The following is a 142272-nucleotide window of genomic DNA, read 5'->3' as shown; positions in this document are numbered from 1 at the left end:
TTGAGATATTTCTTGGCCCAGTCTTGACATTTCAGCTTGTGTGTCTTGTTCAGTGGTGGTCGTCTTTCGGCCTTTCTTACCTTGGCCATGTCTCTGAGTATTGCACACCTTGTGCTTTTGGGCACTCCAGTGATGTTGCAGCTCTGAAATATGGCCAAACTGCACAGCAAATTCAAAAGTGTTAAATGTTTTGGTGTTAATAGTCTTCTTGCAAAAGTAAAGTTAATTTTACTCTAAGCAGAGTCACATTCTTTTAATGTAACTCTGAGGTGTAAAATGATAGTAGTTAAAATCGAGTGTTAAAAATTAGTGTTTCTCTGTCAAATCTGGAGGTGTTACAATGGAAACATTAACTCTTGACCTCTTAACTCTGAACTCCTAGAGGGGCTATGACACCAATAGAGTAAATTCACAGAATCCGCCCCTAGCACGGCTCCAATCGAAGCTGAAGTGAAGCCGTTTCAGAACATTTTGCTCTACATATTTGAGTTGTTTGCCATGCTTGGTAAGTCATTTTTTCAAAGATTGTTTCAATTATTATTATGAGCTTTTACTTCTGTGGCTCTTTGGAGTTGAGACAAAGCTGTGTGAAAGGCATTAGCCATGTTGCTCGTTGATAGCATAATATTCTGTTTTAGCTAGCTGAAAGGTATTGTTTGCGGGCAAATACTGCAGCCTTGAAAAAAAGCTTGCATGTGAATTTTCAGTCAAACTTTTGGTCAAATACACCTAAACAATGTCTAGAATGTGAAATGTTGGTATAATGGTGCTACTTGAAGCCTGAAAACGATCGCCCATAAAAAAAAACTAAAAAAAACGAGCAAACAGCAGTAGATTCTACGTTAGCATAGATCCCTCCAGAGTTTTGTGCACACGGTTTAGGTAAAAATTAAAAAGGTTGAGGTTTTACATTTAGTTCAGTATTACCTGTGTCTTTGTCTTTTGGGAAAATACTTTACACAAGTAGTGGCTCAAAGAGCATTCCTTTTTTTTTTCTTTTTTTTTTTTACTGTGCTGCAATTGTTTACTGAATTATTTGTGCCATTAATTAGTGTCAACTAATTTTTATTCAATCTCCGCACAGGATATGCTTGTGAAGATGGAATATGGGGGAGAGCAGAAGTGCGTTGATGTTCCACAAAGGGATGAATGAAGGACATGCATATTGTATTGAAGAAATAAGTGATGAGAATGCTGTTATTTGCATTTACCATGTCAGACCTTTTGATAAACAAAATTCTAATGAAAGTGAGAACATGTATACTGTTACATCTTTAAGAAAATGTTTTGAAATTGTGGTGCACAGTTCAGAATAAATGTTTTTAAAAAACCATTGCGTCTTTTTAGTAAATGTTCATTTCCAAAAGAAATTTCTGGAAGTTCAGAACAGTAAAATTCCCGCTTTTTAGAATGAATTAGAAGATAACTCTTACGTAGTTAAACTAAAATACTCTTTGAGAGTTAATATATAAACTCTTAACACCAAGTGTTAAATTATCAACTCCAGACAGATTTGGTGTTTAACACTAAATCAGAGTTAACGTACCAACTCTCCAAAAAGAGTTAAATTAACACTCTCTGGTGTGGACCCATATAGACACTTTAATAGTGTTGAAATCAAATCTGACAGTGTTAATTTGGACATGCTGGATTTGCTGTGTGGTGGCAAGTGGCATCTTGGCAGCTGCACGCTTGACTTTTCTCAGTTCATGGGCAGTTATTTTGCACCTTGGTTTTTCCACATGCTTCTTGCGACCCTGTTGACTATTTTGAATTAAACGCTTGATTGTTCGATGATCACGCTTCAGAAGCTTTGCAGTTTTGAGACTGCTGCATCCCTCTGCAAGATATCTCACTATTTTTGACTTTTCTGAGCCTGTCAAGTCCTTCTTTTGACCCATTTTGCCAAAGGAAAGGACGTTGCCTAATAATTATGCACACCTGATATAGGGTGTTGATGTCACACCCCTTCTCATTACAGAGATGCACATCACCTAATATGCTTAATTGGTAGTAGGCTTTCGAGCCTATACAGCTTGGAGTAAGACAACATGCATGAAGAGGATGATGTGGACAAAATACTCATTTGCCTAATAATTCTGCACTCCCTGTAGATCTACAGGCAGTATTTAAGACCAGCGTCTATATCTCTTCTTCACCAGTTTGTCAGCTAACTCATGTTAGTAACAGGCCATCTTTACTCATTGTACCAAGTTCTTTGTTTAACTTACCATATTCTTCTTGTGTTCTTGTAGTCTTTGGATAGAGATAGGTTGGTCATATTTAAAATTGAAGCATTAATTAATGGCAGGACATCTTTGAGCAGTGTTGTAGGAATGGTTTTGAGGAAGTAATTACTGAAGTTAACTCAGAAAGATCAATTGGAGAAAAAGACTAAATGGTACTAAAAGTAGCTACATGTTTCAGAATTATACCAGGGAGCCAAGTAGTTCTGAATTTGAGGCTCTATTTTTCACAGGAGCTACAGTATCCAGTCCCATATGGCAGGCAAAATTATTAACAAGATAATTGACCTCTGTTGGAGTAGCGTTCAAGTAGCTGCTCTGCTCTGTGTTGGTATAGGGCATTAAAGATGATAACAGTGGGTGGATTATATTCTTAAACTTTGTTACAGCAGTTTCAGAAAAAAACACCTTTTGTGATAAGGTCTAATCCCCACTGCTGTGTAATCAATTATTGTAAATTTAAATGTTATCAGGAAATGATCAGACAAGAGAGGGTTTTCAGGAAACACTGTTAAATGTTCCATTTCTACCCCATATGTTAAAACAAGATCCAGAGTGCAGGTGGGTTCTTTTATATTTTAAGAAAGCCAATTGAGTCTAACAACAGATTAAATGTTGAGTTGAGGCTGTCATTTTTAGCATCTACATGGATGTTAAAATCACCCGCAATAATTATTTTATCTGAGCTGAGCACTAAATCAGATAAAAAAATCAGTGAGAAACTGTGTAAAGCCCAGGTGGATGATAGATGATCACAAATAACACTGGATTTTGAGTTTTGCAGCTAGAGTGAACAAGGCTGAGCATCAGGCTTTCAAATGAATTAAAAGTCTGTCTTGGTCTTTGTAAAGTAAAGTAACATTTTATTTGTATATTAGTTTTCAAAATAAAAATCACAAAGTGCTTCACAGAAAAACTAAAACATTAAAACAAAAATCAACCAAAAGCAAGTTTAAAAAAAGATGTGTTTTTAGTAGGGGTGGGACTCAATTAAAAAAAAAATCTAATTAATTAGAGGCTTTGTAATTAATCGAATTTAATCGCACAAGAAAATTTCCCCCTAAGTGTAAATGTTTTTTGTTTTATTTAAAAGGGTGGGCGACAGAATTAAATAATAGAGATGGAAATAAATACTGTAAACTCTAACTCTTTTAATTTATGGGGGGGAAAAGCATTTAAACAGCATTTCAATTCAAAACAGAGAAACAAAAATAATATCCCTGGCCAAAATTGGGCAGACTTAAACACAAAATGCTGTTTTAAGTACCTTATGTACATTTTCAAAATGGTATTGTTTTTAAATAATAATAATAATAAAAAATTCAACATAAAGTGCAGTTTTTCTTCTTAAAAATAGGGCAGAAAAATAAAAGGTTATTTGACCTGCTTCACCTTTAAACTCTGAGTAACCTTAGCCAATATTATTTTGTACATTAGGCTAAAATAGTTTGATCATCAAAACTTTTAGTGCAAAAAATAACAAACCCGTTGGACTCACAATACCTCCATGCTTATTTACTGTCCATCTCTTTCAGCCAGTTACTTAGACAAACTAGCCTTTTCTTATTTTCAGAGCTCAAGGTGCTTTCTTTTTTTGTTACTATGTGACCTGCAAGTGAGAACAGTTTCTCACATGGGACAGAAGTGGCAGGACTAATCAAATATTTGCGGGCCAGGACAGACAGCTGAAGGTGGGTCCCTGCTTGACTGGACCACCACTGCACCAGGCAGTCTTTCTCGCTGATGGTGGATTCTGCTCTTTTTTTTTTTTTTTTTTTTTTTTTCTGCTCTTTACAAACTCAGGGCCCTGTTACACATGGCTTCCTAATCTGAATCAGAGTCTGAAGACAATGAAGAGAAGATGAAGAACCTTGTCTTTGCTGGCTCCTTTGTGCTGGCATTTTTACACTGTTCCTGCAGCAGGGCCTCAAGGCTGGTCCAAACCTTTTCTCACTCTCCACTTGGAAGACACTTTAAATCCTTAAAGTGTGGGTCAAGCACGGTAGCTATCTCGAGCTACTGGTTGTTTGAGTGTAGCTACATGTTGGATAGGTCCTCTGAACATGAGACATATGTCTCTCCTCTAAGAAGCTCAGTCACAAACCTGTAGTAGACAGTTCAAGAAAGTAATTTTTACAAACTTTCAAATCTAGAACTTTTTGAAGAAACTGTAACAATACGTTAAAAGAGAGTTTATTTACCTGCATGGCTCAAGGACAGTTGCCAGCTCGTGGAGTTTTACAAGCTCTGATGGAGTTAAAATGACTAGTTTGTGATCAGCAAAAACAGCCTCTTGATTCTTCAGTAGACGCGAAACCATATCCAGCATTGAATTCCACCATGTGGAAACATCCTGTATGAGTGGCTCTTTCTGTTGCCCCAGTCTTGTTTGCTCTTTGTGTAGTTAATCCATAGTAGCAGGGCTGTCTGTGATGAAAGAAATGTTCTTACTTTTCAGTGTCATAAAGCTGTTGAATTTTACTTGAAATAGTCTTTGGAAAGTTGGATCACCTGACGCTAATTGTAGGACATTTTTTAACCCCCTATCTTCTACCACTGATAGTGGTCTACAGTCCAGAGCAATCAATTTTGCAAGAGAATTTGTAAGTTTGTCCGATGTTGACTTACTAATTTTGGTCCGTAAGCCAGTCATTTCATCAAGTTTGGGATGCCGACACCTTTTGTTGGTACTTGGTGATTGGTGTTAGAGCTAAAAGCTCCCACAGTTTTTGTGCTCACTGCAACATGTTTTGCATTAAGATGGCACCATAAGGTTGAAGTGCTTTGGTGGTATGCAAACTCCTTTTTTCACAGTTTGCACAAAACAACACTTTTATCGAGGCTTTGCTCAGGTAGTCTTTTGAAATGAAAATTGCCTCCGATAAGTCCTAGTAATGCGCTTTCTTCTGATTCTTTGTAGCGATGATGTGTAAATCAGTGCAATCGGTATACAAGGAAATCGTGCATTAACAAAAGTTCTCCTTTGCTTGGAATCCAAAGTGCAATTAAATGCTTTTTTTTAATGCATTTTTTTTTTAATTAATACATGCAATTAATGAGTTAAAGTCCCATCCCTTGTTTTTAGTGTTTTTTTTTTTAAAGACACCACTGAGTCCACAGATCTCAAGCTCAAAGGCAGAGAGTTCCAGAATTTGGGGGCCACTGTTACTAAAGCTCTGTCACTTTTCAGCCTAGTATGATGGACAACCAGTAAGCCGTGATCACATGGCCTCAGGGACCTGCTGGGGATGTATGGATGTAAAAGATCTCTGACGTATGTTGGTGCTTGTCCATGCGGAGCTCCAAATGTCAAGCTGGATCAGCAGGAGTATGACATGCGAGTAACTGGAAGACTTGGTCAGAAGCCTTGCAACAGCATTCTGAACAACCTCATGGTTTGGTTGATTAATAGGCTGGTGTGAAAAGTTGCTGCTACACCGACCCTCGGCCTGTGCTTTGAGAATTCTGATAGTTAGTATGACTCAGGGGTGTTGATTCATTTAAACTAACATAATCATCCTGCTGTAGCAAGGTTTCTGTAAGGCAGAGTAAATCAATTTGTTGATCAATTATTAACTCATGTACTAACAGAGACTTGGAAGTGAGAGACCTAATGTTTAATTTCACTTTTTTACTCTTTGGTATAGATTTGGATAGTGAATTGTTCTTTCTTTGTGATTTTTTAAGTCGTAGTAGTTAGTTAAAGTTGTTTTTTGCTGGTTTTAAGTTTGTTTATTGTCCGATTGGGAACTGACACAGTCTCTGGAGTTTTGGGGGGATGACAGGAGGAGAGAAGCTGCAGAGAGGCGTGTAAGACTGCAACTCTGCTTCTTGGTCCTAACTCTGGGTAGACATGTCCTTCTCTCCCCATCCCCAGTTGCCTCCCTCCTCCCACCTCATCTCTGGTACCGGTGCCCACTTCTCAATTTTAAATACATGTAGACGTTGAGGGCTCTGAAGGGGCCGTGCTGACACCAGCTGCTATCTGGCAGAGAGTCATTGGTACCATGCCCTTCCCATATTTTAAATGCACTTTAGAACAGCACACTGGAACACCACATATGAGCAGGTAGAATGAGTTATGGGGTCTTCACACCCCTGTTCTCTGTTTGCCATCTGGGGCTGGGGGCCTTTACTTAAACGTAAAAAATAAAATAAAATAAAGAAAGAAATAATAAAGAAACTATGACAATCAAGTGGACCAGTATGGAAAAAGCTGTAATGATCCACTTAGGAAAGTAAATCGGTTGGGCATTTTTCTTTGCCATCAGACAGTAATTCTGATTCCTACAGTGCAGGACAGGACAGGCCAAAAAAAGAATAAATGACAGTATTCACTGATTAAAGTGTTCTTATCAAAGAGTTGAGCATTTGTGAAGGAAAAGTTATTTACATATTTATCTCCTGATCTTTATTTTTTTTCTTTTTTCTTTCAACAATTCAGTTAGAAATGCCACAGCTGTCTATTATTCAAACCTTGTTACAAAGATTAAGGGTAATCGTAAGGTCTTACTTGACAGAATTACTGATATTGTTACCCCTGTGCTACCTGCTGTCTCAGTGTGTTAAAATGAACATTAAGATATTCTTGTTTCTTTATAAGCAGAAAAAAATCAGTGATGTTTGATGCTAAAGAAAAAATGTTTTTCCTTTAGCATCTTTGTTGGCTGTTCCTGCTCCAGTTTGACATGTTATATTCATTTTTTTTTATCTGTTTCTTAAACTGAGCTGGTTAAATTAGTTGACTCAGTGAAAGCATCCTTCTGCTCGCTTGATGTTTAACACATCTCTGTCCAAAAATCTCTTTCGGTCTATATGTGTCCATGTGCTGACTATAATTAAAACATAACTGGTCTCTGGTCAAGGTCCTACTTATTTTAAGGCTGTCATCCAACCACTTACATAAAGAAATAGCTGAAGTTTGTTTTGTGCTGGTAATGGAAGATCTTGGTCTCCTTGCCGCATTTGCTAACTCTTAAAGCAGGATCTGCTGGCTAGACATCATAAGAAGCTGAAAACTAAAGGACAAAGAGCTTTTGAAACCTCTAGACTCTGGGCTGTCCCTGTCTAAGATGAAGATCTCTGAATTTGGTGGTCTCTTTTTTAAGACTTGCATTTGGTTAACTTTTCTTTTCATGTTCTGGAATTAATTGTGAAGCATTTTGTGAGATTTATTTTGAAAGGTGCTATTAAATAACATTTTATTTACTTACTTGCCACGTTGGATCAACCACAAGACTATTAATTCTTCCTTTATATTGACTAAAAAATATAAAATTTAAATTAACAAAACAAAAACACACAAAAGAGCTGAGTCCTTGTTGATAACTAATTAACTTGCAGTGTTATCGAGGTCTACCTGCATACAAACGTAATCTCAAATGACATGTCCTTTAGGTCCTGCCACTGCTCCTTGTTTTTCCCTTATGGGTGGTATGCAAGATTAGTCAACACAGCATGTCAATAAAAGGGAATGGCAAAACAATAAAACCTGACGACTAGACTCAGAAAGTCAGAAAGCTGTCATGTGGTCATTATTACAAACCAACTTGCTCTTATTCATTTTGCTGTATTCCTATTTTTCTTCTGCTGTAGCCTCTTCTCTGTTTCCCTCCTCCTGTCAGTTACAGAGACAATTTCATCTAAATGGCATGCACAAGAGTGGAGATGTCATTCTGGGTGGACTGTTTCAAGTCCACTTTTTTTCAAGCGTTGCTGACCTGTCTTTTACCTCACAGCCACAACAGCCTACTTGCCATGGGTAAGTATGTCAGGGAAAAAAGTGAAAACGAAAGCGAAAATCTATTATTGATATGCATCTTATATCTAGTACTCTCTGCATTAATACATTTGAAAAAATGCCTTGTCTGGAATGAAACATCTTCTTTGTATTTTTTTTTGTCATTAAAAATCCCTTTAATTGTGGTTTATAACAGTATTTGTGTAACATGTTTTCCAAGTATACTGTTGTATTTTTCTTTGTTAGTTTTTATGAACTAGGATTTAGGCAGGCACAAACCATGGCCTTTGCTATTGATGAGATCAACAGAAACTCCAACCTGCTGCCAAATGTCACTCTTGGATATACTCTTTATGATAACTGTGTCACACTTGGAATTGGATTCCGTGCAGCATTGTCATTAGCCAGTGGTCAAGAGGAAAACATTATATTAGATAATAGATGTACTGGAAATCTTCCAGTCATAGGGATTGTGGGTGATTCTTCCTCTACACATTCTATTGCCATTTCCAACGTCTTAGGTTTGTACAGAGTACCCATGGTAAGTGGTCTTCTTAATCTTGTAATAGATACCTTGTATTATTTTGATTTCATAGCAAATATAAAGCCACTTAATAATAGCGCTAACATGATAAAAATAATAAAGGAGTACAGACTTTGGATATTTATACATAATGTGTATTTTTCACAGGTGAGTTATTTTGCCACTTGTTCCTGCCTAACTGACCGTCAAAAGTATCCATCCTTCTTTAGAACAATACCAAGTGATGCTTTCCAGGTCAGGAGCACAATTTCACATTTGTCACTAAATTATTAATGCAACAACAGAAGTATTTTCAGGAATAAAATACCTGTTTTTTAACAGAATGTATAATGATGTAAAAAACTAAAAAATTCTACCTGTGTGCTGTGGAAGTTGATCTGCAAATACTGGTATGAAAGATTTGTTTGTCTTTGCGCTCACCCTTTAATTTGTATTTACATAGGTACGTGCTATGATTCAGATTCTAAAACACTTTGGCTGGACTTGGGCAGGTCTTCTTGTCAGTGATGATGATTACGGACTTCACGCAGCCAGATCTTTGCAATCTGATCTCAGTCTGTCGGGTGAAGGATGCCTGGCTTACTTCGAGATTTTACCCTGGGACAAAGACATGGATGAACTCAGGAGGATTGTGAATGTGATGAAAATGTCCTCAGCTCGAGTTGTCATTGTCTTTGCACATCATAGTCGCATAGTAAACCTTATGGAAGAGGTTTGGGTTTAAAACAATTTAATTATTACTAGTTGCAAGAATAAAAATCATTAGACTGTGCAAAACATGTTTTATATGTCTGTGTGAATGTGTAGTAAAAACTAGTCATGTAGAATTAATTTGCATCATGAGCATCTACTGCATCTACTGTAATATTATGTCACTAAAGTAGTTTTGAGCTACAATATCACATTACAGATTTTGTATAATACAATGCACAGGTAGTGAGGCAAAATCTAACTGGCCTACAGTGGATGGCCAGTGAAGCCTGGACAGAAGCTACTGTGCTCCAAACACCTCAGCTCATGCCATATCTGGGTGGAACACTGGGCATTGCAATTCGTCGAGGAGAAATACCAGGGCTCAGGGAATTCCTCTTACAAATACGTCCTGACCTACATCACAATAACAGCTATGGAAATAGCATGGTGAGAGCTGAACTCTTTCTTATCATATGTCCAAGATGTATATATTTTTATTATTTGTAAAAATAATTTTCAATAAATTTCAGGTGAATCAGTTTTGGGAATTCACATTTAAGTGCAGATTTGCACCAGCTCCAACAGGCTGGGTAGAAGGTAGAGGTACATTATGCACTGGAGAGGAAGATCTGGACCATGTGGACTCTGAGTTTTTGGATATTTCCAACCTCCGGCCAGAATACAATGTGTACAAAGCTGTATATGCTTTAGCATATTCCCTTGATGACATGTTACGGTGCAAGCCAGGAAGAGGACCTTTCCGTGGCCACAGCTGTGCCACATTGCAAACATTGGAACCGTGGCAGGTTTGATATCAAATTGCACTCCATTAAATGAGAAGATCTTTTGCCCTATAATTACTTTCAGAACAGAATGCACACAGTAGAGTAAATACGAAAGACAAACCATGAAAAAGTTTGAATGAGCTAAAAAGATGTTTTCATCCTTCTGAACTGGAGTAATGGTTAATATATTTAGATCTGAGAGATCATAAACCAGTAGGCATATACAGCAGTATTAGTGATGTGCGATCTTTGATTTTGAGTTAGATTGTAATAATTTTATATGTTTGTATAAATCCAATTTAATGTTATATTTGATTATTTAATACCAGGTGCCACTGTTTGCACTATGAAAAATAATTTATTTATTATAAATCCCTTTTTAACAGCTTATTTATTATTTGGAAATGGTCAATTTTACCACTCCATTTGGTGATCAAGTGTCATTTGATGAGAATGGTGACGTGGTGCCAATTTATGATGTGATGAACTGGTTGTGGCTCCCTGATGGAAACATTAAAATTCAAACTGTGGGTGAGGTTAAGAGGTCTGCTTTCAAAGGTGAAGAACTCATACTTGATGAAGACAAAATCTTCTGGAACTTTGAATCCAAAAAGGTTAGATATGGTTTTTAGACTTTTATATTTTGGCACATATATGTATTACATAATATATGTAATTCTGGCAGGTAATATTTAATTTCATCCTATAGCCACCTCGATCTGTATGTAGTGAGAGCTGTCCTCCTGGTACCCACATGGTGAGAAAGAAGGAGGAACCCAAATGCTGTTTTGACTGCATCCCTTGTTCTGAGGGAAAAACCACTAACAAGAGCAGTGAGTTTTTATCTTTTACCGCTGCATATTTAATTAGATTCATATTAAACATAGTATGTATGATACCATCTTCCCCCTTTTTGTAGATTCCTTGGAGTGCACCAATTGTCCAGAGGATTTTTGGTCAAACCCCCAGCGTGATCACTGTGTTCCCAAGAAGACAGAGTTCCTCTCCTACCATGAGCCTCTGGGTATTTGCTTGACAGCAATTTCACTGCTGGGAACATTTATATGTGTTATTGTTCTAGGAATCTTTTTCTACCATCGCAGAACACCTATAATACGTGCCAACAATTCAGAACTTAGTTTTCAGCTATTGCTGTCACTCAAGTTGTGTTTCCTTTGTTCACTGCTGTTCATTGGACGACCTAGGCTATGGACATGCCAACTCAGGCATGCAGCATTTGGGATCAGCTTTGTGCTGTGTGTCTCATGCATCCTGGTAAAAACCATGGTAGTTCTGGCTGTGTTCAAAGCCTCCAAGCCAGGAGGGGGAACCAGTCTGAAGTGGTTTGGTGCTATGCAGCAGAGAGGAACAGTTCTGTTTCTTACAGCTATTCAAGCAGCCATCTGCACTACGTGGCTTGTTTCTTCCTCTCCAACTCCACATAAAAACACCCAATACCACAATGATAAAATCATTTATGAGTGTGCAGTTGGGTCAACTGTTGGTTTTGCAGTGTTATTGGGCTATATTGGGATGCTAGCTTTCCTCAGTTTTCTAATTGCATTCCTGGTGAGGAATCTCCCTGATAGTTTTAATGAGGCCAAACTCATCACATTCAGCATGCTGATCTTCTGTACTGTGTGGGTGGCCTTTGTTCCTGTTTATATCAGCTCACCAGGAAATTATGCAGATGCAGTGGAGGTATTTGCCATCTTGGCCTCAAGTTTTGGACTCTTGGTCACATTGTTTGGACCCAAATGTTACATAATCCTGTTGAGACCAGAGTTGAACACAAAGAAAGCTATAATGGCTCGCCGCAATGGAACACAGATTTTTCATATACAGTAGAAAACGTCCAGATTTTTTTTTTTATTTAAGCTTATACGCAACTAAAAAAAATACATTGTCTAAATGAACAAAGCAATAAATATGGTTTCATACTGTTATGTTATATTCCAGGGTATTTGGTCTTTCTGGAACTGATGTTCACTGAGAAACATATAGTGGGGCAAAACCGTATTTAGTCAGCCACCAATTGTGCAAGTTCTCCCACTTAAAAAGATGAGAGAGGCCTGTAATGTTCATTATAGGTATAGCTCAACTCCCTCCAGCTTTAGACAACAACAACAAGAACCCCCCCTCCCCTTCCCGCACACACTAACTCACTTCTTCCTGCATCACAACCAAACATGTATCTTAAAGAAACAACAACAGTGCACAGAGATAGCCAACCTAACCTGGGGTGGCTGTAGCTCAGGTGGCAGAGCAGGTCAGCCACTAATCAAAAGGTCAGTGGTTCGATCCCAGGCTGCCTCCTGGCTGCATGTCAAATATCCTTGGGCAAGATGCTAACCCCACGTTTGCCTACTGGTGGTGGTCAGAGGGCCTGGTGGTGCCAGTGTCCAGCAGCCTCGCCTCTGTCAGTGCACCCCAGGGCAGCTGTGGCTACAATGTAGCTTGCCATTGCCAGTGTGTGAATGACTGAATGTAGTGTAAAGTGCTTTGGGGTCCTTAGGGACTGAGTAAAGCGCTATACAAATGCAGGCCATTTACCATTTTTTTCTAACACAGTAAAATAACCTTTAACCATCATTACAGTGTGTATACTAATTTGCTAAAACATAAGCTCTGCTGAAACATAAAGTCTGCTCCAATTTCAATGTACAATGCCCAACTACAGCTACAATAAAGGAATCTTTATCTTTCATGATATAAATTATTAAATAACTAAGGATTTAGGATTAAGATTTAAGAATTATAAACTAATTGTCAGGTCTGGGATGGCAGACCAGGTGGAGTGCAGAAAGAGTGGACCCACATGCAGACAATGGAGACGGAACTGGACCGTAAAGCAAGACTTTTATTTTCGACTGCACAAAATACAAAATAAAGAGAGACTAAGATTAAACTAACAAAAACTAAAATGGGAAAACCTAAACACTAAACACTAGGTACACAGAACGTGACATGTGAGAACATGAAACCTGACACCCGAGGCCTCTGGCTGGGATGAGGCAGGACCCAATGGTCTAGATGGCGGAGACAGAGCAGACAGGGTAGTCCATGGCAGATGGCGGTGATGTATGGCGTTATTTTTGTGCCACTATTCTGAGCGCACGAAAAAAAAATTGAGGGCACGTAAAAAAAAATTGCAGGTGCAACAGGTGCAAGTGTTGCATTTTGAGGAGAAATTTATTTTGAGCGTACAAAAGCTGAATTTGAGTGAACAAAATTCATTGCTGCGTGCAAAAAACGTATTTCAGTGTTTGCGCTTATCCATATATACACACAATAGCACCCCCTCTCGCTCAGTTTCACAACATTCTCTGCTTCGTACGCTCAACTCTCTGTACACCGTTATAAGTGTGCCACAAAACCAACCAATCACAGACTTGGTTTCAAAAATTCTGATTGGCTCTTACGGTCTCCAATCAGCTCGCTAGCTATTGCCTTCCGGACACCAGAAACACTGTCCACTCAGCCTCGCTTCTTGCAGATAGAGGGATTTTTGATTTACTCTGCAGCTAAAGAAGATGATAGGTCTGTAGCTTGAACCTATTCGCTGGAACGTTGAAGACAATATAATTACACTGCAAAGCAAGACACAAGTAGGCAAGGTTCTTCATGTTTACTCATGCATGAGGGAGACCTGGCTGGAGCCAAGCGTCGTTCCACCACTTGACCTCCGTCAGACTCTCAGCCAGGTCCCCCATAGCACTCCTTTTATTGTGGTTACATGAATATGCATAGGGTCATTAACATATAACATCTTACATAGGTATACATGTGAACAAAGAATACTGTGTATGTGTGTGTGTGTGATTTGTGTGAGGTCAAGATGTGACCCTGTGAAGAGTCTAGCGGGTCCATCTGAACAAAAGGCTCTTATACTTAAACAGTTATATACGTGTGTTTGCTAAACCATATATCAGCAAGAGAAGATACGGCCTCTCCTAGGAGGTGTGTGATCTATGCCAGAACACTCTAGAGAGGAGTGAACGCATTCCCCTCTTCATGCTACACAGAGTTGTTACAGACCTCCTAGGATGAGACATTCTTTCAATCTACAAATGATTATACACCTCTAAGCATATATGGTTAAATATTTCTAAGCATAAATGACAATGAACAATACAAAACCTAACAGAAGAGATGGCAGAATCAAACAATGGCTCCAATAATACTACACCACAGTATCGGGTGAGTTAAAAAAATTTTTTTCTGAATTTTGTAATTTGCTGTCCTTTCTGTTTAATATGCTGTGAAATTGTAGTTACAGATGCAGCTGTAGAGTTTAAGCTAGCCTTATGGGTAATTACCAGCGTAGTTGTCTTACTGAGGCAGTGTATCCTAATCATGCTTTTTAGGGTAATGGTGCAGTTGAGTCAGCAGTAAGAAATCTGGTGTCTTTGCTGCTTAACAACATATCCACAAATCCTTCAGGGAGGCCAACAGAGAGTGGGCAGCCGGAGCCTAGAAATCTGACTATCCAGCAAGAGATGACAAGGTTTTTGCTTGTTTTGTGTGGGGTTTTTTTGGGGTTTTTTTTTTTAACTTTTTGCAATCTTTTCTGTTAAAGTTATTTGGTTTGTGGATTTATCAACATTGATTTTTAAATTAAAATGTGCTATTAAGGACTGATGTCATATTTAATAACTTTATTAAACAATAACCCTTATGTTATGCAACACTGCATTTTTTAAACTCATGCATTTTCATCACACAGATCATTTCCAGGATATTTCAAATCACACTTGAGCCGTGGTAAAAAGTGATGTTTAACATCTACTAAGCAGCGTGTTAAGGCAGGCAGTAAGACCACAGGCCTCAGTTTTTATTTGCTGTCAAAAATCAAAAATTACATCCTTACACACCTTTGCCAGCTGAAGAGCTTGAACTCCTACAAGCTGGCATGGGGAGACAAACAGTGTCTCTTCCAGAAGATGGTGACCATGCAGAGGTAAGTTTGTGTCGTCAGTATTAAAATCAGTCATTGGCAGACGCATTTAGCCTGAATCATATGCCACAGTCCATTTAGTGTTCCATTCTGCTTAACTGTGTTTTTAACTAAGATTTCTAGACTTCTGGAAGAAACCTTTGCACCACATGTGCAGGACACCTTAAACTAGTTTTTTAATTAAGCAGCAAGGCAGAACAAGGTCAGGGCTGTATCAAGACACGAGGACTAAACCCCAATTCAACCAGACCCAGAACTGATCCAGAATTAAAACAGGACTACAACAGTTCAAAATCAGGACTACTTGGGATTTAACCAAGACAGAACCAGAATCAGAACTAGATGATACTAGCACTAAAAATCATCATAGACCTGCACTACACTTGTTTTTTTAATTCTACCAAAGTCCACTATTTAGATTGAGAAAAGTTGATATAATTATTTAGCCTTGTTGTGCAAACAAGCCTGCATAACTTAATAAATGTAGAATTTGAAAAATAGCAAACCTAAAAAGAAACACTAGGTACTCTGAGAAGATGCAGCAGCAGATCTCAGAGAATGACTCGGCCTCTGTGTGGAAAGGTTTTAGGAATATTACAAACTACAAGCCTAAAACCCCCCACTCCACTGACGACTTGCTCTTGGCCAACACCCTCAACGACTTCTACTGTCGTTTTGACGAGCCATCAGGCAGCCTTCACACCTCCAACGACCCCAACAATAGAGGCACTTTGGACACTCATTCCCCCACCTCTCCCCCCTCCATAGAGCCATCACCACCTTCAAACTGTTCACCTGCAACACCCGCCCCCTCACCCCACACAAAAGAGGATTTCACACCACCTCCTCCGACCACAACTCTTCATATTCATGAAGCAGATGTGAGGAAGCAGTTTAGGAGTCTGAATGCTCGGAAAGCTCCCGGCCCAGACGGTGTGTCTCCTGCCACCCTCAGACGCTGTGCAAACGAGCTGGCCCCAGTGTTTTCTGGCATCTTCAACTCCTCACTGCAGGCATGTCATGTGCCTGCCTGCTTCAAGTCCTCTACCATAATCCCTGTCCCCAAGAAACCTAGGATCACTGGACTAAATGACTACAGACCCGTGGCTCTGACATCTGTGGTCATGAAGTCTTTTGAGCGCCTAGTTCTCTCCCATCTCAAGACCCTCACGGCCCCCCTCCTGGACCCCCTGCAGTTTGCATATAGAGCCAACAGGTCTGTAGACGACGCCATCAACATGGCCCTACACTTCATCCTGCAGCATCTGGACTCCCCAGGAACCTACGCCAGGATCCTGTTTGTGGACTTCAGCTCTGCCTTCAACACCATCCTTCCAGACCATCTCCGAGGCAAGCTTTCCCAGATGAATGTGCCTGATCCCATCTGCCGGTGGATCACTGACTTCCTGACGGACAGGAAGCAGCACGTGAGGCTGGGGAAGAATGTCGCGGACTCCCGGACCATCAGCACCGGCTCCCCTCAGGGCTGTGTTCTTTCTCCTCTGCTCTTCTCCCTGTACACCAACTGCTGCACCTCCACCCACCAGTCTGTCAAGCTAATCAAGTTCGCAGATGACACCACCGTCATTGGGCTCATCTCTGACGGGGATGAGTCTGCCTACAGGAGGGAGGTTGAACGTCTGGTGTCCTGGTGCAGCCACAACAACCTGGTGCTGAATGCCCAGAAGACAGTGGAGATTATTGTGGACTTCAGGAAGCACACAGCCCCACTCCCCCCCATCATCCTGACTGACACCCCCATCACCTCTGTGGACTCATTCCGCTTCCTGGGTACCACCATCACCCAGGACCTGAAGTGGGAGCCCACCATCACCTCCGTCATCAAGAAAGCCCAGCAGAGGATGTACTTCCTGAGGCAGCTGAAGAAATTCAACCTGCCAACACGGACGATGATGCAATTCTACACTGCAATCATCGAGTCCATCCTCACCTCCTCCATCACCGTGTGGTACGCTGGAGCCACTATCAGGGACAAACAGAGACTGCAGCGTGTTGTGCACTCTGCTGAGAAGGTGATTGGCTGCAGACTCCCATCTCTGCAGGACCTGTACACCTCCAGGACACTGCGGCGTGCAGCCCGGATCTCAGCTGACCCTTCTCACCCTGGACACAGTCTGTTTGACCTGCTCCCCTCAGGCAGGAGGCTCCGGTCCATTCGCACCAGAACCTCTCGCCACAAGAACAGTTTCTTCCCCTCTGCTGTTGGACACATGAACAATAACCATATGACTGTCCCCGCCACTAACTCATGACCCTACGCTGTGTCACTGCATCATTTCATGTCTGGCACTGATCACCACCTGCACTCATGTATATATCTTTCTACGTAGCACTCATAATTCTTATTCTCATGTATATATCTCATGTATATCTCATGCACATATCTTTCTTTCTACATAGCACTTTAATTCTTATTGTTTGCACTGAAGCACCGCAGCAATTTCCTAATGTTGTAAACCTCAACATCTGGCAATAAACCCATTCTGATTCTGATTCTGATTCTGAGATACATGAGGACCTATGATACGGTGATACTTTTGGTAAACAACCATTTGACTAACATGTGTGTCTCACCTGCTCTTGTTCATCTCTGTTCTGTCCTCATTCTCCTCTCTCTCCCTCTTTGTGCTGACAATCATCAAATATACAGGGGAAAACCAGATATTTACATACTCTTCAGATCAAAACACAAACACTTTTTTAATTGTAACATCAAATCAGACTAAATGTTTATTTTTTTAGATTGATAAATATAAAAAACACATTTGTTAACTTTAAGAGTAAAGAGAGAAACTATCTGTATTTCTTAATTGCAAATGGCACCAAATTGTATTCATTTTTTTTTTTTTTCTTAAATGACATCAGAAACAGCAGTATGCGAAATTACGTGATGGCAGAGCTTCAGTTCATCCTTTGTCATTTTTTTTTTTTTTTTTTTAATAAATAGGACAGGGGGAATGAATGAGAGAAAGAGGGGGAGAGAAAGAAAGAAAACCAAAGGGGAGAAGAGACGGTGAGAAGGGGGGGGAAGAGAGAGAAAAGAAAAAAAAAAGAAAAAAAAAGAACTCCTGGGTCACCTGTATGGAGAAAAAAAAAAAAAACCAAAAAAAAAAACCAAACAGAGGAGACAGCAAACAACAAAGAGCAACATAATAATAGAGAAAACAAAGCACCATCACAATAAACTAGCTAGTCATAGATATCAATATTTACTAAATAATAAACAATATTGTGCAGCACGCAAGATAGACAGCGCACAGTGTGCTTTGAGGCAGCAGCCAAGAAAGCTTTAGTCCGCGTCTGTGAATACCCATGTGTGCATACCTGTGTGGATCAGCATGCTTGCATTCCAAAGGTTTCTCCATGTAATGATCTGCTAGGGAGTGTGGGGGGGCCGCAGCCCCGTCGTCCAGGGTGTGAAGTGGGTATGGAGGAGATCAAAACTCCAGACATCCAGAGGCCCCCAGAACACAAGAGACCATGGAAGACCAACAGAGGGGCAGCCGCGCCACTGTTCCAGTAAGAGCTGAGGAGAGTCCCAGATGAGGGCTCGCCCAGCAGCCGCGGAGCAGAAGTCAGGGGGAGTTGCAGTGACGCGCCCGTGAGCTCCGCCGGCCCCCAGCTGTGCCTGAGTGACCGAGCCCCAGGCCGAGAGGCCGGGGGCACCCCACCTCCAAAGGGGCCCGAGCGAGCCCCAGGCCCCAGGCCCCGACAAGCGGCCGCCAAGGAGTGAGCCGGTGTGTACCCGGACGCCCACCCCCAGACACAAAGAACCACCAACACACCGACACCTGAGGGAGTCCGCCACCGGCAGGGGAAGTGGTGGTGGGTGGAGATAGGCCTCCAAACCTTGGAGGGCCTGAGGTGTCCCCAGAGAAGTGGCGTCTGATACCCAACCTGACATATAGACACAGACATACAGGCACACACAGACACAAACATCCATTCCCACCCTCATGCTCTCATATGCACTCACTCCACACTCAACCAACGTGGAGATAGACATAAAGAGACGCTGTACACACAATCACACTCCCCAAGCGTACTCTACAAACCGGGTCTAGGTACCCTGGCCCATGGAGGGGGGAATTGCACCCAGACCCAGGTGGTGTTACCCTTTTCCCTGCGGTGGGGAGAGGCAGACCACCCCGACTCCGCAGCAGCAGGGAGGCCCCACACCCCAGACCGCAGTCGGATGGCCAACTCCTCCTACTAGCCCTCCCGCTCCAGCAGGCCGCAGAGAATGGGGGTGAGAGAAGACTCCAAACCTCCCTCCACCCGCTCATTGTAGTGTTGATGCATATGTGTTCTAAGGTGCAATTAAAACCCAGGAGGGCATGGCTACCTGCCAAGGAGCAGCAGGTAAGCGCATAGTCCCTCCTGCTAGCCCTCAATGACTAAGTGTATTTAAAATTGAGAGGTGGGCAACGACGTCAGGGGTGAGGTATACACCCTGATGGTGATTTGGACTCCGTGATTGTGCCCACCCCCAAGATCCTATATGTATGTGTAATGAGAGTGTGAATAATGTGAATGTCTAAGTTGTGGGATAAAATTGAGGCAGAGGCAGCCAGAAGGGGACAGGGGGGGGGGGGGGGGGGGTAGCCTCCTCTGCACCCTGGTGACATACCCCCACTCCAAGGCCCTGCATGTGTGGGTGGTTGTGGAGGAGCGGGAAGAGGGAGGCAGCTGGAGATGGAAGGAAGGGAGGGGCAGGTAACCCCTCCCTGGGGCCAGCTCCCCCGCTGACCCCAGTAGGCACTCCCACCCTCCGCGACCCGCCAGGGAAGGGGGGCCCAGGCCCATCAGACCGGGGCCCAGTGCAGTAGCGCCCCCCGGCTCCACAGAGCCCTGGACAGTCCACCCAACCCCACCACAGAGAAAACTGCACCCACCCCACCATCCACTCATCTTCCAGACTACATAAGACGGTAAACACCCAGGCTGAGATCTTCCTCCACCTCTCCTGTATCTCCCCCTCCTGCAGAGAGTTCCTGAAGAGAAGAAAGCTCCTGCAAGATGTGACCGTCCCCCCCACTAGTTGAAGAGCCCCCCAGGCGGCCCGACGCACCGGCGGCACCCTGCTCCAGGGCCGGGCCTCCATGCACCCACCCGCCCACAACCCCGGCAACACACCAACCAGGACCCAAGCCCCCGAGGCCCGGCCAGGGCCCCAGCCCAGAGACGGAGCGCCCCCAGAACCTCACGACCATCCCGGACCCACCCAGGGGCAGCCAGGTTGCCAGGTCAGTAACCCACGTCCGTCAGCACAGACCCTCCCCTAGCCCCGCTGCACGCAGCCGCGAGGAAACAGTCACCTGAGAGCCAACAGAGCCCCCAACCGGACGTGACCGCTACCCCGGGTTGAGCCCCCCAAGGAAGATGCCTCCGGGGAACCCCCCGACGCCCTAAGCCTGTCCCTACCCCCTCACCAATCACAACAGTGAAGGCGGGACCAAACTATGACCCCCCACCCCCACTAGGTGATGGAGCTGATAAAAGGGGCCCAGAGCAATTGATCTAATGTGGTGGCAGAGGCTGTGTCAAGACTAATGTAATCTAATAGATAATTTCTATATTGGTTAGAATTAAGATTATTTTTATTTTTCCAGTTCATGAGGACTGTTTTCTTGGCTATGCATAGGGCAGTGAAGATCATATGGGCTATATTCTTTTCTGAAGTGACATTATCTAAGCTGCCCAGTAGACACACTAAGGGGGAAGTTGGAATGTTACATTTCAGACACTTTGATAAGTCTTCACATATCTCGCGCCAAAACTTTTGCACTGGTGGACAGAACCAAAGAGCGTGGATGTAATTGTCTGGTGTATTGCCTTGACAGTGTGAGCAGTTGTTGGAAGATGTAAAGCCCATCTTGAACATCCGATGACCTGTATAGTGCACTCTATGAAGTATTTTGTATTGTATTAATTGCAGACTGGGATTTTTAATTAATTTAAAAGTTTTTAAGCAAATCTGAGACCAGAAGTTTTGGTCTAGGTTGACTGATAAATCTGCTTCCCACTTTGCAATAGGAAGGGATATTGATTCATCTAATTTAGAAAGTGTTCTGTATATTTTAGATAATAATTTGGAGGATTTAAGAGTAAGAAAATGTGTCGCACTTAGTGGTGTTTGTAATTCAACTTGACTGAGGTTAAATTTCTTTTTTACTATGGATTTAATTTGTTGATATTCTAAAAACCTTGTCTTGTTGATCCCATATTGTTCAACTAGTCTGTCAAATGGAATAAATTCTGTTCCCTCTAATATATGTTCTAAGTATTTAATTCCTTTACAACTCCATTCTGGGAAATTAATCATATTATTGTTTTGTAATATGTCAGGGTTATTCCAGATAGGTGTACGTTTGCATGGGATTAATGAAGACTCCGTTATTTTTAGAAACTCCCACCATGCTGTTAGAGAAAAGCTGATGTTGATACTTTTAAAGCATTCATGTCTTTTGATGTTTGAGCTTATAAATGGTAGGTCTGAAATCTCTAGATCCTTGCATAGTGCCTGTTCAACATCTAGCCAGGGCTCAACTAAGAAGGTATGTTTTAACCATTCTGAGATGAACTGAAGCCTGTTGGCTAAGAAGTATTGGTGAAAATTAGGCAGATCTAATCCTCCTCTATCCTTGGTTCTTTGTAGCGTTTTTAAGCTAATACGCAGGGGTTTATCTTTCCAAAGGAATTTGGAAATATATGAATCCAGAGATCTGAACCAATCTTGTGATGGTTTGTTAGGGATCATCAAAAATAAGTAATTTATTTTTGGCAAGATCATCATTTTTATAGTGGCGACCCTTCCCATGAGTGATATGGGTAAAGATTTCCATCTAGTCAGATCGCCTTCTATTTTCTTTAGAAGTGGGATGTGGTTTAGTTTAGTTAAGTCTGAAAGCTTAGGAGAGACATTAATACCTAAATATTTAATATTTCCGGATTGCAGTGGGGCAGAGGAAGAATTATGGAAGGAGCAGTTAATGGGGAGAACTGTAGATTTTGGCCAGTTAATTGAATAATCTGAAACTCTTGAAAACCAGTTTATTAAAGTAATTACCTCAGAGAGGTTGGTTTGTGTGTTTTGCAGAAAAAGCAACACATCATCCGCATAGAGACTGATTTTATGTTCTATGTTCTTACATTTTATGCCCTTAATTGTTGTAGCCTGTCTAAATGCTGCTGCTAGAGGTTCGATAAAAATTGCAAAAAGTGAAGGGGAGAGTGGGCATCCCTGTCTGGTGCCCCTCAGGAGACAGAAGCTGGAGGATGTCTGGTCATTTGTTCTGATACGAGCCGTTGGGGAATTGTATAATATTCTTATCCAGTTTATGAAAGAGTTTCCAAAACCAAATTTGTGTAAAGTTGCGAATAAAAATTTCCAATTAACTCTGTCAAATGCTTTTTCTGCATCTAGAGATAATATTATGGTTTCGATGTTTTTATCGTATGAGTAGTCTATTAAATTAAGTAATCTACGAGTGTTTGTTGAGGAGTGCCGACCTTTTATGAAACCAGTTTGGTCAGGATGAATTAAGAGGGGGGTCATTTTCTCTAATCTCTTTGAGAGAGTTTTGCAGATTATTTTAAGGTCTACATTTAAAAGAGAAATTGGACGATAGCTTGAGGGAAATAAAGGGTCTTTGCCTGGTTTTAGCAGGAGACTAATGTTGGCAGAATTCATATTTGGTGGTAGTCTGCCCTTTTCCTCGATTTCCTGCAACATGCTGTGGAATACTGGTGCCAAAATTGTCCAGAATTCTTTGTAGAATTCTGCAGGGAAGCCGTCTGGACCTGGAGCCTTATTATTGGGCATACTTATCAGGGCTTCCTGGAGTTCACTTGGCGTCAGTGGCGAATCCAGTTCCATTGCTTGACTGTCTAGTAATTTTGGAAGAGTTACGTTGTCAAGAAACAGATCAATTTCATTTTTAGATGGGTTTATTTGTGGTGAGTATAAAGTTTCATAGAAATCCCTAAAAATGTTGTTTATTCTTCCAGGATCATATATTGTGTTCCCCGATAAATCTTTAGCAGCACATATAGTTATTTTTTCTTTATTTATTTTTAGCTGGTTAGCTAGAAATCGACCTGATTTGTTACTGTGTTCAAAATTCTGCAAGCGAAGTCTTTGTATAAGGAATTGTGTTTTTTTATTAATAGTTTCATTTAATTCTAGTTTTGTTTTGCATATTTTGTTCAATGTTTCCTGATCTTGGTGGGACGCGTAGGCTTCTTCTAGTGATTTGATGTTTTTTTCTAATTCCTGAATATTTTTGTTTTCTTCTTTCTTTTTGTGTGATGAGAAAGAAATTATTTTACCTCTCATCATAGCTTTCCCTGCTTCCCATAGAACAGAAGCAGATATTCCGGGAGTGTCATTAAAGTCTAAATATGAAGTCCATTCCTTTTTAAAGTATTTAATAAAGTCTTCATCTTTAAGTAGTGATATATTAAATCTCCAGTTTTTACTTGGCGTAGTATTATTCTTGTGCATTAGTGTTAAAGATACAGGAGCATGATCGCTGACAGCTATAGGATGAATCTCAGTGTCTGAAATGTCACACAGCAGTGAGCTGCTGACCAAAAAATAATCCAGACGAGAGTAAGAGTGATGAACATGCGAGAAAAAAGTATATTCCTTACTGGTGGGGTGAAGAGAGCGCCATGCATCGCAAAGACCAAAGTCGTTCATATACTGTTTGATTATATTTGTGGACTGCCAATTACGCTGAGTTCCTGTTGTGTTGAGCCTATCCATTTCTTCATTTAGTCCAAGGTTGAGGTCACCGCCAAGAATGAGTGTGCAATCAAGGTGTTCAGAGAGTGCACTAAAAAAACCGTGGAAGAATGAGGGTTCATCAACATTTGGACCATATATACTAACAATACATAGTTTTTTGTTCAATATTGATAGTTTAATAATTAGAAATCTACCCTCTGGATCTATAACTGTATCGAGTACTGTAAAATTAACATTTTTATGTATTAAAATTGCTACTCCCCGTTGTCTAGAATTATAACCGGCTGCAAACACGTTAGGAAACTCAGGTGTTTTAAGTTCATTTAAACCTGTGACAGGTTTGTGAGTTTCTTGTAATAAAACAACATCTGCCTGTAGTTTTTTAAGCTGGTTAAATATTTTTAACCTCTTTCCTCTGGTGCCAGCTCCATTTACATTCCATGTGACAAACCTCAGCATGCCCTTAATTGTGCGTGTATGTCTAATGATGTATGCTGGGTGTTTCGTTTAGACAGGTGGAGAGAATATGGAAACATCCCTTGTTTGTAAATAGAAAGAGAAAAAGAAGTGTGGTGAGAGACTCCATAAGTCTGACTATGTGTGTGAATATTCACTAATATGAACAAGCGTGGCTTGCTTATGTGTCCTGCAAGTCTGTGCGTGCTGTGAGGCTGTTGTGAATGTGCTGCCGTTGAGCTGATGTGTTTGCGTGATCGTGTTGTGAAAATATGGAGAGATAGAGGGTGTTGTTTGTAGGTGAGTGGGGAAGTAGGTGACCACAGCAGTGAAAGACAAGAGAAAGAAAGAAACCACATGAACTGTGAGCGACAACAAAAAAAAAGAAACGAAACGGAAACATTCCAATTAAAGCAATGACGGAGGGTGACGGTGTTATATCTGCTATGACATCATATTGATATTACTAGCTTAAACTCATGTTAAAGGAGAGAGTGTGAATGAATAAGAAAAGAGTGTAGCGGGTTCTTATCTGGAGTGCAGTTAATATAATTGTATTCAAACTGAGCCACACTTATGGAGCTCCACAGTTCTGTTCCTGGTGTTTTGGTTGACATCTCTGGATTTTCCCATGTCACAGAAACAGGCTCTGTGTTTTGCCTTATATGCATCCACAGGTGTGCCACCAATTTACTCACATGGACTCTACTAACCTATCAGGAGCTTCTTCAGCTCAGAATGGAATCGTCTGGAGTTTCTTATTAATTAACAATAAACTTAGTGTATATGTACTCCTAATTTTGATCAAAGTGATAAAAAATAGACAGCTCTGTCTCTCTTTATTCTGACATTTAACTAATTCAAAATATATTTCAATATTTATCTAAAACAAAAGTTTACTCTAAATTGATGTTTTACAGTAAAAATGTTTTATGTTTTCTCCCTAAAGTGTATGTTTTTTTTTTTTCTTTCTTTTTTGCCTGTCCCGTTTGGCTCTTTTGCCATCAGAATTGTTGTCTAAAGGCAAACTAAAGTATATGTAAATATCTGGTTACAAATGTGAATATCCTGCTGTGTACTGAAATCCCTCTTGTTTTGCATAGAAATATACTGAACAACATACAAAGCATAATATATAAAATAACATTTACCTGAGTTTTTTCTTTGAAAGAAGCCTCTAATGTCCATTCTTATATTTCAGTACATAACTGAAACCGATTTAGTAGGGGAGGGTAACAACTGAAAATATGAAATAAACACACCTAAGCTAAGACTCTCTAAAAAAAATAAAAAAAATAGCATTTGTTCGGCTTTTCATTTCGCCATTTGTTGATTCACTTGAAGAGCAAGTAACGTAATATTGGTCAAGTGATCAGTTTGATATCAATCTTTCGTGATTCACCGTCATATTTACATTATTTTTACGGTACGAATGATTTGCTTTGGTACCTGGTCAAACTTAAGCTCTCCTTAGTATGGCTGGCTACACCTCACCCCTGGCGTCATTGCCCACCTCTCAATTTTAAATACACGTAGACATTGAGGGCTAGCAGGAGGGACCATGCGCTTACCTGCTGCTCTCTGGCAGGTAGCTCCATGCCCTCCTGGGTTTTAATTGCACCTTAGAACACACATGCATCAACACTACAATGAGCGGGTGGAGGGAGGTTTGGAGTCTTCTCTCACCCCCATTCTCTGCGGCCTGCTGGAGCGGGGGGGCTAGGAGGAGTTGGCCGTCCGACTGCGGTCTGGAGTGTGGGGCCTCCCTGCTGCTGCGGAGTCGGGGCGGTCTGCCTCGCCCCACCGCAGGGAAAAGGGGAACACCACCTGGGTCTGGGTGCAGTTCCCCCCTCCAGGGGCAAGGGTACCTAGACCCGGTTCGTAGAGTACGCTTGGGGAGTGTGATCGTGTGTACAGCGTCTCTTCATGTCTGTCTCCACGTTGGTTGAGTGTGGAGTAAGTGCATATGAGAGCATGAGGGTGGGAATGGATGTTTGTGTCTGTGTGTGCCTGTATGTCTGTGTCTATATGTAAGGTTGAGTATCAGACGCCACCTCTCTGGGGACATCTCAGGCCCTCCAAGGTTTGGAGGCCTATCTCCACCCACCACCACTTCCCCTGCCAGTGGCGGACTCCCTCAGGTGTCGGTGCGTTGGTGGTTCTTTGTGTCTGGGGGTGGGCGTCCGGGTACACACCGGCTCACTCTTTGGCGGCCGCTTATCGGGGCCTGGAGCCTGGGGTTCGCTCGGGCCACTTCAGAGGTGGGGTGCCCCCGGCCTCTCGGCCTGGGGCTCGGTCACTCAGGCACAGCTGGCTGCCGGCGGAGCTCACGGGCGCGTCACTGCAACTCCCCCTGGCTTCTGCTCCGCGGCTGCTGAGTGAACCCTCATCTGGGGCTCTTCTCAGCTCTTACTGGGACAGTGGCGCAGCTGCCCCTCTGTTGGTCTTCCTTGGTCTCTTGTGTTCTGGGGGCCTCTGGATGTCTGGAGTTTTGATCTCCTCCATACCTGCTTCATACCCTGGTGGACGGGGCTGTGGCTCCCCACACTCCCTAGCAGATCGTTACATGGAGAAACCTTTGGAATGCAAGCATGCTGATCCACACAGGTATGCACACAGGTGTACACATGGGTATTCACAGACGCGCACTACAGCTTTCTTGGCTGCTGCCTCAAAGCATATTGTGCGCTGTCTATCTTGCGTGCTGCACAATATCGTTTATTATTTAGTATCTACTGATATCTACTGCTAGCTAGTTTATTGTGATGGTGCTGTTTTTTTTTTATTATGTTGCTCTTTGTTGTTTGCTTTCTCTTCTGTTTTTTTTCTCCATACAGGTGACCCAGGTGTTTTGTTTTTTTGTTTGTTTGTTTTTTTCTTTCTTCCCCCCCTTCTCACCGTCTCTTCTCCCCTTTGGTTTTCTTTCTCTCCCTCTCTTTCTTTCATTCTTTCTCCCTGTCCTATCCCCCAGTCATGTCTGTCCCGTTTGTAGCAACTGAAAATAAAATAAATTCATAATTATAATAAAGGTCAATCAAATGGACCAATATGGCAAGGCCATGATGATCCACTTGGTAAAATAAATCCGCTTGGCATCTTTCTCGGCCTTAAGACAACAATTCTGATGGCTAAAGATCCAAACGGGAGACAAAAAAAAAAAAAAAAAATTATATGTGTAAGAGTTTTAGTGTTTCTGGTTGCAAGAAATACTTCCATTTTATTAAAAAAAACAGAAAATGTTTAAAAAAAAAAAAAAAGTATGGCTGGCTCCGTTTCTCCAACAGCGCACTCACAGGCAGCAGCTGCCCCGCCCCCTCGCTCAGTCGCTTAGTGCCTGAGCTCGGATCATACCAATATCAGGGGGGATTGTCAAAGGAGCTTGCAAAGAAAAGCGTCTGGACTTCTTTAAGTTGCTTGAAGATGTTTCACCTCTCATCCGAGAAGCTTCTTCAGTTCTAAGGTCAAATGGTGGAGAGTCCCAGATATAAACCTAGTGGGAGTGACCCCCCACAGAGGGACAAAAGGACCCCCTGATGATCCTCTAATCGCCTGAGCCAAGGTGGGAAACTGGGCGTGGGTCCCAATCAGCCAGAGTTTCGGGTGTGTTCATTGTGGGGCCAGGTTTTCACAATGAACACCCACTAGGTTTATATCTGGGACTCTCCACCATTTGACCTTAGAACTGAAGAAGCTTCTCGGATGAGAGGTGAAACGTCTTCAAGCAACTTAAAGAAGTCCAGACGCTTTTCTTTGCAAGCTCCTTTGACTACGATGACCTGGATGACTGAGAACCTTCACAGACATCAGGGGGGATTCACGCACAGTCGTAAATTCCCACAGTGTGCACTATGTGCTTCGAATATTGCTTGCACTTTTTGTTTTATACAGTTGTCAGCCAGGCATCTAACTATGAAAAAATTACACTCCAAAAGACCCCGGGCTTCTGACAAAACAACCCGGGCTTAAGCCCAGTAAGCCACCCCCACGCTCCGCCCCTGGTTGATACTTTTGCTGCTTGATTGTTTATGCTATTTTTCTGTCAATAAAGGTGGCGGTGGTCAACGAAAGCTCACTGTAATCCCACCTGAAACAGAAGGATATTCTGTCAAAACACTGAAAGCTGTGTCAGGAGGTGGCAAATCCACTTTTTACATAGTACCTCTTCAGGAAACATTAGACACATCTCCTCTACCTCCCGACTCACAGCACTTTTCAAAGATGCCAAAGAAGATATGTTACCAGTGTAATGAAGTTATGCCTCTGCAGATGCTTGCAGTACACATCAATACGTGCAAAGGAAAATTCTCTCCTGATGAGACTGATGATGAGGTGAGACAATTTTGATGAAATCAAAATGAGCAATTTTGATTAAATAATATAGTATCACAATTACTGTTTTTTGATTCTGCAGGAATCGGAGTTATGCATTGTGAAAAGCAAATGCAAGGTAAACCTAGCACATTACTAAAAACCATAGTAACTACAATGTATCGGTAATGATCTTTTTCCCACTATGCATAACATGTACCTGTTAGGGGTTCCGAAAGAGACTCAGGCGCAGGCCAGGGTTTCCCTTTAAGCGAAGAACAGTGCGTTTATTCACAGTGAACACAATCACCAAGTGGCTATGTACAATGTGCAGGGGAAACGGGTCCGGGTCGCCAGGGTCCGTGGGAAACAGGGTTAGGGGAAAAGGTGCTCCACACTTTCTGTACAAAAGCTCCTCCTCAGTCACTCCTCTCAGAATCCGGTTCCAAAAACGATCTAAACACAAAAGGTCGGGTTAGCGGGATAATAACAAAGGGCTTTCAAGATACAGGTTGGCAGATACACAAGTTTGACTGACGCTGATAGTTCAACGATCCAGCGAAGACTAGTGCAGACTCGCCATCTAAGTAGTGCAGTAATCAGCTGGGATCAGCGGCCGGTGTGGTGATGAGCAGGTGTGTGGGCCAGCAGCGGGAGCCCGCAGTGAGCATCGCCGTGGCGAGAGAGAGAGTGAGAGAGAGAGGGCGAGAGAGCAAACAAACCACAAACATATTGCCCAATAGAGGATTGACCAGCAGGGCACAGGGACCATGACAGTACCCCCCCCTCAACGGGAGCCCCCCGGCGACCCACCAAGCTTACCAGGATGAGACAGATGGAAGGCCCGCAGCATACGCTCGTCCAGGACAGCGGCCCGCGGAACCCAGGACCGCTCCTCAATGCCATAGCCCTCCCAGTCCACAAGGTACTGGAAGCCACGCCCGCGGCGGCGACGAGAGTCCATAATCCGCGTGATGGAATAGGCGGGCAAGCCGTCCACAAGCCGGGCGGGCGGAGGGGGCCCGGAAGGAGGGCACAGGGGGCTATTCTGTACAGGTTTGATTTGGGAGACATGGAACACATTGTGAATCCTCATGTTGCGGGGCAGCCGGAGTTTCAGAGAGACGGGGTTGATCAGTGCCGAAACCTCAAAGGGACCAATGAAGTTTGGGTTGAGCTTCTTGGACTCAGTCCTGAGAGGAACAAAGCGCGTGGACAGCCATACCTTTTGTCCCACGCTGTATGCTGGAGCTGGTGTGCGGCGGCGATCTGCGGTCTGTTTGGTTCGGTCCTTTGTGCGCAGCAACGCCGTCCGTGCGGCCCGCCAAGCTCGTCGGCACCTCCGTAGATGGGCCTGGACAGATGGCACAGAATGCTCACCCTCGACAGAGGGGAAGAGAGGCGGCTGGAAACCCAGTGAGACCTCGAAGGGAGACAGACCAGTGGCGGAGGAAGTCAGACTGTTGTGGGCGTACTCAATCCAGGGTAGTTCATCACTCCAGATGGACTGGTTGGAGGACGCTGTGCACCGCAACATTGCCTCGAGCTCCTGGTTAGCTCGCTCACACTGACCGTTGCTTTGGGGATGGTAACCGGAGGTCAGACTGACCTTTGCTCCTAATGAGGAGCAGAATTCCTTCCAGACGCCAGACGTGAACTGGGGGCCTCTGTCAGACACAATGTCTTCCGGGATCCCATGCAAACGAAACACATGACGGGTAAGCAGTCGTGCGGTCTCCATGGCCGTGGGAAGCTTGGGTAGAGCTATGAAGTGGGCAGTTTTAGAAAAACGGTCCACGATGGTAAGTATGACAGTGTTGCCTGCTGATTGCGGCAGTCCGGTTACAAAGTCCAAAGCTATATGGGACCACGGCCTGGACGGAGTCGGCAGGGGATTGAGCTGTCCAGCGGGCGGCTGATGAGATGGTTTATTCCGGGCACAGGTCGCGCAGGCGGAGACGTACTCCCGAGCGTCTTTAGTCAGAGAGGGCCACCAGAAGTAGCGCTGGAGGAAGTTGATAGTGCGGTGGACCCCTGGGTGGCACTTAAAGCGGGCAGTGTGGGCCCATTGAAGCACTTGAGAACGTACTGATTGAGGGACGTAGAGCCGTTGGGCTGGCCCACCTCCCGGATCCGGTTCCAACACCTGAGCCTCCCGAATGGCTGCTTCGATCCCCCAGGAGATGGCGCCCACGACACAGGTGGCGGGCTCAGTGGTGTCCTCCGAGACTGAGAACTGACGGGACAGGGCATCGGGTTTGACATTCCGGGAACCGGGTCTGTAAGAGATGGAGAAGTGGAAACGGGTGAAAAACAGGGCCCACCTGGCCTGTCGAGCGTTGAGCCTCTTAGCTGATTGTAGGTATGCCAGGTTCTTGTGGTCTGTCCAGACGAGGAAAGGCTGAGCCGTGCCCTCCAACCAGTGCCGCCACTCCTCCAGGGCTAGTTTTATCGCCAGCAGTTCCCGATCCCCGACGTCATAGTTTCTCTCTGCAGGAGACAGACGGCGGGAGAAGAAGGCACAAGGGTGGAGCTTACCGTCCTTCCGTTGCGACAGAACCGCTCCAACCCCTGAGTCGGACGCGTCGACCTCGACCACAAATGGCTGCGTGAGGTCGGGTTGGATCAGGATGGGGGCTGAGGCGAATCGTTTCTTCAGTTCTTGGAAAGCTGCCTGAGCTTCTTTGTTCAACTGAAAAGGAAGCTTGGGAGAGGTTAGCTGGGTCAGCGGCAAGGCAACTCGGCTGAAGTCCCGAATGAACCGCCGGTAGAAGTTGGCAAATCCAAGGAAACGTTGCAGTTGGTGCCTATTAGGAGGTTCCGGCCACTCAACAACGGCTTTTACCTTCACAGGGTCCGGGCGGAGGTTTCCTTGGTCGATTATGTACCCCAGGAATGCAACGGTGGAGACGTGGAACTCACACTTTTCTCCTTTGACGAACAATCGGTTTTCGAGGAGTCGTTGCAGGACCTGTCTGACATGGGTCTCGTGCTCGGATTGGTTTCTGGAAAAGATCAGGATGTCATCTAGATAGACAAAAAGAAAACGGTTAATGAAGTCTCTGAGCACGTCGTTCACCAGGGCTTGGAACACCGCAGGGGCGTTAGTGAGACCAAAGGGCATGACAAGGTACTCGAAGTGGCCGAGGTGGGTGTTGAAGGCGGTCTTCCACTCATCGCCCTCACGGATGCGAACCAGATGGTATGCGTTTCGCAAATCCAGTTTGGTGAAAACAGTAACCCCCTGGAGGAGCTCGAAGGCAGAACTGAGGAGCGGCAGAGGGTATTTATTTTTTACTGTGATGTTGTTTAATCCGCGATAGTCAATGCATGGCCGGAGGGTTTTATCCTTCTTTTCGACAAAGAAGAAGCCTGCCGCGACTGGAGAGGTGGAGGCCCGAATGAGGCCGGCAGCCCGGGATTCCGTGATGTACTTGTCCATAGCGTCTCGTTCTGGAAGTGAGATGCTATATAGCCGACTGGTGGGTAAAGGAGCTCCCGGGAGCAGTTCGATAGCACAGTCATAGGGTCTATGCGGAGGGAGTGACTGGGCGCGGGCCTTTTGAAACACCTCAGCTAGGTCGTGATAAACAGAGGGCACATTAGTTAAATCAGCTGATTCCAATACCCCAGAAGAGGGCGTTTCAACGCTTGGAGGCGAGGCTGCTTTAAGGCAGGTCATGTGGCAGTCCTCCCCCCACCCAGTGACACGCCCCTTCAGCCAATCTATGTGAGGGTTGTGCTGTTGTAGCCAAGGATGGCCGAGAACTAGTGGAGTGCGAGTTGCTTTAAACACCAAAAAACAGATTTCTTCAGAATGATTGCCAGAGAGGGTGAGCTCGACAGGCTCCGTCACCAGAGTGATGTCTGGAAGGCGTTGACCTGACAATGCCGTAACACGTAATGCATGAGGCAGGGGCTCCAATAGTAACCCAAGTTGCCGGGCTAACTGACAGTCAATAAAGTTTTGTTCCGCCCCAGAGTCGATTAACACCGATAGGGAGCGGCTCTTAGAGTGAATGGAAAGCGTGGCCGGTAGTGTTAAACGGGGAGGAGCTTCTTCCTGGCTCAGCTCGCCCACCAGTACTCCTACCATCACTGGCGGGCGCGCCCTTTTGCCCGCGAAGGGCAGGTAGCCACAACATGTCCCCTGTGACCACAATAGAGGCACTCACCGGCGGTAATCCGGCGCTGACGCTCCGCCGCGGTGAGATGGGAGCCGCCCAGCTGCATGGGTTCCTCTCCGTCCCCGCTCTCGTGAGTCCGGGAGGGGCCGGCATCCGCCATGGCGCCGGTGCCAGAGATTCCCGCAGCCTCATGGAAGTTGTAGTTCCGCTGCGACCGGCGAGCCCGTAACCGCTCATCCACCTTAATGCACAGGGACATTAGCTCATTAAAGGAGGCAGGGAGATCACGCATGATTAGCTCGTCCCTTAATTCTTCTCTGACATTGTTCAGCAACGTGCTCCGTAGCGCCTCCTGATTCCACCCTGCCTCTTCTGCCAGAATCCAGAAGTCGATAGCGTAATCAGACATGCTTCTCCAACCTTGTTTGAAGTTGAGGAGACGGAGAGCAGCGGCCTCTGCCCCGGTGCCTGGGTTAAACACATTCTTAAACTTGGAGAGAAAGTCAGCGTAGGTGATGACAGGATCAGAGTTTAACACAACCTGGGCCCACTTTAGTGCACGGCCCCTCAGAAGTTGAACGAAATAAGTGATCTTCGCCCCATCGTTGCCATGAAAACGCTGCAGCTCGAGAAACGTCAGAGACACCTGAGCCAAAAATCCGGCGCATTTGTCAGACTCACCCGAGAATGGTTCCGGTGTGGGTAAAGGTCCGTCAGACGGCGTACCGACCCGCGGTGAGCTACCTGACGCTACGGCGGGCGGTGCCGCCTGGGGAGCCGGGCTGGGCGGCTGGGGATTCCCTGGTTGCGCATTTCCCTCCAGCGGTATTAACTGCGCCACTGCCAGGGTCAATGCGGCGACATCCTGCCGTAGCTGCCCGAGCATTTGTTCATGGCGGGCCAGCGCGGCTTCCTGGGTGGCCAGAGCCCGGCCCACGGGGTCCTGTCCTGCTGAGTCCATAATGGCTGGATTGTTCTGTTAGGGGTTCCGAAAGAGACTCAGGCGCAGGCCAGGGTTTCCCTTTAAGCGAAGAACAGTGCGTTTATTCACAGTGAACACAATCACCAAGTGGCTATGTACAATGTGCAGGGGAAACGGGTCCGGGTCGCCAGGGTCCGTGGGAAACAGGGTTAGGGGAAAAGGTGCACCACACTTTCTGTACAAAAGCTCCCCCTCAGTCACTCCTCTCAGAATCCGGTTCCAAAAACGATCTAAACACAAAAGGTCGGGTTAGCGGGATAATAACAAAGGGCTTTCAAGATACAGGTTGGCAGATACACAAGTTTGACTGACGCTGATAGTTCAACGATCCAGCGAAGACTAGTGCAGACTCGCCATCTAAGTAGTGCAGTAATCAGCTGGGATCAGCGGCCGGTGTGGTGATGAGCAGGTGTGTGGGCCAGCAGCTGGAGCCCGCAGTGAGCATCGCCGTGGCGAGAGAGAGAGTGAGAGAGAGAGGGCGAGAGAGCAAACAAACCACAAACATATTGCCCAATAGAGGATTGACCAGCAGGGCACAGGGACCATGACAGTACCCCTTTTTTGAAATTGTAGGTTATTTGTCCAATATGCACTAAGGATTTTCCTGAAGATGAGATCACAGTCCATGCGAGTCTGTGTGGGGATAGGTAATCTTTTTTCAGCCGTTTATGAAAAAATGTTAATCAGTAACAGTCCACGCAAACATATGTAGTTTTTTTTTTTTTTTAACTTTGTTTCGTCAACAGCTTTCAATGCATGGTGCCTGAAGAAAATGACCAAACTACAGGGACACCAGCTCAAACTTCAGTACGCACAACAGACAGGTACTTTTTGCTCTATTATAGTTCATATACACACTATTGCGCAGAACCATTTGTTAAAATTATGTGTAAGATCTTTTACACAATAACTGGGGTTTAATTTCATATAAAACATTTTATGATCAGACTACTTTAAATTATTGTTAAAGGTTGTTTCACAGAACATGCTGCAATAATTTCTAATCACGTTTAGCGTGGTAGCCTCTTTTAATCTAAAGATGATTATTTTTCTTTGAGAACTTAGGATGTTTTCTACCCTGTTTTTGTTAAGCGTGGAAGATGTATTGCGTTGCCTTGAACAACAAGTCGACACCACAACAGAATTTAAGTTGTGTGTGGACAGAGAAGACCTTCCAGACAGAGGCATTCTCCAGTGGCAGAGAAAAAAAGCTGCATCTCCCACCAGTGTTCTTAGGGTGGTTTTCATTGGAGAGGCAGGCGAGGATACAGGAGCACTTAGGAAAGAGTTTTTGAGTGGTGAGTTGCCTATTACCTGTTTTGTCCTAGTGTCAATAAATAATGGATAACTTAAAAATGCGGATATTTTTTGTATGAAAGACATGATTTCAGGTATTGAAAGCAGATTCTTTGAAGGACCTGAGAACAAGGGCAAAAACCCCAAGTATTCTCTGACCGATCTTGATATTGAAAACTTCAGGTTGGTTCAAATTCAAATTCAAATTTTATTTGTCACACACACACAACCATACACAGTATGACATGGGGGTGAAATGCTTGTAGCTGTACAATGCCCGACCATTAAATGACAGAAGAAAAGTTTTACAATATTTACAATTTACTACAAAAATTTACAAATTAACTTAGGAATTTACAGTAAAGAATGTGCAAATAGCAGAAGAGATTATAAAGATAAGGATTATAAATTATAGGAATTATAGGATTATAGGAAATGTGTGGTGGTGCGTGTGGTGACGTGTGTGAGAGTCCAGTCTTATAGTGACGTGTTTGGGAGAGTCCAGTCCTACACCTGGTTCAGGCCCCGAATAGCCTGGGGGAAGAAGCTCCTCTTCATTCTCTCTGTTTTGGCCTTAAGGGAGCGGAAGCGCTTCCCTGACCTCAACAGTGAGAAGAGTCCATTGTTGGGATGGGAGAGGTCCATCATAATCTTCCTAGCTTTGGACTTGCACCGCTTGGTGTAGATGGACAGCAGGTCAGGGAGCTCTGATGCACCACCCTTTGCAGATCTCGTCTGTCCTGCTTGGTGCTGTTCCCAAACCAGGTGCAGATGTTTGACGTCAGGACGCTCTCGATGGTGCAGGAGTAGAAGTTCTTGAGCACCTTCAGTGGCAGATGGAAGTCTCTAAGTCTTCTGAGGAAGAAGAGACGCTGACGGGCTTTCTTAACCAGGGTGTTGATGTGACAGGACCATGACAGGTCCTGAGTGATGTGGACACCCAGGTATCGGAAACTGTCCACTCTCTCCACTGGCGTGCCACTGATGATGAGGGGTTTGTAATTCCTCGCCTGCTTTGTAGTGAAGTCCACGATCAGCTCCTTAGTCTTGCTGATGTTTAGGAGGAGGTTATTCTCCTGGCACCAGGTCTCCAGGTTCCTAATCTCCTCCAGGTAGGCCGTCTCGATGTTGTCGGAGATCAGGCCCACAACAGCAGTGTCGTCAGCAAACTTGACAATGGAGGTTGTGTCGGATGTAGCTACACAGTCATAAGTGTACAGTGAGTACAGCAGGGGGCTTAAAACACAGCCCTGAGGCACTCCAGTGCTGAGTGAGATGGAGGGGGAGACTTGTTTTCCTACCCTCACTGATTGGGGTCTGTCTGTGAGGAAGTTGAGGATCCACTGACACAGTGATGAGCTGAGTCCTAGATCCGTCAACTTGGTGAAAAGCTTAGAGGGAATTATTGTGTTGAATGCTGAACTGTAGTCCACGAACAGCATCCTAACATAATTCCCTCTGCCAGTGTCCAGGTGACTCAGGGATGTGTGGAGCAGGTGAGATATGGCATCGTCTGTGGAACGATTAGTCCGGTAAGCAAACTGAAGTGAGTCGATGGTGGGAGGAAGTGAACAAGTGATGTGATCTCTCATCAGTCTTTCAAAACACTTCATCACAATTGAAGTAAGTGCTAGTGGACGGTAGTCATTGTGGCAAGCGGGCTGTTGTTTCTTTGGAACAGGGACAATAATGGACCGTTTGAAGCACGTGGGAACCACAGCTTGGGCCAGGGAGAGGTTGAAGATCTCCGTGAACAAAGGTGCTAGTTGATCAGCGCAGGCTCTAAGGACCCGGCCAGGGATTGTATCTGGTCCTGCTGCCTTCCTGGTGTTCACCCTCCTGAAGGTGTTCCTCACGGCATGCTCTGTGATGACGAATGCATTTTCTTCACTGGTGCACTCCGAGCGCGCGCAGCCGTTTGTTGTTTTAATTGCTGCGGCGTCGAAGCGAGCATAAAACGTGTTCAGCTCATCAGCCAGTGAAGCATCGGCATTCATCATTGAAGAAGCTGGTCGTTTATAGTCCGTTATAGTCCGCAGTCCATACGAGCTTTGTGTATTACATTTAATACGCATCCGATATTTTTGTAAATGTTACCTGAAAATGAATTATAATCATTTGTCTACACAGAACTGTTGGTGAAATAATTGTAGTCAGCCTCGCCCAAGGAGGCCCATCTCCTGCCTTTTTCAAAGAATGGTGCTACAATTTCCTCTGCTCAGGAGAGGTTGATTTCAGCTGTCTGTCTAAGGAGGATGTTGCAGATGTGGAATCTTCCCTGCTCATCCGCAAAGTGAGCACCTGGTTTAGCTCTGGCACATGATATATTATGAGTATGGTGTTTTTAAACACTTTTAACCTTCTGTATTTCCTCTTTCACATTATACATTTCCAGGTTGAAGATGCAGCAGACATACAGTCTCTGATGATGTGGGCTGATGAAATTGTCAACTGTGGATACACAAACCAGATAAAGATGGATAGTAAGGAAAGCATGATCCGGTAAGAGAGAAAAAATCAGAGAGATCATTAACCCACCCCCCCATCCCCAACTAGTTTTTCATTTTGTTTTTTTTGTTTGTTTTTTTTAAGTGCCATTGTCTTACACTCTACAACAAGACTGATTCCAAAGCTACAGCAGCTCCGAAAGGGCATGGAACTGTATGGTCTTGTGAACCTGATGGCTGTAAATCCTGAAGCTTGCCACAGTTTGTTTGTTCCTGGGAAAATCCTCAAAGTAAGTATTAACATAGCAGCTTCAGTCTGATCCAAAGACAGTCCACTTATCTGTATTGTAGTTATCCTGTATTTATTTATTAGTTTTGAATGAACAATATATCTAAAATATAACCTACTGTTAGGGGTTCCGAAAGAGACTCAGGCGCAGGCCAGGGTTTCCTTTTAAGCGAACAGTGCGTTTATTTACAGTGAACACAATCACCAAGTGGCTATGTACAATGTGCAGGGGAAACGGGTTCGGGTCGCCAGGGTCCGTGGGAAACAGGGTTAGGGGAAAAGGTGCTCCACACTTTCTGTACAAAAAGCTCCTCCTCAGTCACTCCTCTCAGAATCCGGTTCCAAAAACGATCTAAACACAAAAGGTCGGGTTAGCGGGATAATAACAAAGGGCTTTCAAGATACAGGTTGGCAGATACACAAGTTTGACTGACGCTGATAGTTCAACGATCCAGCGAAGACTAGTGCAGACTCGCCATCTAAGTAGTGCAGTAATCAGCTGGGATCAGCAGCCGGTGTGGTGATGAGCAGGTGTGTGGGCCAGCAGCGGGAGCCCGCAGTGAGCATCGCCGTGGCGAGAGAGAGAGAGTGAGAGAGAGAGGGCGAGAGAGCAAACAAACCACAAACATATTGTCCAATAGAGGATTGACCAGCAGGGCACAGGGACCATGACAGTACCCCCCCCTCAACGGGAGCCCCCCGGCGACCCACCAGGCTTACCAGGATGAGAAAGATGGAAGGCCCGCAGCATACGCTTGTCCAGGACAGCGGCCCGCGGAACCCAGGACCGCTCCTCAATGCCATAGCCCTCCCAGTCCACAAGGTACTGGAAGCCACACCCGCGGCGGCGAGAGTCCATAATCCGCGTGATGGAATAGGCGGGCAAGCCGTCCACAAGCCGGGCGGGCGGAGGGGGCCCGGAAGGAGGGCACAGGGGGCTATTCTGTACAGGTTTGATTTGGGAGACGTGGAACACATTGTGAATCCTCATGTTGCGGGGCAGCCGGAGTTTCAGAGAGACGGGGTTGATCAGTGCCGAAACCTCAAAGGGACCAATGAAGTTTGGGTTGAGCTTCTTGGACTCAGTCCTGAGAGGAACAAAGCGCGTGGACAGCCATACCTTTTGTCCCACGCTGTATGCTGGAGCTGGTGTGCGGCGGCGATCTGCGGTCTGTTTGGTTCGGTCCTTTGTGCGCAGCAACGCCGTCCGTGCGGCCCGCCAAGCTCGTCGGCACCTCCGTAGATGGGCCTGGACAGATGGCACAGAATGCTCACCCTCGACAGAGGGGAAGAGAGGCGGCTGGAAACCCAGTGAGACCTCGAAGGGAGACAGACCAGTAGCGGAGGAAGTCAGACTGTTGTGGGCGTACTCAATCCAGGGTAGTTCATCACTCCAGATGGACTGGTTGGAGGACGCTGTGCACCGCAACATTGCCTCGAGCTCCTGGTTAGCTCGCTCACACTGACCGTTGCTTTGGGGATGGTAACCGGAGGTCAGACTGACCTTTGCTCCTAATGAGGAGCAGAATTCCTTCCAGACGCCAGACGTGAACTGGGGGCCTCTGTCAGACACAATGTCTTCCGGGATCCCATGCAAACGAAACACATGACGGGTAAGCAGTCGTGCGGTCTCCATGGCCGTGGGAAGCTTGGGTAGAGCTATGAAGTGGGCAGCTTTAGAAAAACGGTCCACGACGGTAAGTATGACAGTGTTGCCTGCTGATTGCGGCAGTCCGGTTACAAAGTCCAAAGCTATATGGGACCACGGCCTGGACGGAGTCGGCAGGGGATTGAGCTGTCCAGCGGGCGGCTGATGAGATGGTTTATTCCGGGCACAGGTCGCGCAGGCGGAGACGTACTCCCGAGCGTCTTTAGTCAGAGAGGGCCACCAGAAGTAGCGCTGGAGGAAGTTGATAGTGCGGTGGACCCCTGGGTGGCACGTAAAGCGGGCAGTGTGGGCCCATTGAAGCACTTGAGAACGTACTGATTGAGGGACGTAGAGCCGTTGGGCTGGCCCACCTCCTGGATCCGGTTCCAACACCTGAGCCTCCCGAATGGCCGCTTCGATCCCCCAGGAGATGGCGCCCACGACACAGGTGGCGGGGAGAACGGGAGCGGGCTCAGTGGTGTCCTCCGAGACTGAGAACTGACGGGACAGGGCATCGGGTTTGACATTCCGGGAACCGGGTCTGTAAGAGATGGAGAAGTGGAAACGGGTGAAAAACAGTGCCCACCTGGCCTGTCGAGCGTTGAGCCTCTTAGCTGATTGTAGGTATGCCAGGTTCTTGTGGTCTGTCCAGACGAGGAAAGGCTGAGCCGTGCCCTCCAACCAGTGCCGCCACTCCTCCAGGGCTAGTTTTATCGCCAGCAGTTCCCGATCCCCGACGTCATAGTTTCTCTCTGCAGGGGACAGACGGCGGGAGAAGAAGGCACAAGGGTGGAGCTTACCGTCCTTCCGTTGCGACAGAACCGCTCCAACCCCTGAGTCGGACGCGTCGACCTCGACCACAAATGGCTGCGTGAGGTCGGGTTGGATCAGGATGGGGGCTGAGGCGAATCGTTTCTTCAGTCCTTGGAAAGCTGCCTGAGCTTCTTTGTTCAACTGAAAAGGAAGCTTGGGAGAGGTTAGCTGGGTCAGCGGCAAGGCAACTCGGCTGAAGTCCCGAATGAACCGCCGGTAGAAGTTGGCAAATCCAAGGAAACGTTGCAGTTGGTGCCTATTAGGAGGTTCCGGCCACTCAACAACGGCTTTTACCTTCACAGGGTCCGGGCGGAGGTTTCCTTGGTCGATTATGTACCCCAGGAATGCAACGGTGGAGACGTGGAACTCACACTTTTCTCCTTTGACGAACAATCGGTTTTCGAGGAGTCGTTGCAGGACCTGTCTGACATGGGTCTCGTGCTCGGATTGGTTTCTGGAAAAGATCAGGATGTCATCTAGATAGACAAAAAGAAAACGGTTAATGAAGTCTCTGAGCACGTCGTTCACCAGGGCTTGGAACACCGCAGGGGCGTTAGTGAGACCAAAGGGCATGACAAGGTACTCGAAGTGGCCGAGGTGGGTGTTGAAGGCGGTCTTCCACTCATCGCCCTCACGGATGCGAACCAGATGGTATGCGTTTCGCAAATCCAGTTTGGTGAAAACAGTAACCCCCTGGAGGAGCTCGAAGGCAGAACTGAGGAGCGGCAGAGGGTATTTATTTTTTACTGTGATGTTGTTTAATCCGCGATAGTCAATGCATGGCCGGAGGGTTTTATCCTTCTTTTCGACAAAGAAGAAGCCTGCCGCGACTGGAGAGGTGGAGGCCCGAATGAGGCCGGCAGCCAGGGATTCCGTGATGTACTTGTCCATAGCGTCTCGTTCTGGAAGTGAGATGCTATATAGCCGACTGGTGGGTAAAGGAGCTCCCGGGAGCAGTTCGATAGCACAGTCATAGGGTCTATGCGGAGGGAGTGACTGGGCGCGGGCCTTTTGAAACACCTCAGCTAGGTCGTGATAAACAGAGGGCACATTAGTTAAATCAGCTGATTCCAATACCCCAGAAGAGGGCGTTTCAACGCTTGGAGGCGAGGCTGCTTTAAGGCAGGTCATGTGGCAGTCCTCCCCCCACCCAGTGACACGCCCCTTCAGCCAATCTATGTGAGGGTTGTGCTGTTGTAGCCAAGGATGGCCGAGAACTAGTGGAGTGCGAGTTGCTTTAAACACCAAAAAACAGATTTCTTCAGAATGATTGCCAGAGAGGGTGAGCTCGACAGGCTCCGTCACCAGAGTGATGTCTGGAAGGCGTTGACCTGACAATGCCGTAACACGTAATGCATGAGGCAGGGGCTCCAATAGTAACCCAAGTTGCCGGGCTAACTGACAGTCAATAAAGTTTTGTTCCGCCCCAGAGTCGATTAACACCGATAGGGAGCGGCTCTTAGAGTGAATGGAAAGCGTGGCCGGTAGTGTTAAACGGGGAGGAGCTTCTTCCTGGCTCAGCTCGCCCACCAGTACTCCTACCATCACTGGCGGGCGCGCCCTTTTGCCCGCGAAGGGCAGGTAGCCACAACATGTCCCCTGTGACCACAATAGAGGCACTCACCGGCGGTAATCCGGCGCTGACGCTCCGCCGCGGTGAGATGGGAGCCGCCCAGCTGCATGGGTTCCTCTCCGTCCCCGCTCTCGTGAGTCCGGGAGGGGCCGGCATCCGCCATGGCGCCGGTGCCAGAGATTCCCGCAGCCTCATGGAAGTTGTAGTTCCGCTGCGACCGGCGTGCCCGTAACCGCTCATCCACCTTAATGCACAGGGACATTAGCTCATTAAAGGAGGCAGGGAGATCACGCATGATTAGCTCGTCCCTTAATTCTTCTCTGACATTGTTCAGCAACGTGCTCCGTAGCGCCTCCTGATTCCACCCTGCCTCTTCTGCCAGAATCCAGAAGTCGATAGCGTAATCAGACATGCTCCTCCTACCCTGTTTGAAGTTGAGGAGACGGAGAGCAGCGGCCTCTGCCCCGGTGCCTGGGTTAAACACATTCTTAAACTTGGAGAGAAAGTCAGCGTAGGTGATGACAGGATCAGAGTTTAACACAACCTGGGCCCACTTTAGTGCACGGCCCCTCAGAAGTTGAACGAAATAAGTGATCTTCGCCCCATCGTTGCCATGAAAACGCTGCAGCTCGAGAAACGTCAGAGACACCTGAGCCAAAAATCCGGCGCATTTGTCAGACTCACCCGAGAATGGTTCCGGTGTGGGTAAAGGTCCGTCAGACGGCGTACCGACCCGCGGTGAGCTACCTGACGCTACGGCGGGCGGTGCCGCCTGGGGAGCCGGGCTGGGCGGCTGGGGATTCCCTGGTTGCGCATTTCCCTCCAGCGGTATTAACTGCGCCACTGCCAGGGTCAATGCGGCGACATCCTGCCGTAGCTGCCCGAGCATTTGTTCATGGCGGGCCAGCGCGGCTTCCTGGGCGGCCAGAGCCCGGCCCACGGGGTCCTGTCCTGCTGAGTCCATAATGGCTGGATTGTTCTGTTAGGGGTTCCGAAAGAGACTCAGGCGCAGGCCAGGGTTTCCCTTTAAGCGAAGAACAGTGCGTTTATTCACAGTGAACACAATCACCAAGTGGCTATGTACAATGTGCAGGGGAAACGGGTCCGGGTCGCCAGGGTCCGTGGGAAACAGGGTTAGGGGAAAAGGTGCACCACACTTTCTGTACAAAAGCTCCCCCTCAGTCACTCCTCTCAGAATCCGGTTCCAAAAACGATCTAAACACAAAAGGTCGGGTTAGCGGGATAATAACAAAGGGCTTTCAAGATACAGGTTGGCAGATACACAAGTTTGACTGACGCTGATAGTTCAACGATCCAGCGAAGACTAGTGCAGACTCGCCATCTAAGTAGTGCAGTAATCAGCTGGGATCAGCGGCCGGTGTGGTGATGAGCAGGTGTGTGGGCCAGCAGCTGGAGCCCGCAGTGAGCATCGCCGTGGCGAGAGAGAGAGTGAGAGAGAGAGGGCGAGAGAGCAAACAAACCACAAACATATTGCCCAATAGAGGATTGACCAGCAGGGCACAGGGACCATGACACCTACTTTATTTCCTTATTTACAGCCAGATGCTGATTTCATTATGATGAGCTGTATATACCTATTGTCATGGTCTGCGGCCCGGCGTCCGAGGAGCTGATGGGATGCCCACGCCCACGGGCGTGGCTGTTAACTCCACACCTGCACCCCATCCCAGGCGATCATCAGGTGGACTATTTGATCCAGCCCAGCCTGCTGCTCCACGCCAGTCCGTAGTCGTCTCACAGCGGTAACGTACACCTGCGGGAAAGCGATTGTGAAAACTCATCTGTCTGAACTAGCGCTAATTCTGTCCTGTGCACTCAGAAAACAACTCGGCATGTTTTTTTGAGCCTGTCCACCTGCCCGTCTGGAATTTGGATCGCCTTCAGTACTCGCCACCTCGACTTTCCTGGAGCTCCCCCGCGGACCCTCCCTCCGGCTCCCACGGCCCCGCTGTCACCATAAGACTCATACTCTTCCCCCACGTATGCTGCTATTTCCCCGCGCCCCAATAATGCTTTTCCTTTTTCTGTTGCAGCCTTCTCACAGTCCCGTTTTCGGCGTTCCTGCGCGACTCATCTCCCGGTCCCTTGGTTTCTCTAGTTTCACGCGTTTTCCTTCTACCCTCCCGGGACACCTTCAGTTAAAATAAAGTTTATTTTCTCGTACTCCTGTGTGTGTTGGCTCTGCTTCTAGGTCCAGCTTGTGCGCTGAACTTCGGTTCATGGCACCTATAGTATTGTGTATATATACATATACACAATACTATAGGATACTACTATCCTCCTCGAGTGAGTGAAGAATATCATGGTACTTGCTAGTGACTGCAATCCAGACATCACGCCAAAGTCGTTCTACTCTTAATGAGTTGTGGCGTGGGTGTGGTCCTTGGCCAGCTGCAGAGGAGGCGTGACGCAGTGAGCTCCCGGGGCGGCGCAGGGGCGGGGTGAACAGGTGTGCTGGGATCTGACAGTGATTGTGTCTCTTTATGTGTTGGCAGTGACAGACGGAGACGGAACGTGACAGCAGAGAAAGAGAGCGCGGAGTATATGTGTCCACTACAACCCGAGCTTAATAAAAAGTTCTGCACTGTCAAAAGTCGCTCCGGCTGGTATTTCTTGGGTCCACCGTTACATGAGTGTTTGATGGAAAACGACAATGGCGGAGTTTGCGCTCTCTAGTCATATGCTAGGTGAGTCCTAATAAATAATTTTCCAGTACGTGTACGTTACACATGCTATTTTTTCAAAATTATGATTATTATTTTGCTAGCTATTAAACTCGCTGGAGAAATGATTGAAATCCACTGAGTGTGATGCAGTATGGCAGCGCTATTATGGAATATGCTGTGAACTTAGCTAACATTCCTTAGCAGTAATATGAGTTAATTTACTCAAGTGAAAGCTTTAAACATTAGCCCGATACATAACTAGCCAACTTAAGGCTTTCTGATTAACCCTCTGGGGTCGATGGACCCAGAGTCTCCATTTCAACTTGGGTGGAACGTGCGGACTTCAAACTATATACCAGGTTTTAAATTGTGTTGATAGGCCACGTAAAACTGATGTTTTTTTTTTAATAAAACAGTGGCATTTACTCTGGGAAGAAACGGTAAAAACTGTGTTTTCTAGGGAGAGCGCTAGCAAACACGCTTTGCTTGTGAGTGAAAAACGAAAAAGAAAAAACACTCCTTCCCTATTGGTTGAAAAATGTACCATGTCGACCAATCAAAAAATGATATGGCAACATGTGGCATTTGGTTGTTTGGGAAGAGGGGGAAGTTTTAGGAGTGACCAGCGATAGAAAGTGAGTGAGCGAAAGAGAGAGAGTTTTGGTACGTGAGAGATTTGTGAAGTTTACCGTGTTTGGAGTCTCAAGTTAGTGTGTTTTCTAGTGTAGTTAGTGTGTAGTGTAGTCGTTGTTTTGTTTTGTGTGTCAGTTCTACTAGTGAATGTCACAGTTGCTGCAAAAAAGCCACCAAAGGCAAATTGCAGTGTAAACGCTGTCCTCACATGGAAAACAGGAGTGACACACCTGCTGTCAGACCTGCAGGATTTATCCCTGCGCTGTTCTCATCTGTGTTATAGTGGACACAAACTATTTTTTGGAGTTGCATAAATAATTTGTGTGCCTTCTTATTTGATGCAGCACACCTGATTGTTCTGTAAATAGTTTGAAATGGTTATATAAAAAACGTCTGAGCCTTGGCTGCATTTTTAGGTAAATAGTACCATATAACTTTGTTGTTGCAAAACTTGTGCATATTTTTTTAAAATGTACAATTTCTATTTGCATTTCAAGTTATGAAAATGATTCGGTAAACATGTTTGTGGTTTTTACAGTCAAAAATATCACTTTTCTACTTGGAATTTTGTCTGAATTTAGATAAATTGTGTATGTATGTAAAGTATGTCCAAATGAGAAAATAAGAGATTGGCAAGATAAACAGTTTTTAAAGGTGAAATATAGAGGCCAAATCAAAAGTAGTCAAAAACGGCCAATTATACCCTGGACCCCAGAGGGTTAGAGGCTGAAAGCAAAGTTGTCACCAAATACTGTTTATATTTGTGTGTATTGCTGCACTTTTTTAAAGTGTTAACTTGGTGCCTTTGGGTGAAATAGTGGTAATATGAGGGACCGATCCATATGGTCACAAAGAATAGCCACTTGTTTCTGTGCTACCAAAGTTCCCCGGCTTTCATTCAAAATGTGTTTATCCTCAGCACCTACACATTAAACTACTTAAACATTATTGTAAACGACCACGGCAGACCCAGTGGCATTTTAATCATTCTTTATTAATACTTGACGGTTGCTGTCCACAATACACACAGAGCTGCAGCTCTCCCGCTGCCAGCTCAATGTACCAACCACAACAACCACACACAGGACCCACTACAGTATTTGAGTAGGCGGGGCATGATTGCGGATGCCATGCAGGTGCTTCTGCCGTCACTGCACGGCACCGCAAGCCACGCCCCGCCACATACCCCCATCGCCCGACTGAGGCCGGGGAGCCATCCGGCCAAACCTACTCCCCTCCCCCCGCGAGCGGGAGAGAGACCGTTGGCATCCCCAGCTCCAGGTCCAGCGACAGGGGGGTATGAGTTCAGGTGGTCGCCCGCTCCAGCGGCGCTGGCAAAGCTGGTCCGGAGGTCAGTCGCGTGGCAGGTGGTCACGGCTCACAGGTGACTGGGCCGACCTAAGATCAATTGGTGCGCTGGCCTCTGGTGGAGATGAGGCCGGTCTGGCGAGCACGCTGCCCTCAGACTTGGCGGGGCCGTCACACAGCTAGCCCTCCAGCCGAGCAGGCTCCCTTGGCACGGGGACCTCGGACTGCTCCGCCGCCGCCGCTCCCGGCTGAAGCAGCCCCTCACGCGGCACCTCCTCCGCCGCCACTCCCGGCTCGAGCAGCTCTTCCACCTTCTCATCCTCCTCCTCACCGGGCAGGTGCGGACCCTCGCGCACCTCCTCGACCACCGGCACGAGCAGACCTTCGCGCGCCTCCTCGAACACCGGCACGCGCACTCTCCCCGCGCTGACCTCCGGCTCGGGCTGGGCAGGTGGGTGAGCTGGTGGTGGGCCCAGCAGTTGCTCCACATCCCTCCTCCGGGGAGCAGGAATGGGTGCAGGCCCCTCCCGGGCACAAGCCACTCCCACCCGTGGAGTGGGGATGGGTGCAGCGGCAGGCTGGTCCCTGGCTGGTCGCAACCTGGGGGCCGCCAGCTTGGCCACCATTTGCACCAGCTCCTCCCTCTGCTGGCCCAGTCCTGGGTCTGCCGTGCCTCCCTTCCCGGGTTTCGGCACCACTGTAAATGACCACGCAGACCCAGTGGCATTTTAATCATTCTTTATTAATACTTGACGGTTGCTGTCCACAATACACACAGCGCTGCAGCTCTCCCGCTGCCAGCTCAACGTACCACACGCAGGACCCACTACAGTATTTAAGTAGGCGGGGCATGATTGCGGATGCCATGCAGGTGCGTCTGCCCTCCCTGCACGGCACCACAAGCCACGCCCCGCCACAATTATAAATGGCTTCAAGCTCACACTGAGGCCTGTGGGGCACTATCAGCCACTGAGACAGTAGACACATTTATATGTGTATTTGTATATGAATATTTCATACTTTAAGGCTGCCTGTTTATTTAAGGGAGATGAATAAAATACATTAGAATTGTACATAATGGTATCACAGGTGATAAATTCAATAGATTTTAAGTAGATGCTTTTGCATTCTTAAAGTCTGTTGAATTGAACTATGTGAGGGTGTTCTTGTCTAATATTTTCATGTGTGTGTGCGTGCACGGGTATATTGGTATGGGTATATATATATATATATTTGTAGGTTGTGTATCCTTGAGGTGTTAATGGGGTTATTGAAAATGTGTATATTTGCGTATGTGTGTATATACGTATGTATGGATAGATAGAAACATATATGTATATTAAATATAAAAATTAAAAAAAATTACACATAACATATAATGTAATTGCAAGGAGGTATTTCTGTAGTCTATTGATACTAGATAGTGGAAAAGGGGTGGGATTAAATAAGCTTATGCTTCTTCCTGCTCCTTTTTGAACATGAACGTTATTTGGAGTTGTGGTTGCTAGTTTTCCTTTTGTTTTGCTTTGTTCATTTGTCTCTTTTAATTCTATTTTGTTGTACTTTTTCAACATGTTCAAAATAAAGATTCAATCAATCAATCAATCAATCGGTTCAAAGCCTCTCCCAGTCAGTGCTGTTCTCCATGCCTGGCTGATTGTACATGATGTTATTAGCACAAACACTTTAAAGGTGATCATTTAGGACTTCGGCAATAATACAGACAGCAATGTAGTTAGCAATAAAACAGTTTTATTGGGAATTAACTTAAAAAACAAACAAACATCTGTCTCCAATTTCTTGTCACACAGGAAAGAAGCATCAATATCTGATGAGAAGACTTATTTATTTCATTTTTGGTTTTTTTTTCAACAGGAGAAGAATATCTCTGACAAGTTGATTTATTGTGTGTATTTTGAGTTAATACACTATGTATATAAGGCGATCGTTTCCTTTTGCAGTATTTTTATGTGGTGCGTTTTTCTATGTCTTAACAAAAGGGGAACAGATGTGTTTAAGTTTACCTAGGATGATTTAATTTTCACATTCTTACTGAGGTGATGCGAATTGAAACATGCATTCTTTTTTTTTTAGGCGGGGGGGGGGGTGCTGGAAAAGCTTGAAAAGGCATATGAACCCTGATTAGTGAGGTGCCAATTGCCCGCTCTGCTGCCCTCACCACCCGCTGCAGTTTGCTCTTGTCCTCCGCGGTGCAGCGGTTGAACCAGAGTGTGCAGCAGTAGGTCAGAAGGCTCTCGATGGTGGAGCAGTAGAAGTTTACTAGCAGTCTCTGGGGTAACTGGGCCTGAGGCAGTTTCCTGAGAAAGTACAGCCTTTGTTGTGCTTTCCCTACCTGGTGGGAAATGTTTGTGGACCAGGTAAGGTCGGCCGAGATGTGGACTCCGAGGAACTTAAAGCTTTCTACCTCCTCCCCACCAATGTAGAGGGTAGAGTGCTCAGATTGCTTTGTTCTTCTGAAGTTGATTACCATCTCCTTGGTCTTGGCTGTGTCCAGATACAGGTTGTTGTTTTTAGACCATTGCTTCAGATGCTGAACCTCTTCTCTTTAGGCTGATTCATTGTTGTTGTCGATCAGTCATATGATGGTGGTGTCAACAGCAAATTTTATAATGATGATACTGGTGTGGATTGGAGAACAGTCATGGGTGAAAAGTGAGTATAAGAGGGGACTGAGGACACACCCCTGTGGGATACCTACATTCAGAATGAAGGTGGAGGCGGTGTGTGCTCCCATTCTGAGTACAAATAGTTCTATTAAAAATACTCCAGTAAAAGCTGAAGTACTGATTCAACTTCTTAAGTAAAAGTAAAAAACCACAGGCAGTTAAATGTACTGAAAGTAAGAAAGTAAAAATTAGCTTTTTGGAGTAGGTTTCTATTTCTGTGCAAAGATAAGTGAACCTTGTGCTATATTAACATAATGATAAATTATATCAGTGATGGGGATACAAACTTTAGACTTTTCAAGACATGTTGAGGAGGTCATTTAGCCATTTAAATCAGCTGTGTTGGATCACGGACACATCTAAAACCTGCAGGACACCAGCCCTTGAGGCCGGTGTTGGACACCTCTGGTTTATGCTGTCTTTTGTCTAGATGGTACAAAGCTGGTATGAAGGTGGAATCTAAGCATCTTCAGCTAAAAATCATTAGAATCTTTGCTACACTTGATGTAACCTAACTCCCACCATGAAACCACAGCCACTGTGTGCCAGTCACACACTGTTCTTTACTTTAAACCCATCAAGGTACAACAAACTAACCAGTTTATCCTTTTATTTAGTATTTTCATCCAGCCTTTAAATAGCAGTAAGTCTACCTCAGTTTGAGTTACAAGAAGTTTGCACAATATGAAAAAACATAATGTCACATATACAGATCTGAGTGCGTGTTTAAGAATTTCCACTCTGGCCTGGACCTACGGTGTTCGCCCCTCTGGGGTGGAGCTTTGGAGACCACACTTGCCTCGACCATCTGTTCCTCGTCACCGATAATCAGCAGGTGTATTTAAGATCAGCATCCCCACCAGTTCTTTGCCATTTTGTCAGGTACCTTATGGTGGTAGCAGGCCTCACAGTAATTCCTTGTTTTTGGGTTATATTTACCTTGTTCTCCTCTCGTTTCATGCAGTCATGCCATATTTCCATACCACACTTACCTTCCTTGTTCACCTCTGGACGGTGATCTCTAACTAAGGTTTTCTTCCAGTCTTGCACCACACTTCTCAGGATTTGCAACTACTCACCAACTTTGCCTGCCTGTCCTCCTATCCAATGGCTCCGCTAACAAAATGGAACTTAGGTTGGATATTGCCTTTCCCCGGACATTCATTTGGAAAGAATCCCTTTCTCTTAACTCAATCGTGTGCAAACCCAAGTAAGCCACAGTCCACACCAGTAGTGCTCTCCCTTGTTCCAAATTGCTCAGGTCAGTAATATCCCTCTCCTCTGTTTCAGTGCCTTTGTCCTCTGAGGCTTGCCATTACGCACAGACACTCCCCATGGCAGTTCCTATGCTCACTGATTCATGTCATTGTAAAGAAAAAAATGTGTAAAATCCTATTTTGCCTCCATTATTGTGTCTTGCACTTGGGTCCACACTGCAATCTGGCCACCTGGCCGTGACACAGACCAAATAACTGATTTAAAAACATGAGAACTTGCATGGATGCTTCAAATTTCCAGTTTATCAAATACCACTGAGCAGTTCTTATTTTTAAATCTAACTTCTCTTTTTCTTTCTTATCCTTTCTCTCTCTCTGAGTGAAGTTAGCTCTCTTTCTTTCCCTGTGAAATACAGCAGCTGGAATTTTAGCAACACACTGTGAGACAGACTGCACACAGTTTGTGTGTTTGCTGATGTTTGTTGTGCTGATAGAAATGCTGCATTTGAAATAACCTCCCACTTAAAAAAGTAACCCTCTTTATGCTCACTCCTCTTCAGTAGGGCTAGCTAGATGCTGAACTTGCAACTTATGGACACCTGCAGTCATTCCAGTATTGTGGCAAAAACAAACAAACAAACAGAAGAACACAGTCCCACTTTTCACAACTGACTTTGGTGCACATTATCTCTTTTTATGCAACATCCTATGGTGATAAACAAATGGGAGTGCCATTCATGTTTTACTGTTTAGGCTCAGAACAGTTTGATGTATCAAGACTCACATTGACAAAATAACTCGACTGAAATGCGTCAAATTAAAAGTAATGAGCCTTTTTTAAAAATGTAAGGATTAGAAAGTACAGACATTTGTTTAAAAATGTAAGGAGTAAAAGTAGTCAGAAAAACTACTCAAGTAAAGTACAGTGTAAAGTACCAGGACCCAACACACCATTCTTCAAGTTTTTATTGATTTTGCACACATAACTTTCAAGGTTCAGCATCCACAACAACCAACTTTTCAGCTGGCTGCACACACCTCACTATAAGAAGGAAAAACCTCATTCAATCATCTCCACCTGTCCCTCCAGCCTCACTGGCACCGCCCCTTGAGCTCACTGCACTGACCCGTCCTTTCAGCTGAGCCAGAGACCACACCTCCGCCACATACAGATACCTGAAAACTAAGTACAGTAACAAAGTATTTGTACTTTGTTACGTCTCAAATCTGAAGGCTAGACAGGTTCAGCTGTACCCCGAGCCTATGAAATGAGCCTATGCTTTTGATAAAGCATATAGTTAGAGCTGGACCAGAAGACCCTGAATGCTCCGTTGGTTATGCTGCAATAAGTGTAGGCTGCTGGGGGATTCCCAGGATGCACTGAGTACTTCTTCTTCAGTCATCTTTTTTATTTGCTATGTGTTTATACAGCTCTCCGCTTTTAATTATTAGTTGCTATTAACTCCCTAGCTCTCTTCCACAGTGTGTCTTTGTCCAATCTTCGTCTCCCAGCCACAATCAGTCATAACAGATGGCTGCCCTTTCCCGAGCCTGGTTCTGCTGGAGGCTTTTTCATGTTAAAAGGTAGTTTTTCCTTCCCAATGTCACCAAAGCACTTGGTTATATGGGGTCATATGATTGTTGGAGTTTTTACTGTTTCCTTTGTATTATTATAAGGTCTTTACCTTACAATATAAAGCACCTTGAGATCACTGTTATGATTTGGTGGTACATAAATAAAACTGAATTAAATTGAACTGAATTGAATATAATTGAATATAATTGAATTAATAAGACCTCAATGAGACTTTCACAATGAAAATTGTTGTACATGAATTATATATGCTTTCTCAATGTACATATTGCATGGTGGTGGAACTACAAGAATATTCATTGTGCCTTTATAGCAGATGATAAATGTAAAACTTGATAGTAACAACATACAAAAGTAAACTCAGTTCTTTTGAGACCTAATTTTTTCACAGTATTGCCTAAGTCTGCCATACAAAAGCAACCTCAACTGAAAAGTATTTTAGGCCCTGCCCCTACTCTTTCAATTTCCCTAATGGGTGGTGTGAAAGAATTACCGACACTGCATGCAAATAAAAAGGAATAGCAAAGCAATAAAACCTAATCACTAGGCTCAGGAATCAGGAAGCTGTCATGTGGTCATATTTGCTAACTATTTTTTTCTTACTTATTTTGGTGTATTCCTTTTCTTCTGCTTCATATTCTTCTCTGTTTCCCTCCTCCTGTCAGTTACTTGGAAAGTTTCATTTGAATGGGATGCACAAGACTGGAGATGTGATTTTAGGAGGACTATTTCAAGTCCACTTTTTTTCAAGCATTCAGGACCTGTCTTTTACCTCACAGTCACAGCAGTCTGTTTGCCATGGGTAAGTCTGGGATGTATATCTGGGGAACAAAAAAAAGAAGAACAAAAAACAAACAAACAGTGAAATCAATGGAAGGGAAATATGAATAATGTAATTTATATCTCTAAATTACACTAAAAAAATACTAATGTTAAAAGATGCACATATCATATTCTTTATTTATTTTTTTCATTAAATATTACTATAATTACTTCTATTAAGTTATTTAGTCAGTATTTACAGAATCTATATTTTTGTAATATGTTTTCCAAGTTTGCTATATTTTTAATAGTAATCTTTCTTGTTTCTTAGTTTTGATGTCTTAGGATTTAGGCAGGCACAAACCATGGCCTTTGCTATTGATGAGATCAACAGAAACTCCAACCTGCTACCTAATGTGACTCTGGGATACACTCTTTATGACAACTGCCTTGAACTTGGAATAGGATTCCGTGCAGCACTGTCATTAGTCAGTGGTCAAGAGGAGAAAATTATATTAAATAATAAATGTGCTGGAAATCCTCCAGTCATAGGGATTGTTGGTGATTCTTCCTCTACACGTTCTATTGCTATCTCCACTGTCTTAGGTTTGTACAGAGTGCCAATGGTAAGTTTTCTACTCATCTATGTAATAGTTCTTCTATTATTTAGATTTTATTGCAAATTTAATGTCACTTTTAAAAACACACTGCAATAACAACTGACAAAGCTAAAGAAAACAAAGGCTTTTAGTAGTTCTAAAATATTCAGTCTGTATCTTTCACAGGTGAGTTATTTTGCCACATGTTCCTGCCTGAGTGACCGTCAAAAGTATCCATCCTTCTTTAGGACGATCCCAAGTGATGCTTTCCAGGTGAAAATATATCAGAAAAATTAAAATAGAAAGACTAAAGTGATTTTCAAGAAGAAAATTCCCATTTAACAACATAATACATAACAACATAAACATATTAAAATCATATTTTGTGTATATACAGCTATATTCTGTTTTGTTCTTGTATAGAGAACATAGCTAAATTGCTGTCAGTGGTGATGACCAAATACTGATATAAGTAAATGAATTTAATATATTTTCACTTAGGTACGTGCTATTATTCAGATCCTAAAACACTTTGGCTGGACTTGGGCAGGTCTGCTGATCAGTGATGATGATTATGGACTTCACGCAGCCAGAGCCTTTCAATCTGAGCTGAGTCTGTCAGGTGAAGGTTGCCTGGCCTATGTTGAAGTTTTGCCCTGGGACAAAGACACAGATGAAATAAGGAGGATAGTGGATGTGATTAAAAAATCCACAGCTCGTGTGGTCATTGTCTTTGCGCATGAGAGTCATATGATCAATCTTATGGAAGAGGTTCTGATTTTAAAACAATTTTGTTTTTACAAGTTACAAAAATCATGTATAATATCTTTGAACAAGTACAGATAAATAATCCTCTAAAGCTAGTCTAGGAGATAAGCAATTACTTTACTGTCATTGTAATGACATTAATAAATCTACAACTTACAATTTCACTTTATAAATTTGTTGTAATACAAATCACAGGTAGTGGCACACAATTTAATAGGGTTGCAGTGGATTGCCAGTGAAGCCTGGACAGCAGCTGCTGTTCTACAAATACCTCAACTTATGCCATACCTGGGTGGTACACTGGGTATTGCAATTCGTCGAGGAGAAATACAAGGGCTCAGGGAATTCCTGTTACAAGTACGTCCCAATCTACCCCACAGCACTAGCTACGGAAGAAGTATGGTGAGGGAACCCTTTACTGTGTGTACTTGCAAGAATTATATATTTTCATAATATATTTTAATTATTTGTGACAAACTGTTTTAAATATATTTCAGGTTACTCAGTTTTGGGAATTTACATTTCAGTGCAGATTTGCACCACCTCCAACAGGTTGGCTGGAAGGTGGTGGAGCAATATGCACTGGAAAAGAAGATCTAGAAAATGCAGACACTGAATTCTTGGAAATTTCGAACCTCCGGCCTGAGTACAATGTGTACAAAGCTGTTTATGCTCTGGCGTATTCCCTTGATGATATGCTACAGTGCAAGCCAGGAAGAGGGTCTTTCAGTGGGGACAGCTGTGCCACTCTGCAGTCACTGGAGCCTTGGCAGGTGTGATATCAGTTTACACTCCACCGATGACCTAATTCTTTTACTCTATAATTACTTTCAGAACAGAATTTTACACTGCAGGATTCAGTACAATGCCATGAGAAAAACTCTGCTGAAAATAGCTAAATGAATTTTCTGTACTCAGGACTGAAAGTAATGTTTAATGTCTTTAATTAATTAATAATAATAATTAACATATATAAATATACAAAATTTTTAGTGAAGTGACTTGTTTGATTTCGAGTCAGAATGTAATGAGTTCATATATACAAGTATAATAGATCTTATTTGATTATTAAGTAGCAGTTCCACACAAAATTAATGAATTTAATATACATTCCTTTGTAACAGCTTGTTTATCACTTGGAAAGGGTGAACTTCACCACTTCATTTGGTGATCAAGTGTCATTTGATGAGAATGGCGATGCATTACCAATTTACGATGTGATGAACTGGTTGTGGCTCCCTGATGGAAGCACTGAAGTTCAGAATGTGGGTGAGGTTAAGAGGTCAACTTTCAAAGGTGAAGAACTCATACTTGATGAAGACAAAATATTCTGGAATTTTGAATCCAAAAAGGTTATATATAGTTTTTGTAGACTTATACTGTACATGTGACAAAAGTAAAATAACATTGTAAGATGTAAGATGTAATTTTTTTCATGTAGCCACCTCGATCAGTATGTAGTGAGAACTGTCCTCCTGGTGCCCACATGGTGAGAAGGAAGGGGGAACCCGAATGCTGCTTTGACTGCATCCCTTGTTCTGAGGGAAAAATCACTAACACGAGCGGTACGTTTTATTCTTTCTGCATGATATATTTAATTTCATTATTATGAAAAATAATATGCATTTCATCAATGTTCCCTTTTGTATCAGACTCCTTGGAGTGTACCAGTTGTCCAGAGGATTTTTGGTCAAACCCCAACCGTGACCACTGTATTCCAAAGCAGACAGAATTTCTCTCCTACCATGAGCCTCTGGGTATTTGCTTGATGGCAACCTCATTACTGGGCACATTTGTATGTGCTGTTGTTCTAGGGATCTTCATCTACCATCGCAGAACACCCATAGTGCGTGCCAACAATTCAGAACTTAGTTTCCAGCTATTGCTGTCACTTAAAATGTGTTTCCTGTGTTCACTGCTGTTCATTGGACGACCCAGGCTTTGGACATGCCAACTTAGACATGCAGCATTTGGGATCAGCTTTGTGCTGTGTGTCTCATGCATCCTGGTGAAAACCATGGTTGTTCTGGCTGTGTTCAAAGCCTCCAAGCCAGGAGGGGGAACCAGTCTGAAGTGGTTTGGTGCTATGCAGCAGAGAGGAACAGTTCTGTTTCTTACATCTATTCAGGCAGCCATTTGCACTACCTGGCTTGTCTCTTCCTCTCCAGCTCCACATAAAAATACCCAATACCACAATGATAAGATAGTGTATGAGTGTGCAGTTGGGTCCACTGTTGGTTTTGCAGTGTTATTGGGTTATATTGGCATGCTGGCCTTCCTCAGTTTTCTAATTGCATTCCTGGTAAGGAATCTCCCCGACAGTTTTAATGAGGCCAAGCTCATCACATTCAGCATGCTGATCTTCTGTGCTGTGTGGGTGGCCTTTGTTCCTGCTTATATCAGCTCACCAGGAAAACTTGCAGATGCAGTGGAGGTATTTGCCATCTTGGCTTCAAGTTTTGGACTCTTGATCACACTGTTTGGACCCAAATGTTACATAATCCTGTTGAGACCAGAGATGAACACAAAGAAAGCTGTTATGGGTCGTGGCATTGAGTCATAAAAAGTTCACTAATTTCAAAAGAAAGAAAAGAGAAAAAATTCTCTCTCCAGTTTTTCTCCAGACAGAAAAAAAATGTGTATTTAAATCAATTTTATATTTCTTTTAAATCTTGGCGCTGGTGTCACATGATTGCAAATGCACAAATACTGTGATTCATTCTACTTTCATTTTTTTTTTTTAGATGCAGCTAAAGTACACACTAATCTTACTCCTAATATGTAATTACCTACTCGTTGATGCTTACTCGTGAAATTTAACCCCAATTGAAACATACAGATTGTTGATTTTTTTTTGTTTATTTAATTTAAAAAAGAATTGTTCCCATGAATCTACATTGAGTAGTGTTCAATTACATCATCCAAACAATTTCTGCATCCTCATGAACTTTGAATCAATCCATTAAAAATACATAGGAGGTGGATCTTCCCCCTTCACCAGCTTGAATAAAGTGGATATCGTGTTTCACCTAATTGCATTTTATGTAAATAAAGAGAGAGTGGGCACACACATAAACACAATTTTTTTTTGACACATTTGAACAGATATTTTTTGATAAACTGGAAAGGTATGCGCTTAGAGAGGTGGCATTTGACTGGGTAAAGAGTTATTTAATAAACAAGTGACAACTTCTGAATCAAACCAATGTTCAATTATCAAAATTTTTGAGCAATGGTTTTCCCACAGAGTTCCATCTGCGTGAATATTGGGCCCAAATCTCATGATCTTTTGTAAATGTGATGATAAATAACGTCAAAATGGAGACTATACCAGATTACATTTTTTTATTATTTTGTAGACTACAAAATCAACTGGAAACTTAAAATAAAATATGTGCAATCAGATGTATCTAGAAGTATTTGTTAAATCATTTAAATCATAAAGCACTTCATATACTGCATGACACAGGAGCCAAGGGGACACAAGAGAGTACACATGAAAGCACAACACAACAACGACGCGACACAGAAGACATGACACTCAGGGGAAACATGGCATGACACATAGGGAGGGAAACATGGGAACAGCAGAAGGAGAGTCTAAATGTACAATAAAATAGAATAAACTACTAAATGAATCTTAAATAATAAACCAGAATACAAAAAGACAACCAAACATCAGAAGTTCAAAAAGCTGGGTTACAATGTCCCAGAACCATGACAACCTTGCAATATAAAGTGCCTTGAGTTGACTGTTTGTTGGTGCTGTATAAATAAAACAGATTTTAACTGAGTTGAACAGAATTGAATTGAAAATTGAATTAAAAATCAACTGTGAATAAACATTTGCATCATTTAACTTGTAATGCTGTGTGTGCTGGGTCATTTGTCAAAGACAGTGTTGGGAAGGTTACTTTTAAAATGTATTCTACTACAGATTACAGAATACATGCCCCAAAATGTATTTTGTAACGTATTCCGTTACGTTATTCAATGAGAGTAACGCATTCTGAATACTTTGGCTTACTTTACCAACTAGATTTTTAAATCTTAATATAAAATGAGTAACAGTAGGGTGGACATTAGGTAAGGCTGCACTTTTTGCAGCAATCTCCTATAGAAAACTATTCCGTGCATATAAAAGACAAATTTGTACACTTCCAACTCCCTTCTGTGTCCAGTCTTGTCGCTGTGTTTTCTCCCAAGCCTGTCCCAAGCATATAGTTAGGGTCTGCTGGGAGCATCTGGCAGTAATGGCACTTTACAAGATCTTTAATCCCTACCTCCAGCAAAATTTCAACAATCTTGATCTTGATCAACAATCTTCCATGCTTCCATTATTGCAGTTGCTTCACTAAGCTGTAGCTCCAAGTTAGTTGGTAGGTACCAACTAACTGTCCACTATCCATCGATAGTGGAGAGTGGAAAAAAAAGGTGAAGGGCTTTGAGAGCTTGTTTGATATTGTCAGCAAGTCAGACTCATTCTTAATAGGGTTTGGACTTTGCCAGGGACACAGATTTGTATGGACCAGGAAGAAGGTTCTTGCTTTGGTTATTTCAGGCTTTTGTTTCTACTTTCTGCAGATGGTGTGGTTCTGTTGGCCTCATTAGGTTGTGGTCTCAGCTCATACTGGGATGGTTGTCAGCATTGCAGCAAAATTTGAAGTGGAAAGAATGAGAATCAACTACTCCAAGTTAGAGGCAATGGTTTTCAGCTGACAAACCCTGAAGTGCCCAATCTAAGTAAGGGACAAGTTGCTGCCAAAAGTGGAGGAGTTTAATATCTTGGGGTCTTGTTCAAGATTGTGGACTCACCCTGTCTCTCACTAGTGATAGACAGATTGGGGTCATGTCTGCAGCTATGGTGACACTCCATTGGTGATGAAGAGAGTGGAGAAAGACAGCAAACCTGTTGATTTTGCAAGTCAATCTATGCTGTGACCCTTACCTGACCAAAAGAATGAGACTGCAGATACAAATGGTGAAAATAAGTCTTCTCCAAAGGGGGGCTGTGCTGTCCTTTAGAGATTGGGTGAGGATTATAGTCATTCAAGAGGGACTCAGCCTAGAGCTACTTCTCACCCACATCGAAATGAGCCAGTTTGATTGGTTTAGGAATCTGAATAGGATGCCTCCTTGGTGAGGTGTTAAAGGCATGTTCAGAAAGAGGCTGTAAGACTGTAAATGTTTTGGTCTTCATTCTTACTTTATGTCACTCGATAAATGAAATAATGAATAAAAATAAGTAAATAATAAAACACAAAGAAAAATTTTATGATGTCAATCCTTAAGTGTGTGTGTGTGTGTGTGTGTGTGTGTGTGTGTGTGGTTTTTTTTTTTTGGGGGGGGGGGGGGGGTGATAGCTAATTGACTCCTAGTAGTACTTAACTGCATATGGATACAAAAATACAAAAACAATTTCAAGTCTTTTAGGCCCCGCCCACACTTATCCTTCTTCCTTAATGGGTGGTGTGCAAGATTAAACAACACAAAATATCAATAAAAGACAAAGGAAAGGCATTGAAATAAAACCTAATGACTGAGCTCAGAAAATCAGAAAGCTGTTATGGCCTCTTCTTTACAAACCAGTTTGCTCTTGCTTGTTTTGCTATCTTCTTACTTTTCTTTGGTTATATCCTCTTCTCAGTTTTCTCTCTCATGTCAGTTACAGGGACAGTTTGATCTAAATGGGATGTACAAGGCTGGTGATGTGGTTCTAGGAGGACTGTTTCAAATCCACTTCTTTTCAAGTGTTGCTATTCAGTCTTTTACTTCAAAACCACAACAACCTACTTGCAATGGGTAAGTAAGGCTGGTGGGAAAAAGGGAAATGGAAATTAGTGCAAAGGAAATATGAGATTGTAATAGTAGTAACTGTACTTTCTGATTTATTATCATTCAGGATAAATGCATGTATCTTGGTGCATCTATATTGTTTGTCATGAAAATAGCTTGTTAATCGTTGTTATTCAGTTTCCTTAATTGTTTTATAATGTTTTTTAATAATAAGTAATTTTGCCACATGTTGCAGTAAAGTATCTTGATGAAAATATATTTTTCAGTTAAATTTTTCTTCTCTTAGTGTTTATGCCCTAGGATTTAAGCTCGCACAAACCATGGCCTTTGCTATTGATGAGATCAATAGAAACTCAAACCTGCTACCAAATGTGACTCTGGGGTACACTCTGTATGATAGCTGTCTTGAACTTGGAATTGGATTTCGTGCAGCATTGTCACTGGTCAGTGGTCAAGAAGAGAAAATTATATTAAATAGTACATGTGTTGGAAATCCTCCTGTCATAGGGATTGTGGGTGATTCATCTTCTACAAATTCTATCGCCATTTCCAATGTATTAGGTTTGTACAGAGTACCTATGGTAAGTTTTCTGCTCAACCATGTAACAGTTTTCTTGGATTATTTTAATTTAATTGCAAATTTAAAGACACTTGAAGTAACATGACAAAGTTAAGACATCTCTACATCAATATCGGTACAATCTGTAGTCTGTATCTTTTAGGTGAGTTATTTTTCCACATGTTCCTGCCTGAGTAACCGTCAAAAATACCCATCATTCTTTAGGACGATCCCAAGTGATGCTTTCCAGGTGAAAATCTGTCAACAATTGTTTTTGTTGTCGACAAAGATGTTTTGGTTAAAGAAATTGCCTACTTTGCAACAATATGCATACAATGATACTAAAATGTTTTTTCAGTTCCAGTTTTACTTTGTTATGAACAAAGCTAATTTGCCACCATAAAGGTGTTATAATTATGTGGAAAATTGTTCATGTCTATGCACTTACACTTAGGTACGTGCTATGATTCAGATTCTGAAGCATTTCAGTTGGACTTGGGTTGGTCTGCTTGTCAGTGACGATGATTATGGACTTCACGCAGCAAGATCATTTCAATCTGAGCTGAGTCTATTAAGTGAAAGTTGCCTGGCCTACACTGAGGTTTTGCCCTGGGACAAAGACACAGATGAACTCAGGAGGATTGTTGATGTGATGAAAAAATCCACAGCTCGAGTTGTTATTGTCTTTGAACATTACAGTCGCATGATAAACCTTATGGAAGAGGTTTGGCTTTAAAACAATCCAATTATTATTAATTGCAAAGGTCTGCATCATTGTATTGTGTAAAACATTTGATACATCATTATTTGAATGATTACAGAAAATTGTTCATGCAGAATTCATTTAAAGGTGAATAATAGCTTAAATAGCATGATAATGTCACTAATCAAGTTATAGTTACAATATCTTTTCATAGAATATGGTGTAATCTAATTCACAGGTAGTGAGGCAAAATGTAACTGGCCTACAATGGATGGCCAGTGAAGCCTGGACAGCAGCTGTTGTGCTCCAAACACCTCAGCTTATGCCATACCTGCGTGGTACACTGGGTATCGCTATTCGTCGAGGCGAGATACCAGGACTCAGGGAATTCCTGTTACAAATACGTCCTGACTTACATCACAATAACAGCTATGGAAATAGTATGGTGAGAGTTTAAGCTTTTAATGTACTAGTTGCAACAATTTCCATCGCTTGTAAAAAACAATAAAAAATTATTTCAGGTGAACCAGTTTTGGGAATTCACATTTCAGTGTAGATTTGCACCAGCTCCAGCAAGCTTGCTGGAAGGTGAAGGTGCAATATGTACCGGACAGGAAGATCTAGAAAATGTGGACAATGAATTCTTGGACGTTTCCGACCTGCGGCCTGAGTATAATGTGTACAAAGCTGTTTATGCACTGGCATATTCCCTTGATGACATGCTGCGGTGCAAGCCAGGAAGAGGGCCTTTCAGTGGGAACAGCTGTGCCACTTTGCAGTCACTGGAGCCTTGGCAGGTGTGATATCATTTTACATTCTGTTTATAAATTCTTTGCTTTATAATTACTTTCAGGATAGAATTTACCACATAGAACTAAATACAATGTGATAATATTGACTATTAAAAAGCTGGTGTGAGCTAAATGGATTTTACACACTCCCAGTTTTGGAGTTGTGGAGTTGTGGAGTGACATTTAATCTAGTGACACTGGAAAAGTGCATGGCGTGTGTGATTAAGACGCTCTGTATGGACCTTTTCCCCCTCCTATCCATGGATCCCTGGATATCCCAACCCCCACACTTTGGATATATATCTTACATGGTGATTGTAAATAAATTTTTCATTTGTTCTTTCAGTCACTACCTATGGCCACGAGCTGTGGGTAGTGACCGAAAGAATGAGATCGCGGATACAAGCGGCAGAAATGAGCTTCCTCCGAAGGGTGGCTGGCCTCTCCCTTAGAGATAGGGTGAGAAGTTCGGCCATCCGGGAGGGGCTCGGAGTAGAGCCGCTGCTGCTCCACATCGAAAGGAGCCAGCTGAGGTGGTTCGGGCATCTGACAAGGATGCCCCCTGGGCGCCTCCTGGGTGAGGTGTTCCAGGCATGTCCCACCGGGAGGAGGCCCCGGGGCAGACCCAGGACACGCTGGAGAGATTATATCTCTCGGCTGGCCTGGGAACACCTTGGTGTTCCCCCGGATAAGCTGGAGGAGGTGGCTGGGGAGAGGGAGGTCTGGGCCTCTTTGCTTAGGCTGCTGCCCCCGCGACCCGGCCTCGGATAAAGCGGATGAAGATGGATGGATGGATGGATGGACTTTTCATTTGAAGAACTTCGGGTCTGAGTCAATTGAGTTAGTTTGGTATGCTGACACCCACAAAAAATTAGCAGTTAATATATTTAGATCAGAAGCTTGTATTTATAAAGCATTACTAGCGATGTAATATAGGGTTAGGTGGGGATGGGGACGGGGCATGGTATGTGGTGCTGCTGCCAGAAGGCTGACATACCGAAGCTGCATCAGCTCATCACGCCTCCTCTGCATTTAAGTCTGTACTGGGTCCTGACTGAAGTTATTGTCGTTGTGGCAGCCGGCAGCTGGAAAAGCTGCAGCTGAGTATTATAAAAACAGAAACTAGAAATAAAAGTGTGACAATGTGGTCGGGTCAGCTATGCATCGTTTACAGTGGTATCAAAACCCAGTATTGGGGCATGGTGGAACCGCGACCGGGCCAGCCAGGTTGTGGTGGCCAAGCTCCCGTCTACACAGAGGGAGCAGGTAGCGATGTTTCACCGGCAGTTGAAACAGCTGTAGGACAGATCCCACTGCCGGATGCAGTTGATAGAGAGTCTGGCAGCTCAGATCGGGTCCTTACCACTGCTGCCGCTGCCCTTACTGACGTCCCTCGCCGCATGTGAGTGGCTGGTGTCCAATCTGTTCTGGCACCATACTGGTCCTCAGGGTGAGACCCGGCAAGACACACCCTAACTCCGCACCTGTACCCACTCCTTTGGTGGGAGCGGCTAGTGCCCAGCAGATGTCTTTACCCATTCCACTTTTACCACCTGCTCACTTACCTGCTCAACCCAACCCGGTGGACATGGGGGTATGTGGCGGGGCATGATTTGTGGCGCCGCTGCAGGGAGGCTGACACAACAGAGCTGCAGCAGCTCATCACGCCTCCATTGCATTTAAGTCTGTACTGGGTCTTGACTGAAGTTGTTATCGTTGTTGTGTATGTGTGGCTGGCAGATGGAAAGCTAGAGCTGAGGTTTGAAAAACAGCTACTGGAAATAAAAGTGTTTAAATAAGTGACAATATGTCTGCCATGCATAATTTACAGGGTGCCACTGTTTGCATTGTGAAAAGTAATTTACTTGTTATGCATCCTTTTTTAAAAGCTTGTTTATTACTTGGAAAGAGTGAACTTCACCACTCCATTTGGCGATCAAGTGTCATTTGATGAGAATGGTGATGCATTGCCAATTTATGATGTGATGAACTGGTTGTGGCTCCCTGATGGAAGCACTAAAGTTCAGAATGTGGGTGAGGTTAAAAGGTCAACTTTCAAAGGTGAAGAACTCATACTTGTTGAAGACAAAATCTTCTGGAACTTTGAATCCAAAAAGGTTAGATGTTTTGTTTTTTTTAGATTTAACTTTGCCACATGTCTAGTATATATCAGTGTAAAGCCTAATATTTAATTTCATCCTATAGCCACCTCAATCAGTATGTAGTGAGAACTGTCCTCCTGGTACCCACATGGTGAGAGAGAAGGGGAAACCCCAGTGCTGTTTTGACTGCATCCCTTGTTCTGAAGGGAAAATTACTAATAAGACCAGTACGTATTTTTGTTTTTGCATGACATATTTAATTTCATTATTATGAAAAATAATAATAATAATAATAATAATAATAATAATAATAATATGCATTTCACCAATGTTCCCTTTTGTATCAGACTCCTTGGAGTGCACCAGTTGTCCAGAGGATTTTTGGTCAAACCCCCAGCGTGACCACTGTATTCCTAAGAAGACAGAGTTCCTCTCCTATCTTGACCCTCTGGGTATTTGTTTGACAACAACATCACTGCTGGGAGTATTTATATGTGCTGTTGTTCTGGGGATCTTCATTTATTATCGCAGAACACCTATAGTACGTGCCAACAATTCAGAACTTAGTTTCCAGCTATTAGTGTCACTTAAGTTGTGTTTCCTGTGTTCATTGCTGTTTATCGGGCGACCTAGGCTGTGGACATGCCAACTCAGACACGCAGCATTTGGGATCAGCTTTGTGCTGTGTGTCTCATGCATCTTAGTAAAAACCATGGTTGTTCTGGCTGTGTTCAAAGCCTCCAAGCCAGGAGGGGGAACCAGTTTGAAGTGGTTTGGTGCTATGCAGCAGAGAGGAACAGTTCTATTTCTGACATCTATTCAGGCAGCCATCTGCACTACCTGGCTTGTCTCTTCCTCTCCAACTCCACATAAAAACACCCAATACCACAATGATAAGATAGTGTATGAGTGTGCAGTTGGGTCCACTGTTGGTTTTGCAGTGTTATTGGGTTATATTGGCATGCTGGCTTTCCTCAGTTTTCTAATTGCATTCCTGGTGAGGAATCTCCCTGATAGTTTTAATGAGGCCAAGCTCATCACATTCAGCATGCTGATCTTCTGTGCTGTGTGGGTGGCCTTTGTTCCTGCTTATATCAGCTCACCAGGAAAACTTGCAGATGCAGTGGAGGTGTTTGCCATTCTTGCCTCAAGTTTTGGTCTTTTGATCACACTGTTTGGACCCAAATGTTACATAATCCTGTTGAGACCAGAGATGAACACAAAGAAAGCTGTTATGGCCCGTGGCATTGGATCATAAAAAGTCAGCTAATTTCAAAAGAAAGAAAAGCACATTATCTCTTTGTAGTACAGACAGAAAAAAATAATAAAAATCCTATATTTAAATGAAGTTAATATTCCTTTTAAATGTCTGTGCTGGTGTTAAATGACTGCAAATGTGCAGATATCTTGATTTATTCTACTTTGTTTTTCATGATGCAGTTGAAAAATAGAAGAAAATGAAATTAAATATTGCTCCTATAAACATATACTGACTTGTGTTTATTGCATCTTCCAAGAAATTTCTATATTCTCATAAGCTTTGACTTAATTTATTAAAAATACATCAGAGGGGGATGTTCCACCTTCACCATCCTGCATACAGTGGACATCGTCGTTCACATAATAGAGACTGGCTACACACATAAACACAAAACATTGGTATCGATCAAAGAAAGTACACAGCCAGAGCTTTTATCAACTTCAATTCAATTTGATTCAATTCAATTTTATTTATATAGCGCCAAATCACAAAAAGGTTCCCTCAAGGCATTGGTTGGGAAGGTGCACATGGGTAAATATTGGGCCCAAAACTCATGATGTTGTATAAAATGATGTAGAGCATTAGATATATTACAGTTCAATTTATTTTTGGATGACACGTTTTATGTCATGGAGAGCATAAACAGCACTTTTTGGAGATCCTCACAAAATTTGACTCAACTAGAATGATTGTTAGATAAAAGAAATTATCACTGATTTTAAGCAAAACAAAATTTATGATAATTGGAAATTCTAGGACAGGCATGGATGTAAATGTGATGATAAACAGAGATAGAGAGTATACCAGATTTTTTTGTAGACTATAAAATCAACTGGAAACGTCAAATAAAATATGTACAATCAAAATGGTCAAGAAGCATTTGTTAAATTATTTAAATCATAAATCACTTCATATACTTTACTGTTCTCTTATATTGTCAACGTTACATTGTTGTGTAGAAGTGGTGTGCAGGGACTTTTACAGAAAGGCGAGCAGAGACAGCTGCTTTATGATAGTGCTGTTTAGGATTTAAGGGACAGAGAGCTTCATTTTAGGATGTTTTAATTTGTATTTTCTTTTAGATTTTATAAGACAATGAGTATTTGTGGAGGGAGAAGGTTAAATACTGGCAGCCTGCCACAAGAAATATTGACCATAGTGACCAGAGAGCATTAAGGGGCAGAGAGGAGGATGTTACTCTCAATGTTGTTGCCGCATTTCGCTGCCAATAAAGTTACACAATTACACAGCATATTCGGATTTATTATTATATTTACAACATACCACAGTTTTTGCCTTGTCATTTTATTTTGTTGTATTCATCCGCGACACCTTAAAGGCCAGTCCGTGAAAATATTGTCACGGTTGGCGACCGCTGATTTAGACCAGGAACCACGACCTTCCCCAGTCGCCCAAACCTGTGACAGGTCATCACCCTCCTCCCCCTCCCTTTCTCCCTCCTCCCCACACCTGAAATTCAATGAGGAGATAATGGAGCGTGTCAATGCTGGGCTCTGGTCTGCCCCCCCGGCTCAATCCCTTTACGTGCGCAATTGTGCATTGCAAGCATTTGGTCTCTGCGCACATAAAATCTGCGTTGTGCACAGAAAAAAAAAATCTAACTTGAATTGAAATTAATACTTTAACAATTTTGTTTTGCTGTGTTAGTCAGTAAGTGACTGGCTGCTCCCGTATGGGATTAGAACAATGCCACCTTATCCCATAGTCCAGCCAATAATGTGATTCATATTCGTATATACACAGCTAATCAATGTCGTTGACAGGCTATGACAGCGTCCTTATGTGCCAACACCGGTGTTTTAGCTAGCAAAGCGGTGTGACTGATATGGAGTGAAGTTAATGACAACGTGTACAACTACTGGAGATATGAGCATGACAGACGGAACAATTGATGGAAAAAGTGTGGACTTTATACCAGTTTTTAAATTGTGTTGATAGGCCACGTAAAACCAGAGTTATGATAAAAATATATGCAATGTTTGGTTTTCTTTCTGAGAACTATCGTTGTTTATATTTACTGTGGGAAGAAACGGTAAAAACGGCGTTATGCCTGTGAGCAAAAACAAAACCAAAAAATCAAAAAATGATATGGCAAAATGGCATTTAGTTGTTTAGGAAAGGGGGAAGTTTTAGGAGTGACGGCGGTGTTCTGAGATGTGAGAGATTTGCAATGTTTAGTGCAAATCTTGTGTACCGTAGTTAGTGTGTAGTGTAGTCAATAGTTTTCTTGTGTGCGTCAGAACAATGAGGCCACTGCTGAATGTTACAGGTGTTACAGGAGTGATAGATCTCCTGTTGTCAGGCCTGCAGGTATCAGGCTTGTGATGTTCTCCTTTATCTCATAGTGGACAGAAATAATTTTTGGAGTGGCATAAATAATTTGTGTGGCATCAAATTTGATGCAGAACAGCTGATTGTTCTGTCAATAGTTTGAAATACCTAAAAACGTCTTGGCTGCATTTTTAGGTAAACAGCTGCAAAAAACTTTGTTGTTTGCATTACTCAGTTACTTTTTTAAAGAAGTAACCATATAATTAATTGCTAAGTTCAAGTTATTTTTAACTTCCAATAGTGTTAACATACTACACAGGTTATGAACAAGATTTTTTTAAATTTTCATTGTAAGTGGGCTAAAGAAGTTCATTAAAAGTAGTCTAACATAAATGTAAATGCAGTAATTTGATTATTTTAATAAACCATGTAACTTGGATGGATTCGATGCTGGCGTGACCACAGTGCATACGCCTAATGTTGCTCACAGTGGTTCAAGGGACCGCTCAGGGAGTTTGTGTGTTCGCTCAGATAAATGAAAAACTAGAGGGAACATTGTGAACAACTGCTCGACTTCCATAAAAGTTTGGAAGTTTGCCCTGTTCTACCCCTGAACTAGGCCATCCCTTGGACTGTCCCTCAATTCTGCTTTGCCCTCAGGACACTCTTCCCCACTAGCGTCTCCCCTTGCCCTTTGCAATCAGCTACCTACCCATACACTGGATTTTTTGACACCTCAATTGTTTTATTTTCTGTTTCAACTCAATTTTAATAATAAGAATAATTTTAATATGGCCTTTTTGAACATGAACCTGTAACAGTCCCTTTTCAGCCACCAGTTTGTAACAGCAGTCTTCTGAGGAAGAAGCGGCTAGCAGGTCCAGCGGGCATGTGGTGCAGAGGTTAGCCGGATAACTCGAGGCCAGTCAGTTAAATCGAACAACAGATCTTTGTTTGATGTCAGCAACATAAGGACATACAAGCCAGGGCTCCATGGCTCTACTCCAGCTGTACATACATTTGGTAGGATGGGTAGGCGCCTGTGCCGGCCTGTTAAAATGGCAGCATGTAATGGCTGCCACAGAATACTCACACACCCAGTAAGAGACTCCCCCAGCTACTACAATAGCAGGACAACCCCCCCCCCCTAGTGGTGCTATAACACAATAAGTGTTGTTATAAACCTTGGTATAAATTGAATACGATTTTATGTGACTTGGGCTTCATTCTTCCTTTATGACACTTATAAACACAAAAATAAATAAACAGAACACAAAAATGTTACTCTTCAGCGATTTTTTTGCTGATAACTAATTAACTCACAGTAGTAAATAATTAAGTTACTGGATAGAAAAACAAAATGTCTCAAATGGCAAGTCATTTAGGCCCCACCCATACTCACCCTTCTTCCTTAATGGTTGGTGTGCAAGATTAAACAACACAAAATGTCAATAAAAGAGAATGACATAGAAATAAAACCTAATGACTGGGATCAGTGATTCAGAAAGCTGTCATGAGAACCAATTTGCTCTTGCTTGTTTTGCTGTCTTGCTACTTTACCTCGGTCATATCTTTTTCTCAGTTTTCTCTCTCATGTCAGTTACAGGGACAGTTTGATCTAAATGGGATGTACAAGACTGGAGATGTGGTTCTAGGGGGACTGTTTCAAATCCACTTCTTTTCAAGTGTTGCTATTCAGTCTTTTACTTCACAACCACAACAGCCTACTTGCAGTGGGTAAGTATGACAGGAAAACAGCATAGAAAAAGAAAAAAAAGAAATGAAAACTATTGTTATGGAAATATGGGTTTTTAATTCATGCCTAAGGTAACTGTACTTTTCAGTTTAAAATCGTTCAGGATAAATGCATGTATCTTGAATTATAAATTTATATTTGTTCATCAAAATATCCTGTTAATTGTTATTCAGTTTCTTTATTTGCCTATGAAAATAAGTAATTTTGCCACATGTTAAGTATCTTAGATAAATATCTATGTTGAGGAAAATGTATTTTTTCAATAATTAACCTTTTCTTGTCTTAGTGTTTATGCCCTAGGATTTAAGCTCGCACAAACCATGGCCTTTGCTATTGATGAAATCAACAGAAACTCAAACCTGCTACCTAATGTGACTGTGGGATATACTCTCTATGATAGCTGCCAAGAACTTGGAATTGGATTCCGTGCAGCATTATCATTAGCCAATAGTCAAGAAGAGAAAATTATATTAAATGATACATGTTCTGGAAATCCTCCAGTCATAGGGATTGTGGGTGATCCGTCCTCTACACCTTCTATTGCCATCTCCAGCGTCTTAGGTTTGTACAGAGTACCTATGGTAAGTTTTCTGCTTGACCATGTAACAGTTTTCTTTGATTGTTTTCATTTAATAGCAAATGTAGAACCACTTGTACAAAGCAATGCATGACAAAGTTAAAAAAAATGTTGGATATCACTGCATATAGTCTCTATTTTTAACAGGTGAGTTATTTTGCCACATGTTCCTGCCTGAGTGACCATCAAAAGTATCCATCCTTCTTTAGAACGATCCCAAGTGATGCTTTCCAGGTGAAAATCTGTCAACAAAGTTAAAATGGAAAAGCTAATGAATTCTGGTTAAAGAAATTACCTGCTTTGCAACAATATACTTTTCAGTTACAGTTTTTTTGTATGAGAAAAAGCTAAATTGTGACCATAAAGCTGTGGTGTGCATTGGAAACTGATGCAAAAATAATCATGTGGAAAATTGTTCTTGTTTCTTCATTTACTCTTAGGTACGTGCTATGATTCAGATTCTAAAACACTTTGGCTGGACTTGGGTAGGTCTGCTTGTCACTGATGACGATTATGGACTTCATGCAGCCAGATCCTTTCAGTCTGAGCTGAGTCTTTCGGGTGAATCTTGCCTGGCCTACACCGAGGTTTTGCCCTGGAGCAAAGACACAGATGAACTCAGGAGGATTGTTGATGTGATGAAAAAATCCACAGCTCGGGTTGTCATTGTCTTTGAACATTACAGTCGCGTGATAAATCTTATGGAAGAGGTTTGGCTTTACAAATCTTTAATTATTACTAGTTTCATAGGTCTGAATCACAAAAGTATATTGTGTGAAACATGTATTACATCCTATTTGAATGAGTACAGAAAACCAATCATTCAGTTGAAGATGAATAATGACTTCAATTGCATGATAATGTCACTAAAGAAGTTGTAGTTACAATATCACTTCATAGATGGTGTAGGTGTATGTATGCTATTAGGTTTAATCTAATTCACAGGTAGTGAGGCAAAATCTAACTGGCATACAGTGGATGGCCAGTGAAAGTTGGACAGTAGCAGTACCTGATGTGCTCCAAACACCTCAACTTATGCCATACCTGGGTGGTACACTGGGCATCGCTATTCGTCGAGGAGAAATACCAGGGCTCAGGGAATTCCTGTTACAAATACGTCCTGATCGACATCACAACAATAGCTATGGAAATAGCATGGTGGGAGTTTAACTTTTTAATATACTAGTTGGAAGAATCATATATTTTCATGATGTGTAAAAAACAATATTAAAATATTTCAGGTGAACCAGTTTTGGGAATTTGCCTTTCAGTGCAGATTTGCACCAGCTCCAGCAGGCTGGCTGGAAGGTGGAGGTGCAATATGCACCGGACAGGAAGATCTGAAAAATGTGGACAATGAGTTCTTGGACGTTTCCGACCTGCGGCCTGAGTATAATGTGTACAAAGCTGTTTATGCACTGGCATATTCGCTTGATGAAATGCTGCGGTGCAAGCCAGGAAGAGGGCCTTTCAGTGGGAACAGCTGTGCCACTTTGCAATCACTGGAGCCTTGGCAGGTGTGATATCATTTTACATTCTGTTTATAAATTCTTTGCTTTAAAATTACTTTCAGGATAGAATTTACCACAGAATTTAACATGTAGGATTAAATACAATGTGATAATATTAACTATGAAAAAGCTGGAGTGAGCTCAACAGATTTTCCGCACTCCCCCCAAAAATTAGCAGTTGATATATTTAGATCAGAGGCATGTATGCATGAATCATTACTAGTGATGTAATATTCTATTTGACTATTTAATACTGGATGCCATACTAGGTAACTTTTCACCTCAGTGTGAAAAGTAATTTATTTATTATACTTTCCTTTTTAACAGCTTATTTATTACTTGGAAAGAGTGAACTTCACCACTCCATTTGGTGATCAAGTGTCATTTGATGAGAATGGTGATGTGGAGCCAATTTATGATGTGATGAACTGGTTGTGGCTCCCTGATGGAAGCACTAAAGTTCAAAGTGTGGGTGAAGTTAAGGGGTCAGGTGAAGGTGAAGAACTCATACTTGATGAAAACAGAATCTTCTGGAACTTTGAATCGAAAAAGGTTAGATATGAGTTTTAAAAGTTAACTTTTGGCATATGTCCAGTATATATCAGTGTAAAAGCTAATTAACTCATAGCAAAGCTATTTAATTTCATCCTATAGCCACCTCAATCAGTGTGTAGTGAGAACTGTCCTCCTGGTACCCACATGGTGAGAGAGAAGGGGAAACCCCAATGCTGTTTTGACTGCATCCCTTGTTCTGAAGGAAAAATCACTAATAAGAGCAGTACGTATTTTTCTTTTTGCATGACATATTTAATTTCATTATTATGAAGAATAATATGCATTTCACCAATGTTCCCTTTTGTATCAGACTCCTTGGAGTGTACCAGTTGTCCAGAGGATTTTTGGTCAAACCCCCAGCGTGACCACTGTATTCCTAAGAAGACAGAGTTTCTATCCTATCATGACCCTTTGGGCATTTGTTTGATGGCAACCTCCTTACTGGGAACATTTATATGTGCTGTTGTTCTGGGGATCTTTATCTGCCATCGCACAACACCTATAGTTCGTGCCAACAATTCAGAACTTAGTTTCCAGCTATTAGTGTCACTTAAGTTATGTTTTCTTTGTTCATTGCTGTTTATCGGACGACCCAGGCTATGGACATGCCAACTCAGACACGCAGCATTTGGGATCAGCTTTGTGCTGTGTGTCTCATGCATCTTAGTAAAAACCATGGTTGTTCTGGCTGTGTTCAAAGCCTCCAAGCCAGGAGGGGGAACCAGTTTGAAGTGGTTTGGTGCTATGCAGCAGAGAGGAACAGTTCTGTTTCTTACATCTATTCAGGCAGCCATCTGCACTACGTGGCTTGTCTCTTCCTCTCCAACTCCACATAAAAACACCCAATACCACAATGATAAGATAGTGTATGAGTGTGCAGTTGGGTCCACTGTTGGTTTTGCAGTGTTATTGGGCTATATTGGCATGCTGGCTTTCCTCAGTTTTCTAATTGCATTCCTGGTGAGGAATCTCCCTGATAGTTTTAATGAGGCCAAGCTCATCACATTCAGCATGCTGATCTTCTGTGCTGTGTGGGTGGCCTTTGTTCCTGCTTATGTCAGCTCACCAGGAAATCTTGCAGATGCAGTGGAGGTGTTTGCCATCCTGGCTTCAGGTTTTGGACTTTTGATCACACTGTTTGGACCCAAATGTTACATAATCCTGTTGAGACCAGAGTTGAACACAAAGAAAGCTGTTATGGGTCGTGGCGTTGAGTCATAAACAGTTCACTATTTTCAAAAGAATGGAGAGAGAAACTTTTCTCTTTTCAGTTTTTCTCCAGACAGAAAAAAAAATGTGTATTTAAATTAATTTTATATTTCTTTCAAATCTTGGCGCTGGTGTCACATGATTGCAAATGTACAAATATTGTGATTCATTCTACTTTCATTTATTTTTTAAGATGCAGCTAACGTACACACTAATCTTACTCTTAATATGTAATTACCTACTCGTTGATGTTTATTCGTGAAATTTAACCCGAATTTAAACATACAGATTTTTTTGTTTATTTAATTTAAAAAAAAATTGTTCCTATGAATCTTAATTGATTAGTGTTCAATTACATCATCCTAACAATTTTTGCATCCTCATGAACTTTGAATGAATCCATTAAAAATACATAGGACATGGATCTTCCCCCTTCACCAGCTTGAATAAAGTGGATATCGTTTTTCACCTAATTGCATTTTATGTAAATAAAGAGAGAGCGGGCACACACATAAACACAAAAAAATTAACAGGAAGAAAATTTTTGACACATTTGAACAGATAGTTTTTGATAAACTGGAAAGGTATGCGCTTAGAGATGTGGCATTGGACTGGGTAAAGAGTTTTTTAATAAACAAGTGACAACTTATGAATCAAACCAATGTTCAATTATCAAAATTTTTGAGCAATGGTTTTCCCACAGAGTCCCATCTGCGTGAATATTGTAAACATTTGCATCATTTAACTTGTAATGCTGTGTGTGCCGGGTCCTTTGTCACCCGAAGAAGGTTCTTGCTTTGGTCATTTCAGGCTTTTGTTTCTACTTTCTGCAGTTGATGTAGTTCTGTTGGCCTCATTAGGTTGTGGTCTCAGCTCATACTGGGGTGGTTGTCAGCATTGCAACAAAATTTGAAGTGGAAGGAATGAGAATCAACTACTCCAAGTTACAGGCAATGGTTTTCAGCTGACAAACCCTGAAGTGCCCAATCTAAGTAAGGGACGAGTTGCTGCCAAAAGTGGAGGAGTTTAACTCTTTAAAGCCGGTTGGAGCGGACACGCTCCATTTTGCGTAACTATTTTTAAATTCTGGTAGCACTGCAACCACGTAAGCTAGCGCAATAATTTTTTTTGCATATGAAACCAGAAGAGTTGTACTTACATCTTATGCCATCAGCTTGTCCTAGGTCACAGTTTCCTTCCACATATAGCTTTGCAAAAACTGAATAAAAAGCACTTGCAGCAACAAAAACATAATATTCCAGAAACACGCTTTGCCGATCCGATCAGCTGTTCATAACACTTCCTACGTCCATCATCGTGAACTATCGCATGTCCGCCATGACCTGCCCGAAACAGGAAGTGACATCATTTTGCGGAAATGTAGTTTTTTACCATCAGGACCTCATGAGCCTATACTGGTGTTTTTAAAAGTTATCTTTGACTTTATGACTTTCTGTGTCGTTTCTGGGATGCTTAGGACTCATATTGCACTGCTGGAAAAAGTTTATTTTGATGCATATGCTGTTATTTTGCAAATTTGCACTCTAATATTTTTTTTCGTTTTTCCTGCAGTATATGAAAATTGGTGTATTTCAAAAATAAAACTATGAAGACACTCAAAATAAATTTCCTGTGGTGGGAAACTATTTTGTGCAACATTTTTGTATTTAAAGTTTTGAGGGATAAGCCTCTTAAATTTCTCTAACTAGAAATATATGTTAAAAAAAACCAAAACAATTTTCAATTTTTTTGTAGTTTATTGCATTTTTTTTGCAATTTATGTAATTACTATGCACCTAATGCAGACATATTATTAAAATTTGGGCTATAATGGTTGTATTGATGTATATCAACTTGAAATGCTCCCAACAATGGCACTACAGCATGTAAAAATATAATATAAGCTCTGGCGGACTTAGTTCTATGGTAGGTCTTAAAGGGTTAATATCTTGGGGTCTTGTTCAAGAGTGTGGACTCACCCTGTCTATCACTAGTGATAGACAGATTGGGGTCATGTCTGCAGCTATGGTGACACTCCATTGGTGATGAAGAGAGTGGAGAAAGACAGCAAACCTGTTGATTTTGCAAGTCAATCTATGCTGTGACCCTTACCTGACCAAAAGAATGAGACTGCAGATACAAATGGTGAAAAAGAGTCTCCTCCAAAGGGGGGCTGTGCTGTCCTTTAGAGATTGGGTGAGGATTATAGTCATTCAAGAGGGACTCAGCCTAGAGCTACTTCTCACCCACATCGAAATGAGCCAGTTTGATTGGTTTAGGAATCTGAATAGGATGCCTCCTTGGTGAGGTGTTAAAGGCATGTTCAGAAAGAGGCCCCAGGGAAGACTCAGGATATACTACAGAGTTTATATACTTTGGGGGAAATACTTATTTGAATCACTACTGAATTTGTAAGTTTGCTCTCTTCCAAATAAAGTGAGCAAACTTACAATCCAGAAAACACATTACTTAAAAGTCATACATTGATTTGCATGTCAGAGGATGTACTTCCTGAGGCAGCTGAAGAAATTCAACCTGCCAACACGGACGATGATGCAGTTCTACACTGCAATCATCGAGTCCATCCTCACCTCCTCCATCACCGTGTGGTACGCTGGAGCCACTATCAGGGACAAACAGAGACTGCAGCGTGTTGTGCGCTCTGCTGAGAAGGTGATTGGCTGCAGACTCCCATCTTTGCAGGACCTGTACACCTCCAGGACATTGCGGCGTGCAGCTCGGATCTCAGCTGACCCTTCTCACCCTGGACACAGTCTGTTTGACCTGCTCCCCTCAGGCAGGAGGCTTCGGTCCATTCGCACCAGAACCTCTCGCCATAAGAACAGTTTCTTCCACTCTGCTGTTGGACACATGAACAATAACCATATGACTGTTCCCACCACTAACTGTTGAAATCATGACCCTACGCTGTGTCACTGCATCATTCCATGTTTGGCACTGATCACCACCTGCACTCATGTATATATCTTTCTACGTAGCACTCTTAATTCTTATTCTCATGTATATATCTCATGTATAGCTCATGCACATATCTTTCTACGTAGCACTTTTAATTCTTATCCCTACTTTTATTTTTTCATGTCTATTTAAGTGCTATTTATGACACTATTTAAGTGCTATTTATGACACTATGTTTGCACTGAAGCACCGCAGCAATTTCCTAATGTTGTAAACCTGCTCAACATTTGGCAATAAAACCCCTTTCTGATTCTGATTTCTGATTCTGATGTCACTGAGTGAAAAAAGTATTTGATCCCCATGGCTTAGGTCTTGGTGGAAAAAACCCTTGTTGCCAATCACAGTAGTACAATGTAGTCAGTCACCAGGTTTGCACACATGTCATGAGGGATTTTGCCTCACTCATCTAGGTTCAGAGGTTTCAGCTTTCTCCACATTTTCTCTAGAACTTATTCTGGAGAGTGGCTAAGACACTTCATGACCTTAACCCTCTAGACTCAACCAATGTGTCTACACACCATATCTTCTTATCAGAAAAACACCCCCAATTTATGATGTTTCCACAGCTATGGTTGAATGTGGGGGGTGGTAGAATTTCGTGGTGGCATTTAGTGGAAGCATTGCTGTCCTTTTTTGACACATTGCTGAGCTGCTCCATGTTTTCTCTGTGGCAGGTACCCAAAACTGTGAATGTACGTTTAATATACGTTTAAGCTAGCTAGGCCTGAGATTGTGTATCCTGAGTTTTTTTTTCTGGTACACAAGCTACCCTCTCCTGTGACTGGGTGTCCCGATCCTGTGCTGGCTACTCCAGGAACTCTGTCAGAGTTTCATGTTTCATAAGTCAAATGTATTTCTATTGCACTTTTAACTCATAATAGAAATATGCTTTAAAACGATGGGAGTCCCCAGTCTTCCACAGACAACTGTTTTACTGTGTGATGATTAGCTTACTCCTGTGCGAATCCCCCCTTTCTGCTGTCTTCCCTGTGGCAGTTTCCCTGGTACCAATTCATTGAAACTATGTCTTGTGTCTTTTGTGTACTGGCTAAATTTGGGCCTTCTTTGTTTGAGGTTGTCCTTATAGCCTAAGTTTCTATGCCTGAGCTGGCCCCAAGATAATCTCGAATAATATTTCAGGCTCAGGTTGTGTTCCCGCAGTCTTATATCCTGACATCCTTTCCAACATTAGAACCTGAGCTGCCTGGAAAAATCTTTGTACTTTGTATTTGACCTCAGCGGTCTGGCCACTTCTCAGCCTTGTTTAATCTTCCAGGTTTGAAGCTGGGCTACAGAACAATTGGCTTCACTTTCCATCCTGGCCACTAGAGTGATTCCAATTTACTGTTGGCCACCAGGTTGATCTCACTGGGGTTACCCCCATGAGAACATATGCCTTCTCTGCTTGCCACAAGTTTAACCACGTGAATGGACCCATCCATCACCTATATGTAACTCTGCCTTCACATCAGGCCACTTACCTACTCTATTTTGCTGTGAGCCTTTCTACTACTTGACCACCTGAAACACCGCTCTCTCCACTGGCCACAAGTGTTGCCTCCAGAGCTTAAAAATCAGCCACCAGAAGGGTTCATCCTCATTGCTGGTCCTCTGCTAGACCACTTTATCTGTAGCCATGTGCCCTGCCTTGCCATTGACGGTCTCTGTCGCACTCAGCACCTTGGCTGCCTGAGTGCATCTGGTTTAGCTTCAAATGGCTTTTCATCACTACTACTGAACATCTGCTCAACTTTCAAAGAGATTCCTCTCCCCTGTTCTACCTAGAAGGTTGTCCTTCTGAAATCAACCATCCCTTTGACATCCATCAGGATAGTCTTCCCCATCCACTAACTTTTCCAGTCTCCTCTTGCCCTTTACACTCAGCTTCTTAAAAAGCAACTAAATTTTTTCGACACTCTAAATGGTTTTATTTTCTGTTTCAATTCATATTTGGACTTGAAGTTTTTAATATGGAGTTTTTGAGCATGAACCTTGCTATGTATGAAATAAGACTGTAAATGTTGTGGTCTTCATTCTTGCTTTATGTCACTCGATAAATGAAATAATGAATAAAAATAAGTAAATAATAAAACACAAATAAAAATTTTATGATGTCAATCCTTAAGTGTGTGTGTGTGTGTGTGTGTGTGTGTGTGTGTAGGCCGGGGGGGGGGGGGGGGGGGGGGGGTGATATCTAATTGACTCACAGTAGTACTTAACTTCATATGGATACAAAATACAAAAACAATTTCAACTCTTTTAGGCCCCGCCCACACTTCTCCTTCTCGGGTGGTGTGCAAGACTAAACAACACAAAAAGTCAATGAAAGACAAAGGCATTGAAATAAAACCTAATGACTGAGCTCAGAAAATCAGAGAGCTGTTATGGCCTCTTCTTTACAAACCAGTTTGCTCTTGCTTGTTTTGCTATCTTCTTACTTTTCTTTGGTTATATCCTCTTCTCAGTTTTCTCTCTCATGTCAGTTACAGGGACAGTTTGATCTAAATGGGATGTACAAGGCTGGTGATGTGGTTCTAGGAGGACTGTTTCAAATCCACTTCTTTTCAAGTGTTGCTATTCAGTCTTTTACTTCAAAACCACAACAACCTACTTGCAATGGGTAAGTAAGGCTGGTGGGAAAAAGGGAAATGGAAATTAGTGCAAAGGAAATATGAGATTGTAATAGTAGTAACTGTACTTTCTGATTTATTATCATTCAGGATAAATGCATGTATCTTGGTGCATCTATATTGTTTGTCATGAAAATAGCTTGTTAATCGTTGTTATTCAGTTTCCTTAATTGTTTTATAATGTTTTTTAATAATAAGTAATTTTGCCACATGTTGCAGTAAAGTATCTTGATGAAAATATATTTTTCAGTTAAATTTTTCTTCTCTTAGTGTTTATGCCCTAGGATTTAAGCTCGCACAAACCATGGCCTTTGCTATTGATGAGATCAATAGAAACTCAAACCTGCTACCTAATGTGACTCTGGGGTACACTCTGTATGATGACTGCCTTGAGCTTGGAATTGGATTTCGTGCAGCATTGTCAATGGCCAGTGGTCAAGAAGAGAAAATTATATTAAATAGTACATGTGTTGGAAATCCTCCTGTCATAGGGATTGTGGGTGATTCATCTTCTACAAATTCTATTGCCATTTCCAACGTCTTAGGTTTGTACAGAGTACCTATGGTAAGTTTTCTGCTCAACCATGTAACAGTTTTCTTGGATTATTTTAATTTAATTGCAAATTTAAAGACACTTGAAGTAACATGACAAAGTTAAGACATCTCTACATCAATATCGGTACAATCTGTAGTCTGTATCTTTCAGGTGAGTTATTTTGCCACATGTTCCTGCCTGAGTAACCATCAAAAATACCCATCATTCTTTAGGACGATCCCAAGTGATGCTTTCCAGGTGAAAATCTGTCAACAATTGTTTTTGTTGTCGACAAAGATGTTTTGGTTATGAACAAAGCTAATTTGCCACCATAAAGGTGTAATAATCATGTGGAAAATTGTTCTTGTCTATGCACTTACACTTAGGTACGTGCTATGATTCAGATTCTGAAGCATTTCAGTTGGACTTGGGTTGGTCTGCTTGTCAGTGACGATGATTATGGACTTCACGCAGCAAGATCATTTCAATCTGAGCTGAGTCTATTAAGTGAAAGTTGCCTGGCCTACACTGAGGTTTTGCCCTGGGACAAAGACACAGATGAACTCAGGAGGATTGTTGATGTGATGAAAAAATCCACAGCTCGAGTTGTTATTGTCTTTGAACATTACAGTCGCATGATAAACCTTATGGAAGAGGTTTGGCTTTAAAACAATCCAATTATTATTAATTGCAAAGGTCTGCATCATTGTATTGTGTAAAACATTTATTACATCATTATTTGAATGATTACAGAAAACTGTACATTCAGAATTCATTTAAAGGTGAATAATAGCTTAAATAGCATGATAATGTCACTAATCAAGTTATAGTTACAATATCTTTTCATAGAATATGGTGTAATCTAATTCACAGGTAGTGAGGCAAAATGTAACTGGCCTACAATGGATGGCCAGTGAAGCCTGGACAGCAGCTGTTGTGCTCCAAACACCTCAGCTTATGCCATACCTGCGTGGTACACTGGGTATCGCTATTCGTCGAGGCGAGATACCAGGACTCAGGGAATTCCTGTTACAAATACGTCCTGATTTACATCACAATAACAGCTATGGAAATAGTATGGTGAGAGTTTAAGCTTTTAATGTACTAGTTGGAACAATTTCCATCGCTTGTAAAAAACAATAAAAAATTATTTCAGGTGAACCAGTTTTGGGAATTCACATTTCAGTGTAGATTTGCACCAGCTCCAGCAAGCTTGCTGGAAGGTGAAGGTGCAATATGTACCGGACAGGAAGATCTAGAAAATGTGGACAATGAATTCTTGGACGTTTCCGACCTGCGGCCTGAGTATAATGTGTACAAAGCTGTTTATGCACTGGCATATTCCCTTGATGACATGCTGCGGTGCAAGCCAGGAAGAGGGCCTTTCAGTGGGAACAGCTGTGCCACTTTGCAGTCATTGGAGCCTTGGCAGGTGTGATATCATTTTACATTCTGTTTATAAATTCTTTGCTTTATAATTACTTTCAGGATAGAATTTACCACATAGAACGAAATAATATGTGATAATGTTGACTATCCAAAAGCTGGTGTGACTTAAATGGATTTTACACACTCCCAGTTTCGGAGTTGTGGAGTTGTGGAGTGACATTTAATCTAGTGACACTGGAAAGGTGCATGGCGTGTGTGATTAAGACGCTCTGTATGGACCTTTTCCCCCTCCTATCCATGGATCCCTGGATATCCCAACCCCCACACTTTGGATATATTTTACATGGTGATTGTAAATAAATTTTTGACTTTTCATTTGAAGAACTTCGGGTCTGAGTCAATTGAGTTAGTTTGGTATGCTGACACCCACAAAAAATTAGCAGTTAATATATTTAGATCAGAAGCTTGTATTTATAAAGCATTACTAGCGATGTAATATAGATTTCTTTATTTAATAATGGGTGGGGGTGGGGGCGGGGGGATGGGGGCGGGGCATGGTATGTGGCGCTGCTGCCAGAAGGCTGACATCAGCTCATCACGCCTCCTCTGCATTTAAGTCTGTACTGGGTCCTGACAGAAGTTATTGTCATTGTGGCAGCCGGCAGCTGGAAAAGCTGCAGCTGAGTATTATAAAAACAGAAACTAGAAATAAAAGTGTGACAATGTGGTCGGGTCAGCTATGCATCGTTTACAGTGGTATCAAAACCCAGTATTGGGGCATGGTGGAACCGCGACCGGGCCAGCCAGGTTGTGGTGGCCAAGCTCCCGGCTACACAGAGGGAGCAGGTAGCGATGTTTCACCGGCAGTTGAAACAGCTGTAGGACAGATCCCACTGCCGGATGCAGTTGATAGAGAGTCTGGCAGCTCAGATCGGGTCCTTACCACTACCACCACTGCCCTTACTGACGTCCCTCGACCGCATGTGAGTGGCTGGTGTCTGATCTGTTCTGGCAGCATGCTGGTCCCCAGGGTGAGTCTGGTCCACACCTGCTGCGCTGGTTCAGATTCAAACATCCATGTCGCTGGGGCATGGGCTGGGGACGCCACCGGTTGTGATTGATTTCCTCACCTACTCGTGCGAGTATGTGTGTGTGGTAGGAGGGGTCAGCTGGATGGCTCCCCAGCCTCAGTCAAGCCATGGGGGTATGTGGCGGGGCATGATTTGTGGCGCCACTGCAGGGAGGCTGACACACCAGAGTTGCAGCAGCTCATCACGCCTCCATTGCATTTAAGTCTGTACTGGGTCCTGACTGAAGTTGTTGTCGTTGTTGTGTATGTGTGGCTGGCAGCTGGAAAGTTACAGCTGAGTAAGTAATTTACTTGTTATGCATCCCTTTTTAACAGCTGGTTTATTACTTAAGATGGGTAAACTTCACCACTCCGTTTGGAGATCAAGTGTCATTTGATGAGAATGGTGATGCATTGCCAATTTATGATGTGATGAACTGGTTGTGGCTCCCTGATGGAAGCACTAAAGTTCAGAATGTGGGTGAGGTTAAAAGGTCCGCTTTCAAAGGTGAAGAACTCATACTTGATGAAGACAAAATCTTCTGGAACCTTGAATCCAAAAAGGTTAGATATGTTTTTTTAGATTTAACTTTTGCCACATGTCTAGTATATATCAGTGTAAAGGCTAATATTTGATTTCATCCTATAGCCACCTCAATCAGTATGCAGTGAGAGCTGTCCTCCTGGTACCCACATGGTGAGAGAGAAGGGGAAACCCCAGTGCTGTTTTGACTGCATCCCTTGTTCTGAAGGGAAAATTACTAATAAGACCAGTACGTATTTTTGTTTTTGCATGACATATTTAATTTCAATATTATGAAGAATAATGTGCATTTCACCAATGTTCCCTTTTGTATCAGACTCCTTGGAGTGCACCAGTTGTCCAGAGGATTTTTGGTCAAACCCCCAGCGTGACCACTGTATTCCTAAGAAGACAGAGTTCCTCTCCTATTTTGACCCTCTGGGTATTTGTTTGACAACAACCTCCTTACTGGGAACATTTATATGTGCTGTTGTTCTGGGGATCTTTATCTGCCATCGCACAACACCTATAGTACGTGCCAACAATTCAGAACTTAGTTTCCAGCTATTAGTGTCACTTAAGTTGTGTTTCCTGTGTTCATTGCTGTTTATCGGACGACCCAGGCTGTGGACATGCCAACTGAGACATGCAGCATTTGGGATCAGCTTTGTGCTGTGTGTCTCATGTATCCTGGTAAAAACCATGGTTGTTCTGGCTGTGTTCAAAGCCTCCAAGCCAGGAGGGGGAGCCAGTCTGAAGTGGTTTGGTGCTATGCAGCAGAGAGGAACAGTTCTATTTCTGACATCTATTCAGGCAGCCATCTGCACTACCTGGCTTGTCTCTTCCTCTCCAACTCCACATAAAAACACCCAATACCACAATGACAAGATAGTGTATGAGTGTGCAGTTGGGTCCACTGTTGGTTTTGCAGTGTTATTGGGCTATATTGGCATGCTGGCTTTCCTCAGTTTTCTAATTGCATTCCTGGTGAGGAATCTCCCTGATAGTTTTAATGAGGCCAAGCTCATCACATTCAGCATGCTGATCTTCTGTGCTGTGTGGGTGGCCTTTGTTCCTGCTTATATCAGCTCACCAGGAAAACTTGCAGATGCAGTGGAGGTATTTGCCATTCTTGCTTCCAGTTTTGGACTCTTGATCACACTGTTTGGACCCAAATGTTACATAATCCTGTTGAGACCAGAGATGAACACAAAGAAAGCTGTTATGGCCCGTGGCATTGGTTCATAAAAAGTCAACTAATTTCAAAAGAAAGAAAAGCACATTATCTCTTTGTAGTACAGACAGAAAAAAATAATAAAAATCATAGTTAATAGTTATCAAGTTAGTTATCATAGTTATCAAAGTTAATATTCCTTTTAAATGTCTGTGCTGGTGTTAAATGACTGCAAATGTGCAGATATCTTGATTCATTCTACCTTAATTGTTTTTCATGATACAGTTGAAAAATAGAACAAATTGAAATTAAATATTGTTCCTATAAACATATACTGACTTGTGTTTATTGCATCTTCCAAGAAATTTCTATATTCTCATAAGCTTTGACTTAATTTATTAAAAATACATCAGAGGGGGATGTTCCACCTTCACCATCCTGCATACAGTGGACATCGTCGTTCACATAATAGAGACTGGCTACACACATAAACACAAAACATTGTATCGATCAAAGAAAGTACACAGCCAGAGCTTTTATCAACTTCAATTCAATTTGATTCAATTCAATTTTATTTATATAGCGCCAAATCACAAAAAGGTTGCCTCAAGGCCTTTATATTGTAAGGCAGACCCTACAATAATACATTGAAACTTGAAACTTGAAAAAAGCTTTTGATGCAATTGACCAGATATTATTTAATAAATTGGAAATGCCATTAGAGAGGTGAATAGTTATTTAAACAACAAGCAACAAATTATGAAGATGGGTAAACATTCATCAAAATGTTTGAGCATTGGTTGTGAAGGCCACTTGGGTAAATATTGGGCCCAAAACTTACGATTTTGTATAAAATGACATCGTCGTTCACATAATAGAGACTGGCTACACACATAAACACAAAACATTGTATTGATCAAAGAAAGTACACAGCCAGAGCTTTTATCAACTTCAATTCAATTTGATTCAATTCAATTTTATTTATATAGCACCAAATCACAAAAAGGTTCCCTCAAGGCATTGGTTGGGAAGGTGCACATGGGTAAATATTGGGCCCAAAACTCATGATGTTGTATAAAATGATGTAGAGCATTAGATATATTACAGTTCAATTTATTTTTGGATGACACGTTTTATGTCATGGAGAGCATAAACAGCACTTTTTGGAGATCCTCACAAAATTTGACTCAACTAGAATGATTGTTAGATAAAAGAAATTATCACTGATTTTAAGCAAAACAAAATTTATGATAATTGGAAATTCTAGGACAGGCATGGAAGTAAATGTGATGATAAACAGAGATAGAGAGTATACCAGATTTTTTTGTAGACTATAAAATCAACTGGAAACGTCAAATAAAATATGTACAATCAAAATGGTCAAGAAGCATTTGTTAAATTATTTAAATCATAAATCACTTCATATACTTTACTGTTCTCTTATATTGTCAACGTTACATTGTTGTGTAGAAGTGGTGTGCAGGGACTTTTACAGAAAGGCGAGCAGAGACAGCTGCTTTATGATAGTGCTGTTTAGGATTCAAGGGACAGAGAGCTTCATTTTAGGATGTTTTAATTTGTATTTTTTTTTTAGATTTTATTTATTGATTTGCATGACATTAAGTCCATCCATCCATCCATTCGCTTCTCCTTTTCAAGGTTGCGGGGGGCGCTGGAGCCTATCCCAGCTGTCATAGGGCGAGAGGCGGGGTACACCCTGGACAGGTCGCCAGTCTGTCGCAGGGCTAACACACAAGGACAGACAACCATTCACACTCACATTCACACCTAGTGGCAATTTGGATTATCCAATTAACCTATCCCCACAAGCTGCATGTCTTTGGACGGTGGGAGGAAGCCGGAGTACCCAGAGAGAACCCACGCAAACACGGGGAGAACATGCAAACTCCACACAGAAAGACCCTGGCCTGATGGTGGAATTGAACTCAGGACTTTCTTGCTGTGCGGCAACAGTGCTAACTACCGTGCCACCGTGCTGCCCTATGACACTAAGTAAAAGGACAAAAAGGACTATTTGATCCCCATGAACGAGGGCTTGATGGAAAAACATTTGTTGGCAATCACTGTAGTACAATGTTTATTGTAGTCAGTCACCAGGTTTGCACACATGTCATGAGGGATTTTGCCCTACTTCTCTTTACAGGAATTCTCTAAATCCTTTAGGTTCAAAGTTTTCAGAGCCCTCCACAGATTTTCTATGTTACTTAGGTCTGAAGAGTGGCTAAGACATTTCATGATCTTAACCCTCTAGAGTAACCAGATGCACCCATGCATCATATCTTTCTGAGCAGAAAAACAGCCCAAAATATGTTTTCAGAGCCATGCTTGAATGTGGGGGTGGTGTCCTTTGGGTCATACTCAGCATTTCTCTTCTCAAAGCGGTTCAAGTTGATACCAAAGAACTCAATTTTGGTTTCATATTAAGACAACTCTTTTCCCCAAGCCTTTTCTGAATAATTTAGGTCTCCATTGGCAAACTCACCAGTGTTTGCCAGTGAATGGTTCAGAATCCCCATGGATGAACTTAAGCAAGTGACTGGGGAGAGGAAGGTCTTGTTTTCTATGCTGACTGTTGCGCACCATGCTGGCTTCTGACAAACATTGGATGGTTGGTTGGATGGTGCTCTATGTAAAGGGACAACTACATACCTTCAGTTTAATTATCTCCCCTTACCTGAAATCAAATATGCTACCTCATACCCACAGAATGACTCCCTTATCTTCTGTTCCTCTTGTGCTGGGTGGCTTGTGGCTTAAAGTTGAAGATCTAGTTTCACCTGACCCTCCAGCTTTTTGGCTTTATGGCAGGCAGGATGTAGGACCCAAATGCAGGGCAGGACTTACGACACGTAGGGATGAACTAAAGGAGGCAGCTTTTATTACCCTATAAAAAACTTGAATACAAAATACACGAAAGAAAACATGACTGGAAATTAGAAAACTAGGAACGAGAAGTAGTAGAGAGTAGAGGAGTTGTCGAGTAACAACGGAAACTAGGAGCTCAGAGGAAACACACAGCACAGAAAGGGTAATGACGCGACAATGGACAGTTGAAAACACAGGGCTTAAATACACCAGGGAGTGGCGAGGGAATGGGAACATGGAACATGAAACGTGGAACACAGTGAAAGCGAGGTAACAGAAACCTAAGGACTAGAAACTAAGAATATAACATAAGCAGAAAACAATAATGAGAATCAAAACCATGAAAACCAACAAATCCAAATATATAACTAATCAAAACACACTGGGTCCCAGACCCAGTTCTGTGACACTTCCGGGTTTGAAGCTGGGCTATAGAACTACTGAGTTCACTTTCGATCCTTGCCATCAGGGTGATTCCCATTCACCAGGTCACCAGGTCTTCCTCACTGGGGTCACCCCACTAAAAAGATCTGCCTTCTCTGCTGGTGAGAAAACACTGTGTAGGTCTAATCCGCCGCAAGGATTTGAAATAAACACGTGTAGGTTTAACCCACCGCAAGGGTCTGTAGGTCATGCACATTCGCCCAGAGCAGCAGCCGCAGCACGGCGTGCCAGAGGATTTTCAGCCTGGCCCACCGGAGGATTCGGAGCACAACCCTCCGGAGGATTTGTGGCCCAATACGCCTCCTCCTTCTTCCTGGAGGAAGTGGCGTTCACACCACCATCATGCTGAGAAAACCCTGTTGGTGAGTGAAAGTGACTGTTTTTCTCATGCTCAGCCTGAGCATTTTGATTTTGGACCAACCACTGCTAAGCTAACAGGGTCAGAGACTGATTGTTTTGTTGCTGTGCCACTAGACCCCGTGCTCCTAGTTGTTCCTAGTTCAGAGACTGCTAACCATGATGCTCCTCTTAGTGACTGTTTTGTGTTTCCACCTGTTCTATCAACTGAAGTCTCTGGTGTTGCTCATTCGATCTTTCAATAGACTAATGTTAAGGTCAGTGGGGAGACAGCCTCAACTTCTAAGTTTCCCCCTAAATTTCCCCCAGTGAGATCTGATCTGTTTTCAAATTATTGTTTATTTAATTTTTTGAGCAGTGTAATACTCTGTTTATTGACACATTAGCAGCATCAAATAAAGAGCATCAGGTACTATGTCATCACCATTGATGAGTGTAACCCATGTGAAATACAAGGCTACAAACCCCTTTTCGTCATTTAAAGCTATTGCTTATTATTATCACACGGGAGTGCTGTCAGGCTGTCTTGCGTTTATGACCTTGCGTCTTGTGCACAGGAAGCATTGTCTGTCCCTTCCCGTGAGATCTAAGCTTAGATAATGTATTTTACTAGCCGATTAAGCTCAGAAACCTCAGCTATGAGAATGCCCCCTAGCCATATCACAGTAGGGGGAGGTAATTAAATATAGGTACTTTCACCGTTTATATTAAAAAGGTTCATTCTTAAAAAGCCAGGCTAGGGTTGTTTTTTTTTTTTAAGTATTTGCACTGTATATTAAGGTACATTTAGTTGTTAAGATGTAAGGATGAAAATGGCACTTTTCATTGTAAACAGTGATTATTTAGGATGGATTTCCTGATTCAAAGTGATTTTAGCTTGATATTTTTGCAATATTGCTTAATTATATCCTGAACTGAATTTTAAATATAAATGTATTTTCCCAGAAACCCCAGAATCTCAGGTTAAAGCTCACAACTATTTCAACAACCACCAAACAGCTAAAACAGCAAATGAGAGCAGATAAAGCTCTTTAGCTCGTCTCACCTGACAGCACGTAAACAGACACGCCCTCTGGTCTGAAAGACGACATCTCACAGATTCTGTAGCTCTCTCGTGATGTGGTATGAGTCATTGACTAGGAAAAGAAGCTAATGATCTCTTGTTAAGAACAGAAAATGTTGTTGTGAGGAATGGGCACCTGAGCTCCTTTAAACAGTTGAGAGGTCAGTTTCGGCTTCCTTCTTCTGACTTTTTTAGATTTCTGCAGCTAAGAAGCTTTTTAACAAAACATAAACAATGGAGGCAAGTTTTGGAACCCTCATCCATTGAGGAACTATTTCTAAAAATATTTCAAAGTAATTCCTCCCCAAAATTAATCAGTAATTTTTATAACGCATTTATGAGTTTCAATACAAATGCAACTTTGAATATTAAGGCAAGGTGGGAAGCTGAGACTGGCACTCAAATCTCAGACGACACCTGGGATCCTCTTGGTGATCCAGGTGATTGATATATGCATTTTTTATTTCTTTTTTTTTTCTGCTCATTCTGTTGGTTTTTGTTTTTTGCCCTTCTCCCCCGTCCCTCTTCTCAGCTGTTTCTCTTACCCTCTTTCTTTCCCCCAGTCAAGTCTGTCCCGTATTCAGTAAGTGAAAATAAAGTAAACAATAAATGGTGAATCAAATGGACCATTACGGCAAGGCTGGGATGGTCAATTTGGTAAAGTAAATCCGTTGGGCATCTTTCTTTGCCTTTAGACAATAATTCTGATGGAAAAAGAGCCAAACGGGACAGGCGAAGAAAAAAAAAAAAAAAAAAAAAAAAGGCGCAGTCTCAGTTATGTGTGCCATTACTGTATTTAACACACACATAAGGCGCACTGGATTATAGGGCGCATACAAGTACCGTATGCGTATTTAAAAATAAAGCGGGAGCAAACCTTAGTTTGGTACCTTACTCACATTTCTATTACCGGTAATCGTCATCATCAACAACACACAAGCATACAAGTGTGCATATTTAAAAATAAAGCAGGAGCAAAACAAAGTTTGGTACTCACATTTTTATCATCAAACCCATGGAAGTCCTCATCCTCTGTGTCTGAATTGAACAGCTGCGCTAAATCTCCATCAAACATGCCAGGTTCACTTCCTTCACCGTCAGAGTCACTTTCCGTGCCGTGCGGCTCCTCGGAAATGATGCCGGCTTTTGCGAAAGCTCGAACAACAGTGCCAGCAGACATGTTAGCCTAAGCATGTACAATCCATTGGCAAATTGTGGCGTAACTCGCCCGGCGCTGCCTTCCACTCTTGGTGAAACTGTGGTCTCCATCGGTCATCCATCGCTCCCAGGCCGCTCGCAGCCTTACTTTGAACAGGCGGTTCACACCGATGTCCAGGGTTGGAGTTCCTTTGTCAGGCCTCCCGGAATGACAGCAAGCTCACAGTTCATTTGTTTCACTAGTTTTTTCACATCGGCTGTGAGATGGGCACGCATAGAGTCACAGATTAAGAGCGATGGTGATGCGTGGAAAAAACCACCTGGTCTCCTTACATACACCTCCCTCAGCCACTCTTTCATCATTTCCTCATCCATCCAGCCCTTTTCATTTGCCTTAATGATGATTCCTGCTGGAAACTTCTCTTTAGGCAAAGTCTTTCGATTAAATATCACCATAGGTGGCAGTTTCTGTCCATTAGCATGGCAGCCAAGCACAACAGTAAAAGAAGACTTTTCATACCCCGTTGTGCGTATCGCTACCGTGCTGGTCCCCTTCTTCTCCACAGTATGACTCACCGGGATGTCAAAAGTGAGCGGGACCTCGTCCATGTTAGTGATGTGGCTGGGCTGGATGTTTTTGTCGCCGATGTGTTTGCTGCAGTAGGAGCGGAAGATGGCCAGCTTTTCCTTATAATCCGCTGGAAGTTGCTGCGCTACCGTAGTTCTGGTCCTGATGGAAAAATGGCACCGTTTCATAAAAAGTGAAAGTGAAACTGCTTTTAGCCGAATGGTGACCGTCGAAACGCTTCTCCCGCTCGTTCTTTGCTCGATGATCCACCGCTCGAGTCTTTCCTCCAACTCGGCCACACTTCACCCTTTAGCGTTCTCATGGTGTTCTCTACTACGTCCTCATTACAACACACAGGGCGCACTGCGCTATAGGGTGCGCCGTACTTTTTGAAGAAAATCTAAGACTTTTAAGTGCGCCTTATGGTCGTGAAAATACGGTATATTCTGGTCATGCCCAAAAATCTGTTCACTTTGGAATGACATATTTAAAGTTCTCAATACAGTTTTCCAACAACCATTAACAAAAGACCAACAGCTAGCCATTTTAGGAGTATTGCCAAATTGTTTTGCGGGAAACAATAAAAAGTATCTCTTAAGAATCTTGCTTACAGCAGCACTAAAGTGTATCACTATTAAATGGCTGAATCCTGACCCACCTTCATATAATATGTGGATTGATAAAGTAAGAGAAATTTACCAGATGGAGGAAATAACATATGCTCTGCGGATTCAGAGAGAATTGTTTATTGAGCGTTGGCGACCCATACATGCTTTACTGTTTCAATAATTTAGCATAGGTCTGTCTCGTTTTGTTCATTTATGGCTAAGTGTTAGGTGTGCTGGATTACACAGATGGATTACGTGGCAGAAACACACACGGACGCAGAATAGTTTGTGATGCAAGTTTTTATATACACGAGTAAGGGGAATATTTACAAGGGAAGGGGCTATATACAGTGATAACTAAAAATGTGCCAGGAGATAAACACCGAGGCGATGAGACGGAGTCGAAGCATGCAGGTAGGCAGCAGACGCACCGGAGCTACCTGACAACAGGGAACAAAACAGGGCTTATGACATACCGTTGATAGCCGAACGTTAAACACAAGTGGACGGAGAGAGTTGGAGAGCTTACTTGACCACCCAAACCACAGTCGCTGCGGTGATCGCCGCCTGATGGTACGTAGCACTCCGTCGCGGATCCACAATAGTCAACACAAAATCCTAGGTAGGTGGGCAGGCGATGGAACAGGCTAAGACAAAGAAAAGTAGGCGAAACGTGGATCCTTTAAAACATACAGCTCCATAGCGTAAAATCAACAGATGCAGCCTGTGCTAACTCGTTACCACTTGTGACAGCGACAATACTCCGGCACCAGACGTCCGTGACTCTGCTCCCTAAAAGCGCTCACAGATGACGTCCGATGCGTCGCAGGTGTGTTGGAATGCCATCAAGCCCCGCCTCGCCTACCTATAACCAAAAAGGAAAACAAAACCCAAAACAACAACAATACACCTACCCACCACCTCCTAACACTAAGTTTGTCACATGTTATTTAATATTACATAAAGCTTTTGTTTTTGTTTTGTTTTGTTTTTGTTTGTTGTTGTCTGTTTGTTTGCTTGCTTGGGTTTTGTTTTGCTTCCTAGTTTTGTTTTGTGCTTCGTAATTGCAGTTCTTATTTTAATCTACATTTCTGCATTGCGGTTCCTGTAACTGTCCTACTTGTGAACATTGACAAGTACAAGTTGCAATGTTGTAAACTATAATAAAAATAGATTTTAAAAAATGGATGATTGTGAAATGGTGTAGCCAGCCATGCAATCAGAATATGGGAATTCTCAGAAGAACTGATTCAAGCAATAACTTGAATTTCAGATATGCCTTATGCACTATTAGTCCTACCCAGGTAGTAGACAATAGGGTCTGGACATTGACACGTCCCTAACAGTATGGATTTCAACAAACTTTAAAGGACAATTCAGATTGGAAACTTCTAACTTTAGGATGGGAAGACTTTAATTTGTTTTATTCATTTAAGAGAGCTTCAGCAAAGTCCAAGACAAACTTTTCTTTCTTTTTTTTACATCTATTCACCCAAAAAAGCACTATTAGTGTACAAACTTGGTTGATTGTGATTGTATGTGTTTATGAGTTGTACTGAGGCAATAAAAGTCCCAGTTGTTCACTTCCAAGTCAACTCCTTTTGTGAGTCACATACATAGACCTAAAAATGCAATACATGTTTTATCTCAATACCAAATAATGCTAAGGGGTTTACGGGAGTGTGCCTAATGGCTGGACCTTAATCAACAGAGACTGGTCAGGTGCAGCTTGAAGAGATAAAAATGGGTCTGCCCTCTTGTGGGCTCGTCTGTTGCAGGAGGTGCCCTAGGGAGGAGCTGGACTGTGTCCCCATCTTAGAACTCTAGACTTCGGCACTCCCATAAAGAATGACAGTGGATATGGGTTATGATTAGAAGGAACATAAACTTATCAAAACCAAGAGTGGTCCCTTTACCCTCCTTCGCTTTCATATATTTTTGTTGCCCACTCAACTATTGTGTTTTCTGTTTCAATTCAAATATGGATAGAAGTTTTTAATATGGCCTTGTTGAGACATTAAGCATGAATTCTTGGTATTCTTCTTTTAAGTCCCTTGATTGGTAAGGTTGCTTGAAGCAATCTCAAATGAAAAGTATGCTCCGCCTTCTTCTCTGATGGGTGGTGTGCAAAACTAAACAACACAGCATGTCAATAAAAGAGAATGGCAAACAATAAAACTTAATGACTGGTGTAAAAAATGCAGAAAGCTGCCATGTGCTCATCTTTGCATAACAATTTAGTCATGCTTGTTTTACTGTATTCCTGTGTTACTACTAGTGTATCATCTCCTCAGTTTTCTTTTTCCTGTCAGCTACAGGGACAGTTTCATCTAAATGAGATGCACAAGACTGGAGATGTGGTTCTGGGGGGACTGTTTCAAGTCCACTTTTCAAGTGTTTCTGATCTGTCTTTTACCTCACAGCCACAACAGCCTACTTGCCATGGGTAACAATGACGGAAAAAAACTACAAAAAAAAAGAAAAAGAAAAAGAAAAACTATCAAACTTAATTCAAAGAAAATATTTTGTATCTAAAATAACTATGCCATTCGGAAATAAATGCATGTATCTTGAAAAATGCAGCTGCTTTTATTAATGTTAAACAATACATTTAATTGTTATTGTTGAATTTTCTTAATTGTTTATAATATTAGTAATTTTGCAACATATGTTACATTTTAAAAATCTTGTTGTTTATTCAATAATAACTTTTTCTTGTCTTAGTGTGTATGTCCTAGGATTTAAGCTCGCACAAACCATGGCGTTTGCTATTGATGAGATCAACAGAAACACAAACCTGCTACCAAATGTGACTCTGGGATACACTCTTTATGATAACTGCCTTGAACTTGGAATTGGATTCCGGGGAGCATTGTCATTAGCCAGTGGTCAAGAGGATCAAATTGTAGTAGATGATACATGTGTTGGAAATCCTCCAGTTGTAGGGATTGTGGGTGATTCATCTTCTACAAATTCTATTGCAATCTCCAACGTCTTAGGTTTGTACAGAGTACCTATGGTAAGTTTTCTACTTGACCATGTGACTGTTTTCATGGATTAGTTTGATATAATTGAAAATGTAAAACCATTTTATGAATAAAAAAATAATGCAGTCATGATGACAAAGTTACGATATTTCTACGTGGATAGCTCTCCAATATACAGTCTGTATCTTTCACAGGTGAGTTATTTTGCCACATGTTCCTGCCTGAGTGACCGTCAAAAGTATCCATCCTTCTTTAGAACGATCCCAAGTGATGCTTTCCAGGTAAACATTTGTCACCAAAATAACAATGGAAACACAAAAGTATTTTTGAAGAAGACAATATTTGTGTAAAGGGGGAGAACACAAAAGGATATCAAAATGTTTGAAATGATAATATGATTATTTTTAACAACTACACTCCATTTCTGTATTATCTCAGAGAAAAAGCTAAATTGCAGTTATATACGTATATATATATATGCGGTTCTGTGAAGGCTGATAAACACATAATACACTGAAAAGTTTTATTTTAAATCTTTTTAATGCCCTTACCCTTTCATTTGTATTCACTTAGGTACGTGCAATGATTCAGATTCTAAAGCACTTCGGCTGGACTTGGGCAGGTCTGCTTGTGATTGATGATGATTATGGGCTTCATGCAGCCAGATCCTTTCAGTCTGAGCTGAGTGTGTCTGGTGAAGGTTGCCTGGCCTACACTGAGGTTTTACCCTGGGACAAAGACACAGATGAACTCAGGAGGATTGTTGATGTGATGAAAAAATCCACAGCTCGAGTTGTCATTGTCTTTGAAATTCCTAGTCGTATGATAAGCCTGATGGAAGAGGTTTGGCTTTAAAACACTTTAATTATTACTAGTTACAAAAGTCTGAATCACCATATCATGTAAAACACGTATTACATCATTATTTGAATTGGTACAGAAAATAATTACATAAATTTTATTTACAAGATGAATAGCTGCCTCATTGGCATAATAATGCCACTAAAGAAGTTCTACTTATAGTATCATTTCATAGATTTGGTCTAATTTAATTCACAGGTAGTAAGGCAAAATGTGACTGGCCTACAATGGATAGCCAGTGAAGCCTGGGCAGAATCTGCTGTGCTCCAAACACCTCACTTTATGCCATACCTGGGTGGTACACTGGGTATCACCATTCGTCGAGGAGAAATACCAGGGCTCAGGGAATTCCTGTTACAAATACGTCCTGATCTACATCACAACAGTAGCTACGGAAATAGCATGGTGAGAGTTGAACCCTTTCAATCAATCAAATCAATCAATCAATCAAGGCTTTATTCGTCACGTGCAGTTTGCCCTGCAGTGAAATAGGACCCCCCCCCCCTTACCTTACACACATAACACAGACATCACATGGGGATAAAGCTCAGAGATCAGCAGCCTTAAAGAAAAAAAAACACTGAAATGGGAAAGTACAAGAGAGACCTCTACTCATACTGGGCTCCTGGGAGGACAGTATGAGAACAGGAAACAAAAAAACTCCTCTGCACAAAAAAGCACATAAATGTCCACGACACAACATTATGGAACACGTGACAAGCCACAGGGTCGGGTGGGGGGTGAGGAGTAATCCGAAGCAACCACAGCAGCCATCCTGCCCAGCGCTACCATTCCAGCGCGGGCTCAGAACCGCCGTGTTCCCAAGAGGCAACAAGCATTGAAGGCGTTTGGAAAGGGGGGGGGGATGAGTGTGTGCATATCAGTGTATATGTATGTGTGTGCGTGTCCAGAGTTCAGCTGAGAAAGTGTCCTTCACCCTGCTAGGCTAAGTAAACAGTCTTCCAGCCAACCCAGGTGGCCTTACATGGAATAGGAAGGAACAGACTAAACGCAGTCGTTATCAGGGTGTTTTTGTTCGGCTCCAGCCTTGCGACCGCAGCTGGCTCCGAAAGGGTATCCGCATGAAGTGATTGTGCTTTTTACTTAAGTGCGAACAGCTCATAGTGATAGTGATAGTCACAACAAATATATATTTTCATCACGTGTAGCAAATAATTTTCAATATATTTCAGGTGAATCAGTTTTGGGAATTTACATTTCAGTGCAGATTTGCTCCAGCTCCAGCAGGCTGGCTGGAAGGTGGGGGTGCAATATGCACTGGACAGGAAGATCTAGGAAATGTTGACACTGAGTACTTGGACATTTCCAACTTGAGGCCTGAGTATAATGTGTACAAAGCCGTTTATGCTCTTGCACATTCCCTTGATGATATGCTGCGGTGCAAGCCAGGAAGAGGGCCTTTTAGTGGGGACAGCTGTGCCACTTTACAGTCACTGGAGCCTTGGCAGGTGTGATATAATTTTACACACCACCTTTGAATAAATCATTTGCTTTATAATTACTTTTGGTGCAAAAAGTAATTTAATTATTCTATGTCCTTTTTAAACAGCTTGTTTATTACATGGAAAAGGTAAACTTCACCACTCCATCTGGCGATCAAGTGTCATTTGATGAGAATGGTGATGTGGTACCAATTTATGATGTTATTAACTGGTTGTGGCTCCCTGATGGAAGCACTAAAGTTCAAAATGTAGGTGAGGTCAAAAGGTCAGCTTTCAAAGGTGAAGAACTCATACTTGATGAAGGCAAAATCTTCTGGAACTTTGAATCCAAAAAGGTTAGATATGTTTTTATTTGACATTTACAGTATATAGAATTGTAGCAGGCAATAAATATTTATTTTTTATGTCCAATAGCCACCTCGATCAGTATGCAGTGAGAGTTGTCCTCCTGGTACCCACATGGTGAGAAGGAAGAGAGAGCCCGAATGCTGTTTTGACTGCATCCCTTGTTCTGAGGGAAAAATCACTAACAAGAGCAGTGGGTGTTTATCTTTCTGTATGACATAATTGATTTAATTTCTGTGAAATATAGGATGCATTTAACCATCAACCCCTCTTTGTCAGGCTCCTTGGAGTGCACCAGTTGTCCAGAGGATTTTTGGTCAAACCCACAGCGTGATTACTGTGTTCCTAAGAAGACAGAGTTTCTCTCCTATCATGACCCTTTGGGTATTTGTTTGACAGCAACCTCTTTACTGGGAACATTTATATGTGCTGTTGTTCTGGGGATCTTTATCTACCATCGCACAACACCTATAGTACGTGCCAACAATTCAGAACTTAGTTTCCAGCTATTGTTGTCACTTAAGTTGTGTTTCCTGTGTTCACTTTTGTTCATTGGACGACCCAGGATGTGGACATGCCAACTCAGACACGCAGCATTTGGGATCAGCTTTGTGCTTTGTGTCTCATGCATCCTGGTAAAAACCATGGTTGTTCTGGCTGTGTTCAAAGCCTCCAAGCCAGGAGGGGGAACCAGTCTGAAGTGGTTTGGTGCAATGCAGCAGAGAGGAACAGTTCTGTTTCTTACATCTATTCAGGCAGCCATCTGCACTACCTGGCTTGTCTCTTCCTCTCCAACTCCACATAAAAACACCCAATACCACAATGACAAGATAGTGTATGAGTGTGCAGTTGGGTCAACTGTTGGTTTTGCAGTGTTATTGGGCTATATTGGTGTGCTGGCTTTCCTCAGTTGTCTAATTGCATTCCTGGTGAGGAATCTCCCTGATAGTTTTAATGAGGCCAAGCTCATCACATTCAGCATGCTGATCTTCTGTGCTGTGTGGGTGGCCTTTGTTCCTGCTTATATCAGCTCGCCAGGAAATCTTGCAGATGCAGTGGAGGTATTTGCCATTCTTGCTTCAAGTTTTGGACTCTTGATCACACTGTTTGGACCCAAATGTTACATAATCCTGTTGAGACCAGAGATGAACACAAAGAAAGCTGTTATGGGCCGTGGGATTGTGTCATAAAATTTTCAGTTTATGTCAATATGTGTGTGTGTGTGGGTGTGGGTGTGTGTGTGTGTGTGTGTGTGTGTGTGTGTGTGTGTGTGTGTGTGTGTGTGTGTGTGTGTGTGTGTGTGTGTGTGTGTGTGTGTGTGTGTGTGTGTGTGTGTGTGTGTGTGTGTGTGTTGTATATATTGCACAGTATAGACCAAATATTAAATAAAGAAGTAATTGAAAAATGTTAAATATTAAAGAAAGTTATTCAGTCTTTTTTGCTGTTGTTCTTTTACAATGCAGTTTACATACAAAGCAACCAGACTTTTCAAAGATAGGCATTAACTTTGTTACCCTCCACTCTAAAACTAACCTATTAAGGAAGATAAATGTAATTGAAATTATTTTAATAAACTAAGCTTTCAAGTTGGATTCATTTAGCAGTTTTACTCTATATTCTTGTATATTTGGTCTGTCTTGAACTGATGGTGATCAAAACCATGCTGATCATTTCATGAAAACAACTCGGGCAGGACTCAAATACAGGTCTCAACTTTCAAACTTCAGTGCAGTTTGTTCTCAGTTCAAAATCTGCGACAATCAGAACTTAAGAGTAGTGACAATGCCAGGCTCCCAGCCACACATAGCTCTCCAACACTTTTCTAGAGTGTCTTCCCAAACTTAACGTGCTCCTGTGACCAGCCAATTAAGAAGAGGCACTAACAAAGTCATCAGTGACAGATGAGTGGACATCCAGTGTTATGTAGAAACCAAAAGGCAGGAACCTATGAAAAGTCCAGACAATGCACAAAACTCAAAGTACTCAAAGTACACGGAATACACACTCGCACACACACACACACACACACACACACACACACACACACACGCAGACAAAGAGATAAGGAGAGAGATGAGGCAGAGAGCCAGAAACAACTTCAAGATGTTTGGTGAAATTGGGTTTCTTTGATTGCATGTGGAGGGGAATGTTCTCTGTGGAAAAACAAACCTTTTGACCTGGTTGATAGGCTGGTGCAGGAGTTCGATTATGATCGACTACACGTTTATTTTGATCTCCGGTTCTCAGGAGTTCAGATTAGGTTGCTTTCCATAGATAGCAACACCTGTGGAAATGATACTGTGCTGAGGGCACCATTAGTTCACCCTCAAGCAGAGGGGAAGAGAGTAGTTTGGTAGCCAAAGGATGCCTCAAACAGTGACAGACCCGTGGCTGAGGATGTCATCGTGTTATGGCCATATTCCACCTTATTCCCCTCCAGGTGGATTGTATTCTACAGGCAATGCAGCAGAGTACGAATTCTAGCTCCTGTTTTATACGCTGTGTTTCTCTGTGGATGGAAACCAGAGGATAAACTAACCTGAGCTCATGCCCTGAACAGAACTCCTTCCATACTGAAGATGTACCTTTAGGGTCGATATTAGACACGACATCACTGGGAATGCCATGAAGTCAGAAGACATGTTTAATGAGGAGCTGGGCTGTTTTGATGATGGACAAAAGCTTCAGGAGAGCAACAAAATGGGCTGCTTTGGAAAACCGGTTAATGGTGGTAAGTATAACTCATGTTTCAGGCTACATGAGACCAAGGTTAGCTTGAAGTGGGAAGAGGCCTCAACAAACCTTCTTGCAGGGTTTTGGAAGGTTTATTCTGTGAACAGGCAAGGACATATTCTCAGATTTCTGTCATTAAAGCGGGTCACCAGAACAGATTGTGAAGAAAAGATTTGGTATGAAAGACACAAAAATCTTGCTGTAAGTACCCAATGAATATTTTTCAAGAGGATGCAGGGCACGTGGAGCTGGTTGGGGTGTCCACCGCTTGGATCCGGTTCCTTCCTCTAAGCATCCTCTAAAGACATGATTTCCAGTGTTAGAGAGCCAGTGATACAAGATGGAGGTAGGATGGTTTCATCTTCGGGTTTGTTATCCATGGAGGAGAACGGTCTGGACAAAGCATCTGGTTTAATGATCCAAGTCTGTAGATAATGGAGAAGATGAAGCAAAGAAAGAAAAGGGCCCACAAGGCTTGTCATGCATTCATCCTCTCGGGAGTTTGGTCCGTCCAATCCGTGTCCTCAAGCCAGTCTCCACTCAGCCAATTGTAATTCTTCCAGCACCATCTTGATGGTGAGCAACTCCAATCTCCAATCTCCAGTATCACAATTCATTTTTCCCAATAAGAGAAAATAAAATGGTAAATGGCCTCTATTTGTATAGCGCTTTACTAGTCCCTAAGGACCCCAAAGCGCTTTACACATCCAGCCATCCACCCATTCACACACACATTCACACATTGCTGATGGCAAGCTACATTGTAGCCACAGCCACCCTGGGGCGCACTGACAGAGGCGAGGCTGCCGGACACTGGCGCCACCGGGCCCTCTGACCACCACCAGTAGGCAACAGGCGAAGTGTCTTGCCCAAGGACACAACGACCGAGACTGAAAGACTGAAAGGATCTGGCTGAAGTCCATAATCATCATCACTGACGAGCAGACCTGCCCAAGTCCAGCCGAAATGTTTTAGAATCTGGATCATTGCACGTACCTAAGTGAATACAGATTAACGTGTAAGTGCACCGAAAAGAAAAGGAAAACTTTCGGCGTGTTATATTTTTTTTCATCATCCACAATACAGCATTTAAATATAATTGCAATTTAGCCTTAATCTCTGAGATAATACAGATATTAAATAGAGTGTAATTCTCAAAACTAATTATATTATTATTTCTAATATTTTCACATCCTTGTGTTTTCTTCTTTTACACAGATATTGAAACAGACTTTTGCGTTTCCATTTTAATTGTGATGACAAATTTTCACCTGGAAAGCATCACTTGGGATCGTTCTAAAGAAGGATGGATGGATGGATACTTTTGACGGTCACTCAGGCAAAATAACTCACCTGTGAAAGATACAGACTGTATATTGGGGAGCTATCCATGTAGAGATATCTTAACTTTGTCATCATGACTGCATTATTTTTTTCATAAAATGGTTTTACATTTTCAATTAAATCAAATTAATCCATGAAAACTGTTACATGGTCAAGCAGAAAACTTACCATAGGTACTCTGTACAAGCCTAAGACGTTGGAGATTGCAATAGAATTTGTAGAAGATGAATCACCCACAACCCCTATGACTGGAGGATTTCCAACACATGTATCATCTACTACAATTTGATCCTCTTGACCACTGGCTTACCATGGGCTTACCAGGAGCAGGGGGCTCCTGGTAAGCCCATGGTTGGTCCTGCTGAGCAGGCATTTTGTTCCCAGAGTCCTCAGCCACGCCTTTTGCCCAGACAGGAAACAGCCACCGCCCAAACCCAGGTAACTCAAAGAAAGAGAAACATAATTTATATAACAAAACATTTTAGAAAAACCACACAATGTTACTATGTGTGCGCCTCATAATACCAGTGTTAGGTTTAACCAAATGATTAATGAAGAAAACTGCAAAGCAAACTAATAAAGTAAAAAATGGACTAATTTACCCCTGTGTGGCTGATACCATCACAGTCCTGCTCCTAGCAAGTCAGCCACAAGGTAAACTAAGCTAATGTAGTGAATCCCTAAAGACACAGTGAATGAATACTGTGAATATAATTAGCAGGTGATTTCACAAAGAGTGTGCTTTGGTTAAAGTATGTGAAGATTGCACTAAAAAATTGAAATTTTGAACTGAATATAAAATCAGCTCAAAATTTCTTTACTTTTTGCAGATGATGTGGCACTGTTTGCTTAATCGGGGGGTGACCTCCAGCTTGCACTGGAGTGGTGTGAGAATCAGCACCCCCAAGTCAGAGACCATAGTTCTCAGCCGGAAAGGGTGGAATGCTGACTCCATCTGGGACAAATTACTACCCCAAGTGAAAGAATTTAATTTAATTCTCGGGGTGTTGTTCACGAGTCTGGGGAAAATGGAACATGAGATTGACTGATGGATTTGGGCAACATATAATAATAATAATAATGGATTGGATTTATATAGTGCTTTTATAGGCACCCAAAGCGCTTTACAATACCACTATTCATTCACTCTCACATTCATACACTGGTGGAGGCAAGCTACAGTTGTAGCCACAGCTGCCCTGGGGCAGACTGACAGAAGCGAGGCTGCCATATCGCACCATCGGCCCCTCTGGCCAACACCAGTAGACAAGTAGGGTAAAGTGTCTTGCCCAAGGACACAACGACCGGGACAGAGAGCCCAGGGATCGAACCGGCAACCTTCCGGTTACAGATGCGATTCCCAATCCCCTGAGCCACGGTCGCCCACGCTGTACCACAGACTGGTACATATAGTGGGGGTCCTGGCTAATTTGGTGCCCCCCCCCCCACACACACACACACACACACACCAAAACAGACACACAACATGGATTAAGGATTGTCCGTTAACATCTGTTATTGTGAAAACTGTTCTCGGAACCATACTGAATTTAACCAAATAAATATTTTATATAGGGAGAGAGAGAGAGTATGCAAATTGCTAACAAACAGTCATTATAATTCATCATACATTGTGAATACTAGACAAATCAACAATACACCTCTTCCAATTAATGGCTAATTAATATTATGCTGAACACAGTCCAAAAGATTCAATAAGCCGCCTCAGTGTCTACTGTCGGTCTACTGTTTACTATCATAGCAAAGTGGCTAACAAACGTAAACAGAAGTTTTCCCAATCCTTACTAATGAATGTTACCTTGTTTCAGGATACATAATACCTGCCATTATGCAAAAACACATCTGCTTACCTGTATCTTTTGCAGGGATTTCACACAACCCAGGAAAAATAATTACTACATAATGGGCTTGGATTGACAATATTATGAATGAAATGTGCACTATTTGGAAGCAGCCCGCCCCGTCCCCTTTCGACAAGTTGTGTGTGAGACTTCAGCACAGCATCAGCAAGCAGCAAGCAGGCACTGAGGGCCCTCGTGCTCACTTTTCGCGTATATTTGTGTGATAGAATTTAGAAAATATGTCGGTGCAAATTATAAGTCTATATCATAATGTCTTCAGTTTTTGTGTTTGTTGTAGGGCTGTCAACGTTAATGAGTTAACTGCCTCATCACGATTAACGTGATTAATATTTTTAATGCAATTAACCCATCTAGAGCACAGAATGGACAAACTTTGGAAAAACTGCACGAAATGCATTGACAGAGACATTTCAAGGATTTTGAGTCATTCTGCACTCCAAATAGATTAATTGAGTTAAAACTTTTAATCACGTTAAACATGATGACAGCATTTACATTGAAAGCCCTAGTTTGTTGGTTTGTTCTTATTTTGTTTTATTTTGTGAGCTGCTTATTAGATGTCGCTCCACCCAGCCATCCTGCCCCTCTCCTCCCTGTGTGACAAGCAGCAGGAGCACCTCGCAAACATGGGCAAAAATGGGCAAAAATGGGCAAGAGAAAACCAATTGGTGCCAATGCAATGCCCAAAATGCCATTGCCAACCGCCCATTTCCCCCATATAAAAAAACGTTACTTCTCAGGACAATCTTCCACATCCATTACATTTTCGAGTCGCCTCTTGCCCTTTGTAGCTTGGTGTCCTGCCCATGCTCATGCCCCTTTGTTTTTGTTTTGTTTTGTTGTCGTCCCCTCAACAATTTTGTTTTCTATTCTTTTTCAAATCAAATATGGACTGAAGCTCTTTAATATGATGTTGTTGAGACATTCCACATGAACTTTGCTGTACATGAATTATGAGCTGTTATTTCTGCTATTCTTCTTTTGTGTCACTTGATATGCACACAGAAACACCTGTTGCTCTGACAATTCTTCAGTGAGTTATTACTGATGACTAATTTACTCACAGTGTTCCCTGAGTTTGCCTGGATACAAAGCAATCTCAAATGAAAAGTATACACCTCCTTCTTCCCTGATGGGTGGTGTGCAAGATTAAACAACACAGCAAGTCAATAAAAGGGAATGGCAAACAATAAAACCTAATGACTGGTCTCAACAATTCAGAAAGCTGTCATGTGCTCATCTTTGCATAACAATTTAGTTGTGGTTGTTTTGCTGTATTCCTGTGTTTCTTCGACTCAATCCACTCCTCAGTTTTCTTTGTCCTGTCAGCTGCAGGGACAGTTTCATCTAAATGAGATGCAAAAAACTGGAGATGTGGTTCTGGGTGGACTGTTTCAAGTCCATTTCTTTTCAAGTGTTCCTGATCTGTCTTTTACCTCGCAGCCACAACAGCCTACTTGCCATGGGTAACTATGACAGGGAAACAGAATGAAAAAAATGGAATAAGAAAACTGTTAAACTTATTTCCAGTATAAATATGTATTTTATATCTAAAATAACTACACAATGGATCTTCATTTTTTTTCAATAATATTTAATTGTGATTCAGTTTCCTTAATTGATTAAAATGTCATTACTTTTGCAACATTTTCAAACTGCACTCATTTTCTTATTTTTCAAAAATCTGCATTGTACATATATTTTATTGTCAGATATTTTATTGCATATATATTGTGTCTTTATTTATTCAGTATCCTTAATTGTTTATAATATTTCTACTTTTTTAACTTTTTCAAAAGGCACTCGTTTACTTGTAATTTAAAACCTGTGTTGTATTATATATATATTAGTAATTAAAATTTTCTTGTCTTAGTGTGTATGTCCTAGGATTTAAGCTTGCACAGACCATGGCCTTTGCTATTGATGAGATCAACAGAAACTCAAACCTGCTACCTAATGTGACTCTGGGATACACTCTGTATGATAACTGCCTTGAACTTGGAATTGGATTCCGTGGAGCATTGTCATTAGCCAGTGGTCAAGAGGATCAAATTGTAGTAGATGATACATGTGTTGGAAATCCTCCAGTCATAGGGGTTGTGGGTGATTCATCTTCTACAAATTCTATTGCAATCTCCAACGTCTTAGGCTTGTACAGAGTACCTATGGTAAGTTTTCTGCTTGACCATGTAACAGTTTTCATGGATTAATTTGATTTAATTGAAAATGTAAAATCATTTTATGAAAAAAATAATGCAGTCATGATGACAAAGTTAAGATATCTCTACGTGGATAGCTCCCCAATATACAGTCTGTATCTTTCACAGGTGAGTTATTTTGCCACATGTTCCTGCCTGAGTGACCGTCAAAAGTATCCATCCTTCTTTAGAACGATCCCAAGTGATGCTTTCCAGGTGAAAATTTGTCATCACAATTAAAATGGAAACGCAAAAGTCTGTTTCAATATCTGTGTAAAAGAAGAAAACACAAGGATGTGAAAATATTAGAAATAATAATATAATTAGTTTTGAGAATTACACTCTATTTAATATCTGTATTATCTCAGAGATTAAGGCTAAATTGCAATTATATTTAAATGCTGTATTGTGGATGATGAAAAAAAATATAACACGCCGAAAGTTTTCCTTTTCTTTTCGGTGCACTTACACGTTAATCTGTATTCACTTAGGTACGTGCAATGATCCAGATTCTAAAACATTTCGGCTGGACTTGGGCAGGTCTGCTCGTCAGTGATGATGATTATGGACTTCATGCAGCCAGATCCTTTCAGTCTGAGCTGAGTGTGTCTGGTGAAGGTTGCCTGGCCTACACTGAGGTTTTGCCCTGGGACAAAGACACAGATGAACTCCGGAGGATTGTTGATTTGATGAAAACCTCTACAGCTCGAGTTGTCATTGTCTTTGAACATCCTAGTCGCATGATGCACCTTATGGATGAGGTTTCACTTTAAAATACTTTAAATAATTACTAGTTACAGAGGTCTTCATAATTATATTGTTTAAAACACGTATTACATATCATTGTGAGTGCAGAAATGAGTACAGAAATTTAATAATTCAGAATTCATTTTAAAGATCATAAACTGTTTATGTTTATGTTCATAAACCGATGCCATATCTCACCTGCTTCACACATCCCTGAGTCACCTGGACACTGGCAGAGGATGCTGTTCGTGGACTACAGTTCAGCATTCAACACAATAATTCCCTCCAAGCTTTTCACCAAGTTGACAGATCTAGGACTCAGCTCATTACTGTGTCAGTGGATCCTCAACTTCCTCACAGACAGACCCCAATGAGTGAGGGTGGGAAAACAAGTCTCCCCCTCCATCTCACTCAGCACTGGAGTGCCTCAGGGCTGTGTTTTAAGCCCCCTGCTGTACTCACTGTACACTTATGACTGTGTAGCCACATCAGACACCACCTCCATTGTCAAGTTTGCTGACGACACTGTTGTTGTGGGCCAGAGCGTTCTCACTCCCGAGGCGTAACGTGTCGACGTTTTGTCACGTCCCGCGGCGTTCCTGAGGAACGCGAAAGGAGACCTTCGGCGTTCTTATGGTACGCGGCGGGTTATGGCTTGAATCCAGTGCAATGACGCTCCCGCGGTAGTAGACGTGCCAGCCCTGTATTCCAGCCCTAAACCTAACCTTATCCCTAGCCCTGACCATAACCTTATTCCTGACCTTAACCAGGACTTTAATGATGTTAAATAGCGTGTTTCTAAGCGATTTGAAGAAAAAGAGCGAACATGTGTAGGTTCAGTCCAGACGGTTCTCATATTTCCTCTTTTTCCGAGGTCGTCATTTCGGAACGTGGTGGGTAGCCGAAAACGTAATATGGTGACGATTTGTCACCTAGCGTAAAATGTTACGCTTTGGGAGTGAGAACGGGTTGTGTGGGCCTGATCTCCGACAACATCGAGACGGCCTACCTGAAGGAGATTAGGAACCTGGAGACCTGGTGCCAGGAGAATAACCTCCTCCTAAACGTCAGCAAGACTAAGGAGCTGATCGTGGACTTCACTACAAAGCAGGCGAGGAATTACAAGCCCCACATCATCAGTGGCACGCCAGTGGAGAGAGTGGACAGTTTCCGATACCTGGGTGTCCACATCACTCAGGACCTGTCATGGTCCTGTCACATCAACACCCTGGTTAAGAAAGCCCGTCAGCGTCTCTTCTTCCTCAGAAGATTTAGAGACTTCCATCTGCCACTGAAGGTGCTCAAGAACTTTTACTCTTGCACCATCGAGAGTGTCCTGACGGGAAACATCTGCACCTGGATTGGGAACAGCACCAAGCAGGACAGACTCTGCAAAGAGTGGTGCGCTCGGCCGAACGCATCATTCAATCAGAGCTCCATGACCTGCTGTCCATCTACACCAAGCGGTGCAAGACCAAAGCTAGGAAGATTATGACGGACCTCTCCCATCCCAACAATGGACTCTTCTCACTGTTAAGGTCTGGGAAGCGCTTCCGCTCCCTTAAGGCCAAAACAGAGAGAATGACGAGGAGGAGCTTCTTCCCCCAGGCTATTCGGGCCCTGAACCAGGTGTAGGACTGGACTCTCCCACACAGATCACATCACTATAAGACTACACTCTCACACACATCACATCACCACACGCACTCTGGTTTTTCGTCATGCACACTTCCTATAATTTATAATCTCTTTCTGCTATTTTCACAGTTTTACTGTAAATTTCTAAGTTAAATCTGTAAATTTTGTAATAACCTGTAAATTGTAAATACTGTAAAACCACTGTCATTTAATGGTCGGGCATTGCACAGCTACAGGCATTTCACCTCGTGTCATACTGTGTATGGTTGTGTATGTGACAAATAAAATTTGAATTTGTTTCAGTAAAGAAGTTGGAATTACAATATTATTTCATAGATTTGGTCTGATCTAATTCACAGGTAGTAAGGCAAAATGTGACAGGCCTACAGTGGATAGCCAGCGAGGCCTGGACAGAATCTGCTGTGCTTCAAACACCTCACTTTATGCCATACCTGGGTGGTACACTGGGTATTACCATTCGTCGAGGAGAAATACCAGGGCTCAGGAAATTCCTGTTGCAAATACGTCCTGATCTACATCACAACACTAGCTACGGAAATAGCTTGGTGAGACTTAAACACTTTTACTCTGTGTGTAGTCACAACAATTATATATTTTCATAATGTGTAACAAAGATTTTCCAAAATATTTCAGGTGAATCAGTTTTGGGAATTCACATTTCAGTGCAGATTTGCTCCAGCTCCAGCAGGCTGGCTGGAAGGTGGAGGTGCACTATGCACTGGACAGGAAGCTCTAGGAAATGTTGACACTGAGTACTTGGACATTTCCAACCTGAGGCCTGAGTATAATGTGTACAAAGCTGTATATGCACTGGCACATTCCCTTGATGATATGCTACGGTGCAAGCCAGGAAGAGGGCCCTTCAGTGGGAACAAATGTGCCACCTTACAGTCACTGGAGCCTTGGCAGGTGTGGTATAATTTTACACTCCATCTCTGAACACATCGTGTTTTTTTTTTGTCTTGCTTTGTTTTGTTTTGTTTTTTGTTTTTTTGTTGTTGTTTTTTTTTTCGGGGGGGGGGGGGGGGTGATTTCTTCTCCTGTTCCGTTTGGTTCTTTAGCCATCAGAATTATTGTCTGAGGGACAGATTTACTTTATCAAGTGGATCGTCACAACCTTGCCGTTTTGGTCCATTTGATTGCCCTTTGTTATTATTATTTATTTTATTTTATTTTATTTTATTTTAAGTTTTTGCAGATGGGACAGACATGACTTTGGGATAGGAAAGGAAGTGAGAAAGAAAGGGACGAAAAGAAAAACACAGGGGAAGAGAGTGTTGCGGTTCGAATTTTTGAGGAAGAGACACACGACTGAAAGTCCATAGTGGGTCAACACAAATGATTTTATTAAGACACATACAGGGAGTGCAGAATTATTAGGCAAGTTGTGTTTTTGAGGAATAATTTTATTATTGAACAACAACCATGTTCTCAATGAACCCAAAAAACTCATTAATATCAAAGCTGAATGTTTTTGGAAGTAGTTTTTAGTTTGTTTTTAGTTTTAGCTATTTTAGGGGGATATCTGTGTGTGCAGGTGACTATTACTGTGCATAATTATTAGGCAACTTAACAAAAAACAAATATATACCCATTTCAATTATTTATTTTTACCAGTGAAACCAATATAACATCTCCACATTCACAAATATACATTTCTGACATTCAAAAACAAAACAAAAACAAATCAGCGACCAATATAGCCACCTTTCTTTGCAAGGACACTCAAAAGCCTGCCATCCATGGATTCTGTCAGTGTTTTGATCTGTTCACCATCAACATTGCGTGCAGCAGCAACCACAGCCTCCCAGACACTGTTCAGAGAGGTGTACTGTTCTCCCTCCTTGTAAATCTCACATTTGATGATGGACCACAGGTTCTCAATGGAGTTCAGATCAGGTGAACAAGGTGGCCATGTCATTAGTTTTTCTTCTTTTAAATCCTTTCTTGCCAGCCACGCTGTGGAGTACTTGGACGCGTGTGATGGAGCATTGTCCTGCATGAAAATCATGTTTTTCTTGAAGGATGCAGACTTCTTCCTGTACCACTGCTTGAAGAAGGTGTCTTCCAGAAACTGGCAGTAGGACTGGGAGTTGAGCTTGACTCCATCCTCAACCCGAAAAGGCCCCACAAGCTCATCTTTGATGATACCAGCCCAAACCAGTACTCCACCTCCACCTCCAATGCAGGAGGCTGCTGAATGCACACAGACAATATGTAGCAAATTATACTGTAAACATGTAGGCAACCTTTCAATAGCTGAACTTTGCTCCATTGATCAGCCAGACATCGCGCTGCCCGTAGCTTCAAACCATTAATTAACTTGACCGAGCCTCAACCCTTCAATTATGCAATATGCACACAACATGATTACAGTTGCACCTGCAATGAAAGATTATTATGTGCTTATGCTAACACCTGAAATAGAGACCAGCTTCAACAAATGTGTCAATGAAACAACAATAATGATAAATCATAAATGATGCAACAGTAATAAATAAGGATTATGAATAGTAACATAGATTATAAAATAATATTTCATCCCGACAAGGGACAGTGAGAGAAGACAATTAAAAAATAAAAATAAAAAACCACTGGATCACCTGTTGAGTGAGAACAAAATGAAAAAGAAAACAATGAAAAGGAGAGCAACACAATAAACATTACACCACAGCAATAACCTAGATAACTGTAACTATCACTAAATACTAATACGAAGCACAATGTGCTTTGAGGTAGCAGCAGCCAAGAAAGATATAGTTTATGTCTGTGAGCACCCGTGTATGCGTGAGCACGCTTGTATTCAAAAGGTTTCTTCATGTAATAATCTAGTTAGCAGATGGCCGCCTCTCCCTGAGCCTGGTTCTGCCAGAGGTTTCTTCCTGTTAAAAGGGAGATTTTCTTTCCCACTGTTGCTAAAGTGCTTGCTCATAGGGAATCATTTGATTGCTGGGTTTTTCTCTGTATTTATTATTGTAGGGTCTACCTTGAGGCGACTGTTGTTGTGATTTGGCGCTGTATAAATAAAATTGAATTGAAATAGAGGGTGTGGGGAGCCATAGCCTCGTCCCCCAGGGCATAAAGCAGGCATGGAGGAGATCCAGGCCCCAGACATTCAGAGGCCCCCAGAGCATGAGAGCCCAAGGAGGACTATCAGAAGGGCCACCGTGTCAGGCCCCACCAAGCAGCCACCAGGAGTGAGCCGGCACACATCTGAGCGCCCAGCCCCGGAAACCCAGAACCACCAACTTACCGACGTCTGTGGGAGTGTGGTGTGTGTGTGTGTGTGTGTGTGTGTGGGGGGGGGGGGGGTTGGCTCCCACAACTGGGAGGGCCTGAGATGGTCACAGAGAGGTCGAGTCTAAGACTCGACCTGACATATTGACACAGATGAATAGGCACACACAGACACAAACTTTCCCACCCTTATACACACATGTACTATCACTCGCCCAACGTGGAAACAGACATAAATGGACACTATACACACACTTACACTCCCCAAAAATACTCTATACCCCAGGTCCAGGTACCACCACCCCCAGAGGGGTGATGGTACCTCCTCCCAGCCCCCACCCCGATGGTAACCAGAGAATAGGGGTGTGAAGACCCCATGCCTGCCTCTGCCGACTGATATGTGGTGTTGCTGTGTGCTGTTCTAAAGTGCATTTGAAACATGGGAGGGGCATGCCCTCCATTGTTTTAAATGCACATTGGGCTTCTTGGGCTCTCGTGTTCTGGGGGCCACTGGATGTCTGGGGCCTTGATCCCACAGAATTTCTGAAAGGGGATTTGCCATACTTGTGAGTAAAAGTAGTTAATGTATTTAAGTCATGAAGGTCATTAACTTCTATGCAGGACCTTTAGTAATGTGCCTTGGTTGATTGTGACTTAGATATAAATGACTTTATATATGTAGGCACCATAGATATAATATTATATCTGATTACTAAACTGAAAAATTGCCACTGATTTCACTGTAAAGTTACTGGAGCCATGGCAGATGTGATATCATTTTACAGTCCATCTATGAAAAAAACATTCTTTCTATAATTGGTTTCAGAGTAAAAACGAATTAATTTATTATACATTCCTTTCAAACAGCTTGTTTATTACATGGAAAGAGTGAACTTCACCACTCCATTTGGCGATCAAGTGTCATTTGACGAGAATGGTGATGTAGTACCAATTTATGATGTTATTAACTGGTTGTGGCTCCCTGATGGAAGCACTAAAGTTCAGAATGTGGGTGATGTTAAAAGGACAGCTTTCAAAGGTGAAGAACTCATACTTGATGAAGGCAAAATCTTCTGGAACTTTGAATCCAAAATGGTTAGATATGTTTTTATTTGACAAGTACCTTTTATGACATTTACAGTTATATAGAATTGTAGCAGGCAATAAATATTTATTTTTTATATCCAATAGCCACCTCAATCAGTATGCAGTGAGAGTTGTCCTCCTGGTACCCACATGGTGAGAAGGAAGGCGGAGCCCGAATGCTGTTTTGACTGCATCCCTTGTTCTGAGGGAAAGATCACTAACACAAGCAGTGGGTGTTTATCTTTCTGTATGACATAATTGATTTAATTTCTGTGAAATATAGGATGCATTTCACCATCAACCCCTCTTTGTTAGGCTCATTGGAGTGCACCAGTTGTCCAGAGGATTTTTGGTCAAACCCACAGCGTGATCTATGCATTCCTAAGAAGACAGAGTTTCTCTCCTATCATGACCCTTTGGGTATTTGTTTAACAGCAACCTCCTTACTGGGAACATTTATATGTGTTGTTGTTCTGGGGATCTTTATCTACCATCGCACAACACCTATAGTACGTGCCAACAATTCAGAACTTAGTTTCCAGCTATTGTTGTCACTTAAGTTGTGTTTCCTGTGTTCACTTTTGTTCATTGGACGGCCCAGGATGTGGACATGCCAACTCAGGCATGCAGCGTTTGGCATCAGCTTTGTGCTTTGTGTCTCATGCATCCTGGTAAAAACCATGGTTGTTCTGGCTGTGTTCAAAGCCTCCAAGCCAGGAGGGGGAGCCAGTCTGAAGTGGTTTGGTGCAATGCAGCAGAGAGGAACAGTTCTGTTTCTTACATCTATTCAGGCAGCCATCTGCACTACCTGGCTTGTCTCTTCCTCTCCAACTCCACATAAAAACACCCAATACCACAATGACAAGATAGTGTATGAGTGTGCAGTTGGGTCAACTGTTGGTTTTGCAGTGTTATTGGGCTATATTGGTGTGCTGGCTGTCCTCAGTTTTTTAATTGCATTCCTGGTGAGGAATCTCCCTGATAGTTTTAATGAGGCCAAGCTCATCACATTCAGCATGCTGATCTTCTGTGCTGTGTGGGTGGCCTTTGTTCCTGCTTATATCAGCTCACCAGGAAATCTTGCAGATGCAGTGGAGGTGTTTGCCATTCTTGCTTCAAGTTTTGGACTCTTGATCACACTGTTTGGACCCAAATGTTACATAATCCTGTTGAGACCAGAGATGAACACAAAGAAAGCTGTTATGGGTCGTGGCATTGTGTCATAAAATTTTCAGTTTATGTCAAAAGGATTTTTTTTTTTGCACAGTTTAGGCCAAAAATTAAATAAACAAATACAATTAACAAATATTAAATATTAAAGACAGTTATTTAGTCGTCTTTTGGTTGCTGTTCTTTTAAAATGCAGTTTAAATACAAAACAACCAGACTTTTCAAAGAGAAGCATTGACTTTTTGACACTCCACTGTAAAATTAACCTATTTACCTCCTAAGACCCAAACTCTTTCACGGCATGCATTTTTAATTTATCTTTGCTATTTGGGCTGATTGGGACCTGATGAATGAAAAACCAAAGAACCAAAGAATTGCCAGATATATTTTTTTGACTTGATGTTTGTGTCTGAGAAAAATGAGATCCACATATGAGGACATTTGTTTTAAATTTCAATAGAACAGTGGAAGTATAACGTCCTTACATGTGGAAATCAGGCCCTTGTAGAGCAAAATTTAGTATTTTGGTCTATCCATCCATCCATTCGCTTCCGCTTATCCTTTTCAGGGTCGCGGGGGGCGCTGGAGCCTATCCCAGCTGTCATAGGGCGAGAGGCAGGGTACACCCTGGACAGGTCGCCAGTCACACACAGGGACAGACAACCATTCGCACTCACATTCATTCGCACATTCACACCTAGTGACAATTTGGATTTTCCAATTAACCTATCCCCACAAGCTGCATGTCTTTGGACGGTGGGAGGAAGCCGGAGTACCCGGAGGGAACCCACGCAAACACGGGGAGAACATACAAACTCCACACAGAAAGACCCCGGCCTGGTGTTGGAATTGAACTCAGGACCTTCTTGCTGTGCGGCAACAGCGCTAACCACCGTGCCACCGTGCTGCCTATTATTTTGGTCTAGCCAACCCAAAATGTGATGTCCACATATGTGGACGCTAGGTCCTAGGAGGTTAAGGAAGTTAAATGTAATTGAAATTATTTTAATAAACTAAGCTTTCAAGTTGGATTCATTTAGCAGTTTTACTCTATATTCTTGTATTTGGTCTGTCTTGAACTGATGGTGATCAAAACCATGCTGATCATTTCATGAAAACAACTCAGGCAGGACTCAAATACAGGTCTCAACTTTCAAACTTCAGTGCAGATTATTTTCAGTTTAAAATGTGCGACAATCAGAACTTAAGAGTAGTGACAATGCCAGGCTCCCAGACACACAAAGCTCTCCAACAGTTTTCTTAGAAGGTCTCTCCAAAGATACTCTAAAAAGATTCTCATCCAGAGAGTTTATCTCCAAACCAGATTCAGAATTCTAGCATACTTTATTAATCCCTAAGGAAATTATGTGGGTTACAGTTTCCCCAAGACAGTAACAGCAACAGTTTAAACAATTTAAACAATATAATATATTACAGATTTTTACAAATTTAAGAAATAGGACTAATATATACAAATCACTCAATTATAAATATCAAGAGTTAACAGAGGTGATTTTAAATAAATATCGAGAATATTTACAAGGATATTACAGAGTAGAAAAGAGCATGCACAAAAAGGGTGTAACTATTGCAGTGTTTACAGTATATTAGGTGGAGGAGTTGTACAGGGAGATGGCCACGGGCAGGAATGATTTCCTGCATTGTTCAGTGGTGCTCTTTGGCAATCTCAGTTTCTCACTCAATGTGCTCCTGTGACTAGCCAGCATGTCATGGAGTGGGTGGGGGGTATCATCCAGCATTTTCTTTACCTTGGAAAACAGCCACCTCTCAGACACTACTAGGGCTGGGGGCAATATGGCCTAAAATCCGTATTGTGATATATTATTTTCTTCTGTGTACCGTATTTTCTGCAGAATAAGGTGCAGTCAAAATCCTTTAATTTTCTCAAAAGTCGACAGTGTGTCGTATAATCTGGCGTGCCTTATGTATGAATTCTGGTTGTGCTTACTGACCTCGAACCAATTTTATGTGGTACACACCATTCAAAACACTGTCAAAAAATGTCTTAGTATGACTTTGGTAAACTACAAAGTTGCACCGCTTGATGGATTGTCTGAGCATTACGGCTACCATAGTCAGGAGCCTAATCTGGGTCCAAAACTCTGTCCGCTTCAGGTCCCAAAGTCAAACAAACACTGCAGCATCATTGAGAGTTAAAAACTGTCTAAATTCTTTAATCTTTAATAAAATGGTCAGCGTTGCTGCTTTACCAGGTATAACAATAAAGTTTAACATCCAGGCATTCATGAAAACAGAATTTTTTTAATTTAACAGAGTTAGAAGTTAGCAGGAAGTTACCTCGCTAGTTTCCACCTAAACATGATATGCCATGTTCTGACTGAGAGATTTCTGAAAAAATTAAAACGTACAACTCTGCTATCACTTCCAACATAAATGAATACAGAAAACTAAACAGCAGTGACTTTTTTAGGGTTACTGAAGTTGGGTTAGCTGGTATATAAGGATGTGCTACGTGATTGATAGCAACACAACTATGTTAGCATAACATAAACAGTGAAGCTGGAGGATGAACGCTAACTTTTTTCCACTCTATAAAAATTATTGGGAGAACAAATGCAATCGCATGGCAGGATGCTGTAAATGGACCAAACTTCAGTCAGGAGAACAACTGAAATAATCCACTTTAGTCATTAATATACTGCAACAATATGGGAATAAAGCAGCTGTGAGAGAATTCAACATTAACCCTTTAAAGCCGGTCGGAGCGGGCACGCTCTGTTTTGTGTAACTATTTTTAAATCCCGGTAGCACTGCAACCACGTAAGCTAGCGCAATAATTTTGTTTTGCATATGAAACCAGAGGAGTTGTACTTACATCTTATGCCATCAGCTTGTCCTAGGTCACGGTTTCCTTCCACATATAGCTTTGTAAAAACTGCATAAAAAGCACTTGCAGCAATAAAAACATAATATTCCAGAAACACGCTTTGCCGATCTGATCAGCCGTTTGTAACACTTCCTACGTCCATCAGCGCGAACTATCGCATGTCCGCCATGTCTTGCCCAAAACCGGAAGTGACGTCATTTTGCGGAAATTTGGTTTTTTACCATCAAGGCCTTATGAGCCTATACTGGTGTTTTTAACTCATTCACTGCCAGCCATTGGCAGTGAATGAGTTAAACCCATTGACTCATTCACTGCAATTGACGGCTATAGACGTCAATGGCAGTGAATGAGTTAAAAGTTATGTTTGACTTTATGACTTTCTGTGTTGTTTCTGGGATGCTTAGGACTCATATTGCACTGCTGGAAATAGTTTATTTTGATGCATATGCTTGTTTTTTTTTGCAAATTTGCATTATAATATTTATTTTCGTTTTTCCTGCAATATATAAAAATTGGTGTATTTCAAAAATAAAACTATGAAGACACTTAAAATAAATTTCCTGTTGTTGTAAACTATTTTGTGCAACTTTTTTGTATTTACAGTTTTGAGGAATAAACCTCTTAAATTTCTCCAGGTAGAAATATATATAAAAAAAAAAACAAACAAAAACGATTTTCAAATTTTTTTTTTAGTTTACTGCAGTTTTTTGCAATTTTTGTAGTTACTATGGACTTAATGCATACATATTATTAAAATATGGGCTATAACAGTTGTATTGATGTATAGCAACTTGAAATGCTCCCAAAAATGGAACTACAGCATGTAAAAGTATAAAGTAAGCTCTGGTTCTTGGTTCTATGGTAGGTCTTAAAGGGTTAAAGGGTAGAATAGCAGATAAGAACCTCAAATAACTGTATTTTAATACTCAATTATATTCAATTTATCAGGGACAAGCAAAAAGCTCAATCAGGTAATAGCAACTGTATAATCAAATTATTTTAAAATTAAACATTTTGAAAAAAGTAAAAATTCTAAAAACCTTTTGCTAATGCTACTTCCAGTTTTGATGAGGTTATAGTCGAGGATAGAGGGAACACATCAGCTGTAGATGAATTCTTCTAGCCATACAGGATGAAATCCTTTTGAGGAGGTAGAAACGTCCCAAGACTTCCTCCAAGTTCCAGTCCTGCATGTCAGCAATGAGCAGAGCAAAGTTAAAAAATCTGCCAAGATACTGTGGCTGTTTTCAAGGAATTCAATATTAAGAGGCAGTAGCAAACGAAACATGCTAACTACGACAAGCTAACTGGGAAAGAACATGGTAAAAAATTGAAGCAACTCGAAGCTGTTTTAACACAGCACTTTTTCTACAAGTGCCCATGAGTTACATGAAAATGGCGCAAAGGCAAGCTGATTGCCAAGCATTGCAAACCTTTTTCCGAGGGTGAATTCATTAAAGACTTAGTGATGAAAATGGTGGAGACAATTTGTCCTGAGAAGAAGCAAGAGTTTGCCAATGTTTGCCTGGCTCGTAACCGGTGATGGGAATAACGGCGTAACAAGTAACGGCGTTACTTTTTTCAGTAACGAGTAATCTAACTAATTACTATTCCTATTATTACAACACCGTTGCCGTTACTAACAAGAAAACGCGGTGCAGTCACGTTACTATTTTTCAACAAACAGTCGGTTGAAGCTGTCTTCAGCTTACTGCACCATCAGTTGCACAGATGTAGCTGTGGACAGCAATCATTTTCTAGCAGATGATCACTTTTTGGCACAACATCTGGAGCTAAGGGGGCAAAACAATCGCATGAGTGTTGTTGTTTGACTGAGGAAGAATAAAGTAGTCATGGTAAGCCAATCACATGACCACTTTAAGATTAAAAAACAACTAGGTAATATATACCAGCTTTTAAATTGTGCTGATAGGCCACATAAAATCACAGTCATGATAAACAATACATATGCGGAGTTTTTTCCTGAATAGTTTCGCCACGTTTAATGTCTAAGGACAGTGCTGGCAAGCACGCTCTGCTTATGACCAAAAAATGTAAAAAATAAAACAAAAAACAGCCTGTTCGTATTGGTGGAAAAACGCACCATGTCGACCAATCAAAAAATGATATGGCAACATGACATTTGGTCGTTTAGGAAGAGGGGGAAGTTTTAGGAGTGACGGCAAGAGAGAGAGAGAGAGACAGCAGAAAAAAAGAGAGCGAGTTTTGAGATGTGAGAGATTTGTGACATTTAGCATCTTTGGAGTGTGTAGTTAATGTGTTGTCTTGTGTAGTTAGTGTGTAGTATTGTGGATAGTTTTGTGTTGTGTGTCGGAACAATGAGGCTACTTGACCTTCAGAGCCTTAAGGACCAAAAAAGAGGAACAGATTTATTTGCTGCTGTTTGTTCCGCTGTAGATGACATGAAACTACCATGGAATAAAGTCACTGGTATTATTACGGATGGCGCACCTGCCATAGGCTGGTGAGAGAAATGGATTAACAACCCTAGTCTGTAACAAAGTAAAAAAAAAAAAACCCGTGATGGTAAAAAAAAGTGGTCAAAATGATGGTCAATAAAACAAAACAAGACAACTAAAGAACGAGTGATGTACAGATTTATATGGCCCACAATGTTTTGCACTTTTGAAAAAGTTAACTCTTAATGTTTTTTTCCTGTTCACATGTTTTGAATTTAGATGTTTAATTTTTCTTCATTTTGTGTTTTTCGAATACATTATTTTGGTAAAAACATTTAATAATAAATAATTCATAATAAAAAAATTATAATAAAATTTGTGTGTGAAAAAAGGAAAGAAATATAAGGTCATTCATTTGCATTTAATGTTAATGATTCAAAATATTTCAGGCTGAATGGTTGGCCCCCACACATTCTCACCTTCCCAAATCTGGCCCTCTTTGCAAAAAGTTTGGACACCCCTGCATTAAACTCTGTCATGGGACTGTGTTAAATTACACCCACAAAGGCTGGATTATAGGCCTTTTGCTTCATGTGTGGATGAAACTAAGCTGAGGGATCATGACACTGGGAAAGTCTGTACCAGCATACTGGAGGGTCTATCTGTTAGCTGAACCTCTGATTCAGGAGGAGCAATGAGGTTTTCATCCAGGCTGTCGAACTGGATAAGTCTTTATCTCAAGGATGTTTGAGAAAGTGGGCAAGCGTTGACAGAATATCTTGGTCTGTCCAGGCTGGTGGATGTTCTCCACTATGATGGCCTCAGGATTTCATCTTTACTTTTTGCAGATGATGTGTTACTGTTTGCTTAATCAGGTGGTGACTTCCAACTTGCATTGGAGTGGTTTGCAGCCAAGTGTGAAAATCAGCACCCCCAAGTCAGAGACCATAGTTCTCAGCCGGAAAAGGTGGAATGCCAACTCCATCTGGGACAAATTACTACCCCAATCGAAGGGATTTAAATGTCTTAGGGTCTTGTTCACGAGTTTGGGGAAAGTGGAGAATGAGATTCACTGACGGATTTGGGAAACATGTGCAATGATACAGGCACTGTACAGTCTGAGCTAAGTTTTTAATTTACAGGTCAATTTAGATTACAACTATTCAACTGTGGCCACGAACTCTGGGTAGTGATCAAATAAGTAATTTGTTGTCCCTCTCTTTCAAATCAAATATGGACTGAAACTCTTTAATTTGATGTTGTTGTACATTCCACATTAACTTTACTGTACATGAATAATGTTATGTCATTTTTGCTATTCTTCTTTTGTGTCACTTGATATGCACACAGAAACACCTGCTACTCTGACAATTCTTCAGTGAGTTATTACTGATGACTAATTTACTCACAGAGTGTTCCCTGAGTTTGCCTGGATACAAAGCAATCTCAAATGAAAAGTATACTCCGCCTTCTTCCCTGATGGGTGGTGTGCAAGATTAAACAACACAGCAAGTCAATAAAAGGGAATGGCAAACAATAAAACCTAATGACTGATCTCAACAATTCAGAAAGCTGTCATGTGCTCATCTTTGCGAAACAATTTAGTCGTGGTTGTTTTGCTGTGTTCCTATGTTTTTTCTATTCTATCCACTCCTCAGTTTTCTTTGTCCTGTCAGCTGCAGGGACAGTTTCATCTAAATGAGATGCACAAAACTGGAGATGTGGTTCTGGGTGGACTGTTTCAAGTCCATTTCTTTTCAAGTGTTCCTGATCTGTCTTTTACCTCGCAGCCACAACAGCCTACTTGCCATGGGTAACAAAGACAGGGAAAAAGCAGGAAAAAAATAGAATAAGAAAACTGTCAAACTTAGTGCCAGTATAAATATGTATTTTGTATCTGAAATAACTACACAATGCGTCTTCTTTTTCATTTTTTTTCCTTTGACATATGTCTTTAATTGTTATTCAGTTTCCCTGATTGCGTATAATATTTCTACTTTTGCAACATTTTCAAAAGGCACTCGTTTACTTATAATTTAAAACCTGTGTTGTATTATATATATGTTAGTAATTACATTTTTCTTGCCTTAGTATGTATGTCCTAGGTTTTAAGTCCGCACAGACCATGGCGTTTGCTATTGATGAGATCAACAGAAACTCAAACCTGCTACCAAATGTGACTCTGGGATACACTCTGTATGATAGCTGCCTTGAACTTGGAATTGGATTCCGTGGAGCATTGTCATTAGCCAGTGGTCAAGAGGATCAAATTGTAGTAGATGATACATGTGTTGGAAATCCTCCAGTCATAGGGGTTGTGGGTGATCCGTCCTCTACAAATTCTATTGCAATCTCCAACGTCTTAGGCTTGTACAGAGTACCTATGGTAAGTTTTCTGCTTGACCATGTAACAGTTTTCTTGGATTGCGTTGATTTCATTGAAAATGTAAAACCATTTTATGAAATAAAAAATAATGCAGTCATGATGACAAAATTAAGATATCTCTACATGGATAGCTCCCGAATATACAGTCTGTGTCTTTCACAGGTGAGTTATTATGCCACATGTTCCTGCCTGAGTGACCGTCAAAAGTATCCATCCTTCTTTAGAACGATCCCAAGTGATGCTTTCCAGGTGAAAATTTGTCATCACAATTAAAATGGAAACACAAAAGTATGTTTCAATATCTGTGTAAAAGAAGAACAAAGAAAGATATGAAAATATTAGAAATAATGATATACTTAGTTTTGAGAATTATGCTCTATTTCGTTTCTGTATTGTGTCAAAGAATAAAGCTAAATTGCAATTATATTTAAAAAATTTTCTTCTTTTTAATGCACTTGCATTTTAATCTGTATTCACTTAGGTACGTGCAATGATCCAGATTCTAAAGCATTTTGGCTGGACTTGGGCAGGTCTGCTCGTCACTGATGATGATTATGGGCTTCATGCAGCCAGATCCTTTCAGTCTGAGCTGAGTGTGTCTGGTGAAGGTTGCCTGGCCTACACTGAGGTTTTGCCCTGGGACAAAGACACAGAAGAACTCGGGAGGATTGTTGATGTGATGAAGACCTCTACAGCTCGAGTTGTCATTGTCTTTGAACATCCTAGTCGCATGATGCACCTTATGGATGAGGTTTCGCTTTAAAACACTTTAATGATTAGTAGTTACAGAGGTCTTCATAATTATATTGTGTAAAACACGTATTACGTATCATTGTCAGTACAGAAATGAGTACAAAAATGTAATAATTCAGAATTAATTTTAAAGATCAAAAACTGTTTCAGTAAAGAAGTTGGAGGTTCAATATTACTTCATAGATTTGGTCTAATTTAATTCACAGGTAGTAAGGCAAAATGTGACAGGTCTACAGTGGATAGCCAGCGAGGCCTGGACAGAATCTGCTGTGCTTCAAACACCTCACTTTATGCCATACCTGGGTGGTACACTTGGTATCACTATTCGTCAAGGAGAAATACCAGGGCTCAGGGAATTCCTGTTGCAAATATGTCCTGATCTACATCACAACAGTAGCTACGGAAATAGCTTGGTGAGACTTAAACACTTTTACTCTGTGTGTGTCACAACAATTATATATTTTTATAATGTGTAACAAATATTTTCCAAAATATTTCAGGTGAATCAGTTTTGGGAATTCACATTTCAGTGCAGATTTGCTCCAGCTCCAGCAGGCTGGCTGGAAGGTGGAGGTGCACAATGCACTGGACAGGAAGATCTAGGAAATGTGGACAATGAGTACTTGGACATTTCCAACCTGAGGCCTGAGTATAATGTGTACAAAGCTGTTTATGCACTGGCATATTCCCTTGATGACATGCTGCGGTGCAAGCCAGGAAGAGGGCCTTTCAGTGGGAACAGCTGTGCCTCTTTGCAGTCACTGGAGCCTTGGCAGGTGTGTTATCATTGTACACTCCACCTTTGAACGCATTGTTTTTACATGCTTTCAGAATTTCTGAAAAGGGATTTGCCATACTTGTGAGCAAAAGTAGTTAAGTTATTTAAGTCATGGAGGTCATTAACTTCTATACAGGATTATTAGTAATGTGCCTTGGTTGATTGAGACTTAGATATAAATGGCTTTATATATGTAGGTACCATAGATATAATATTATATTTGATTACTGAACTGAAAAATTGCCACTGTTTGCACTGTAAAGTTACTGGAGCCATGGCAGATGTGATATCATTTTACACTCCATCTATGAATAAATCATTCGTTCTATAATTATTTTTGGAGCAAAAAGTAATTTACTTATTATACATTCCTTTTAAACAGCTTGTTTATTACATGGAAAGAGTGAACTTCACCACTCCATTTGGCGATCAAGTATCATTTGACGAGAATGGTGATGTGGTACCAATTTATGATGTTATTAATGCGTTGTGGCTCCCTGATGGAAGTACTAAAATTCAGAAAGTGGGTGAGGTTAAAAGGACAGCTTTAAAAGGTGAAGAACTCATACTTGATGGAGGCAAAATCTTCTGGAACTTTGAATCCAAACAGGTTAGATATGTTTTTATTTGACAAGTACCTTTTATGACATTTACAGTATATAGAATTGTAGTAGGCAATAAATATTTATTTTTTATGTCCAATAGCCACCTCGATCAGTATGCAGTGAGAGTTGTCCTCCTGGTACCCACATGGTGAGAAGGAAGAGAGAGCCTGAATGCTGTTTTGACTGCATCCCTTGTTCTGAGGGAAAAATCACTAACAAGAGCAGTAGGTCTTTGTTTTTCTGTATGACATAATTGATTTAATTTCTGTGAAATATAGGATGCATTTCACCATCAACCCCTCTTTGTCAGACTCCTTGGAGTGCACCAGTTGTCCAGAGGATTTTTGGTCAAACCCACAGCGTGATTACTGTGTTCCTAAGAAGACAGAGTTTCTCTCCTATCATGACCCTTTGGGTATTTGTTTGACAACAACCTCCTTACTGGGAACATTTATATGTGTTGTTGTTCTGGGGATCTTTATCTACCATCGCACAACACCTATAGTACGTGCCAACAATTCAGAACTTAGTTTCCAGCTATTGTTGTCACTTAAGTTGTGTTTCCTGTGTTCACTTTTGTTCATTGGACGACCCACGATGTGGACGTGTCAACTCAGGCATGCAGCATTTGGCATCAGCTTTGTGCTGTGTGTCTCATGCATCCTGGTAAAAACCATGGTTGTTCTGGCTGTGTTCAAAGCCTCCAAGCCAGGAGGGGGAGCCAGTCTGAAGTGGTTTGGTGCAATGCAGCAGAGAGGAACAGTTCTGTTTCTGACATCTATTCAGGCAGCCATCTGCACTACCTGGCTTGTCTCTTCCTCTCCAACTCCACATAAAAACACCCAATACCACAATGACAAGATAGTATATGAGTGTACAGTTGGGTCAACTGTTGGTTTTGCAGTGTTATTGGGCTATATTGGTGTGCTGGCTTTCCTCAGTTTTCTAATTGCATTCCTGGTGAGGAATCTCCCTGATAGTTTTAATGAGGCCAAGCTCATCACATTCAGCATGCTGATCTTCTGTGCTGTGTGGGTGGCCTTTGTTCCTGCTTATATCAGCTCACCAGGAAATCTTGCAGATGCAGTGGAGGTGTTTGCCATTCTTGCTTCAAGTTTTGGACTCTTGATCACACTGTTTGGACCCAAATGTTACATAATCCTGTTGAGACCAGAGATGAACACAAAGAAAGCTGTTATGGGTCGTGGTATTGTGTCATAAAATTGTCAGTTTATGTCAAACGGATTATTATTTTTTTTGCACAGTTTAGGCCAAAAATTAAATAAAAAAAATACAATTAACAAATGCTAAATATTAAAGACGGTTATTTAGTCGTCTTTTGGTTGCTGTTCTTTTAAAATGCAGTTTACATACAAAACAACCACACTTTTCAAAGAGAAGCATTGACTTTTTTGTCCCATTTGGTTCTTTAGCCATCAGAATTGTTGTCTGAAGACCAACAAGGATACCCAATGGATTTACTTTGCCAAATGGATCATCGTGGCATTGCCGTATTGGTCCATTTGGTCGATCTTTGTTTTTATTATTTATTATATTTTATTTTCAGATGTTACAGAAGGGACAGACATGAGTGAGAGATAGGAAAGGGAGAAAGAAAGAGGAAGGAAAGGAAAAACAGAAGGGGAGAGGGACAGTGAGAAAGGGGGGGAGAAAAAAAATAAAAATCTCCTGGATCACCTGTTGGGAGAAGAATAGAAAACAAGCAAAAAAAGACAAAAAAAAACCAAAGCAACATACTAAACACAACACCATCGCATTAATCTAGCTAAGTGTAAACAGCAGTAAATACTAAATATTCAATGTTGTTGTGCAGCACGCAGGACAGATGTGCTTCGAAGTAGCAGCCAAGAAAGGTGTAATTTGGGTCTACGAGCAGTGAACACCCGTGTGCATACCTGTGTGGATCAGCGCGCTTGTATTCCAAAGGTTTCTCCATGTAACGATCTACTAGGGAGTGTGGGGGGGCCACAGCCCCGTCCTCCAGGGTGTGAAGCAGGTATGGAGGAGATCAAAACTCCAGACATCCAGAGGCCCCCAGAACACAATAGACCAAGGAAGACCAACAGAGGGGCAGCCGCGCCACTGTTCCAGTAAGAGCTGAGGAGAGTCCCAGATGAGGGTTCACTCAGCAGCCGCGGAGCAGAAGCCAGGGGGAGTTGCAGTGACGCGCCCGTGAGCTCCGCCGGCCGCCAGCTGTGCCTGAGTGACCGAGCCCCAGGCCGAGAGGCCGGGGGCACCCCACCCCCGAAGGGGCCCGAGCGAGCCCCAGGCTCCAGGCCCCGATAAGCGGCCGCCAAGGAGTGAGCCGGTGTGTACCTGGACGCCCACCCCCAGACACAAAGAACCACCAACGCACCGACACCTGAGGGAGTCCGCCACCGGCAGGGGAAGTGGTGGTAGGTGGAGATAGGCCTCCAAACCTTGGAGGGCCTAAGATGTCCCCAGAGAGGTGGCGCCTGACACCCAGCCTGACATATAGACACAGACATACAGGCACACACAGACACAAACATCCATTCCCACCCTCATGCTCTCATATGCACTCACTCCACACTCAACCAACGTGGAGACAGACATAAAGAGACGCTGTACACACGATCACGCTCCCCAAGCATACTCTACAAACCGGGTCTAGGTACCCTTGCCCCTGGAGGGGGGAACTGCACCCAGACCCAGGTGGTGTTACCCTTTTCCCTGCGGTGGGGAGAGGCAGACCACCCCGACTCCGTAGCAGCAGGGAGGCCCCACACTCCAGACCGCAGTCGGACGGCCAACTCCACCTAGCCCTCCCGCTCCAGCAGGCCGCAGAGAATGGGGGTGGGAGAAGACTCCAAACCTCCCTCCACCCACTCATTGTAGTGTTGATGCATGTGTGTTCTAAGGTGCAATTAAAACCCAGGAGGGCATGGAGCTACCTGCCAAGGGGCAGCATGTAAGCGCATAGTCCCTCCTGATAGCCCTCAATGTCTAAGTGTATTTAAAATTGAGAGGTGGGCAACGACACCAGGGGTGAGGTGTACAGCCTGATGGTAATTTGGACTCCGTGATTGTGCCCACCCCCAAGATCCTATATGTATGTGTAATGAGAGTGTGAATAATGTGAATGTCTAAGTTGTGGGATAAAATTCAGGCAGAGGCAGCCAGAAGGGGACAGGGGGGGGGTAGCCTCCTCAGCACCCTGGTGACATACCCCTACTCCAAGGCCCTGCATGTGTGGGTGGTTGTGGTGGAGCGGGAAGAGGGAGGCAGCTGGAGATGGGGAGGGAAGGAAGGGAGGGGCAGGTAACCCCTCCCTGGGGCCAGCTCCCCCGCTGACCCCAGTAGGCACTCCCACACTCCGCGACCCGCCAGGGAAGCATTGACTTTTTGACACTCCCCTTTAAAATTAAGCTATTAACCTCCTAAGACCCAAACTCTTTCACGGCATGCATTTTTAATTTCTCTTTGCTATTTGGGCTGATAGTACGGTGGCTGGGAAGTGCAAAGCACAAGAAATTAAAAATCTGCAACAAATTAAAAAACCGCAACAAATTAAAAAGCCACAACAAATTAAAAAAACGCAACAAATTAAAAATCCACAGCAAATTAAAAAACTGCAACAACTAAAAAAAACGCAACAAATTAAAAATCCGCAACAAATTAAAAATCCGCAACAAATTAAAAATCCACAACAAATTTAAAAAATGCAACAAATTAAAAATCTTTGACGGAAAAGGATTGTTTTGAAAATAGGGATTCGGGATGTCAACAAAACGTCGAGAAACTCACCCTTCACAGCGCTTCCGTATTACCCTGACAGTGCTCGCTGCACTACATAGAGAACCGGAAAATGTTTTGCCCGTTTTGTGGCGTTAGCTTCAGCCTCTTCACCCCTTTTTGTGCTTCCTGTGGACGGTCTCTGGAGCTTTTGCGGGACACAGACCAGGCAGAAGGGTCAGACAACCTACAGTACTGCATTAAATATTTCAACGAAGGTCACTCATATAGTGTAATCGTGGACATGATGTTAAGTTTGCATGGTGTAAAGATGAGTTTAAGGAGTCTTAAAAGTAAACTCAATAATGCTGGACTTTACCGAAGAAAACATTTTCTCCAGAACAACGATCATTAACGCAATCAGAGCGGAGCTTCAAGGACCTGGGCGATTGTTTGGGTATCGAACAATGTGGCAGGTACTTAAACAAAAGCATCATCTTAAAGTGAAGAGGGATGATGTGATGAAAATACTCCGGGAGCTTAATCCTCATGGATGCCAGATGAGAACACGCAGAAGATTCATTAGGAGAACCTATCATTCGCTGCGACCCAACTACATGTGGCATGCTGATGGTTATGACAAGCTCAAACCATTCGGTTTGGCCATTTCAGGGTGCATTGATGGATTTTCACGCAAGGTTTTGTGGCTAGAATGTGGACCAACCAATAATAATCCAGTGGTCATAGCTTACTATTAATTGTCATGTGTTGGGAGCCTTGGTGTTGTACCGATGAGACTGAGAACTGACTGTGGGACAGAAAACGGCATTATGACTGCAGTTCAGTGCGCACTACGTCACCATCATGATGACCACTTCAACGGAGAGTCCAGTCACATGTTTGGTTCATCAACGAATAACCAGCGAATTGAGTCCTGGTGGTCCATATATCGAAAAGGAAGGTAAATATAACATTTCATTTTGCCTGATATTTAAAGGTGTAACAAATTTGAATGTTGTGCAAAAGTTGATTTATTGTCAGTCTGCCCCAGGGCAGCTGTGGCTACAACTGTATCTGCCTCCACCAGTGTGTGAATGTGAGAGTGAATGAATAGTGTAATTGTAAAGCACTTTGAGGGCCTCGAAAAGCGCTATATAAATGCAATCCATCATTATTATTCTTATTCTTATTTCAGTAATTCAACTTAAAAAGTAAAACCGATATTAAATACTCATTATATGCCAAACTAGACATTTTTAGCCCATTTAGTAATTATGATGATTATGATTTGGAACTTAAGAAAAACCCAACTTCAAAACCAGAATATTGTGAAAAGGTTAAATATTTTAGACTTAAAGTGCCACTCTACTATGAGTTAATTAATTCAAATCATCTGCAAAGGGTTCCTGAGACTCTAAATCGTCTTTCTATTTCAGGAGGACTCACAGGATGGACATGACTGCTGTCCTGACAGTTGTGGGGAAAAAAAACATAATTGACACCCTCCATAAAGAACACCTTAACCCTGATGCACCCGCCAGGGGGAGAGCGGTGGGGTCGGGGGATGCGGGTCCCCCACGGAGGGAGGGAGGAGGTTGGGGTTGCGAGATCCCCCGAGGGGATGGAAGGGAGAGAGAGAGAGAGAGAGAGAGAGGGAGTAGGGAAAGGCGGGGGTCGCGAAATCCCCCGAGGGGATGGGAGGGAGAGGGGGGGGGGGGGGGGGGGGGTGAGAAACACCCCGGCGAAAGCACAGCGTGTTGCGCGGTGAGATGATAAGAGCGTGGATGGCGGGTACTAAGCGTGTTGGGGTTTGGTTACAGAGGCGGTGTCCGGGTGCGTGCTGTACAACAACAACAACAAGGTGCCACGAGAAAGAAGAAGACAAAGAAGACAATGTCACGCACTAGACCGTGGGAGCCAAAGAGCACTAAGGTCGGTACACCGACCTTAGTGGACCGCTTTCGCCGGTCCACTTTCGCCGGTCCGCCGCTTTCGCCGGCGGTGTCATCGTCGTCGTCCTCCTCCCGCTCACCATCACCAGCGCATTTGGCGTACGCGGGGTGGGCTACGGTCGCTCCGTTGTTGCGACCGGCCACGTTTCGCTATTGAGGGCTAGGGGTCGAAGAAGACCAAGAGCAGCAGCAGCAGCAACAGCAGCAACAACAACAGGAGAACTCGGAGGAAGAGGAGGAAGAAGAGGAAGAGGCCGAGGAGGATAACGACTCGACAGCCCGAACGCTCGCAGAGGAGGAGCGCTGCTCGGAGAAGCAGGAGAGCGAAAACGACGAGGTAGCGGACCATGGGTTCCCGGGCGGTGTGCGCGGCCTACGCGAGCACGGCCAAGAAATTCGGTTGCAATTATGCCAGGCTGATGGCTCACAAGGCGAGCCAAAAGGCAGAGAAGAAGACGAAGACACAGAAGAAGAAGAAGCAGCAGACAAAGAAGACAAGGAAGACGAAGAAGACGTCAACTGCGGGCGGGGGGTTTCGGAGCTTTGGCGAGAGGACGCCGGCCGTGCTTCAGGTGGCGTTGATGATCTTGGGCGCGATCGCGGGCATGGCGATGTCGGTGAAACTCGCGACACAGATGTAGCCGACGATTATGACGATGATGACAATGAAGAAGAAGACAAAGACTATGAAGACAAAGACTATGAAGAAGAAGAAGACGACGAAGAAGACGACAAAGAGGAGGAAGAAGACGACAACGGCGACGACGACAACGGCGACGACGACAACGGCGACGACGACAACGACGACGACAACGGCGACGACAACAATGACCTCGACCTGCGAGGACGATGCCCCACCGAAGAAGCCGTGGCTGCGGCGCGAGACGAGGCCTCCTCGTTCATGGCCTACTTGAAACCCATGGGCCACGTCGAGTTCCGAGCCTACGTTGGGCTGCTCGTGCTCGCCGGCGTGTACAGGTCCCGGGCAGAGGCCTGCGAGAGCCTGTGGGACGCCGAGAGCGGCAGGTCCGTGTTCAGAGCCACGATGCCGACCAGACGAGCCAGGTTAGGCGGCGGCGGCGGCGATAGCTACGACAAACTGGCCCCCATCAAAGCCATGTGGGACGAGTGGTGCGCGAGGTTGCCCGCCATGTACCGCCCGGGACCGGAGGTCACCGTCGACGAGAGACTGGTGCCGTTCAGAGGTACGTGGTGTGTGTGTGTTGCGTGCGGATGAGAGGAGGAAGAGGAGCAGGAACAACGACAACACTAGCTTTCTGCTATTGTCGTTGTCGGGTTCTGCATTTGTGCTTTTACGTGACCTTATCTTTAGGGTTGCCAACCGTCCCTTAAAATACGGAATCGTCCCGTATTTCGAAACAAAAGTACACGTCCCGTATTGAGCTAATAAGGGACGCACTTTGTCCCGTAATACAGTGAGAATCAAAAGTAGTCTATAAATGTTAATGGAATTAACGCTTTGTTTGAAAACATAATTCCCAGCCCCTCTCCTGCTTTGTGACCAATGAGCTGACAGCACACTTATGACAATTCGAGTATGACAATTCAGATTATCTCATTGGTCGAGGAAAGGTCGCTTACAGAGAAAATACCGGAAGACAACAGATGACCACAACAAGAAGCATGGCCAACAGGGAAACAAACGCCGACACTGCGGTGCATGTCTCGGATGACAGTACACCTAAAGCTGGGCAGACACTGTGCGATTTTCAAACTGCACGATTGACTCGCAGGGGTTAGAAGTTGGTAGGTCACGATGCAGGGTCTCACACTATACCGCCCGATGCTCTGATGCGACCTGAGAGCTCACACTGTGCGTCCATAAAATGAAGGTTATAACAGAAAATCTGTCGCTCTCTCCCTCTCTGTCTTTCACTCACACAGACACACCACCACCATCAACTTTGCTAAATTGCTAATGAAAAACATTGATCAGGCAGCTGTGATTGAGCAGCAGTGTAAATCCAACTGTTTTCACGGTTGTTGTGGTCGTGATAATTTTGTGATGCCACATCGAAAAGGCTCGGATGAGCTTTCCAAAGTTCTACAAGTTGTGCCTCCATGGCTTGTGTCCAGATCACACGCTGCACAGCCGTGCTGCTCCGTCTTTTTCACCGACGTTTACGTTCTGCGCATGCGCAGTGTGAGCGGCTGCGGTGACACCCTCATGAGCGATTGATGATCGGGAGCTGGTCGTGAGGTGTTAATCGCTTCTCGTTACCCCACGTATACTACACGATGCACGATGAAGGCCAAAATCGGTCTGATCACCAAATCGGTCGCACGACTCAGAAATCGTCTCAAAATGGGCCTAAAATCGCACAGTGTGAGCCCAGCGTTAGAGCAGCAACGTTTGTTCGCTCAGAGAAAGAAAAATAGGCTGCAAAAGCACAGGGAGGAATGGGAAAAGGAAAACACCTGGCTGGAAAAAGTTAATATGGGCATGTGCAGTGAATATCAGCGCTATGTGGCCAGAAGTGTGATAATATAACTTATTTTGTGTAATAAACAACTGCAAGGATAGATGATTACAACATATAGATGACTAATACATAAAAGTAATACATAGATGAATAATGATGATGAGTTAAGATGCGTAATCATGGGAACAAGCGGGTTTACAAACAGGAGCAGCTGATTAGCATTAGAAAAGCTGAAATAATACCTCAACTGAAGCCAATTGTACTAAATGCACTATATGTGCACAGTTACAAGAATATTTTTCTTTCTATTGTTTTCTATTAATTTATATAATTTTAAGTTAAGCAGGACAGAGTTCTTTTAAAGAAAGATTTACTTATATTCTCAAAAGTTAAGCATGACAGGCTTCTGTTTAACCCTTTAAGACCTACCATAGAACCAAGTCCGCCAGAGCTTATATTATATTTTTACATGCTGTGGAGCCATTTTTGGGAGCATTTCAAGTTGCTATACATCAATACAACCATTATAGCCCAAACTTTAATAATATGTCTGCATTAGGTGCATAGTAATTACATAAATTGCAAAAAAGTGCAATAAACTACAAAAAAAAATTGAAAATCGTTTTTGTTTTTTTTAACATATATTTCTAGTTAGAGAAATTTAAGAGGCTCATCCCTCAAAACTGTAAATACAAAAAAGTTGCACAAACTAGTTTCCCACCACAGGAAATTTATTTTGAGTGTCTTCATAGTTTTATTTTTGAAATACACCAATTTTTATACACTGCAGGAAAAACGAAAATAAATATTATAGTGCAAATTTGCAAAATAACAGCATATGCATCAAAATAAACTATTTCCAGCAGTGCAATATGAGTCCTAAGCATCCCAGAAACGACACAGAAAGTCATAAATTCAAACATAACTTTTTAAAACACAAGTATAGGCTCATAAGGCCCCGATCGTAAAAAAACTAAATTTCCGCAAAATGACGTCACTTCCGGTTTCGGGCAGGTCATGCGGTCATGTGATAGTTCGCGCTGATGGACGTAGGAAGTGTTACAAACAGCTGATGGATCGGCGAAGCGTGTTTCTGGAATATCATGTTTTTGTTGCTGCAAGTGATTTTTATGCAGTTTTTGCAAAGCTATATGTGGAAGGAAACTGTGACCTAGGACAAGCTGATGGCATAAGATGTAAGTACAACTCCTCCGGTTTCATATGCAAAAAAAATTATTGCGCTAGCTTACGTGGTTGCAGAGCTACCGGGATTTAAAAATAGTTACGCAAAATGGAGCGTGCCCACTCCGATCGGCTGTAAAGGGTTAAGAAAGAGACCTGTTTTACTGTGTTAATGTTTTCATTTTGAGCTAAAAATAAATGGCTAAATGATCATTTGTTTCCCATGTGTTCATATCACAAAGAATATGCATCTGCTTAAATCAACTTCAAGTCAAATGGTTAAAAAAATAATTTCACACACAAAAAAAGAGCTACCACACTGGGAAGGGTGAAGACAACTGGGTTGCCCGGCCCTGGCCACGAGGTGTCCCTTATTTATTTTTCAGGGAGTTGGCAACCCTACTTATCTTCTACGCTTGCACGTGTATTCTCTGTCAAACTCACGTCTCTCTCCCTCTCTCCCTCGCCCTCTCGTCTGGTATTGTCGTTGTTTGGTTCTGCGTTTGTGTATGTGGTGCGTGTGTTGCGTGCGGATGAGAGGAGGAAGAGGAGGTGCGCGAGGTTGCCCGCCATGTACCGCCCGGGACCGGAGGTCACCGTCGACGAGAGACTGGTGCCGTTCAGAGGTACGTGGTGTGTGTGTGTTGCGTGCGGATGAGAGGAGGAAGAGGAGCAGGAACGACGACAACACTAGCTTTCTGCTATTGTCGTTGTCGGGTTCTGCATTTGTGCTTTTACGTGACCTTATCTTCCACGCTTGCACGTGTGTTCTCTCTCAAACTCACGTCTCTCTCCCTCTCTCTCCCACTCTCCCTCGCCCTCTCGTCTGGTATTGTCATTGTTGGATTCTGCGTTTGTGCTTTTACGTGACTTTATCTTCCATGCTTGCAAGTGTGTTCTCTTTCAAACTCACGTCTCTCTCTCCCTCGCCATCAGGAAGGTGTCTGTTCAGACAGTACATGCCCAGCAAACCAGCCAGGTACGGGATCAAGATATGGGTGGCATGCGATGCGTGTTCCAGCTACACGTGGAAGATGCAAGTCTACACCGGCAAGCCCGGCAAGCCAGACAAGCGCGGCCCTCCCGAAAAGCACCTGTCCACTTGAGTGGTCGTGGACCTCACCGAGGGATTGACGCCGGGACGCAACGTCACATGCGACAACTTTTTCACCTCGCGCGAGCTTGCCGACAGGCTCCATCGCGAAAGAGGCCACACCACGTGCTGGGCACTCTGCGATCAAACAGACCCGAGATCCCCAGAGAGCTGCGCTGTGTCAAGGGCAGGGCCGTGGGCTCCGTCGAATCCGTAGTACTTGGTGGCTCCGTGGGACGAGGAGGAGGAGGAAGAGGGCCCGACATGATCATCCTCTCCTACGTGGCCAAGAAGAACAAGAACGTGCTGCTCCTCACCACAGCTACTCGCTACCAACACCACCACCACTCCGGCCCCAGCCTAGCCGCCGCATCAGCAGCAGCAGCAGCAACAGCAGCAGAAGCAGCGGCGGCAGTGCAAAACCGCCCTTGGTGCTGCATTACAACCGCACCAAGGGAGGCGTCGACAACCTGGACAAGGTCGTGAGCACGTACAGCTACAGGAGAAAGACCTGCAGGTGGTCGACGTCGCGGCCTACAACGCGTTCGAGCGACTGGGCAAAGCGCTCGCGCTCCCCATGCTCGAAGCCAGGGCGTTAGCGCGAGGAGGAGGAGGAGGAGGAGTTCTTTGCAAAACTTGTGCATATGGTTTTAAAATTGACAATTTATACTTGCATTTAAAGATATGAAATATGATTCAATAAACATGTTTGTAGTTGTTACAGTAAAAAATACAACTTTTTCTACTCAGACTTTATGTGTTTTCTTTGATTTTAGATTAATTGTGTTAATACAGTATGTCAAAATCAAAACATAACTGTAAATTCAGAAATGTGAGGTTGTGCTGAAAAGGATGATACCAAACAAGGTGTAACACCTGCTTAGTATAGTAGGGTTAAACTTATAGACTAGATTCGAGAGGAGTAAAATAAATTTGAGAGAACTGAGTGTTGAACAGCCGGCAGATTTATTACAATGTTACAGTGGTGCAATAATCCAATGTAAACAGCATAGAAAATTAACAGAAGATCAACAGAGAAGAGCGCTCTTTTGAAAATAACAACAAAATAAAATAAAATAAGTAGTCTCTTTAGACCTGACTCCTGATGAGCAGGATATTGGGAGTTCAATAGTTTCCCAGAGAAACAATCCGTATCAAGTAAGCAGTTTTTTGTTCTTGCTTATCTGAAATCCTGCGATTCGAAGTAATTCAGACTGTAGCTCTACTCCTGCATCCAGAACAGCTGGCCACACTGCTTTTGGATTCGCCAAGAGTTTTCACAGGGTCTGGCTCGCCATCCATATCCAGAACCACTTCAGATCCAGGATCACAAAAAACCAGTCTGCACATACAGTACAGAGCAATAAACAAAATAGTTCTTAACAGTTTTTCTAAATAAAATGAGATCTCATAAAGTTTTCAAAATCAAGTACACTGTCGTTTTAACATTGTTCTGTCTCTATGAATTCCATTTGTATTGCTTTACAGCATTACAATCAATTGTATTTAAATACCCCTTTTTAAGGCATATGTAATCACATCATGAAATGTTTGTAACGTAACTAGTTTTAAATAACTTATTTACATGTATTAACCTATAACTGAAATGACAAAGTGCAGAAAAGGCACTGGACAACATTTATGGCTAAAAGAGAAGTGCATCCTGCATTAGTTTTGCACATTTGTGAAGATGCCCAATCAAATAGACAATAAAATAAAATACGACATTCCATTTCACACACGATTCAAGTACTCCGACTGGTTTTAGCTTTTTTTAGACAATACGGAATTCGCACTGTTGCAGTGTTTACCACATGTAAAATTAGCATAAGTTTTCCTGCTAACTTATCATCTCTAGTAACTCACCGGAATTCCCAAGAAACAAATACACGCTCTGCCTGGTTTTGGTCGAGAGTAAAACACATAAAGGCCTCTGAAAAGTACATAACTTTAAGTTAGAGACTGTTGAAAATACTTTATAACACTTATTTTATACCAAAAGACTCACTGTGTAGCTTGTTATTTGCTCTCGGTGTCTTGCTCCGTTTTGCCTAGCTTAATGCAGCAACGTGCTTTTGTTGCATTCACTGAACTACGGAAAATCAAAGTGTGTTCAAGGGGTGTCGGAAATAATAATACCAGGTAAAAACAAGAAAATACTAGTAACCATGTCTATAGGGGTTACAAAGGCAAAGTAAATAGTATTTAAAGGTGAAATGTAGAGGAACCATCAAAAGTAGTCTAAAATGGCCAATTATACCCTGGAACCCAGAGGGTTAAACATTTTTTTTAAAGTAATGCAAGAGTTACTTTTCAAGTAATTAATTACTTTTAGAATCTTTTAACTCAGTTACTAACTCACTTACTTTTTTGAAGAAGTAACTAGTAACTATAATTAATTACTTTTTCAAAGTAACTTGCCCAACACTGCTCGTAACACTGTGGTACAAAGAACTGAAGAAGTTTCATCTAATATTAAGAGTTAACAGTTGGATGCAAAAGGAGTGGATTTTGACTTTTTTTCGATAGCTTGCGACAAAAGCACAGATGCATCTGACAACGCTCAATTACTGATTGTTTTTGGAAGAGTGGACAATAAAATGAAGATGAGTGAAGAGCTACTTGAACTCCAGAGCCTTAAGGACCAAAAAAGAGGAACATTTGCTGCTGTTTGTTCCGCTGTAGATGACATAAAACTACCATGGAATAAAGTCACTATTATTATTAATATTAATAATATTATTATTACGGATGGCGCACCTGCCATGGCTGGTGAGAGAAATTGTTTGCTTAATCAGGTGGTGACTTCCAACTTGCATTGGAGTGGTTTGCAGCCAAGTGTGAAAATCAGCACCCCCAAGTCAGAGACCATAGTTCTCAGCCGGAAAAGGCGGAATGCCAACTCCATCTGAGACAAATTACTAACCCAATTGAAGGGATTTAAATGTCTTAGGGTCTTGTTCACGAGTTTGGGGAAAGTGGAGCATGAGATTCACTGACGGATTTGGGAAACATGAGCAATGATACAGGCACTGTACAGTCTGAGCTAGGTTTTTAATTTACAGGTCAATTTAGATTACAACTATTCAACTGTGGCCATGAACTCTGGGTAGTGATCAAATAAGTAATTTTTTGTCCCTCTCTTTTAAATCAAATATGGACTGGAGTTTTTAATATGATGCTGTTGTACATTCCACGTTAACTTTACTGTACATGAATAATGTTATGTTATTTTTGCTATTTTTCTTTTGTGACACTTGATATAATAATGGATTGGATTTATATAACGCTTTTCAAGGCACCCAAAGCGCTTTACAATACCACTATTCATTCACTCTCACATTTACACACTGGTGGAGGCAAGCTACATTTGTAGCTACAGCTGCCCTGGGGCAGACTGACAGAAACGAGGCTGCCGTATCGCGCCATCGGCCCCTCTGGCCAACACCAGTAGGCGGTAGGGTAAAGTGTCTTGCTCAAGGACACAACGACCAGGACAGAGAGCCCAGGGATTGAACCAGCGACCTTCCGGTTACAGATGCGCTTCCCAACCCCCTGAGCCACAGTCGCCCCACACAGAAACACCTGTTACTCTGACAATTCTTCAGTGAGTTATTACTGATGACTAATTTACTCCCAGAGTGTTTCCTGAGTTTGCCTGGATACAAAGCAATCTCAAATGAAAAGTATACTCCGCCTTCTTCCCTGATGCAAGATTAAACAACACAGTAAGTCAATAAAAGGGAATGGCAAAGAATAAAACCTAATAACTGATCTCAACAATTCAGAAAGCTGTCATGTGCTCATCTTTGCGAAACAATTTAGTCGTGGTTGTTTTGCTGTGTTCCTATGTTTTTTCTATTCTATCCACTCCTCAGTTTTCTTTGTCCTGTCAGCTGCAGGGACAGTTTCATCTAAATGAGATGCACAAAACTGGAGATGTGGTTCTGGGTGGACTGTTTCAAGTCCATTTCTTTTCAAGTGTTCCTGATCTGTCTTTTACCTCGCAGCCACAACAGCCTACTTGCCATGGGTAACAAGGACAGTGAAAAAGCAGGAAAAAAATAGAATAAAAAAACTGTCAAACTTAGTGCCAGTATAAATATGTATTTTGTATCTGAAACAACTAAACAATGCGTCTTCTTTTTCATTTTTTTCTTAATATATGTCTTTAATTGTTATTCAGTATCCTTAATTGTTTATAATATTTCTACTTTTGCAACTTTTTCAAAAGGCACTCGTTTACTTGTAATTTAAAACCTGTGTTGTATTATATATATTAGTAATTAAAATGTTCTTGTCTTAGTGTGTATGTCCTAGGATTTAAGTCCGCACAGACCATGGCGTTTGCTATTGATGAGATCAACAGAAACTCAAACCTGCTACCAAATGTGACTCTGGGATACACTCTTTATGATAACTGCCTTGAACTTGGAATTGGATTCCGTGGAGCATTGTCATTAGCCAGTGGTCAAGAGGATCAAATTGTAGTAGATGATACATGTGTTGGAAATCCTCCAGTCATAGGGGTTGTGGGTGATTCGACCTCTACAAATTCTATTGCAATCTCCAACGTCTTAGGCTTGTACAGAGTACCTATGGTAAGTTTTCTGCTTGACCATGTAACAGTTTTCTTGGATTAATTTGATTTAATTAAAAATGTAAAACCATTTTATGAAAACAAAACTAATACTAATAATGCAGTCATGATGACAAAGTTAAGATATCTCTACATGGATAGCTCCTGAATATACAGTCTGTGTCTTTCACAGGTGAGTTATTATGCCACATGTTCCTGCCTGAGTGACCGTCAAAAGTATCCATCCTTCTTTAGAACGATCCCAAGTGATGCTTTCCAGGTGAAAATTTGTCATCAAAATTAAAATGGAAACGCAAAAGTATGTTTCAATATCTGTGTAAAAGAAGAACAAAGAAAGATATGAAAATATTAGAAATAATAATATACTTAGTTTTGAGAATTGTGCTCTTTTTTGTTTCTGTATTGTGTCAAAGAATAAAGCTAAATTGCAATTATATTTAAAGTTTTTCTTTTCTTTTCAATGCACTTACACTTTAATCTGTATTCACTTAGGTACGTGCAATGATCCAGATTCTAAAGCATTTTGGCTGGACTTGGGCAGGTCTGCTCGTCACTGATGATGATTATGGACTTCATGCAGCCAGATTCTTTCAGTCTGAGCTGAGTGTGTCTGGTGAAGGTTGCCTGGCCTACACTGAGGTTTTGCCCTGGGACAAAGACACAGATGAACTCAGGAGGATTGTTGATGTGATGAAGACCTCTACAGCTCGAGTTGTCATTGTCTTTGAACATCCTAGTCGCATAATACACCTTATAGATGAGGTTTCACTTTAAAACACTTTGATGATTAGTAGTTACAGAGGTCTTCATAATTATATTGTGTAAAACACGTATTACGTATCATTGTCAGTACAGAAATGAGTACAAAAATGTAATAATTCAGAAACTGTTTCAGTAAAGAAGTTGGAGGTTCAATATTACTTCATAGATTTGGTCTAATTTAATTCACAGGTAGTAAGGCAAAATGTGACAGGTCTACAGTGGATAGCCAGCGTGGCCTTGACAGAATCTGTTGTGCTCCAAACACCTCACTTTATGCCATACCTGGGTGGTATACTTGGTATCACCATTCGTCAAGGAGAGATACCAGGGCTCAGGGATTTTCTGTTGCAAATACATCCTGATCTACATCACAACAGTAGCTACGGAAATAGCTTGGTGAGACTTGAACATTTTTACTGTGTGTCACAACAATTATATATTTTCATAATGTGTAATAAACATTTTTCAAAATATTTCAGGTGAATCAGTTTTGGGAATTTACATTTCAGTGCAGATTTGCTCCAGCTCCAGCAGGCTGGCTGGAAGGTGGAGGTGCACAATGCACTGGACAGGAAGATCTAGGAAATGTGGACAATGAGTACTTGGACATTTCCAACCTACGAACTGAGTATAATGTGTACAAAGCTGTTTATGCACTGGCATATTCCCTTGATGACATGCTGCGGTGCAAGCCAGGAAGAGGGCCTTTCAGTGGGAACAGCTGTGCCTCTTTGCAGTCACTGGAGCCATGGCAGGTGTGTTATCATTGTGCACTCCACCTTTGAACACATTGTTTTTGCATGCTTTCAGAATTTCTGAAAAGGGATTTGCCATACTTGTGAGCAAAAGTAGTCATTTAAGTCATGGAGGTCATTAACTTTTATACAGGATTATTAGTAATGTGCCTTGGTTGATTGAGACTTAGATAAAAATGACTTTATATATGTAGGCACCATAGATATAATATTATATTTGATTACTGAACTGAAAAATTGCCACTGTTTGCACTGTAAAGTTACTGGAGCCATGGCAGATGTGATATCATTTTACACTCCATCTATGAATAAATCATTGGTTCTATAATTATTTTTTGAGCAAAAAGTAATTTACTTATTATACATTCCTTTTAAACAGCTTGTTTATTACATGGAAAGAGTGAACTTCACCACTCCATTTGGCGATCAAGTGTCATTTGACGAGAATGGTGATGTGGTACCAATTTATGATGTTATTAATGCGTTGTGGCTCCCTGATGGAAGCACTAAAATTCAGAAAGTGGGTGAGGTTAAAAGGACAGCTTTAAAAGGTGAAGAACTCACACTTGATGAAGGCAAAATCTTCTGGAACTTTGAATCCAAACAGGTTAGATATGTTTTTATTTCACAACTACCTTTTATGACATTTACAGTATATAGAATTGTAGCAGGCAATAAATCTTTATTTTTTTATGTCCAATAGCCACCTCGATCAGTATGCAGTGAGAGTTGTCCTCCTGGTACCCACATGGTGAGAAGGAAGAGAGAGCCTGAATGCTGTTTTGACTGCATCCCCTGTTCTGAGGGAAAGATCACTAACAAGAGCAGTAGGTCTTTGTTTTTCTGTATGACATATTTGATTTAATTTCTGTGAAATATAGTATGCATTTCACCATCAACCCTTCTTTGTCAGACTCCTTGGAGTGCACCAGTTGTCCAGAGGATTTTTGGTCAAACCCACAGCGTGACCACTGTGTTCTTAGGAAAACAGAGTTTCTCTCTTATCATGACCCTTTGGGTATTTGTTTGACAGCAATCTCCTTACTGGGAACATTTATATGTGCTGTTGTTCTGGGGATCTTTATCTGCCATCGCAGAACACCTATAGTACGTGCCAACAATTCAGAACTTAGTTTCCAGCTATTAATGTCACTTAAGTTGTGTTTCCTGTGTTCACTTTTGTTCATTGGACGACCCAGGATGTGGACATGCCAACTCAGACACGCAGCATTTGGGATCAGCTTTGTGCTGTGTGTCTCATGTATCCTGGTAAAAACCATGGTTGTTCTGGCTGTGTTCAAAGCCTCCAAGCCAGGAGGGGGAGCCAGTCTGAAGTGGTTTGGTGCTATGCAGCAGAGAGGAACAGTTCTATTTCTGACATCTATTCAGGCAGCCATCTGCACTACCTGGCTTGTCTCTTCCTCTCCAACTCCACATAAAAACACCCAATACCACAATGACAAGATAGTGTATGAGTGTTCAGTTGGGTCCACTGTTGGTTTTGCAGTGTTATTGGGCTATATTGGCATGCTGGCTTTCCTCAGTTTTCTAATTGCATTCCTGGTGAGGAATCTCCCTGATAGTTTTAATGAGGCCAAGCTCATCACATTCAGCATGCTGATCTTCTGTGCTGTGTGGGTGGCCTTTGTTCCTGCTTATATCAGCTCACCAGGAAATCTTGCAGATGCAGTGGAGGTATTTGCCATTCTTGCTTCAAGTTTTGGACTCTTGATCACACTGTTTGGACCCAAATGTTACATAATCCTGTTGAGACCAGAGATGAACACAAAGAAAGCTGTTATGGGCCGTGGGATTGTGTCATAAAATTTTCAGTTCAAGTCAAAAAAAAAAAATTATTTGCACTCTATTGACCGAAAATTAAATAAACAATTAAAATGAACAAATGTTAAATATTAAAGACAGTTATTTAGTCGGTTTTTTTGTTGTTGTTCTTTTAAAATGCAGTTTACATACAAAACAACCAGACTTTTCAAAGAGAAGCATTGACTTTGTTACACTGCACTGTAAAATTTACCTATTACGGAAATTAAATATAATTGAAACTCTTTTAATAAACTACGCTTTCAACTTGAATTCATTTAGCAGTTCTAATATATATTTTTGCATATTTGGTCTGTCTTGAACTGATCATGATCAAAACCATGCTGATCATTTCAAGAAAACAACTAATACTGTCACGGTTTGCGGGGCAAAAGGGCGGCAGTTCTGGTGCAGGTGAGTGTTTATTTATAATAGTGGGTCAATACGAACAGCAAGGGTGGCAAAACATGAAACTAGAAACCTAAACTGGGTAAACTAATAAGACAAACCAGAAACGAAGATGCAGGGAGGTCCAGGGAAATACATACGGAGAGACGCAGGGAGACCGAGGGGAAACAACACAGACGAACCAGCAATTACTATGACAGAAGACACAACTTAAATACACTCAGAGAACACAGGGAGATTACATACAGGTGGGAACACAGCTGGGAGTGATTAACATGACGAGACTAGGGAGGCAAAATGAAAACACTCACATAAGACACAGACCTTCACAATAAAACAGGAACTTACACATGAAAGGACACAAACTAAGAAACGCGGACTAGATACAGGAACATACGGGCACAGAACAGAGTAAACACTAACCAGAGGAAGAACATAACCAAAATCACGAAGAGAAAACCCAAAACGCTGGGTCAAAAGGACCCAGGATCATGACAAATACAGGTTTCCATTTCAAAATGTGCTACAATCAATACTTAACTATAGTGACAATTCCAGGCTCCCAGAGACACAAGGCTCTCCAACAGTTACCTAGAAGGTCTCTCCAAACAGACTGTAAGAAGCGTGTCATCCAGAGTTTATCTCCCATTGAGAACTGGGAGTAGTGCAAGATGGCGGCGCGCACAGATGCAGCAGCTCTATGCTCTCCACTTAGGTGCTTTTCTTTTTCTTTTTTCCACATTTCTTTTTCTTTTGTTTTTCTTACTGTAAAGCCAAATTTACCTACCGCCATCTGGAATTATGCAACATTCGATGCAACAGCCAGATCCCCATTACCAGTGATTATCAGAGGATGCACAACATACTCCTGGAGATAGTGAGAAAATTCGGTGCTCTGTGGATTCTTATTGGGTCTGCCAAGAAATGCATGTGGCGGAAGGAACGCAAACAAAAGCAGGAGTGCCGGACGGGACTGCTAGCTACGATAAAGAAGCAGCCTTTCAAACTACAGCTCCCGAGCATCTTCCTGACCAACGCACGGTTGGTCATCAAAAAAATAGACGAACTGAACCTACTTCTCACAGCACAGCAACTTCTACGCAACTGTTGTGTCCTGGTTGTCACAGAGACATGGCTACGATAGGGAATCCCCGACGCCTCGATGCAGCTATCAGGTCACACAATGCACCGCAGTGACAGAAAGACTACAGCGGGGAAAAGCCAAGGAGGAGGATTGTGCATTTACACACATAACAACTGGTGCACAAACACTAAGATCATCACCACAGTCTGCTCCCCAGGCATAGAGGCAATGTCTGTCATGTGCAGACCCTTCTACTTGCCCAGAGAACTGCCTGCAGTCCTAATAACAGCAGTCCACTTACCACCAGACGCTAAAGCTAGCTCAGCCCTTGCCTACCTGCACGACACAATCTCCAAAAAGAAATGGGAATATCCAGAGGGAGTATCATTGCAGGGGATTTCAACAAAGCATGCTTAAGAACTGTGCCTAAATTTGTTCGACATGTGAAATGCCCTACGAGAGGGAATAACACCTTGGACCATGTTTACTCAAATATTAAGCAA

General features: G+C 42.4%; 9 protein-coding genes and 1 long non-coding RNA gene across 10 annotated transcripts; 9 read left to right on the top strand and 1 right to left on the bottom strand.

The window, feature by feature from the left end:
• The first annotated feature begins 7771 nt into the window (after positions 1-7771).
• Positions 7772-11856, top strand: LOC113036607 (extracellular calcium-sensing receptor-like). The gene is made up of 9 exons (XM_026193018.1): positions 7772-8007; positions 8233-8527; positions 8678-8764; positions 8973-9242; positions 9464-9670; positions 9754-10029; positions 10395-10622; positions 10718-10841; positions 10928-11856. Exons 1-9 carry the CDS (start codon positions 7772-7774, stop codon positions 11854-11856), a joined length of 2652 nt encoding a protein of 883 aa, XP_026048803.1.
• Positions 11857-52495: 40639 nt separating this feature from the next.
• Positions 52496-57525, top strand: LOC113036710 (extracellular calcium-sensing receptor-like). Its single transcript, XM_026193155.1, has 10 exons — positions 52496-52605; positions 52897-53191; positions 53351-53437; positions 53666-53935; positions 54128-54334; positions 54439-54705; positions 55057-55284; positions 55374-55497; positions 55585-56478; positions 57410-57525. The coding sequence occupies exons 1-10, from the start codon at positions 52496-52498 to the stop codon at positions 57430-57432; spliced, it is 2505 nt and encodes an 834-aa protein (XP_026048940.1). The 3' UTR covers positions 57433-57525.
• A 2084-nt stretch (positions 57526-59609) lies between these two features.
• On the top strand, positions 59610-65141 carry LOC113036603 (extracellular calcium-sensing receptor-like). The gene is made up of 9 exons (XM_026193015.1): positions 59610-59734; positions 60015-60309; positions 60451-60537; positions 60742-61011; positions 61229-61435; positions 61512-61787; positions 63671-63898; positions 63987-64110; positions 64231-65141. The coding sequence occupies exons 1-9, from the start codon at positions 59625-59627 to the stop codon at positions 65139-65141; spliced, it is 2508 nt and encodes an 835-aa protein (XP_026048800.1). The 5' UTR covers positions 59610-59624.
• A 3907-nt stretch (positions 65142-69048) lies between these two features.
• Positions 69049-73056, top strand: LOC113036600 (extracellular calcium-sensing receptor-like). Its single transcript, XM_026193013.1, has 9 exons — positions 69049-69173; positions 69479-69773; positions 69917-70003; positions 70210-70479; positions 70715-70927; positions 71011-71286; positions 71608-71832; positions 71935-72058; positions 72146-73056. The coding sequence occupies exons 1-9, from the start codon at positions 69064-69066 to the stop codon at positions 73054-73056; spliced, it is 2511 nt and encodes an 836-aa protein (XP_026048798.1). The 5' UTR covers positions 69049-69063.
• A 5462-nt stretch (positions 73057-78518) lies between these two features.
• On the top strand, positions 78519-83417 carry LOC113036599 (extracellular calcium-sensing receptor-like). The gene is made up of 9 exons (XM_026193012.1): positions 78519-78643; positions 78924-79218; positions 79360-79446; positions 79575-79844; positions 80062-80268; positions 80345-80620; positions 81983-82210; positions 82296-82419; positions 82507-83417. Exons 1-9 carry the CDS (start codon positions 78534-78536, stop codon positions 83415-83417), a joined length of 2508 nt encoding a protein of 835 aa, XP_026048797.1. The 5' UTR covers positions 78519-78533.
• A 9334-nt stretch (positions 83418-92751) lies between these two features.
• Positions 92752-97273, top strand: LOC113036598 (extracellular calcium-sensing receptor-like). The gene is made up of 9 exons (XM_026193011.1): positions 92752-92873; positions 93152-93446; positions 93609-93695; positions 93988-94257; positions 94474-94680; positions 95469-95744; positions 95846-96073; positions 96153-96276; positions 96363-97273. Exons 1-9 carry the CDS (start codon positions 92767-92769, stop codon positions 97271-97273), a joined length of 2505 nt encoding a protein of 834 aa, XP_026048796.1. The 5' UTR covers positions 92752-92766.
• Positions 97274-103369: 6096 nt separating this feature from the next.
• Positions 103370-112196, top strand: LOC113036594 (extracellular calcium-sensing receptor-like). The gene is made up of 9 exons (XM_026193006.1): positions 103370-103509; positions 103917-104211; positions 104371-104457; positions 104733-105002; positions 106986-107192; positions 107281-107556; positions 110752-110979; positions 111076-111199; positions 111286-112196. Exons 1-9 carry the CDS (start codon positions 103400-103402, stop codon positions 112194-112196), a joined length of 2508 nt encoding a protein of 835 aa, XP_026048791.1. The 5' UTR covers positions 103370-103399.
• A 6858-nt stretch (positions 112197-119054) lies between these two features.
• Positions 119055-123173, top strand: LOC113036692 (extracellular calcium-sensing receptor-like). Its single transcript, XM_026193128.1, has 9 exons — positions 119055-119242; positions 119521-119815; positions 119978-120064; positions 120297-120566; positions 120775-120981; positions 121069-121344; positions 121729-121956; positions 122052-122175; positions 122262-123173. Exons 1-9 carry the CDS (start codon positions 119133-119135, stop codon positions 123170-123172), a joined length of 2508 nt encoding a protein of 835 aa, XP_026048913.1. The 5' UTR covers positions 119055-119132; the 3' UTR covers position 123173.
• Positions 123174-133289: 10116 nt separating this feature from the next.
• Positions 133290-134519, bottom strand: LOC113036512 (uncharacterized). Its single transcript, XR_003274462.1, has 3 exons — positions 134348-134519; positions 134206-134272; positions 133290-133681 (listed from the first exon to the last, which is right to left on the bottom strand). It is a non-coding gene; the product is annotated as an uncharacterized LOC113036512 (long non-coding RNA).
• Positions 134520-136172: 1653 nt separating this feature from the next.
• LOC113036588 (extracellular calcium-sensing receptor-like) lies at positions 136173-141882 on the top strand. The gene is made up of 11 exons (XM_026193001.1): positions 136173-136372; positions 136646-136940; positions 137112-137198; positions 137432-137701; positions 137891-138097; positions 138181-138456; positions 138836-139063; positions 139160-139283; positions 139370-140263; positions 141536-141575; positions 141813-141882. Exons 1-11 carry the CDS (start codon positions 136263-136265, stop codon positions 141880-141882), a joined length of 2601 nt encoding a protein of 866 aa, XP_026048786.1. The 5' UTR covers positions 136173-136262.
• The last annotated feature ends 390 nt before the right edge of the window (positions 141883-142272 follow it).

Source organism: Astatotilapia calliptera, chromosome 14, assembly GCF_900246225.1.
Source record: "Astatotilapia calliptera chromosome 14, fAstCal1.2, whole genome shotgun sequence".
NCBI classification, from domain to species: domain Eukaryota; kingdom Metazoa; phylum Chordata; class Actinopteri; order Cichliformes; family Cichlidae; genus Astatotilapia; species Astatotilapia calliptera.
The sequence above is the reverse complement of the archived record's forward strand: the minus strand, read 5'-3'. Positions and strand labels throughout refer to the sequence as shown.

Excerpts from the sequence above, each read along its gene's own strand:
- LOC113036607 (XM_026193018.1), top strand. The coding sequence starts at position 7,772 with ATGTGGTCATTATTACAAACCAACTTGCTCTTATTCATTTTGCTGTAT. Across the intron at positions 9,243-9,463 it reads TAGTAAACCTTATGGAAGAG|GTAGTGAGGCAAAATCTAAC; the intron begins GTTTGGGTTTAA and ends TACAATGCACAG. Across the intron at positions 10,623-10,717 it reads GGAACTTTGAATCCAAAAAG|CCACCTCGATCTGTATGTAG; the intron begins GTTAGATATGGT and ends TTCATCCTATAG.
- LOC113036710 (XM_026193155.1), top strand. The coding sequence starts at position 52,496 with ATGCACAAGACTGGAGATGTGATTTTAGGAGGACTATTTCAAGTCCAC. Across the intron at positions 53,192-53,350 it reads GTTTGTACAGAGTGCCAATG|GTGAGTTATTTTGCCACATG; the intron begins GTAAGTTTTCTA and ends TATCTTTCACAG. Across the intron at positions 54,706-55,056 it reads AGTCACTGGAGCCTTGGCAG|CTTGTTTATCACTTGGAAAG; the intron begins GTGTGATATCAG and ends CCTTTGTAACAG.
- LOC113036603 (XM_026193015.1), top strand. The coding sequence starts at position 59,625 with ATGTACAAGGCTGGTGATGTGGTTCTAGGAGGACTGTTTCAAATCCAC. Across the intron at positions 59,735-60,014 it reads CAACAACCTACTTGCAATGG|TGTTTATGCCCTAGGATTTA; the intron begins GTAAGTAAGGCT and ends TTCTTCTCTTAG. Across the intron at positions 61,788-63,670 it reads AGTCACTGGAGCCTTGGCAG|CTTGTTTATTACTTGGAAAG; the intron begins GTGTGATATCAT and ends CTTTTTTAAAAG.
- LOC113036600 (XM_026193013.1), top strand. The coding sequence starts at position 69,064 with ATGTACAAGACTGGAGATGTGGTTCTAGGGGGACTGTTTCAAATCCAC. Across the intron at positions 69,174-69,478 it reads CAACAGCCTACTTGCAGTGG|TGTTTATGCCCTAGGATTTA; the intron begins GTAAGTATGACA and ends TTCTTGTCTTAG. Across the intron at positions 69,774-69,916 it reads GTTTGTACAGAGTACCTATG|GTGAGTTATTTTGCCACATG; the intron begins GTAAGTTTTCTG and ends TATTTTTAACAG.
- LOC113036599 (XM_026193012.1), top strand. The coding sequence starts at position 78,534 with ATGTACAAGGCTGGTGATGTGGTTCTAGGAGGACTGTTTCAAATCCAC. Across the intron at positions 80,269-80,344 it reads ACAGCTATGGAAATAGTATG|GTGAACCAGTTTTGGGAATT; the intron begins GTGAGAGTTTAA and ends AAATTATTTCAG. Across the intron at positions 82,211-82,295 it reads GGAACCTTGAATCCAAAAAG|CCACCTCAATCAGTATGCAG; the intron begins GTTAGATATGTT and ends TTCATCCTATAG.
- LOC113036598 (XM_026193011.1), top strand. The coding sequence starts at position 92,767 with ATGCACAAGACTGGAGATGTGGTTCTGGGGGGACTGTTTCAAGTCCAC. Across the intron at positions 92,874-93,151 it reads CAACAGCCTACTTGCCATGG|TGTGTATGTCCTAGGATTTA; the intron begins GTAACAATGACG and ends TTCTTGTCTTAG. Across the intron at positions 93,447-93,608 it reads GTTTGTACAGAGTACCTATG|GTGAGTTATTTTGCCACATG; the intron begins GTAAGTTTTCTA and ends TATCTTTCACAG.
- LOC113036594 (XM_026193006.1), top strand. The coding sequence starts at position 103,400 with ATGCAAAAAACTGGAGATGTGGTTCTGGGTGGACTGTTTCAAGTCCAT. Across the intron at positions 104,458-104,732 it reads TCCCAAGTGATGCTTTCCAG|GTACGTGCAATGATCCAGAT; the intron begins GTGAAAATTTGT and ends GTATTCACTTAG. Across the intron at positions 105,003-106,985 it reads TGATGCACCTTATGGATGAG|GTAGTAAGGCAAAATGTGAC; the intron begins GTTTCACTTTAA and ends TCTAATTCACAG.
- LOC113036692 (XM_026193128.1), top strand. The coding sequence starts at position 119,133 with ATGCACAAAACTGGAGATGTGGTTCTGGGTGGACTGTTTCAAGTCCAT. Across the intron at positions 119,816-119,977 it reads GCTTGTACAGAGTACCTATG|GTGAGTTATTATGCCACATG; the intron begins GTAAGTTTTCTG and ends TGTCTTTCACAG. Across the intron at positions 121,957-122,051 it reads GGAACTTTGAATCCAAACAG|CCACCTCGATCAGTATGCAG; the intron begins GTTAGATATGTT and ends TATGTCCAATAG.
- LOC113036588 (XM_026193001.1), top strand. The coding sequence starts at position 136,263 with ATGCACAAAACTGGAGATGTGGTTCTGGGTGGACTGTTTCAAGTCCAT. Across the intron at positions 136,373-136,645 it reads CAACAGCCTACTTGCCATGG|TGTGTATGTCCTAGGATTTA; the intron begins GTAACAAGGACA and ends TTCTTGTCTTAG. Across the intron at positions 137,702-137,890 it reads TAATACACCTTATAGATGAG|GTAGTAAGGCAAAATGTGAC; the intron begins GTTTCACTTTAA and ends TTTAATTCACAG.